The sequence below is a fragment of the Ursus maritimus genome, unplaced genomic scaffold (genome assembly GCF_017311325.1).
Source record: "Ursus maritimus isolate PB19 unplaced genomic scaffold, ASM1731132v1 scaffold_1, whole genome shotgun sequence".
Lineage (NCBI taxonomy): Eukaryota > Metazoa > Chordata > Mammalia > Carnivora > Ursidae > Ursus > Ursus maritimus.
In genome coordinates, this window is record NW_024423343.1 from 105397548 (window position 1) to 105541726 (window position 144179).

The following is a 144179-nucleotide window of genomic DNA, read 5'->3' on the forward strand; positions in this document are numbered from 1 at the left end:
AAAAAAGAGAGAGAGGCAAACCAAGAAACAGAATCTAAACTATAGAGAACAAACTGCTGGTTACCAGAGGAGAGGTGGGTGGGGGGATGAGGGAAATAGGTGATGGGGATTAAGGAGTGCACTTGTCGTGATGAGTTCCAGGTGATGTATGCAACTGTTGATACACTATATTATACACCCGAAATTAATATTACACACCTGAAATTGATATTACACTGTATGTTAACTAACTAGAATTTAAATAAGAACAAAATTTACAGTTTCATTTATAATAGCATCCCAAAAAGCATCAATTATTTTCATTTCTATTTGAAAAACATTTAAAAATTTTTATAAAACTCTTCCTTAATGTTTTAAAGAACTAAGCCCTCAACTAACTGGAAGTCTCAATTACCTCTGGGTTACTGTCTGGAGAGGTCCAGATAACTTTTTATGGCATCTTTTGGCATGGTAACAGCTGCCAATCAATGGTATCATTGATTCATTATAGGCTCTATGTCTTATTTCCCAAACCAAAGATCATTATACATTTACTGAGAATATTTTCTGACTCATGGTTGTATTATATTAAGTTCCAAATTAATCATACTTAGTTCTACATTTTCAAGAAAGAAGATGAGAGAGGAGAAGGAGGAAGAGGGATAAGGGGAAGAAATGATGTAATATTGAGTATTACCTCTTGCTGAAAGTGGAGACTTAGAAACCTGTGTTTACAGAAATCTAAGACACACCCTCAAATAATGTGAATAACAAATCCCAGATTATTCTTGTAATAGCTATAAACTTACTATTTGTTTTTAATTTTTTAAAATACACATAATATTAAATTTACCAACTTAACCATTTTTAAGTGTAGAATTCAGCGGCACTAAGTACATTTATATTGCTGCGCAACTATCACCACCATCCATCCCAAGAACTCTGTACATCTTGCAAAACTGAAACTCTATACCCATTAGACAACCATTCTACTTCTCCTCTAGAGAAGCACCTGGAAGCCACCATTCTACTTTCTGTCAGTGATTCTGACTGCTTTACAAACCTCATTTAAGTAGAATCATTCAGTATGTGTCTTCTTGTGACTGGCTTATTCGCTTTAGTATAATGTTGTCAAGGTTCCTCCCAGTTGTCTCTTTGAGACCCTGCTTTCAATTCCTTTTGGTGGAACTGCTGAATCATAGTAATTCTATTTTTAATTTTTTTAAGAACTGCCACACTGTTTTCCACAGCAGCTGCACCATTTTACATTTGCACCAACAGTGCATCATTGTTCCAATTTCTCCACATTCTCACCATCCCGGGCCTTTTCTGCTGTTTGTTTTCATTTTTATAGTAACCATCCTAACAGGTGTGAGATTATATTTCACTGTGGCTCTGACTTGCATTTCTGTAATCATTGGTGATTCTGAGCATCTTTTCATGTGCTTATTGGCCATTTGTATGTCTTCCTTGATGAAATATTTATTTAAGTCCTTTGTCCTTTTTTTAATTGGTTTGCTTGTTTTTTTTGTTGTTGAGTTGTAGGAGTTCTCTATATATTCTGGATAGTAATCCCTTATTAGAAATGTGATTTACAAGTATTTTCTGCCATTCTGTGGGTTGCCTTTTTTATTCTATTGATAATGTCCTTTGATTAGCAAAAATTTTTAATTTTGTTGAAGTCTAATTCATCTATTTTTTTGTTTTGTTTCCTGTCCTCTGGTGTCATATCCAAGAAATCATTGCTAAATTCAATGTCATGAAGATTTTGCCCTATGTTTTCTCCTGAGAGTTTTATAGTATTAGCCCTTACATTAGGTCTTTGATCTGTTTTTGAGTTAATTTTTGTATGTGGTGTAAGGTAAGGAACAAGCTTCACTCTTCAGCATGTGAAGATCAAGTTTCCCCACCATCATTTGTTGACATCCTTGTCAAAAATCATTTGATCATATGCAAGTGTTTATTCCTGAGCTTTCTATTCTATTCCATTGGTCTATGTGTCTGTTTTCTATGCCAGTACCACACAGTTTTGATTATTGTAACTTTGTAATGGGTTTTGAAATCAAAAAGTGTGAGTACTCCAATTTTGTTCCTCTTTTTCAAGATTGTTTTGGCTATTCATGGTATCTTATGATTCCATTTGAATTTTAAGATGCATTTTTTTATTTCTGCCAAAAACATCATTGACATTTTGATAGAGATTGTGTTGATTCTATATATTGCTTTGGAAACTATGACACCTTAGCAATATTAAGTCTTCCAATCCATGAACATAGGATGTCTTTCCATTTATGTCTTCTTTAATTTCTTTCAGCAATGTTTTGTAATTTACATTGTACAAGTTTTTCACCTCCCTGTTAGTTCTTGAGTGTTTTATTCTTTTCGATGCTATTGTAAATGGCACTGTCTTAATTCCTTTTGGAATTGTTCATTGTTGGTGTATAGGAATGCAACTGATTTTCGCATGTTGATTTTGTATCCACTTACTCTGTTGAATTTGTTTATTAGTTCTAATAGTTTTATGTAAAATCTTCAGAGTTTTCTACTATAAAATCATCTAATCTGGGAACAGAAATCATTTTACATCTTCTTTCCCATGTCCTTTATTTCTTCTTCTTACCTATTTGTTCTGGCTAGCACTTTCAGAAGTATGCTGAATAAAATTGGTGTTAGTGGACATCCTTGCCTTATTCCTAATCTTAGAGGAAATGTTTTCTGTCTTTCACCATGGGGTATGATGTTAGTTAAGGGGTTTTCATATATGGGTTTTATTATGTTGAGACAGTTTCTTTCCATTCCTAGTTTTCTGAATGTTTTTTCATGAAAGAATATTGGATTTTGTCAAATGCTTTTTCTGCATCAAGATGGTCATGTGTTTTTCTTTCCTTCATTCTGTTAATGTGATATGTTATACTGATCAAGTTAATCTGTTGAAACATCCTTGCATTACAGGCATAAATCCCATCTGATCATGATCTTTCAATATGTGGCTAAATTCAATTTGCTAGTATTTTGTTGAGGATTTTTGCGTCAGTGTACATAGGGATATTGTTCTGTAGTTTTCTTTATTCATTTTGTCTTTGTTAGCTTTGTCATCAAAGAAATGCTGGCCTCAAAATAAATTAGGAAGTGTTTTCTCCTTGACGATTTTTTGGGAAAGTTTGAAGAAGATTTGGTATTAGTTCTTCATTAAATGTTTGGTAGAATTCACCAATAAAGCTATCAGATCCAAGCCTTTTCTTTGTTAGGAGGTTTTTGATTACTGATATAATGTCCTTGTGAGTTCTACATCTACTCAGATGTTCTACTTCTACATAATTCCATCTTGGTAGGTTCTGTGTTTCTAGGAATCTGTCCATTTCGCCTGTCCAATATTTTGGCTTACCATTGTTCATAGCACTCTGTTACAATCCTTGGCAGTAATAATCCCATTTTCATTTCTGATTTTAGTAATTTAGTAATTTGAGTCCTCTTTTTTTCTTATTTAATCATATAAGCTTGTTTTCAAAGTATGAATTTGCTTAAATTCCATTCCAACAGTGAGCGAGTGAATGCATCATAATTCCCTTCTAATGTCCCAGTGCCCCCCACCCACCATGTATGGACATTGAAAAAATGAATGAGGTTCAGAAAAGAATAAGATCCTGAAAGCCATTTTTTCTTAGAGACCCATTCAGAATATCCACACCAACCTCTGGGACCCAGACTATTTTCAGACTTATCCTTTTCTTTCTAGCTCTTTGAAAAGTTGCCCACAGTTCTGAGCCAGTTTCCCCTGGGTAAAGGAAAAGCAAGCACCTCTAATTCAGCACAGACTGGACAGCTGACTTGAGAAGAAAGTAACTTGCCTCCACACCCCTGGGCTCACTCCTGCATGGCCAGGATCCTCTTCTACTACCCTGGTGCATCCTCACATGCAGTCTTCCCTTCTCTCCTCCAAGCACAAGTTACTATGTTCCAGGCTGGGGCACTGCTTCAGGGACTAACTAATCCAATGAAGTTATCCATGCTAAGACTCTAATGAGCCATAGCAGCTTAATGGACTCTGTCTTCCATTAAACACTTGAATTTTAATTCAGTCTGAGTGCATTAAGCCAAAGGAGGAAATAATCGAGTTTCATGTGCTGTGGCAGGTCGGTGGAAGGCGAGACTTGGGATGTGGGAAATTACCTTCTTAGTAATGGCCATGATATTGAGCAACACCTAAGAAACCGGAAGCACTAGAGAATATTAAGGATATCAGGGGTCAGCAAGGGTCAGGGCTGGAAAGTGGGAGTAGAGAAGCAAACTTTTGGAGTATCCCAGGACAAATCATAAAATATTTCCAAAACCGCTTCATCTATCTGTTCCCTCTCCCTCCAAGGATTTCAGAAGAGAGTCTCAACACATATTACGCTGGTACATTGTCCCTACCTGGGAATCACTAAAATCAGTTCTGACTTATAGGATGACCAACCTTCCTGGTTTGTCTGGGACCTTCTTAATTTTAGCACTGAAAGTCTCATTTCCCAGGAAACCACTCAGTTCGAGGCAAACGGGGATGATTAGTCACCCTAGATCTGACAGACATATTTGGGATGCCCATCAACCCCCTGCCTTTCCAGAGGTCCACCTGTCTCCCTCATCCCTTCCCATCCTTATGGAAGACACCCCAGCACAGGCTTTCACGCAGCTGATTGGATCAATTATACCAAATATACAGGCTAACATAAGCTGGGCCAGTCAGTCTGTTTCCCAGAAACTCTCATTGGAATTCAGAGAGAGCAACAACAGTGGCAAGAAGTGGAAGAAGATTCATTAATACTATTTGAATACTTTCCATATGCCAGGTTCTATTCTAAATGTTCTGCATGTAGTAACTTACTTACTCCTCACACTGACCCTGTGAGTGAGTGCTACTATTCTCATCATTTTGTTGGAGAAGTGAGATAACATGCCCAAGTGGTGCAGCTAGTATATGAGTTTGAAATCCAGGCAGAGCGGCTCCAGAATTCTCTCACTCAAATATTTATTCTACCCAGCTTGACCCCTCTGCTTGGTTTCCATGAGGAGCATTCCTAGGAGAAGGGTCAAATTTGAGCTCAGCCATGTTTTTCTATGTCTGGAGGAGCAGAGAGGACCAGTATATGTGGGGGAGAGAGACAGAGGGAGAAAGACCATGTGCCCCAGGACTGGGAGGCCCCTAAAACCTGACCATAACCAGACTCAGTTCTCAGGCATTACCCACAATTGGGCACATTCCTACCTCCATGGCTCTATGGAGCATCCCTGAACGCTTACATTTGTGGGGAAGCTGGTTGGACTTGGTTTCTGGTTCTGAAAACCAAATAGTCCCAATCCAACAAGACTAAGAGTTGGTAAGGCATGGTAATTAAGAGCAGGCTAAAAATAAAACTGGCTACACTCAAATCCCAGCTTCACATTGCCTAGTTGAATGTCCTGGGATAAGTTTTATGACTGCTTGGAACTTCAGTTTCCTTCCTTGTAAAGCAGGAGCCCAATTCCATTCTTGCACTGGTCCTTGAAAAGACTAAGTGAGATAAATTCTTCAGAAGAGATATTTGCCTCTTTATGAACCACATGGCAGGGCATCCTTTCTCCCCTCAGGAGTGGTAAATTGTTTCTCTCTATCTTGGACAGGAGGCCAAGCCCTTCCTTGCAGCAGTCTCTGAGTGGGGGATTCACCTGGGGTTGGTCATCACCTCTGCCTGACATCCCTGAGGAGAGCAGATGCCCAAGGGGCAGCATGGGACCAGAGTTCTCTAGTTTGAAGTCCGCAGGACTTTCGGAAAGCTGAATCTTTTGGCTCAAGTGGAAATGGAGGAAGGCTTATTCGTTAGAGACAAAGCTGGCGCAAAGACCACCCTGTGCCCTGCCCCTCCATATACCCCCAGGGAGCATTTCCAGACTGACTACAGGAACTTTCACTAGAAAGTTGCCTCTGGGATGCAGCAGCAGGGTAGAGGAGACACACACACACACACACACACACACACACACACACACACACACACAAACACACACACAGCCTAGAGGCCAAGATGAAGATAGAAGCCTTTAAAGTTAGATCCAACTTGGTTCTCAAAGTGTATCCCTGGACCAGCAGCATCAGCAGCTCCAGGAAATGCATTAGAAATACAAATTCGAAGTCTCCTACTCCAGAACTACTGGATTTGAAACCTGGGGGTGGGGACCCAGTACTCCGTGTTCTAATAAGCCCTCCAGACAATTCTGATACAGGCTCAAGTCTGAAAAGCACTGATCGAAGGACAATGGCTTGTCAGGAAAAGGCAGAAACTCCCAAACCCAAAGTTTAAAACCAGGTAAGATCTCTGACTGTGAGAACAGTCCAAAGCAAATAGATGAGAGGTTGAGCCTGGCTGACCACAGCCTGTGACCACCGATGGCCCATGCAATGTGCAAACCAGCAGGAAGTGGGCAGCACTGCAGCCTACTTATGGAGCCCCCAGAGCCTGGATCCTGGACTTCACAGAAGTTAGTGGCCACAGAGATGAACAGGGGGCACTGCAGGGGCTGCTCAGTGGCTGATCCTGGAGCAGGAGCCTTACCATGTTTCTCCAGTCTTGTGTGCACTGTAGGCACATGACAGCTGTGAGCACATTCCCATGCTCCCCTTCACCAACAGGTAGTTTTTGTTCTTAACAGCCATCTTGTTCTTACTCTACCGTTGCACATCTGGTGTTCTGGAGTTGAATTGCAAGCAAGTCTTTCAGCCATAGATGACTGCACTAGAAGGCATTCCATTTTAAGCTAATTGGATTAGTGTCCAGATACTGAAGTCCTGGCACAGAGTGCCAGAGGTGATATCTCAGCCTTGAGTCCTTTTGGGGAGTTTCCCATGGGTATGTGAGTGACTTTGAAAGCATAGGTGTGGGGGGTGTTGGTAGCTAGGGAAATAGACCCCAGAGGACACTGACAGCTGCCTCCTCTGTATCCATCTTACCCTTCTTGATTGACTCATTCAGATACCTACCATCCAGCCTCCTGTGATTCAAGGGAAGCTGACCTGCTCCCTAGTTCCAGGGGCAGAGTGTAAAGGTAATCCAACCACCCTCTTCAGTAACTGATTTAGGAATAAAGTTGGTCCTAGCCAAACATCCTCCACACCACAAAGCAGAGACAGCATGGCACAACCATGGGAGAAGGGTTGCTAGAGCCTTCTAGGCTTGTTTTCTTAACCTTAAGAAAGAGCCACTGTAATGTCCCTCTCTTCTGATTAATCCCATCACAAAGAAACATATTATTACTCTCCTCACCTTAAAAAAATTCTCTAGATTCCTTTCCCCTACTAGTTATTCCCCATTTCTCTGCTCCCTTGGCAGCACAGCTCTTAGAATCATTCTTACCAGCTATTTCTTCTCCCCTCCCTCTCACACCCACTCATTAGGGTTTCTGTCCCCACTACCCCACTCGCACTTCCTTTGTCAATGTCATGATGTGCTAAATATGACCTCCATCCCCCTCCTCCCTGCCTGCTGGACAGCCCCTAGACACAGGAGGTAAACCCCCTCCTTTGTACCTTCTCTTCACTGGTTTCAGAACATCCTTCTTCCTCCTAAAAAGTTCTCAAGAAGTCTTAATTACCCTGTGGAGTCCCACAACCTGTCATCCCCTACTCTTGCCTTCTTCTTATCACTTTCTGACACCCAAATAATAGACTGACTTACCCCAGTTACTGCCATCTGCTTCCCCCTGCATGAGCTTCGTGGGCAAGGCACCTCCCCCTGTTCTGTTCACTGATTTAATTCTAGCACCTATAACAGTATAGTGCATGCAGTAGATACCCAATAAATATTTGTTGAATGATTGAGTGAATGAATAAGTGGAGATGGTCTCTCTTCCTCTGGACACTGTGAGGCACAGACACAAACGCTGAAATATGCTCCCAGCCTGACGGTGGTTCCCATGCAAAGAAGGCAGAGCCAAGAGAATGGCACAGGATGAACATGGAGCCTGAGGATCTGAGCCTTATGCAGCAGCCAACCCCCCTGTGCTAGGTAAGCTGCTTGGCCAGGCATTTTTACTACTAACAGCTAAAACACCTTTTATGACTGAGGGTTTAGGCAGTTGTTTATGAAGACTTTAAGAAATCACTCCACAGTGGTAGGGACTTAAAGCAGTGATGGACAGCTTGTGGGGTTGGGGGGGGGGAGGGCTGGTGGGGCTCAGATTTGCCCACCACATCAGCTTGCAGACCCCAAGTGTTCGTTATTCTTTCTGCTGACTTCTCCCATTGGCCACACTGCAAGTCCCATGTGAAATTTATTCTAATATCATCTAAACAGTGGACTCATTAGCATTTAACCCAGTTAACAATTAGGCAGGCAGCTGAAAGTGAACCCCATGCTTGCAGTTCAAGAAGTACCAGGAGGATGCACCTCCCTCGTGAGCAAGGGCACAGGCAGGTGGGCACTTGGGGATGTGGGCAAGTGTGTGAGGATGTTATGACTACATTAGAACTTCATGAAAGCCTCATTGAGGTCTCTCACCTCTTCATCCCACATTCCCAGCAGTGCTTTCTTTGGCATGCCTGTCCATCCTCAGCTTCTACAGTGCCTCTGCTCTGGCCTCTTGGGCTTCCTCTGGCCCCCTGGCTCTCTCCCAACTATGCACCTTGCCACGAGGTGGGTCTTCCTACAGTTACGTGGCGACTGGTTTTCTGGAGGCAGCTCACATAGCAGTTAAAGCACAAGTCTGCTCAGAGATCTAACACCCAGTTCTGGCTCCTTCATCTCCTCCTGGGTGACCTGAGATGAACCCAAGCACTTCTCTGAGCCTTGGTTTCTCCCCTGTGAAAGGGGCATGAACCAAGATTTTGTCTGCAATCTGTAAGCCCCTTGTCTGAGCAGGGCAGCCCCCAAGATCTGCTGAACTGCTATGCTGTCACTTCCTGTTCTGCAGGTTTCTGTGGTCTTCTACTGCTCCTGCTTGTGGTCTAAGCCCTTCCACCACCTTTGGGTCACCCCTGACCTGGCCCTCCCTGCCACCCACGTGTCCCTCTACTTAGCCCAGACCGAACCCCTCCCAGAAAGCTTATCCCCCACTCTCTTCCTACCCAAACACCAACCATCTTTCCCATTCCAGGGTTCTCCTCATGCTCTGCTTCCTCCAGGAAGCCCTCTCTGATAACCAGCTCAGCCTGAGCTCTCCTTTCTCTTGGCCCTTGCACGGTTTGGTTCTATCTTCTCATATTTAGAACACTGTGTATGACAGAGTAACCCCTCCACTTACTCTCCTCAGACTATTGACCAGTCTCATGCCTGTAGCTTGCAGATGTTTCCCAATAAGGCAGATCAGTGATGTAATCAAAATATAGACTGCATAACTGTGTGGCTTTGAGTAAGCTACTCAACATCTCTGAGTCTCAGGCTGGTTGCCCAGAGAAACAGGAATTTAAAAAATCTGCTTATGTACGGTGGAATATTACTCCACCATAAAAAAGAATGAGATAGTGTCATTTGCCACAACGTGGTTGGATCTAGAGGGTCTTATGCTAAGGGAAATAAGTGAGACAAAGCCAAATACCATATGATTTCACTTATACATGGAATCTAAAAAACAAACAAACAAAAAAACAAAAAGCAGAAATAGACCCATAAATACAGGGAATAGACTGATGGTTTCCAGAGGGGAGGGAGGTGGGGGATGGGCAAAATGGGTAAGGGGGCGTGGGAAGTACAGGCTTCCAGTTACAGGATGAATAACTCACAGGGAATAAAGCCACATCATAGGGAATATAGTCAATGATAATGTAATAGTGTTCTATGGTGACAAATGGCAGCTACACTTGTGGTGAGCATAGCATAATGCATAGACTTGTCCAATCACTATGTTGTACACCTGAAACTAATGTAACATTGTGTATCAACTATAATTCAATTTAAAAAAAGATGTGTGTATGGGGACACTATGAAGATTAAATGAGGGAATATATATATATAAGGCACCTATCACAGTTTCTGGCACTTAATAGATGGAAACCAATATTGCCATCACCATTGAAAGGGGCTTCTTTCCTCTGTTGCAAAAATCTACATTCCAAGTGTTTTCTCTGGGCTTTACTAACCAATTCTTTAGATAAGTTATAAAGTATTCCAGTGTCTACAAAACTGCCTCTCTTTCTGAGAATTCTAACTATGTAGGGATGTCAAAGAAGGGACCTGAGTGCTCCCACCACCTCCATCCTCCATGACATTCTCCTCTACTGAGCCTGAGTCTTGCCTCAGATCTTTCTTAACACAGTTCTCAGAGCAGTCACCACTAACAAATCAGAATTGGCATACGTTGAATAATAAAGAATTTGGTCTTTGTCCTTGGTTCCTGGGAGGTCACCTTTAAATCCTTGGGATTTCCTGAGTATTGGGAGCATCTTGGCTATTCATGGTGGGCCCTGATAGTTTATGCTGACTAGGCAACTTCTGCCAGCCCTGAGAAAGTTTCAGGTTGGGTGCCAGCCACCCCAGAAAAACAACCATGATCAGAGGGATGGGGCTTTGAGCCACTTGATATCATGACCTTGAGGGTATTGTGCTAAGCAAAATAAGTCAAAGAAAGAAAGACAAAAACTGATGATTTCACTAATTTGTGGAATCTAATGAAACAAATTAACTAACTAAACAATATGAAAACAAACTCATAGATACAGAGAACAGATTGACAGTTACCAGAAGGGAAAAGAATTGGATGTGAGCAAAATGAGGGAAGGGGGTCACCTGTATGGTGATGGATGGTAACTAGATTTTTGGTAGTGATCACTTTGTAGTGTATACAGATGTTGAATTATAATGTTGTACACTTGAAACTTATATAATGTTTTATACCAGTTTTACTTCAATTTTTAAAAAAAAGAAAGAAAAAAGAGTGAGCAGGAGGTGCTGTGTGTCTGTCCACCTTTCCCAAAGTCTATTATGAATTCCTCTGGGGACCACCCCAACAAGCAGGAGACAGGAGCAGCAAATGTTCCAGTTCCCGATCTTCTAGTAGATAATCCTTGGAAGTGACCCCATTACATGCAGTGACAATCTCAAAATCCTACCTGATACTGGATTTGTTTCCTTCCCTCTCTCACTCTGTCCCATCCTCTATGTCCTGCTTCCCTTGGGGACCAGTTTCCAAATAAACTTCCTGTGCCCACATACTTCCTCAGAGTCTGTTTCCAGAAGAACACAGACTACAGCTGAAGGCTGGGCTCTGCAGTGCTGTGCTCTTTATATGCTTGGGGAGGTCCAGAGCTCTCTGCCAGCCACCACTCTGTAAGAGTCTGGAGGGAAAGACAATGGTGGTGTGGCCTTCCCAAGGACAACAAAGGAATTCTGAGGACCTGTGGGTCTCTGAGTAGGTCACAAACACAGTGGGAGCTGCCTCAGTCCCTCCCAGCACAAAACCAGGCTGGACAAGAGAACCCCACGGGAGCTGCCCAAGGAAGGGTACAGGGAGAGTTGACCCCACTTAGACCCAGGGTAGCTGCTCTGTCCTGAGCCCATTGGACACCACTCCTTACTGGACCTAATGACCTGGGGACCTTTGCTAGACCCATCTACAGGGCAGCCTCCAGCCCATGTCAGGGCTATTTTCCTGTGTATGCAGATCATACTCTGTCCAAAAGATGTGGTCCATATATGCAATGGAATATTACTCAGCCATCAGAAAGAACGATTTCACAACATTTGCAGCAACATGGACGGGACTGGAGGAGATAACACTAAGTGAAATAAGTCAAGCAGAGAAAAACAATTATCATACGGTTTCACTCATTTATGGAACATAAGAAAAAGTGGGAAGATCAGTAGGAGAAGGAAGGGAAGAATGAAGGAGGGGTAATCAGAAAGGGGAATGAACCACGAGAGACTATGGACACTGGGAAACAAACTGAGGGCTTCAGAGGGGAGGTGGGTGGGGGATTGGGATAGGTCAGTGATGGGTATTAAGGAGGGTACATATTGCATGGTGCACTGGGTGTTATACGCAAATAATGAATCATGGAACATTACATCAAAAACTAAGGATATACTGTATGGTGACTAACATAACATAATAAAAAATTATTTTTTTTAAAAAAGTGTCTTCCAAGGTGTGAGGGGTGGGCACCCACCCTGCTCAGCATCAGCCAGGGTAATAGCGGGTTTTCCTGAGCCCTCCACCTGAGGGCAAACTGTTTTAATTCAAAGAACCACCACGCATGTACGAGCAGAGGGTTCCAGAGGGAAAGACCCCCAGGAGAAGAGGGCTGTGGAAGGAAGCACACCACCATCAGCTTCATTCTCAGGGCCCTCTCCAGGATTCACTGACAGCCTCAGACCTGAAGAAAATGCCAGCAGAGATTTTAGTGGTTAAGGGAGAGTGTGTGAGAGGACAGCTCTCTAACCTCCCAAAAGAAGGCTATGGAATGGATGACTCCCCAAACCCTGCTCCCCAGCTACCTGTGGGCTCCTGATAGACCAGTGTGTCCGCCCTCTGAATGCAGGACCCTCCAGGGACTTGGCACAGAGCAGGTACTCCCAAAACGATGACAGCCAAATGCCTCGAGACGTTCACTCTCCATTTTCACGAAGTGAAATCCAAGTTTCTTCACACATGGTCTGCATCTCTCATCTTAGCCTTGAGTGAGTGCTGAGCACCACCTTCCCACCCCACCCCACACACACACCTTCAAGGAGGATGCCCACATTTAGCTCCCCTTATCACTGCCCACCCTTAAAGGCCAAGCTTCTCTCACCTCCACCACCCCAGCAGCACTTGTGTCTTGGCCTTGTTCTCCCTCTGCCCTTGCAGCGTGAAATAGATGGTTTATTCTGGGATCCAGCCCTTTTACAGAAACACATCCAATAGTAATGAGATGGAGTCCTCATGGAATTTCAGCTCTAGCTCCTCCCTGTGGCAGGTTTAATGCAAAAAGACCCCACAAAAATCATAATAGACAAAATTGTCAAAATTTTCATTAGAAACAACATCAATATTACTGATTTTTTTTTTGCCTTAGATTCTAATATAATTCAGCACCGAACCTGTTTTTAAAATTTTGGCCTTTTGGAGGCATCTGGGTGGCTCAGTGGGTTAAGCTCAGGTCGTGATCCCAGAGTCCTGGGATCAAGCCCCACATCAGGCTCTCTGCTCAGCAGAGAGTCTGCTTCTCCCTCTCCCTCTGTCCCTCCCCCCAGCTTGTGCTCTCTCTCACTCTGTTCTCTCTATTTCTCTCTCTCAAATAAATAAATAAAATCTTTAAAAAATGTTTTGGCATTTTGTTCGTGATAGAAATTTTACCCTCAGGGCACCTGGGTGGCTCAGTCAGTTAAGCATCTGCCTTAGGTTCAGGTCAGGATCCCAAGGTACTGGAATCCAGTCTCGCATCAAGCTCCTGCTTAGCCAGGAGTCTGTGTCTCCCTCTCCCTCTGCCCCCCACTTGTGCTTGCTCTCTCTCTCGCTTGCTCATTCTCTCTCAAATAAATAAATAAAATCTTAAAAAAAAGAAGAAATTTTAACCCTCGTTTTCTTTTCTTAAATATCATATTCAAATATTATATATCTTGACTGCCAGTTATTTGGGGCCCTTCTAAATTTTGCAGCCATGGTAATGCCCTCATTCCCCTCACCCTAGTGCCAGCACTGCCCCAAAGCAAGCTTTTCCTTCGAACAGAATGTGGCTCAGGATAAGCGTTTCCTGCTGCGTGGTATTGTGCTAATCAACCGGAACCCAAAGTAATTAAGTCAGCCATGGGAGAACAGACAGGGCAAGAGAGAAAGGAAGAAGAAAGACAAAGACACAAAAGCGGAAAGAGAAAGTAGAAAACACAAAAGATTAAAGAGAAGAGAAAGGACCAGGTCCAAGCCATGACTAGGATTTATGCAAATGACCCCCACCAGCTGATGCAGGCTTCCTCCGGGGTTTGAAGGCTTTCCCTTCAAAGAGCTAGTATTTGTAATTGGCCAGACACAGTAGCAAGACTAAAGCGTATAATTTAGTGGCTTCCAAAAACAAATCTACATTTATCTGGAATTCTCTAAGAAGTTGATATAATTTACAGAGGGACCTAAAACACATATCAATTTACAAACACATTTTCATCCTGCCCTTACATGGCAGCCCCTTAGCCCTTTGCTGCTGGGTTACCTATAAGAGTAAAGGCCACAATGTGGCAAAAACCACAAAGATGGCCCTCCACACACAGAGTGCCAGACATCCCCACCTAGATGTCCCTCTGTAATTATGAATAGCACACAAAAGGAGGCAAATTGACAGCTAAAAGGAGCCAGTTTCATTTCTTAAAACCCAGTGTTTCCACTAATGGCAGGCACCATTTCCAAGTAGTAGGTTTGTGATAATCAACAGGACAGACCCTTCCGAAGTCTATGCTCCACAAGGGTGGTACCAAATAACCTCCTTCTTGGCCCATTTTCCTCAGTAGAACTAGAGTCAGAGCAGAGAATGGGACAAGAGAAAGCAGGAGAGGTGGGCAAGGGTCAGACGTGGTGAGCCCTGATGGCCCTATTACTGAATGTGGTTTTTAATCCCAAGAGCAATGGACAGCTTCTGAAGAACTACAAGCAGAGGGGTGATACCAGGAGATCCATGTCCTTGGAAGATTGCAGGGAACTGAAATTCTCACCAGCTAGACCCTACCCACCTGTTTGTACTCACTTTTTCCCACATTTTCCCTTAAGCTCTTCTTTCCATCTTATCTCTTAACTCAGGCAAATGGAAAGCAAAAGTTGCTCTGAGCAATAGTGAATGCCAAGACCTCCCTCCAGCTCAAACCACCTAGACAGTTTGAGCCTAACTCTTGACTCATGCCTGCACAGATGGACTATGGAGTGACCTCTGGAATGACCCACAACTACCTTTACCTCAATATAATACTAAAATCTCTGCCCAAGGAGGAGCGCAAGCCTTATTCACATAACATACTACGTGTATATAGGCCTGTTTCCTTAAGGTGCATGCACAACCTTATGCCCTCCTCCACAGACCATGACAGGAACCCCCTTTTTAAATATTCATCCTGACCCTAAATAAAAGGAACCTATCCACCCTTGCCCAGGGAGTCAGAGCTTTGGAAATTATTCCTCATGATCTCCTTATTTACTGCAAATAAAGTTTCCTTTGTACAACAACTCACCTGGTGTAGTTTCTATGACTCACCAAGAAGTGAGCTCACATTGATTCTGTTACAAAATGGGGCAAAAGTGTATGCAATCTGGTGATAGAGATGAGACTGATCAGACTTGGTTAGGATTGGCTCTGGGAGAGTAGAGGAGGAGGAGAGAGAGGAGTGTCCAAATGACTCCCAGATTCTGGGTGGAAGATGATACTTATTGAAGGAGAAGCAGGTTTGGGGGCACCTCACACCAGGCATTTTGTCTTATGTGGTGGGACAGATCCAAGATGCCTTTGAGAAATCTGTGGTAGCTGCCAGGTGAGCAGCTGGGTATTTCCATGTAAAGCTCAGAGGAGAGGGTTAAGCTAGAGATTAGAAGAAATGGAGAGCCATCTGCATATATACATAGTAATTGCACCACATAGCAGCTCTCAGGCAGTTGGTTCACTTGAGGCCAGGAGGTAGGAGTGAAGCTAGAATCCGTTCATTCCTTTGCCCAAAGTACAGCTGGCCCAAGGTATTGCAGCCAATAAACTGCTTAGAAGTTAAAATATTTACTCAGCAAAACAACCTCTTCAAACCCTCCATTCCCTTCTCTTTGTTGAGACCATTCAGCCTTTCTGGGCTATGCTGACCACCACCTTGGCCACTCCCCAAACCACCCAGAAACCTCCAGCTCTAGTTAATCTCCTTTTGTAAATTCCCTCAGTGGGCTTCATTTCCAAAATGCTCCTGGGAGGTTCAGGAAGCTTTGGAGGCAGCTCAGGCACTGGGGTGGGCAACTTCAGCTGATTTACTCATCACTGTCTCCTGAGGGTTACCCCCAGATAACAGACAGAAATTTAAGGAACCCTGCTCATTGCACAGCCGGTGGGAGCAGAGCTCACACTGGAACCCAGCACCTCAGAAGAGGTGGCATGTGTGAGGCATGGGGGAAATGGCCTGGCACAGTCAGTCAGCAGTGACTAAGAAATGCCCAAATGTAGATCTTCAGCTTTGGCTTTGACTTCAAAAGAAATTCGTTCACTTTCATTTTCAAAGGGAATTTTTTTAGAATTCTTACTTGTAAAGGTTGTGAACACTTCATTCTGGTTACCACAGATACTGGCACAAGACAAAACAAAACAAAACAAAAAACCAAAACAAAACAAAACAAAACAAAAAAAAGTCTGCTAAAAGTGAATCTGCTTAATGCAGAAACTAAAATTCATTGCTAATAATAGGGAGAAAATCTTATATTTCGAATTTATTTGAAAAATAAAACTAAAATTTATAAAAATAATATTATTTCACCATTTCTTAAATAAAACCTGGTTTATAAGTATAATGGTTCCTTACTTCTATGGATTTTTTTTTACTTTATATTATAAAAAATTTCAAGCAAAAGAGGAAAGAGAATGGTAACAAAACACCATATATCCATTACCTAGATTTAATACTTAATTTTATATACATATATTACATATATATATATATATATGGCTAAAGTATTTTAACAGGTATTGTGACATTTCAACATGAAGCTTTTTAAAATGACAGTAACCTACATAGACACAATGCCATCATCACATTCCTATTATTTAATACCCAGACCACATTTAAATTTCCCCCCAATTACTCCCCAAAACTGTCTTATGGTCAGTTTGTTCAACTCTCAAGTCATATATCTAATGGAATACTACACAGCCATAAAAAAGAATGAGATCTTCTCACTTGTGACAACATGGGTGGACCCAGAGAGTATTATGCTAAATGAAATAAGTCAGAATTAGAAAGAAATACCATACAATTTGACTTATATATGGAACCAAAACAAACAAACAAACAAACAAAAACAAAAACAAAATCATAAATACAGAGAACAAAGTGATGGTTGCCAGCCTGGGGGCAGGGGGGACAGTGATGGATGAAATAGGTGAAGGGGATTAAGAGGCACAAACTTTCAGTTATAAATTAAATAAGTCAAAGAGATGAAAAGTACAGCACGGGGAATATAGTCAATAATATTATAATAACATTGTATGGTGACAGAAGGTGAGTACACTTATAGTGGTGAGCATTGTGTAATGCAAAGAATTGTTGAATCACTATGTTGTACCTGAAACTAATACAACATTGTATGTCAATTATACTTCAATAATAAAAAAGAAAAGATCCAATCAAGAAGCACTCATTGTATGCAGCTGCTACAATTTCTAGGTATCTTTTACCCTAAATATTGCACTGTCCAAAACAGTGGACACTGGCCACATGTAGCTATCTAAATTAATTGAAAATAAATAAATAATAAAAATGAAGTGATACTGGGGGAAAGAGGCAAGATGGGGAAAGAGTAGGAGACCTTGTTTCATCTGGTCCCTTGAAATTAGCTCAATAACTATCAAACCATTCTGAATACCCATGAATTCAGCCTCAGAGGTAAGAAAAAAATATCTGGAACTCTACAAGTAGAAAAGCGACTGCTTTTTATAAGGTAGAAGGTGCAGAGATGTAACTCTGAGGGGAGATATCAGAAGATAGCCTCCATAATCCAGCTACCAGAAAATGATATAGCCCCAGAGGGCAAAATCAGAACCCTTAGAAATCTGCTCCAGTGAGAGACATCCCTGTCTGAAAGAGGTTCAGGGGATGAAAAGATCAGAATTCTAGGTTGGTCAGTGTGGTCTCAGGATCCCAGGAGTCACAGAACTAATGGGGTTGCCTGAGCCAGTAGAGCACCCAAGCAGTGGAGTGGGGAAACTGGTTATAATCAGCAAGCCCAGGAGGGGACTGTCAGCTCCGGTCACCATAAACAGCAAGCCCTCCAGATAGGCTGACCACTCTTCACCTGAGCACCCTGAAAAGTACTGGGACATGAGGACCATCTGCCATTCCCCAGAAAGGGTGAAATGGGTGTGTCCATGACCGGGCAACAGTTCTCAGGGTGGTAGCCCCAGAAATGACAGTAGGACGACACTCAGAAGTCCCCCAGGAGTGGCAGAGCAGGTACATGCATGAGCCAGCGACTGCTTTTAGCCCCAGAGCACTACAAAGGACGGTAACACCAGACTCTTGGACTCCCCCCGGGAGTATTGCTGTGGACACGCACCATAGGAGTCTGTGGAGTTTAGAGCAGACAAATGTGAAGACTGTTTGTCCCAAAGGGTTTAGTGCAGAGGGGGGACCTCAATCTTTCAGTTGTGGGGCTGGAGAACAGGACATGGCTATTTTTATTCTGATCTTCTAAAGAGGCACAGAAAGCCTTCAGGGAAAAAAAGCCAGACAGAGGACCACCTTACACTGAGCCCAGCCCCCTGGCAAGGGGTGGTGCAACTCCACCCAGACAAAGACACCTGAGAAGCAGCACAGCAGGCCCCTCCTCCAGAAGACAATCTAGAAGAATAGGTGCAAACTAAGTTACAGATCCCACAAGACCGTAAAACTCCAGCCTAGAGGAAAACAGTATGTAGAACTCAAGGATTTTTCTCATGATTCATTTATCTTTCAGCTAAAATTTTCCATTTCCTTTTTTCTTTTTTCCTATTTCAACTAGTTTCTTATTTTATCAACTCTTTGTTTTTAAGTCACTTTTTAACTTTTATTTTTTACATCTACATTTTATAAATATATGCTTCATTTTTGGCCTTTCTTCACTCTATTCAATTTTATTTTTGTACATATATATAACTTTTGCATTCTTTGCAATTTTGGGACTTAGTGTCTTCTAACACAGAGACCAAAATTCACTCAGAAACAAGTGGATCACCCTGCTTTGTCCACCCTGTGAGATTATATCCCCCCCGCCCAGCTTTTGTTTTGTTTTGGTTTGGTTTGGTTTGGTTTGCTTTTCTCTTTTGGTTTCTGACTGCTTCGGATTTGTCTAGTGTGTATTTTACTTAGGTCCTGGTGGATATTTTTGATTCTGCTCACTCACTCACTCATTCTTCTCTGGGCAAAATGACAAGAAGGAGGAATTCACAACAAAAGAAAGAATCAAAGTTAATGTTTTCTGCCACAGAGCTAATCGATATGGATATAAGTAAGATGTCAGAGGTGGAATTCAGGATAACAATAAAGTTAATAGCTGGGCTTGAAAAAAAGCATAAAAGACTCTAGGGAATTTCTTAGAACAGAAATGATATGTAATCATGCCAAACTTAAAAATGCTGTCACTGAGATGCAGTCTAAATTGGATGCTCTAACAGCTAGGGTGAATGAGCCTAGAGTAAGTGATCTAGAAGACAGACTGATGGAAAGGAAAGAAATCAAGGAAAGGAGAGAAAAACTAATAGCCCATGAAGAAAGAGTTTGAGAAATTAATGATGCCATGAAATGTACCAATGTCAGAGTTATTGGGGTGTTTGAGGGTGAAGGGGGGGCACAAGGTATATTTGAGCAAATTGTAGCTGAGAATTTCCCTAATCTGGGAAAGGAAATAAGCATTCCAAGTCCAAGAGGCAAAGAGGACCCCTCCCAAGATAAATAAAAATAGATGTGAAGCTTGCAAATTTTAGAGAAAAAGAGAATTCTGAGAGCAGCTGGAGACAAAAGGCTCCTTACCTACAGAGGAAGGAACATCAGACTAACATCAGACCTATCCACAGAAACCTGGCAGGCCAGAAAGGGATGGCATGATATATTCAGGGTACTAAATGAGAAGAACATGCAGCCAAGAATACTTTATCCTGCAAGGCTGTCATTCAGAATGGAAGGAGAGATAAAGAGCTTCCAGTACAGATAGAAACTGAAAGAATATGTAAACAACAAGCCAACCCTGCAAGAAATATTATGGGGAATCCTATAAATGAAGAGAGAGCCCAAGAGTAACATAGACCACGAAGAAATAGAGACAATCTACTGAAACAGTAGTACAATACAATGGCACTAAATTGGCACTAAATACAATGGCACTAAATTCATATCTTTCAATAGTTACTCTGAATGAAAATGGACTGAATGTTCCAATCAAAAGACACAGGGTATCAGATTAGATTAAAAAAGCAAGACCCGTCCATATGCTGTCTACAAGAAACTAATTTTAGACCTAAAGACACCTCCAGATTGAAAGTGAGGAGATGGAGAACAATTTACCATGCTAATGGACCTCAAAAGAAAGCTGGGATAGCAATCCTCATATCAGACAAATTAGATTTTAAACCAAAGACTGTAGGAAGAGATGAAGGACACTATATCATACTTAAAGGGTCTATCCAACAAGAGCTAACAATTGTAAATATTTATGCCCTCATTATGGGAACAGCCAGTTATATAAACCAAATAATAACCAAAGTAAAGAAAGACATTGATAATAATTCATTAATAGTAGGGGACTTCAACATCCCACTCACAGCAATGGGCAGATCATCTAAGCAGAATATCAACAAAGAAGCAAGGGACTTTGAATGACACGTTGGACTGGATGGACTTCACAGATATATACAGAACATTCCACCCTAAAACAACAGAATACTCATTCTTCTTGAGTGTACATGGAACTTTCTCTAGAATAAATCACATACTGGGTCACAAATAAGGTCTCAACTGATACCAAAAGATTGGAATTATTCCCTGCATATTTTCAGACTACAATGCTTTGAAACTGGAACTTAATTACAAGAGGAAACTTGGAAGGAAATCAAACACTTGGAGGCTAAAGAGAATCCTACTAAAGAATGAATGCATCAAACAGGAATTAGAGAAGAATTTTAAAAATTCATGGAAACTAATGAGAATGAAAGCACAACTGTTCAAAACCTTTGGGATACAGCAAAGGTGGTCCTAAGAGAGAAGTCAATTGCAATACAAGCCTTTTTCAAAAAATTAGAAAAATCTCAAATACACAAGCTAACCTTACACCTAAAGGCAATGGAGAAAAAACAGCAAATAAAGCCTAAACCAAGCAGGAGAAGAGTGATAATAAAGATTAGAGCAGAAATCAATGAAATAGAAACCAGAAGAACAGTAGAACAGATTAAAAAAAAAAAAACCAGAAGCTGGTTCTTTGAAAGAATAAGATCGATAAACCTCTTACCAGACTTATCCAAAAGAAAAGAGAAAGGACCCAAATTAATAAAATCATGAATGAAAGAGTAGAGACCACGACCAACACCAAGGAAATACAGACAATTTTAAGAACATATTATGAGAAACTATATGCCAACAAATTAGGTAATCTGTAAGAAATGGGATGCATTCCTAGAAACTTATAAACTGCCAAAACTGAAACAGAAAGAAATAGAAAATCTGAACAGACCAATAACCAGCAAGTATATTGAAGCAGTAATCAAAACCTCACAAAAAACAGGAGTCCAGAGCCAGATGGCCTCCTAGGGGAATTCTACCATTTAAAAAAGAAATAATACATATTCTACTTAAGCTGTTTCAAAAAATAGAAATGGAAGGAAAACTTCCAAACTCGTTCTTATGAGGCCAGCATTACCCTGATCCCAAAACCAAACAAAGACCCCATCAAAAAGGAGAATTACAGAGCAATATCCCTGATGAACATGGATGCCAAAATACTCACCAAGATACTAGCCAATAGGATCCAACAGTACATTAAAAGGATTATTCACCATGACCAAGTGGGATTTATTCCTAGGATGCAAGGGTGGTTCAACATTCACAAATCAATCAACATGATAGATCACATTAATAAAAGGAAAGACAAGAACCATATGATCCTCTCACTTGATGCAGAAAAAGCATTTGACAATATATAGCATCCTACTCTTGAAAGTGTAGGAATAGAGGGAATATACTCAATATCACAAAACCCATCTATGAAAAGTCCATAGCAAATATCCTTCTCAATGAGGAAAAACTGAGAGGCTTTCCCCTAAGGTCAGGAACACGACAGGGATGCCTGGTCTCACCACTGTTGTTCAACATAGTACTAAAAGTCCTAGCATCAGCAGTCAGAAAACAAAAAGAAATAAAAGGCATTCAAGTTGGCAAAGAAGAAGTCAAACTCTCTCTTTTCCTAGATGACATGATACTTTATGTGGAAAACCCAAAGACTCCAAAGCAAAATTTCTAGAACTCATACAGGAATTCATCAGTGTGGCAGGATACAAGAACAAAACACAGAAATCAGTTGCATTTCTGTACGCTAACAATGTGACTGAAGAAAGAGAAATTAAGGAATCAATCCCATTTACAACTGCACCAAAAACCATAAGATACCTAGGAATAAACCTAACCAAAGAGGCAAAGGATCTGTACTCTAAAACTACAGAACACTTATGAAAGAAATTGAAGACAACACAAAGAGATGGAAAAACATTCCATGCTCATGGATTAGAAGAACAAATGTTAAAATGTCTATGCTACACAGAGCAATCTACACATTCAATGCAATCCCTATCAAAATAACATCAACATTTTTCACAGAGCTGGAACAAACAATCCTAAAATTTGTATGGAACCAGAAAAGACCCTGAATAGCCAGGGGAATGTTGAAAAAGAAAACTAAAGCTGGGGGGATCACAATGCCTGACTTCAAGCTATATTACAAAGCTGTGATCAAAAAGGCAGCATGGTACTGACACAAAAACAGACACATAGATCAATGGAACAGGGTAGAGAGCCCAGAAATGGACCCTCAAGTCTATGATCAACTAATCTTCAAAAAAGCAGGAAAGACTATCCAATGGAAAAAAGACAGTCTCTTCAATAAATGGTGCTGGGAAAATTGGACAGCCACATGCAAATGAATGAAACTGGACCATTCTCTTACACCATACACAAAGTTAAATTCAAAATGGATGAAAGACCTCCATGTGAGGCAGGAATCCATTAAAATCCTAGAGGAGAACACAGGCAGCAACCTCTTTGACCTCAACCGCGACAATTACTTGCAAGACACGTCTCCAAAGGCAAGGGAAACAAAAGCAAAAATGAACTATTGGTATTTCATCAAGATAAAAAGCTTCTGCACAGCAAAGAAAAGAGTCAACAGAACTAAAAGGCAACCTATGGAATGGGAGAAAACATTTACAAATGACATATCACATAAAGGGCTAGTCTCCAAGATCTATACAGAATTTATCAAACTCAACACCCAAAAAACAAATAATCCAATCAAAAAATGGGCAGAAGACACGAACAAATGGCCAGCAAACACATGAAAAAATACTCCAAATCCCGTGCCACCAGGGAAATACAAATCAAAACCACAATGACATACCACCTTACACCAGTCAGAATGGCTAAAATAAACAAGACAGGAAACAACAAAAGTTGATGAGGATGCGGAGAAAGGAGAACTTTCTTACACTCTTGGTGGGAACGCAAGCTAGTGCAGCAACTCTGGAAAACAGTATGGACGTTCCTCAAGAAGTTAAAAATAGAGCTACCCTATGACCCAGCAATTGCACTACTAGGTATTTACCCCAAAGATACAGATGTAGTAAAAAGAAGGGGCACATGCGCTCCAGTGTTTATAGCAACAATGTCCACAATAGCCAAACTGTGGAAGGAGCCAAGATGCTGTTCAACAGATGAATGGACAGAGAAGATGTGGTTTATATATACAATGGACTATTACTCAGCCATCAGAAAGGATGAATACCTACAATTTACATTGATGTGGATGGAACTGGAGGGTATTATGCTAAGTGAAATAAGTCAATCAGAGAAAGACAATTATCATATGGTTTCACTCATATGTGGAATATAAGAAACAGCACAGAGGATCATAGGGGAAGGGACAGAAAACGGAATGGGAAGTCATCAGAGACGGAGACAACCATGAGAGACTCTTAACTGAGGGTTACTGGAGGGGAGGTAGGTGGGGGGATAGGGTAACTGAGTGATGGGCATTAAGGAGGGCATGTGATGTGATGAGCACTGGGTGTTATACACAACTGATGAATCATTGGACTCTACATCTGAAACTAATGATGTTCTATATGTTGGCTAATTGAATTTAAATTTTAAAAAATGAAGTGATATTAAAAATGCATCTCCTCAGTCTCACTAGCCACACTTCTAGTGCTTAACGATCACACCTATATGATAGAACATTTCCTTCATCACAGAAAATTCTACTTCACAGTGCTTACCTAGAACATTCCCCTTGCTCTGAGCACCCTCACTCTGTCTTCTCTTCATATTTAACATTGACCTGTTGAAGAGATCTGGCCAGTTGTTATGTAGAATGCCCCACCTTCTGGACTCATCTGACTGTTTCTTTGTGGTGTCATTTAATTCATTTCTTTATCCCCCATATTGCTTATAAACTCTAAGTTAGAGCTAAAGTCTTGATTCAATTTAATTATTAGAGCAAGAGAAAGCAGCAAGTGTTGTTTGGGGTGGAGGCATGGTTTTTCCTTTAAATGCATGCTAGCAAAATTGTGGGATAGTCAGGAGTTCTTGCCTTCACACTGAACTTGTCCAGTCCAATCATACACTATCCTGGCTTTATGGTTTTAACATTCAAGTTGTTTATTCTGTTGCACATAGTATTTTGACTGTTTCATAAAATTTTGTACCTTCTATAAGATCCTAATTTGGCTCAGCAGTATGTTTGCACTGTATCCATCCATCAGTGGAAGGCTGGGCAGTAAGAGACCCCACCGCCAGGGGACAGGGTCCCCACAGCAGTGAGAGATGCTTGCATGAGGGCTTAGGGTCACAGGTGACAAGCCCAGCAGTGAGCGTTCTCATGTGATGGCAACTTGAAGTGCCCAGGGCATCCTCAGATTTTTTTAAATACCTCATTTAAGGAACTCTGACAAACAAAAATCAAAAATTTGAAGATACTCATTTCTTTGGTTTCTTAAATTCCACATATGAGTGAAATCATATGGTATTTGTCTTTCTCTGACTTATTTCATTTAGCATTATACTCTCTAGCTCCATCTGTGTTGTTGCAAATGGCAAGATTTCATTCTTTTTTATGGCTGAGTAATATTCCACTGTATATATACCACATCTTTACCCATTCATCAGTCAGTGGACATTTGGGCTTTTTCCATAATTTGGCTCTTTTCCATAATGCTGCTATAAACATCAGGTGCATGTATCCTTTTGCATTAGTATTTTGTATTCTTTGGGTAAATACCTAGTAAGGCAATTGCTGGATCGTAGGGTAGCAAACAAACAAAACAAATGAGTATAGAGAAAAAAGAGGGACAGGCAAACCAAAAAACAGACTCTTAACTGTAGAGAACAAACTGATGGTTACCAGAGGGGAGGTGGGAAGGGCTATGGGTGAAATGGGTGATGGGGATTAAGTACAGCACTTGTTGTGCTGAGCACCAGGTGTTTCTACACCTGAAACTAATATTACACTGTATGTTAACTAATTAGAATTTAAGTGAAAACTTTAAAACTTTTAAAGATAAACCATGGGGGAGGATTTTTTTATTTATTTGAATTCTTCATTTTAAAAATTCATTAAAATGACTTGAAAGGTAGAAATCATAAGAGAAAAGTCACAATAAGGCCTAAACCAGTGCAGGGGACTGACTGAATAAACTATGTTTCAGCCACACAAGGGAGTACTGAGGAGCTATAACTAGAAATGGGCAATATCTCTATATACTGATAGAAGAAATAAGGCAAAAGAAGTAAGCAAGCAGAGCAGTGGTTATAATACGGCACCTTTTACGTAAGAAAAGGGGGGAATTAGATAGATACATAGGTAGATCATTTACTTATAGTATCATAAGACACAATGGAAGGATAAACCAAAACCAATATTTTTAAATGGTTATTGAGGGGGAAAAAAGAGTGAAGAGGATAGCTATAAAGACAAGACTCCTGTGGATGTAATTTGTTAAATGCTTTTTATTTTGGACTGTAAATGTCTTACATAATTTTTTAAAGTTTAGTCACAAAAGAAAAACAAACAATCCCTTAAAATCTGAAAGTGCACCTAACTGAAGGACCGTAACTGCATATAAAGTATGTGGCATAATCACATAAAGAAAACAATTACTTGAAGTGGCTTTAAAACACGGCATTTTGACTATGCATCCCAAGTAGGAGATTTTCTGTGGATAACAAAAAAGGAAAGAAATTATAAACTGCATTCAGCAGTCGTGTGATTAGTATTGATATTTGTATTAAATGACTGTGTTGCCATCACTAGGTACCATAATTTTCAGCATAAAAATGATACAGTATAAAATCAAGGAAGTTAAGTAAAAATCCTGCAATCTTAAACATCAATCAGAAATAGCATTATGAACTCATGTTGTATTTTTCTCTTTAAAAATACATGCATTCTAGCTCTGTTCATTGAAAGGCCTAGAAGCAATGACCACGAAATAACAATGAGTAACACTTATAGCCCGGCTGTGCTCTCTAGATACCCTTTACCAGGGAAATGGGCTAATTCTAGATCTAGGGTGAAAAGTGTACAAAATGAGACTGAGTCATCTTGTACCAGAAAGCCAGAGAGCTATCAAAGACTGATGAGGTCATATTGAAGTGATGCAGGACAGCACCGGCAGCCTGGAGCATCTGCTCAGTAATGGAGGGACTGATGAATCCATGGCTGCAAGCCTCATCTGAGACAAGGGTGAGGACTGCAGGGTGGAGGGGAGACAATGAGGAGTCCAGCACCACTAGGGTAGACCTGGGTGGGCACAGCAGGGAGGGTGGGATGGAAATCCAGCCCTAACGGGCGCAAGCTCTGAACAAGGAACAGAATAAGAATGAGGACACAAGAACCTTAGTATCTCAGGGGACCCCACCAACCCCAGACTGGGCAAGGAATAGCAGCAGGGACTGGAGAAAACATTTGAAAAAGAGAGCTCCCTCCACCCAGGAGGAGCTGGGGTAAGAGGTAGAGGGATCCTGGAACACTAAGAGCAGGTTTGGTTCAAGAACTGCGGGACTCAGGGCACCTGGGTGACTCAGTTGGCTAAAGGTTTGTCTTCAGCTCAGGTTCTGATCCCGGGGTCCTCAGATGGAGCCTTGCCTGTGGCTTCGGGCTCAGTGGGGAGACTGGTTCTCCCTCTCCCCTTTCCCCTCCCACCCTGTGCTCTCTCTCTCCCAAATAAATAAATAAAATCTTAAAAAAAGAAAAAAAAGAACCATAGGACCAAATGTTCTTAAAAGCAGGGGCCACCAGGGCAGCCAGGCCAGTGGAAGCCGCTCCTGCACACATATTGTCTGAGTCCCTGTCTCTGCAGACCCATATTCCCCAGGGTCCTAGGTGTCTGTAGCACCTCTCTCCTACCCCTCCTTCAACCCCAGGGCCTGTTACTCAGCAGCAGAACCCACTGCCTCCATCCCCAGCCTGGGCTCAGGACCCTTCTGCTTGGGATCCATGCCAGAGCCAGTGTCATTCCTTGACCTGGCAGGGTTCCTCCCAACCAAGACCTCTTGGGGGATCCTCCTTGTCCCCCAGGACATCTGGATATTATGGGGAAGCTGGCCTAGTGGATGGAAGGACTCCCCCAGCAGGATGTTTACTGAATTTCTGGGGGGGTCTCCTTGCATTGCCCTGCAGATGCCCCGGGAGCCCCAGTGGACCAGGTACACTCCCCCTGAGAGCTATGCCCACAAGTGCCTGAGGCTGTGGTTGGTGGTCTTCCCCATTCTTTACTCATCCACAGCGTGAAAGCCCCTGCCTTGATCCATCCAACCTGAGGGAGGTGAGCATTGCTTGTTTTTACTACGCAGCTAGAACTGGTGCTGCTAGGAGTGTCCCACCTCATCATCTGGGGTCTTTTGGATCCTGCTTGAGCATTTGTGTTGGCACCCAGGGCTAGCATGCAGCTGCTGCTCCGGGGGTGCAGATATTTAGATGGAGGAGATGCTGCAGAGCTCTCAGGAGAGCTTTACAACCTCACTCTCCTATCGGCCGGGTTTCAGAGGGTGCGTGACCCTCAGCCTCCTCACTAACACCTTTATGGGGCTTTTCACCTTTTGTTGATCTGCTGACTGTGCCTTCCTGGTGGCTTTAGCGTTCACATCCGCGAAGACAGAGAGGCTGACCAGTTCTCATGTGTTGATCCTGCATTAGAAATCCTCATGTAGTGCGTGTTCACAGTTTTCTGCCCATCTTTCTTGATTTTTTTAATTGATTCTTACAGCCTCTTGGCACCTAATGTGTTGTAAAACTTTTTCCATTTATGGGGTTTTCTCATTAGTGGAATTTCTTGACTTTTGTGTTATCTATTTCAGCGCTTTCAAAACTATCTGTGATGACAGATCAGTTGCTTTTTCTTTTTTTCATTTCCAACAGTGGCAGACCAATAGTTAATACAAATTTTAAAATGACAATTAACCATCTAAGATAGATAGAGTGGGCTTCTAAGTCAATAAAATGAGACAAAATAGAATCATCAAAAATATGATGGCAGGAAAAGATTTGTAATGAGAGAAAATAGAAATAAATGTTTAATTACAGATGAAGCAGATATAAATTATACTGTCAGAACGACATTGGTGTTTCTGAAAGCTGACTTCCAATGTGTCTACTTGCCCAGTCACAAACTAGAACCAGAGTTTGCAGATGGCAGCCGTCTGAGGTTTTCCACCTACCACACTGAAAATAACACAGTTCATCTTGTGTTTCCCCTCTAGCATTAATGCTTCTTTCTTGTTTAAGAACACTTTCAGGGACGCCAGGGTGGCTCAGTTGGTTAAGGGTCTGCCTTCGGCTCAGGTCATGAACTTAGGGTTCTGGTATTGACCCCATATAGAACCCCATATTGGGCTCCTTGCTCAGCAGGGAGCCTCCTTCCCCCTCTCACTGCCCCTCTCCCCTGCTTGGGTTCTCTCTCTCTCTCTCTCTCAGACAAATAAATAAATAAAATCTTTTTTTAAAAAGTAATCTTTCACTATCTCAAGGTCATGAAGATATTATATTTTAGTTTCTAAAATTTTTATAGTTTTACCCTCCATATTTAGGTATTTAAGACATCTAGAAGAGATTCCATTTCATTTTTTTTTTCTCATGGATTTCCACTTGTCACTTTATTGAGAAGTTTATAATTCGTATTACCATAAATCAAAGGTCTATTAATGTATGGGTCTGTATCTAAACTATATTTTGGGTCAATAGTCTATATGTCTATTCTTGCACCAATAACATGCTACCTCAATTACTATAGCTTTACAATAGGTCTTGGAATCTAACAGCTGAAGTCCTCCTACGCTGTTCTTTTTAAATAGTGTCTTTGTTTGGCCTTTCTATTTCCATATCCATATAAATTTTTAAGTGAATTTGACCAGTTCTCCCAAGAAGTTTGTCAAAATTTTAATTAAAATTGCATTAAATCTATAAATGTGTTTGGAGAAAATGACACATTTAACATTAGTCAGTCTTCCAATCCATGAACGTAGTTTATCTCTTCATTCATTTAGGTCTTTTTTTTTTTTTTTTTTTTTTTTTTTAGGTTCCACACCCAGTGTGGGGTCCAACATGGGACTTGAACTCACTCACAATCCTGGGGAGATCAAGACCTGAGCTGAGATCAAGAGTCAGACGCTTAAACCAATGGAGCCAAATGTTATAATTTGAAAAGAAAAAAGAGATACAGGAGTCAATTTGAAAAGGCTACACTGACTTAAGTTGGGACCATTTGAGCACCAAAAAGTAAAGCGATTGACATGGAATGAAATACAACAAATATAGAAAGGTTCATGAGTTCATAAAACATTTTTTAAAACTCTTCGGTCAGGGAGCCTGGGTGGCTTAGTCTGTTAAGCATCTGCCTTCGGCGCAGGTCATGATCCCAGAGTCCTGTGATCGAGCCCTGAATCGGGCTCCCTGCTCAGCAGGGAGTATGCTTCTCCCTCTGCCTCTCCACACCTGCCCCCCACTTGTGCACTCTCTCTCACTCACTCTCTCTCTCAAATAAATAAATAAAATCTTTATAAAACATAAAATAAAAAATAATAATAACTCTTCAGTCATTATGGGAAATTGTTAGGACATCAACTCATTTCTCTGAAAATTGATAAATTGATAAAGGGACAAAATCAAGCATTCATTCCACCTTTCCCTTATGAACTATATTTTAGAGGAACCAAAGAATCTATTAGGTGAAATTTGGTAGGAGAACTTTATAACAGAAGGAACAGGTTGACCCCACCTGAACCTATGATCAATCTTATCATCACTAAAAGGATAAGAGACAATGAGCCTCCCACCATACCACCACAGTGGGTTGCAGTAGAAAGCCACAGCACCATCTATAAGGGGTTTTTACCTTAAAAAGGAAACCTGAACTTAATCAAGTCTCTGGATCCAACCACCACTTTATAAGAAATACAGGAGACAGAGGAAGAAGTTTAAGAGGACTTCTATGTAACAATCAGTGAAATTTAGGGTGCATTCTAGAAGTCCAATGAGAGAATGGGGGACAACTGTTCCTTCCTGCAGGAAACCAGCAAGCCCATGTCATTAGCTGACGTTTTCCTCCCCTCTCGCACCCTCCTTGACCCCACCCTCACCAGCACTTCTCTTTCCCAGGAAAAAAGAAGTCAACTCAGAGAAGCCAGGGTATGAGCCAAGTCTGGACGATGCTCTGGAGTATAGCTCCTTCCTGCCTGAAAAAAACTGTGGAGCACCTGATGACTCCTAGTCACTGGACTTGACCAGCAGTTGGCATTTACCTGGCCTCTCCTCTGTGACAGGTGCACTTCTGCATCCTTCTGTCAGGAAACATACTGGAAGGGAAAAAAAGATTTCAGGGTATCCTTTCAATGGAATCCTGGCTAGCAGACCCTCCAGGAACTGTCTGATTCTATGAGGTTGTGTGCCTTTGGTTGTTTTTAGTTGGGCTGTTTGGCAAGCCTGTAGAGAAATTAACTTTCGGAGGACTGATAGTGATGAAGATTTTTTTGTCCATAGCAATGCAAATGGATTGAATCCAGTGGAGAATATAATCGCTATAAATCCGATTATCATTCGAACTGGCTCCCTTGCTCACTAGTAAATAAAATCTTCAATGTGTTTATATTTGTATGAGAGTCATAATTTCACCTCTTTGAAAATTATCCTGTAGTAGTTTCAGAGGTCCCATGAGATACCCAGTGGACTCACTGGACAGAGGTAAACTACATGCTGGAGAGGACATTTCTCGGACTGCTGAGCTCTGACATAGCCCTTCTAGACCCCCAGAGTGAGTCCCAACCAGCAACAGAGCTTTGGCTTTGCTCACCCTCTGCTTCTCTGGGTCTGTTTTAATCTTTACTGAATTTGTGTTTGTGTTTTTAGTTCTGGTTCTTGCATGACTGCTAAGTTATTCTCCATTCTTGGCAATGGTGACTGAAAATTTGGTTTTACAATTTGACAATTTGGTGATCTCTGTAGACAGATGATAGAGATCTTCCCCCTTTTGCATGAGAAACAACAGAAAATACAGTTTGTTAGTTTTTGTTTGTATATTTGGGGCTCAAGTCCATTAAGAATTTAGTGCCCCCTGGGAAGAATATCTCTTTGAGATCTAGGATTGGTCCAATTTTGTGTTTATTTTTGGTCTATGGCTGAAACTGTGGAACCGAAGTCAAAATCTCTATCCATTCCTGTGTCTATGAGCCTACTGTGAGAAAGGCCTTGACCTCTTGGTGTACAAGTGTACAATACATTAGGTTATTACGTCTCTTAAATCAAAGGAGCCCTGTTCTGATTAGTTTATAGAAAAAAAATAAGCACTTATTAAATCTAATATTCCTAACCTGTAATATTTGCAAGTGTTAGGCTTTGAAAAGATATCCATCATAAAGAAACTGCTAACTTAAAAAAATGTTTCCTAAATCCACATACAGTAAATCACATTAGCTTAATAATTTTCATTTTAAAGAAAGAGGTATGTCTTTTCTTCGGTTTGTCATTATTAAGTATAACACAAGTACACATTTCTTTTGGTTTGCTTTATCATGAAGAAAATATTTCATTTGAACTTCCCAAATAGTTTACTGATCAAAGATCAAAAAGCTATCCTTACTCTTACATGGTACAATGAAAACCGTAAATTGACGTTCTTCTAAATTGAATGGTTATTCAGAAAAACTTATCGTGTGCTTTGTAATGTATACGATTGAGAAAATTTCCAATATTTTCAGATAACTTAAAAACCTAAACTAATCTTGAATGGAGCTAACCAATGGATAATCATGGCTACCTAGGTAATTTCTAAGATATGATACTAAAATATAATTACTAAGCATAACTTTGTTTATGTTATTTTGTTCTTATTTGTATATGCCACAGAAACACTATGTAGTTAGGTCATGTTGATAAACCTGTTAACGTTTGCCACTTTAAGAGGAGGTAAAGTGCATGGCCGTGGCTGCGGAAATGTGGGCGTGCGTGCTCACACACACTGCTCTTCTGCATGCAGGCTGGCCACAGATGGTTCTCAGTTTTCCACCCACCTCCCGGATTTTCTCTGTATAATAGAAATTGGTCACTTTGGATAAAAGTTATCTTTAATATGGGTAGTTGATGCTATACACGATGGAATGTAACAAAGAAATACAACTGTGTATGTGCTTTTGTTCTGTGAGGCAGTAAAGAGCAGTTTCCTTCCTGAATGTAAGAGAGAACAGTGAAGGACAAAACTGAAAAAGTACATTTTATTTGTCTTGGTTTATTAAACCTGAGTCTGAAATGAAACCATGAAATATGTTAAAGATTTGGCAAAACTCATTCATTGTTGATGGGTTTGCTGCCTTGGTTCACGGATAAGTGCCTTTGTTTACCATGAAAAAGCGTTCTTCACTTGTGCGTTATCTGCCCCCATAGCGGATAGTTTGTGTCCTACCATAAAAATTGCTGTGCTTTATGTTGACTTTATTACATCCCAAATTATTAAAAAACAAAATACACACAAAACCTCACTTGTGAAAGAGATGCCGGTCTTCAAAATTATATCACCTTCTATGCTCACTTTACAATTTTCCTTTTTCTCTTTTTATTTATTTTTTTAAGTTTTTAATTTAATTCCAGTTAGCGAACATACAGTGTTATATGAGTTTCAGGTGTGCAATATAGATTCAACATTTGCATACACCAGCCAGTGCTCATTACAGCAAGTGCCCTCTTTAATCCCCATCACCTATTTCATCCATCCCCCACCCACCCACCTCCCCTCTGGTAACCATCAATGTGTTTTCTTTCTTTTTCTTAAGATTTTATTTATTTATTTGAGAGAGAGAGAGAGAGTACAAGTTGGGGGAAGGGCAGAGGAAGAGGGAGAAGCAGGCCCCCCCCACTGATCAGGGAGCCCAACACAGGGCTCTTTCCCAGGACCCCAGGATCATGACCTGAGCCAAAGGATGACACTTAACTGACTGAGCCACCCGGGTGCCTCCATCAATGTGTTTTCTATAGTTAAGAGTCTGTATCTTGGTTTTTCTCTCTCTCTCTCTTATTTTTTCTGTCTGGTTGTTTGTTTTGTTTCTTAAATTCCACATATGAGTGAAATCATACAGTATTTGTCTTCCTCTGACTACCTTATTTTGCTTAGTGATATACTCTCTAGCTCCATTCATGTCATTGCAAATGGCAACGATTTCATTCTTTTTTTATGACTAAGTAATATTCTATTGTATGTATGTACTACATCTTCTTTATCTGTTCATCAGTTGATGGACACTTGGGCTGCTTTCATATTGTGACTATTGTAAATAATGCTGCTATAAACATAGGGGTGCATTTATCCCTTTGAATTAATGCTCTTCTATTCTTTGGGTAAATACCCAGTAGTATGCTAGATCATAAGGCAGTTCTATTTTTAACTTTTTGAGGAAACTCCATCCTGTTTTCCAGAGTGGTTGCACCAGTTTGCATTCCCACCAACACTGCACAAGTGTTGCTTTTATTCCACATCCTCGCAACAGTTATCACTTCTTGTGTTTTTTATTTTAGCCATTCCGACAGGTGTGAGGTGATATCTCATTGTAGTTTTGATTTGTATTTCCCTGATGAGAAGATGATGAGCATCATTTCATGTGTCTGTTGGCCATCTCTGTGTCTTCTTTAGATAAATGTCTGTTCATATCTTCTGTGATTTTTAAGTGCATTATTTGTTTTGGGGGTGTTGAGTTTGGTAAGTTGTTTATGTATTTTGGATGCTAACCTTTTGTCAGATATGTCATTTGCAAATACCTTCTCCCATTCCATACATTGTGCTTCAGTTCTGTTGACTGTTTTCTTTGCTGTGCAGAATCTTTTTATCTTGATGAAGTCCCAATAGTTCATTTTTGCTTTTGTTTCCCTTGTCTTTGGAGACGTGTCTTGCAAGAAGTTGCTGTGGTTGAGGTCAAAGAGGTTGCTGCCTGTGTTCTCCTCTAGGATTTTGATGGATTCTTGCCTCACATTTAGATCTTTCATCCATTTTGAATTTATCATTGTGTGTTGTGTAAGAGAATGGACTAGTTTCATTCTTTTGCATGTGGCTGTCCAATTTTCCCAGCACCATTTATTGAAGAGACTATCTTTTTTCCATTGGATATTCTTTCCTGCTTTGGCAAAGATTAGTTGATGATATAATTGTGGGTCCACTGCTGGGTTTTCTATTATGCTCCATTAATCTATGTGTCTGTTTTTGTGCCAATACCATACTGTTTTGATGACTACCGCTTTGTAATCTAACTTGAAGTCTGGAATCACGATGCCTTCAGCTTTGCTTTTCTTTTTCAAGATTGCTTTGGCTATTCAGAGTCTTTGAGGTTCCACAAAAAATTTTAAAATTGTTCTAGTTCTGTGAAAAATGCTGTTGGCATTTTTCTTTTTTTGCCAACAAAGATTGCTTTGGGTGGTATAGACATGGTAATAATACTTTTCTTCCAATCCATGAGCATGAAATGTCTTTTCACTTCTTTGTGTTGTCTTCAATTTCTTTCATCAATGTTTTATAGTTTTCAGAGTACAAGACTTTCACCTCTTTAGTTACATTTATTCCTAAGTATCTTATGTTTTTGGTGTGACTGTAAATGAGATTGTTTTCTTAATTTCTCTTTCTGCTGCTTCATTATTGGTGTATAGAAATGCAACAGATTTCTGAACATTGATTTTGTATCCTGCAACTTTACTGAATTCATATATCAGTTCTAGTAGTTTTTTGGTGGATTCTTCCAGGTTTTCTAAGATAGCATCATGTCCTTTGCAAACAATGAAAGTTTTACTTCTTCCTTGCTGAGTTGGATGCCTTCCATTTCTTCTTGTCATCTGACTGCTGTGGCTAGGACTTCCAGTATGATGTTTAATAAAAGTGGTGAGAGTGGGCATCCTCATCTTGTTCCTGATCTTAGGGGAAAAGCTCTCAGTTTTTCCCCATTGAGGATGATGTTTGCTGTGGGGTTTTCATGTATGGTCTTTGTCATGTTGAGGTATGTTCCCTCCAGACCTACTTTACTGAGGGCTTTTATCTTGAATGGGTGTTGTACTTTGTCAAATGCTTTTTCTGCATCTACTGAGAGGATCATATAGTTCTTATCCTTTCTTTTATTAATGTGATGTATCACAATGATTGATTCACAAATACCGAACCAACCCTGCAACCCTACAATTTCCTTTAGTACTAAATAGGTGAGCAAGGATTTTTTCTGGGGACCCCTGATACTTTCTTAATCAAGCACCCAAATATTCTCTGACAACTCTTTTGATTTCTCCTTAAGACCAGATCCTAAATACAGAAACAGTAAAAACAAAACTTTCAGATATCTTCAGCTAAAATGTTCTTTGAAACCTCCCAGAAAACCCCAGAAACTCACAAAGATTTGTTCCTTCACCTTATAAAACAAGGATGAGTGATGCTAAGTCATTATGTTTGTTTAATGGGTTCCATCTTCCTTCATCAGAGCTGATTGGAAGCGTTGTCACATCAGAAGAGTCCCTCAGCCTTTCCTAGGTTAAGTTAATCTCTGTAATGTCATCAGTATGACTATTACAGACACTGTATGCTTTATGGGAAGGCCCTAAAGGTTTGTCAGTGCCCTCATGGTGAAGTAGAGTATTTTACTCTCTTCTGTCTTTGTGTTACTGGCTGCTGTAAAAAATTAGCCAGAGTTTTGTTGCAGGTTGTTTTAGTTAACTCTGTGTGGAAACTCTGCTATCGGCTACAGGCCAGGCACTGTGTCCAGCACAGAAGGGCAGCCTGAGGTCCTCATGAAGAGACTGTACCAGCGGCTCCAACCACCAACACTTGAGTGAGTCAACTCTAGGGACACACTGCTTAGCTAACCTCGCCTGGACAAACTTCAGACCACAACAACAGATGGATCAGGATTTCTAGGACACAGTTCAGACCAGAAGTTTCTGAAAGCCAACAACGAATGAGAATTAACTCAGATTGAATGAGGTTATTTTACTGTGATTATTTTTTGGAACGTTGTTGATGTTGCTTTAGTTATCTTTCATTTACAGATCTATGAGGGAGTCCTTTCTCTTCCTTCTTAACCTGCAATTTAATAAACTTCACTTTTGTATATTGAAAAGAAACATTTTTTTTCACAGAAATGAAAGTCCCTGGGTGTCTTTTCTCCCATGTACCTCTCTCCACAGAGATGGCTGCTCTATCTGAATTTAATACATATTATTCCCATGCATTTTTGAACACTTTGTTGTATGTAGATATCCATTAGTAATATATGGCATAGTTTTCAAGTTTTTAATCTTCACAGAATTGGAAGCATGTTGTAACTCTCCCTCTGCAGTTTTCCCTTCTGGGAAGAAGGTGGTGAACATTGTTTCTGAGATTTGTGCATATTGATATATGTAGTTCTCACTTGTTTATTTTCCCATAACATGGCTATACTCTATCCATTTCCTGTTGGTGGACATTTAGGTCTTTGCCATTGTCTATACAACTGGGGCTGCACTAAACATTTTGTACAGGTCTGATGACCTATTTACTGAGTAGAAGAACCTCCAGTGGAAAACTGGCACTGGTTTTAGCTGTTAAACAGTTATAGCTGGACATGAAAAGAAACCTTTTCATCTGATTCCCACTGACCCACCAGAATTCGGAAACTCTTACTTAGTTCTTTCAACTTTTTGTGGAAGTGTAGCTATTGTCATAGGTTCAATGAGAAACTGTCCTCCTTTTTACTGAAATATAATTGGATTGTGCATTTGGGATGCCATACCTAGGGATAATTCTCATTTAACCAGGTATGATGAGTCACTTTATGTACAGAATCAATGCCACAAAGCCCTCCCCAGAGAGCATACCGGGTGCCAGCCTCACAGGTGGGAAATAAGGTGGCTTCCTGCAGGCCAGGAACATTCCCCCGTCTCAGGAACTTTGAAAAGAAAGGAAATCATCCAGTCACCTGGTGTTGACAGTTTCATGGGCTCCGTTTCCCAGCAAATAATAGAAACTTTTAAAAATCCCGGCTGAGGGCCCTTATGAAAACTTCCAGACAGACACTAATTCCAGGGCCTTTGCAGTCGCTCGATGCTTCATGGATCCCTAGATTTGAAATCAAATGTAAGTAGACCTATGTAAATAATTATTTGCTGCACCTATGTAAATAATCAGGCCAAGCCTGATCAGACCCATTGGCTGGGGATCAAAAATAATTTGGGGGGATTATTATGACCTTGGGGGGGTGGAGACTGTTTTTAGAAAATGTGGAAGACTTTAAATAGGCAAAAGAATTACTGTGTGGCTCTCTGCTGGAAATCTGGACATGACCTAGTGGACCTTGGGGTTGTCTGATTCTATGGGGTCCATGCCTTTGACTGTTTGGGGCTGGGCTGCTTTGTAGCTCTGTAGAGACTGAGCTAGCTAATGTAGGCTGACAGAGATGCACATAAGTATCGTCCAGGAGAAACTATAAATCTCTGTAAATCCAGTTCTCATGTGTACTGCCTGTTGCAGCTCACTGGCTCCTCATTAATGAGTTAAATAAAATGTGTTGCATTTCTATTTGCATGAGACATATATGGATACGTATGAATGGTTTTACTTTTTTAAAATATTCTGTAATACTTCGGGATGCCTAGGTGGCTCAGTCAGTTAAGCCTCTGACTTCAGCTCAGGTCATGATCTCAGGGTCCTGGGATTGAGCCCTGCTCCACGCACAGCAGAAAGTCTGCTTCTCCTTCTCCCTCTTGTCCGTCTCCTCCCCCTGCTCATGCTCACTTTCTCAAATACATAATTTTTTTAATTAAATAAATAAATTAAATATTCTGTAATACCTCTTAATTCCCACAACCATTCTGTAAATTAAGTGTTGTCACTACAAACTGAGACCCAAGGCTGGGGAACAGAGACCCAAGGCTGGATCGCACCATCAAGGTGCCTCCAGGACCAGAGCCCAGGTCTCAAGCACCCCCACACCTGCTTGCAGGTGCCTGGATACAATCCAGACATCCATCTTATCAGTGCCCTGCACTCTTATTCCCTCTGGAATCACCCTTTCCTCTGCTCCCGAGTTATACAGCTCACCGTCCCTTCCCTACATATTTGAAAATTTCAGTTCCTGCCCCACTATCTCCTAGGGCTTCCTTTGGGTAGAGGGCTGGGAGGGAAGTGGCTTTTCTTCCATGCACAGCTCTATCTGTCCTCTGCTCCCAAAGCATGCTCTGTGCCTGGTGGCTCCTCTCTCGGCCCTGGGTCTGTTCTTACATGCAACTCAGCCTTGCTCTTTGGTTTCCTCAAAGCAATAGTGACACAACTAAAGGTATAGGATTAAAGGTGGGATTTTCAGCCCAGCACAGAATTAGAAACATCTTAAATTGAGTATTAGTCTTTAGTGTCTTACGAACATCACCCTTTGTCCATCCTCAGGCCTGGCTCACTGCCACCTCCTCAGGCCCCTGTCTTCTTCCAGACTCTTCCATCTCTCCCCACCCTTCCCCTGGTGGGGTCCTCACACCCACCTCCCTCACCCCCCTCCCCCCGCCCCACAGGCAGAGGCAAAATTACTTTAGCATGAAGAACAACTCACCTCTTTGGCTTCTCCTATCCAGGCCATGTGAGAGAAGAAGAATCCTGTTTCAGAAGCAAACATGATCTTAGGGTTGTTTTTTCACCCCAACAAATGACCTTTTGACTCTGTTAGAGGAATTTTTTGTTTCCTGCTGGCCCGATCCTTTCCAACTTCAAACTACAGGCAACTTTTCTAATAGAAATTGTTTTCTCCCTATTACACAAAAATCAAATTCCCCGACAGAAGGTGATAATCTGTCAGCATGGAATGCACCCAAACAACGTAGCCACCAGCCTGAAGATGCTTCCCAGAGAGGAAGACTGCAACTGCAGTCTTTTGTTTGAATAAGGTTACATACACACAGCACACTATTTTGAAAGATCTTAAATGTAAATCTTGCCTATGGTCTCTCAGAAAAATTCTTGTGAACAAAATAGAAAAAGATTTGCAGCTCACAGGACAGTGGAGCAGGGGGCAGGTGTCAAACTGGGGAAACCAACATTTCAAAAGAGAATATCTGAGCAAGCATGAGTCTATGGTGGTATGCCTCAGGGCTCTGCAGGAGGTGGCTCTGTAGAGTTCAGTGACCTTATTACAAGTGATCATATCATTGTTCTACTGTCCACCACCAGTCTGCAACCCTGAGTGCTTGGCTTCAGCCAAGTTAGGACACAGGCTGAGATGGAAGTTGGCTGTGACAGACTCAGAGCCCACAGGTTACTGACAAGGCTCAGTCATCAGGTCAAATTAACCAGGTAAAATGCAACCAGGAGAAGTGCTGGTCTGCCTTTGAGTATTTAAAAACCACAGTCCCAAACAGGCAAAAATGAAACAGGTTACTGGGTTGGGGTGATAGGATTGGCATTCCTTTGTTCCAGTTTCTAGCAAACAATGGCAATTAGCTGTGGTGGCCACAGGGCAGGGTCCGAGCAGAGCATGGAACACCATACTCTGAGCACCCCTACCAGGACCCTGACCTGGGTGGAGCCAGGGCTCCTGCTGGAAGAGCAGCTAAGCTCAGCCCACTACATGCAGCATGACAAATGCCAGGACAGACAGATGGACTGATGGGGGTGAGCTCAGAGGAGGTGGCCAACTCCTGGGGCTGGGCACTCTGGTCTAAAGGGGAGTGGGTGTCAGTAGGAAAGGAGAGGGCCAGTCTCTGAGGGCACTTAGCCACAGCATGGCAGAGAAAAGTGGGACAGCAGGAAGAGGCCAGCGGCTCAGCTATGTCATCGAGACAGTAGACAGGGCCAGCTGCTGAAGGGTCTGGATGACGGATTTGGGCTTACGTGGGAAAACACAGGAGCCATGTGGTCAGGAATGAGTCCCTGAAAAATTGCCTTGGCAGCCATGGTACACTGCAGGGATGGACTGGAGGGAGACCACAGAGTGGCAGCGAGACCCACCAGAACACCGTCACATGAGTGCAGGAGGAGGTGGTGGGACCTGAACCAGGAGGAAGGGGAGACAGGCAGGAAGAAACCGATTCAGAACTTTTTAGAAAGCCAATCAGAGGACTCGTGGTGGACATGGGAGCATGGAGCAATCAAGAACAGTTCAAGTAATGAAAAGTCCTGCAAATGTGATGGGTTTGTTTGTCTCACATGCCAAGTCAGGAGATGGCAGGCAGTTTGGAAGGAACACAGCTCTGGGATGATATCCTTCCACCTTTCCATTCTTTTTTTTTTAATGATTTTTTATTATATTATGTTATTCACCATACAGTACATCCCCGGTTTCCGATGTAAAGCTCGATGATTCATTAGTTGCGTATAACACCCAGTGCACCATGCAATACGTGCCCTCCTTACTACCCATCACCGGTCTATCGCATTCCCCCACCCCCCTCCCCTCTGAGGCCTTCAGTTTGTTTCTCAGAGTCCATAGTCTCTCATGTTTCATTCCCCCTTCTGATTACCCCCCCTTTCTTTATCCCTTTCTTCCCCTACTGATCATCCTAGTTCTTATGTTCCATAGATGAGAGAAATCATAGGATAGTTGTCTTTCTCTGCTTGACTTATTTCACTTAGCATTATCTCCTCCAGTGCCGTCCATGTTGTAGCAAATGTTGAGAACTCGTTCTTTCTGATAGCTGAGTAATATTCCATTGTATATATGGACCACAACTTCTTAATCCAGTCATCTGTTGAAGGGCATCTCGGCTCCTTCCACGATTTAGCTATTGTGGACATTACTGCTATGAACATTGGGGTGCATATGGCCCTTCTCTTCACTACGTCTGTATCTTTGGGGTAAACACCCAGTAGTGCAATGGCTGGATCATAGGGTAGCTCAATTTTTAACTTTTTAAGGGACTTCCACACTGTTTTCCAGAGTGGCTGTACCAACTTGCATTCCCACCAACAATGTAGGAGGGATCCCTTTCTCCACATCCTCTCCAACAATTGTTGTTTCTTGCCTTGTCTATTTTTGCCATTCTAACTGGCGTAAGGTGGTATCTCAGTCCACCTTTCCATTCTGCCATTCTCAGTGAGTGGTTCTTTCTTTATGCATGTGGCCTCAGGGTCACAAGATAGTTGCTGTACCTGCAGCCTTCCTTCCTTTTCTGTTGAAAAACCTTTGACTTTTTATTTGGGAGGGGATGCCCTCCTTCATCTCATTGGCCAGGACTGTGTCATAAAGCCACCTGTAGCTGTAAGGAAGGCTGAGTGACTTTCGTGGAGTTCGTCGGTACCCTGAAAAAAATCAGAGTTTGGTTAAGGAGGAGAAACAGAGGCATATAGGCTGGGTACCTAGCAGTGTCTGCCCCTGGGGGAGGTGGGAGGTGGGGGATGTCTAGGGGTTACCGCACATTTGACAAGCCCAGCTCAGAGCCATAAACAGTTTGAGGTGCCCGTTGGCCCCCAGAGAAGATGGGCAATTAGATACACCCACCTGAAGCTTCAGTGAGGACACTCACCTGAAGCCATAGATTTGGAGTGGCCAGCTCATAATGAAGGAGGACCTTCCAGAAGTTCCCAGCCCATTCCACGACTCTGCTCTATAGAAACCACGCACCCTCCAGAACTACCACAGTAAGAATGGCAGTGCTGTACCAGGCTTCCAGAGGAGGGAATCCCATCACCTCAGCTCTGGGTGGTTTCTGTGTATGAAACTTGGCCTGCCTGTGAGCTTGTCATCTCCTTGGGAAGAACTGCGCCTCCTTCCTGCTTGCGTCCAGCGGTTCACACAGAGCAGGGCCCATTGAGGACATGAGATAAACGCTGGGGGTTCACAGGCTGGGGGCCAGGACCTCTGCCACCCTGGGACCCAAACAAAGCATTTCCTTGATCAAGACTCAATGTCCCTTTTTGTCACTGTGTGTTGACCTAGGCTGGCTGGGACAGAGGATCTTCCCCCTTCTCCCACCACAGTCGGGGTCCTCATCTGTAATCAGGGCTGTCAAGAAGCCACTTCCTTGCTTGTGAATAATCATCTCTAATTATGCTGAGAAGGGCCCTTCCTCAGTGATTTGCTCTTCCTCAGCCAGCGCTGGGCCTGGGATGCCACTGTTGGCAGCCTGCCCTGTCTGCCAACAGACCCACAGGGGCTCCTCCCAGGAGCCCCAGCCTGGGAGCCAGCCAGGCGGGCTGTCTTGACTGCCTTCTCCCTCTCTGGCCTCATGGAATGGCTTCTGAAGGAGCTTTTCTTAAAGGAAGGTGTTTCTCACCTCCTCAGCAGTCCTGCCTCGAAACCTCTGACATTGGGGGTCAGGCCGCCCTGACGCCTTCCTCCTGCCTCCTCTACAAACTCTCCCAGGTACCCTCATCACTTCCCTGGCCCATCTCCACCTCAGTGCCCCTCAGCCTTGACCTCTCTCCTGAGCTCCAGGCTCCTCAGCGAGAGCCTGAACCCCCACAGGCCTCCAGGTGCTAGCTCTTTTTCGTCTCCAGAACCTTGAACGCACAACCAAGATAGCCCCTGCTGTGGTCTTTTCTTGCCCGCTTTCCCCCAGACTGTGAGTGCATTGGGGTAGGAACCACACACGAATCTTCTCTGTAATTTCAGGGACTGAGTGGGAGATGGCTGGTGAGTGAATGAATGAACAAGTGAATGAATGCTCAGGAGACTAGATCTGTATAGACTCAGGTGTGTGCTCAACCACACAGGCTAAGGAAGACATCACACTGTCTATACCATCTCCCGTGGTGGGACATGTTCTGGGGTAAGGGGGTCAGATGACTATTCCTCTTGGAACATGGAGAAACAGCCCCACATGGGTTATGTCCGGAACCCTGGTCACACAATGACCCTCTTGAGGTGAGTAAAGTAAGGGTGTCCTAAGTCTCACACACGCTCACACTCACAAACACACGCACACAAACACCTACTTGTAGCCTCCATCCAGTCACATTCCCTGGTCTCATGGGCTCTTCTGGAAGACACCACGCAGTGGCATGCTCACTGGCTTGAGGTCCTAGAACCCACCCCCCATCTCCTTGGAAGCCATGCCCAAATTTGCGTTCATGTGTCCACCCTCCCCCATTTGGCCCAGCCCTACCTCCGGCTCAAGGCCTTGTAACTTTGGGGCCAATCAGAGGCCCCACCCCCAGCTGTAGACTCAGCACTGGAGACTCAGGCCAATGAGACAAAGGAGATTTGCTGAGGGGCTTCTGGGAAGGAAAACTCATGTCCCTCTGCAGAGGTCTCTTCTGCACAGGGCAGTGCACAGACATCAAACCTGAACCCTGTCCAAAGATGAAGCCAACACCCAGGGAACAGGGGGCCCAAGAGCATCATGGAAAGCCTGAGCTGGCCTGAGTGCCCATCTACTTTAGATGCCACGAATGCCCAGCCAAGGCTTGCTGAGCAAATGAACCCAAGGTTTGTTCACAGTGTCCCAGTTCAGACCTGGTGTTTGGGAGGGGGTGACACTAGGGGTGTGAATATTTAAATTCCCAGAGGCAGAACCAAGGGTGAACGGGCCAGTGAGACCAAGAGAAGCAATGCCAGTGTGGTTTCCAAATGCATGAGGATGAGGAACAAGAAGCCAGCCAGAGCTGGCCAGTGTCTGAGTGCTGTGGAAGGTCTTGGGAGCGGGCAGGAGGGAGGCGAGACGGGGAGGAGTTCCCAGAGCTGGGCTGGGGCCTTCTGAAATAGTCTGATCACTGCTTGTGCAGAGTCTGTGGCCTTGGGCAAGGAGAGGGAGGGACCATTAGCACTGACGAGATATGTGCTGCTTGCCTCTGAATTTCAAATTTCTCTCAAATGGACACAAATCTGGTAGTGTCCCAGCTCTCAGACACTCGTCCCAGCTCAGGCTTCAGGCCAGCTGCCTATCCACTTGGGTGGGGATACTGCATTTAGGCTCCCTACCTCTGGAAGCTATCTGTGCAGGGTCAGCTCCCTCCCACAGCCTGCATGGAGCTCCCTGCAGGCCCCACTCTGTGAAATGGAGCAGGGCTTTTCCTGCCGAATATAGCCCCACTGCAAGGGGCAGGACCTCCTTGGGGGTCAGGGGGTGAAGCCCAAAGCCACCATTTCATATATCCATGAACCTCATATTGTGATAAACCTAAAGCAAATGTTTTGTCCTCCATCGTGTGTTTAAACTTTCCATCATGAAATAAAAGTGAAGATTCTCATGGCACACCCCATACCCCAGGGCACACACCCCAGGTTCTCAAGCACAGTGGAGCTGACCAAGCCTGGACTTCAAGCCCAGCTCCACCAGCAAGTAGCTGTCAATGTGGGAGGAATGAATGAATGAATGAATGAATGAATGAATGAATGAAAAGCTAACGCTTCCAAAGGAGAAGTAACTGGAAATGAGCCCCGTGTGCCTGTGCTCATGAAAACCATGGCTGGCAAAGCCAACACTGTCAGCCACAGATAAGGCAGGGCCGTGGTAGTGATGATTCTGCCACCTAAAGCAAAGCTCAGGGATTTTACCCAAAAATAAAGCTAAGTTTCTGACATCATCTCCTTCACCAGCTTTTTACCACTATCCAGAGTTATGTAGAGAGAAGTCCCTTCCACCTGGAAGTCCAGCTGGTCCCTAGGCCCACAAGCACACCGGACCCAGCCATCACTGTGTGTGCCACAGGCTTGCTCACAGCAGGCCGAGCTCACTGAGGAGCTGAAGATCTAGGCTGCATGCAGTGGGGACCTTCCTGCTGGAAAGGGAGGCAGGCAGCGTGAAGAGGAAAAAGCTGGGCCAGCTGAGCTTGTCCTTCCTGGCACCAGGCTTAGGCCTTCCCCATGCACCTGAGGCCAACTGTGCAGGTTCAGAACCCTGTCCCACTACTCACCAGCAAGTCACTGAGCCTCCTTGGGCCTCAGTTTCCTCCTCGGGGAGATGGAGTCCTGGCACCTGACCCCGGAGTTCTCACACATATTAAATAATGCCACTTAGGGCGGCACCTAGCTGGCTCTTCAGGCGCCTTCCCTTCCCGTCTCTCAGCCCCCATCACCTGCACCCCAACCAACCACTAGTTAAAATGCCAGGGGGCAGGGGTTGAAGCTTTCAGCGGGGCCTGGAGGAACTCAAAAGGAGGTGGTGAGCACACCGCAGCTGGTGGGGGAACTGCAAGAATGAAGCCCCTTGATCAGCAGCACTTGCCCTGGCAGAGGGTTGGGCGGGGGGGGGGGGACGACTGTCTCCGTAGAAAAGCCACCGATAATCACGGTTTCATCACACTGCAGACAGAAATGGAGTGAGGACAAATAAATGAACACAGGTTTTCTGAGTGTTTTTGTCAGTTTGTTTCATTTTGTCTGGAACACTAAGATTTATTTTCAAACAGCACACGGATGGTCTGCGGGGCAAGGCCAGGCCAGGCTGATGTCTGGGCCTTGAGGTCTCCGGAGAGACCTGACCCCACCCACAGCAGCTGTCAGGAAAAAGAGGACCCTTGCCCAGGCTGCTCTGCCAAAGCTTCAGGCAAGTGTGGCGGCTCAGCAGCCCCCAGCACCCCCCCTGCGGCCAGGCACACAGCGGGCGCAGGGGTGGGGGGGGCGGGGGCAAGGAACCTAACTAGGGGACACAGCAGCTTCAGGAACACTGGTGATTCCACTGGACTTGCCGAAAACAGGCTCTTTGGAAAACAACCTAATCTTTGGGAGAACACCTCTTGGCTTAGGTTTCTCCTCTCCCTTTGCTTTTCAAAAGTTTAAAAACAAAATCAAAAAAAAAAAAAAAAAACCACACATTTTTCGGGAAAAGGTGTTCTTCACACGCCCAGAGAGCTGCACCGGCCGCTGCCCTCACTGAACCCGCTCGGTGAAGTTCTCGGGAAAGACGCCCCGGCATTTCTCCAGCTCCTTGTGCTGGTTCCAGTCACTCTCCTTCACACCCATGAGCCAGCCTTCATCCTGAGAGTGAAGCAGAGCACCCAGGTCACACAGGGATGGGGACAGAGGGCACTCAAATCCTGAGGGCATGGGTCTCCCTTGAGATTTGCTGGGAGGATGTCCCCTCCTTCCTCTTGACCATTTCCTCCAGCCTATCACAGCCACCTGAAAGAATGCCTCCTCCAGGCAGCATTCCCCGCTACCCCAGACCCAAACCTGCCCAAGCTAGGAGCCATCTGCCCTTCAGCAGGTGATTTAACTCTGGCATTTGGGCAAGTCCTCCTCTCTCTAGAAAGGCAGTCTAACTGCTGCACTGGTCTGAATGTGTCTAAACGCCCTCAATCCCAGGCCAAGGAACTTCCCACCGTCTGGTGCCTACAGAGCACATCAGCTATCCTTCCAGACTTCTACAAACAATACCAGAAATTTCTGTTTCAAGTTTCTCAAGTGACTCAAGGCCACCCCATCAAGACCTCCACCTCAAACCTGGCCTTTGCTTTCATACTGACCCCTCACAGGGCCTACCTACCCAAGCCCTGACAAGGTCCCTAGCCCCAGACTCTGACCCCTGGGCCTGCAGGGACCACACATCCCTGCCCATGGTGGAGGCCATCACTGACCTGCTAAGCCTGGCATCTCCCTAGATCTTTGTTCTGCCATTGCCTGCCTGTCACAGAGCCTATGTATGTCCTCTCTGACCTATGTCCACCCACCTACGTGACTCCCACCATGGGCCAGGGGCCAGGATTCTGCTTCTTAAAATCCCACCTGGTCCAGGGCTGGCCCAAGGAGGACATGAGTGGAGACCCGGGGGTTGAGTGGAACTGGCAGAGTTAGCACTGGGACCAGGAAATCCTTGTTACTTGAACCTCCCAGCCCTTGTGGCCTCAGTCAGTACCTGCTGCCCTCAAGTCCCAGCTCACTCAACACCCACAGTGAGGCTCCTGCTGAAAAGCCAAAGCGCCCTGAACCAAGCAGCCTGTCGGAACTTAGGAAGGCAGTCTCCGCTCTGTGCCAGCCCCCAGACTCCACTGGGAGCTTACTCTGAGATTGACTAATAAGGAGAAGCCACAGCAGAGGAAAGGTCTGGGAGGTATCTGGCCTGGGAAACAGCTGCGGACACAGCTGGGGCTGTTCGGGGGTCCTGCAGGAAGCCACACATTGTCCCTGTGGGCAGGGGGCAAGGCCAGCCTGGAGGAGGCAGCCCAACATGAGGCTGCCGAGCAGGCACCTCACCAGCTCACTGCTGGGCAGGAGGGCTCACGGAGAGGTGGCCGGGGATCCTGTCCTAGGAGGGGAAGGAGACCTTAAGGGGCAGGGAAGGGAGAACGGGAGAAAGACACTTAGATGCGAAAAACTGAGAGAAAGTCAGAGCCAAGGAAAGGAGGAAACAGGAAGAATTTGGAAAGGGGACAGTCCCAGGAAATGGACAAAGGGGACGCGGAGATGGGGAGAGAGACCCAGGGAAATGTGATAGCACGGGAGAAGGGGCCAAAGGGAAGGGAGAGAGATGGGGGAGAGGCGAAGGGAGGGGAAAATGAGTGAGGGGAGAAGAGAAAAGGAAAGAGGAGGAGGAGGGGTAGCAGCGGCGGGCCAGGCCTGTAGGTCTGCAGTGGTGGGTGTCTGCTGCCCCCTGCTGGCCACTCCCACCACCGCCGGCCGGAGCCCTCACCTGCTCCTCGGGGTTCTGGAAGGGGATCACCAGCACCACATCACCAGCCTTAAGCTGCAGCTCATCCGTGTCAGTGGCCACGTAGTCGTGCTGGGCCTGCACCTGCAGCGGTTGGGGGAGAGCTCAACACCCCTTCCTCCGAGCCCTTTGGTCCCACCTGCAACCTAGCACAGTGCACCAGGCCTTGTGGTGGCTTCAGTGTACCCTGGAAACATGGTGACCAGGAGCACGTGAAAGCAGCAGGACCAGGGCTCAAGACGCCACCTCGCCGACTGGGTAGCAGGGGTAGTGGAGGCAGGGGGACTTTGGGCAAACCCACATAGCCTCCCAGCTCATTGTCCTCATCTGTAAAAGGGCACTGTCGGGTCAAATGGCAGCAGAGGCTGTGGGGTCAGCAAGCCAGGGCTTACCTTGAACATGAACCCTGGGGGCAGGTCCAAGCGTCCCGCCCCACTGCCACCCTCCACGGTGCCATTCACAGTTGCTGAGAAGGTCTCTACCACCACCGCAGGGAGAGAGCTCTGGGGGAGGAAGCACAGTCAGTATGGGCGGGGAGCTGGTCCCGGGAGGGCAGGGGCCACAGGGGCAAGGGAAGGGGAGGGTCTCTGTGACTGATGCCAGACTGGTCTGCCTCCGGGTTCCTCGACAGGAACTGTGACCTGGACCAGCACAGAGCAAGGAGCACAGGCAGGACACGGGACTGGGGAGCCACGAGCGGGAGGGCAGGTGGACAGCAGGAAAGAAAAGACAGGGCCTTGGTCCCTGTCGTCTTACGGAGGCCGCTTCACTTGCTGCTGTCTCCCCGGGCTCCTGGGCTCCAGCCGCAGGTTGGGTCCCACCCGCCACCTCCGAGGCCTCCGCCGGCTGCAACATAAATTCCGGCATGGGGTCAGACACAGGACAGATGCTGTAACCAGGACAGGGAAAGGGGCCATGGAGGGTAGCACCCCAAGTGGCTCACTAGTGCCTCTGTGTGGTACAGGGAGCCCCTGGAGGAAAGGCCAGGTCCCTGCCATGGGAAGCAGCTGGAGAAGCAGCTGGAGAAGGTGCTGGCAGCACAGAGATGCCAAGTGACGTGCTGCACAAGCCCCTGGATGCCACCAAGACCCTCCCTCACAGGCCCTGCCCTCTATGCCCAAGACCTGGCCAAGCCTCAGCTTCTTCCCACCTGCCTGGCCTGGTGGCTAAGCCAGTAGACCCCCACGCTCAGGGAGAGCAGCAAGCACCTGTCCCAGCCCAAACAACTCAGGGCAGGCCAAACAGCCCTTGCCTGGCCCTGGACACCTGCTCCCCGAGGAGGGGGCAGGGCAGCACCGTGCTGGGCACCATGGCGGGGGCCTGGCCAAGGCAGAGTGGACACTGCCCAGCCTCAGTCAGGCTGACCTGGGCCAACACTCACACTCAGCCACTTCCGAGCTCTGGGAGCAATCACTCAAGCTTCCTAGCCCCCACTTCCTCATCTGTAAAAGGAGGAAATGTCTAGGTTAGGGTGAAAATTAAATGAGAAAATTCTGGAAAGTGCCTGCCATAAATCAGTAGATGCTCTGACCGGTCCTCCCTCCCTCTGCGAGATGCCTGAGCTGGGAGGCTGGAGTTGGCGAGGAGGAGAAGGACCCGTCTGGCCTGAATTACAGTAAGCAGGAATGGGCCTCTTGGCTCATGGCCCTGGCCTCACCCTCAGGCCCACAGCAGCCTTGTCCATCCTGTGCCCCCTCCTCCGGGCTCTTCCTCGCTGCTACACCCCCAGAGACTGGGGACAGGTGGGGGCTGGCAGGTGGACACTTACTTGGGCAGGCCCCGGCTCGGCCGTCTGGCTGGGCCAGGCCACAGCAAAGGTGCCCTCGGCAGCGCTGGGCTCCCTGGAAGGCAGGCTGCCAGCTGGACTCTCTGTGGGCTAGTGACGGGCCACCAGGGAGAACAGGGCGGGAGGGGTGGGAGACCAGGAAGGAGAGGGTGTTGGGCAAGGGCATGAGACAAGAAAAGAGAGTTGTGAGCAGCCCAGTGTTGGCAGAAGGGAGACTGGGTACCTGCAGCAGGCAGCGTGGCCCAGTGGGGGACAGACATGGAACCCGTAAAGGGAAAACCACTCCCACGTCCTTGCTCCTAGCACTGCCAAGGGGATGAGCAGGTGCAAATGAACCGCACACAGCTCAGCACCCACCAAAATCCTCTCATCACGACGGCTGCCCGCACCAGGCTTTCTTTGGCCTCCTTCAGAGTAAGGGTATCTGGAGCCTTTGAGCTCGCGGGAGAGTGTGCCAGCAGCACTTCCACACCAGCTCTCCTGCTGCCGCGGAAGCTGCACTGTGGTTGTTGATGAAGTCCCATGCCCTCCCTGAGCCTCGTGCCCGAGCCACCCAGTGACAAGGACACCTGCCCAGCAGGCCTGCTCACAGAAGGACACCTGGCCTCGCCCTGCTTCTCCTGCATCTCCCTGTCTCCCTGTCCCAACAGCTCCCTGATGCCACTGCCCTGTAGCACCCCCACAGACAGAAAACTCCTCAAGGACAAAGACCCTCCACCCCACGGCCCCCCTCGCAGGCCTCAGACCAGCACAAGGACAGCACATCCATCCCAGGTGACCACTCACAGACCCTGACTACGGAGCCGAACCACAGAAGACCCTCTTCTCTGGCTTAACTGAGGAGCCCCTTCCCCATAGGGCCTGGCTGAGGGGCAGTTTCTCCACGGACGGAAAGCAGTGGGACAGCTGGAGACAAGCAGTGACGGCCAGCTCCCTGTGCACATGAGCACCGGCCCGTGCGTGCATGTGCACGCACCTGTGAACAGGCTAGGTGCAGGACCAGGCAGGATGGGCCAGGCACACACGGAGGAGCAGCTCCCCCCGGGGGTGGGCACAGAGCAAACACGGCTTACCTCCCAGAGGTCCCACGGAATTGACTAAGCGCAGCAGAGAGGGAGAAGGACAGAGTTAGTACAGAGGTTAGTGATGGGGGTGGGCAAGCAGTCCCCAGTGACCCCCACCCCAGGTCCCTAGAGTCCAGCAGGCACAGGGCAGCATGGAGCCAAGCTCTGAGGTCTCCAGAGGGCCAAGTCCTGGATACCTGCCAAGGGGCTGAGACCCCAAGCCACGGAGTGCCCAGACATGGGGCTGTTGCCAGGAGAGGGGCAAGATGTTGACAGGGGCCATAAGTTACCAAGTGAGTGTTTAGCTGACCCTCCTCCTGACAGTCCTCTTTCTGACCTGTGTCTGCTCTTCCCCTCCTCATGTTCAGGGCTGGAGGAGGTGACAAGAGCTGGGGCCAGGGGAAGGGCAGTGAGTGGGAGGAGAGCCTGTTGACCCCAGGACCCCAAGGGCCTGGCTCAGATGGGCACACATGGCCTGACATGAGCCCAGGACCCAGTGCCTCAGAGACCCATGGGCCCACAGGTGCTGGTGGACTCAGACCAACCTGACCAGAGGGCGTGGGTGCCTTCACAGGGCTGGCCACAGGCGGGAGGGGGTCAAAGTCCAGGTCCAGCAGACTGGCCTGCTCCGAGAAAGGCCCCGGGGCCTCAAACTTGGCAGCAGTAGCAGAGGAGGAAGGCAGTTAGTCACAGGCTCGAGCATCCCACGGCGTGCACACAGGAGGCACACACGCTCACAGACACGTCTGCCTCACACACACAGGAGACTGCCCCTGCACAACCCTGGCATAAGCTCCACGCACAGAGACAACACCCGCCACCCACCTCAGACACCAGCAACAGACCCACTTGGGGCAATGACCCACCAGCCCAACATCAGGCCCAACTCTGCCGTCTGTCCCTGTTCTGCAAGCTGAGACGGTCTACCAGTGCCTGTTTCTCCTCTCTGCTCCCCGCACCCACGGGTTCTCCCAGCCCTCCCCCCGCCCTCCCCCCAAAGAAGCTTCACAGTCCACCACCCAGGCTGGATAAGACCACACACACGCCCTCTAACTGAGAGGGCCCCTAGGACAGGCACTGGCCTCCCCTCGCTGCCCAGACGGACAGGTCACCTGTGGTGACACCCACACACCAGCCAGCCCCACAGAGTGAGGACAGGGCTGAGCCAGCACACACTGCCTAGGAGCCCAATCTTAAGTGTGGGCTCCCCAACACTGGGGGTACCTGTGCTCACACTGCCGGTCCTACCCCCAGCCACCCCCAGAGATTCCCATTCAGTGGCCCGAGTGCAGCCCCAGAATATGCTTGTAACAGGCATGGCCCCCAAAGACTGTGTTCCCTGTGAGAAGCCAGCCCCATGGCAAGCTGGGCCAGACAAGTGAGAGAGAGCTGCCTTGGGGAGGATGGGCTGGGTCAGCACCAGCGCTCAGAGGACACGCTGCCCTCTGAGGAGGTGGGGCCTGCTCAGTGGCACCTCCAGCTCCTACACAGGGTTTCCCTTTGGGGCCAGGGAACACTATGCCTGAGAGAAAAGGGCCCTGGTTTGGCCCTGGGTCCTCCTGCCCTACTTCACGAGATGCTAGGAGGGCCATAGCCCCAGCAGCCCAGGCCAGCCCAGGTTCCCATGTTTACTTGCTCTTGATGGCGCCCAGTGCTGCCAGGAGCACCCTCTCCACCTGTGTCCCCCTGAGGTCTTCCATCAGGAAGGACCCAAGGCTTGGGTCCTGGGGAGACAGTCTTCCCAGAAAGGCCTTTACAGCTGAGCTGCGGCCTATCAGGAGAGACCCAAGATTCCCATATCTGAGAATACAAGATGCCAGCTATCCCACAGCTCGGAGGACAAGGCATCCACTCTGGGCCAAGCCACAGCCCTCAGAGCCCGGGCCATGTGGTCTCACTTCTTGGACATGGGTCCCGATCCCCAAGCCGCTGCCCTAGGCTCACCCCCAGCCACTAACTTTCCTTAGGTTGGTCCCTGTCTAATGAGCCAGGGACAGGGCGGGGGGGTAGGTCACAGCTCTGTCCCCATAACCCTGCCCTGTCTAAGTGAGGAAGTGAGTGCTCAAGACACCATGAGGGCATGGCTTTTAGGTGCCCTGCCACCAGCTGGCAGCAGCATTTCCCTCCCCCAGGCAGCCCCACCACCAGCCCTTTGTCAGAAGTCCATCAAGCCCAGACTGCTGCCTTCTCATGCTCCAAGGGGACAGGGTCACCAGGCCAAAGGGCAGACCACGCCCTCCCGCCCTGCCTCCCAGCAGGCCAGCCACCCCACCATGCAGGATCAGAACTGTCCTTCGGTGCAGGGACGCAGGCTACTCACCTGAGCCCTGCAAAGCAGCCCTGTTAGCACAGCATCACGGACAGCCCACCCCAGCCCTGGGCAACAGCTCCCATGGTGTACGCTTCCCACCCTTGGGGCAGAGACCCGGCTCCCTGGAAGTGGGCAGACGGGGTAGCAAGGAAGGCATGCAGCGAGTGTGAGCACGGAGAGGCCGACACACTAGGTGCAGACAGTCTAGCTGCAGGGCAGGCCCCGCGGGTTCCTCACCTGTTAAATGGGGGCAACAACCCCCTCCCGGAGCGTAGTTGAAAACCCAACAAGGTCGCGTAGATAAGTGGCTGGCACCAATCCCTACTCAGTGTTCACTAGCGCTCTGCGTCACCCTGTCTCCCTCGTGTGCGCCGCCAGCATGGAGACATACTCCAGCTGGCTAGCATTCTAGCAGCATGCCATCCCAAATGTCATGCTGCCCAGTTTCCTCACCACTCAGGTCCTCCTGGACCAGCCTTGGCCATCTTCTACAGACAGGAGCTCCCCTGCCTCCCAGGGCCCTGAGCCAGGGGGTAACCCACCTGCCCACTAGCCACCCTATATTGGAAGTTCCTAGTTCTAACTTACGGTCCTCCTGTTGGGGCTTGAGGCCCACTCGCCCCAGGCCCCTCTTAGCAGAGACCACTGTCCTCAGTTCCCAACTGCCTCTCGCTCCACATTTATACCCTCTGGCCCTGCCCCTCCCCTCCAGGCCTCTGAGATTGGGGAAGGAGCATTCAGGGAGCAGAGCCCAGAGGCCCTGGGCAGAGCAACTCTCTGGCAGTGCTCCAGAGCACGGGGGCCTGCAGCGCAAGTGAGGCCCCTACTGGGAAGCGCCCTGGAAGCAAGGCCTGGAGACGAGGATCAGAGGGGTGAGCACAGTGTGGTCTCTGCAAGCTGTAGCCCACTCCCATGCCACCACAGTGACCTTCCTGCTCAGCCCTCCTTCTGCCCATCTGTGGACAAGCATGACCTACCTTCTTGGGGCACTGACGAGCAGCAGCCCTGCTCTGTGACCCAAGCACTGTCCCACCTCCAAAGCCAGGCAGTAGCTCTGGGGGCTAAAGTCTAGATGCCTTGGCCAGACATTCCAGGGTCTTCCCAATTATGCTCCTACTGCTTCCTCTTACTGCCTCACTGCAGCACTCTGCAGAGACACTGAACTCCCAGAAATTCCTGAGCCCAGGTCTTACCCTTCCTGGTCTATACATATGCTGCTATCTCTGGCTAAAGCAATGCATCAGCTTACAGCCGCCTGGAAAATGTCACCTGCTCTAGGAAGCCTTCCCTGACTGGCCCAAGTCCTCCCCCACTTCCCACTCTCCCCTTCGGCCATTGCATCAGTGGAGGTATGAGACCACTACTGAGCTGACCCGCTCCACTAGAACCACCCACACGTGTCCCTGCATCTGGCCACAGTACATGCTTAGAGATGGATGAGGGAGAATGAATGGAGGGATGGATGAATGAGCAAGGGGGAGGCTCTGGGCCAACCTCTAGGGCCAGATTCTGGCTCTCGAGGCAGAGGCGCAGGGCATGGGATGAAGGAAGAAGGCCATGCACACCCCGAGAGAGCAAGAGAGAGCTGGGCCGCGGTGGCCGCGGCTGACCTGGGAGGGGGTGGTCACGCTGATCTCAGGGACAAACGTGTCATCAAACAGGCTGAGGATCTGCTCCTGCTTGACCTCCTTGGACGGGGTGTGTTTGGGAGGCGGAGGGACTGGTGGCCCTTTCCGGAGCTGTGGGTCGGCGGGTGAGGGGCCGCACAGGGAGGCACAGCGGAGCGTGGGGGGCGGGACAGGGTAGACAGACAGACAGAAACGAAGCCACGGTTAGTCACACCACAGGCCGTGGCCCCATCCAGGCAAAGAAGATGAAGCAAGAGGAAGCACTGCTGCCCAAGGCACAGACACCAGGACCGCAGGACCACAGGACCACCCCCAGAGGGAGACTGAGGCAGAAGGTCCAGAAACGCTGTGCAGAGAGAGAGGATGAGGGGAGGGGATGGGAAGGGGAGGAAGTGAAAAGAGAAAGACAGGGAGAGGACAGAAAAGAGGAGAAAAAAGGGAGAACATGCCGGCTGCCCAGGGGCTGCTGGAGGAGGTCTGGGCTGACCGCCAGCTGGGTGAGACACTGGAGAGAAACCATAGCTGAGAAACAGCCTCCTTCCCAGCCTGGGCTCTCCGTCCTCCCGGGACCCTGCCCGCACCTCACGCCGAAGGAACTCTGGCTCGCCTGCCACCTGTGGAGGCCAGTGCAGCGCCGGAGCCAGTGCCCTGCTGAGGGTCGGGCAGGATGGCCACACATCTGCCCACCTGGGGGCCTCAAGCAGGTCAGGAAACCCCCTAAGCCTGGGTTTCCTCAGATGTTGGGCTGGGGTGGGCCTCACAGAGTGGTTGTGAGGATCTAATGTATGAAAATGTAGAAAGTGCTGGCATGGTGTCGGGCCCAGAACAAGTGCTATTCAAGTGTGGGCTCTTGTCACACTCTTAACATCGTTACCCTAATCAGCCGCAGGACAGGCGGTGGCCCACCACCAAGAGGGCTGCTGCCAGGAATGGATAGCTGGGGAAAGCTAACAGCTCAAACAGAGCCGCAGGCCAGCTCCTGGGGACGTGGCAGAAAGCTAGAGAAACCGGTGGGGGTGGGGACCAGGCTCTTGCTGACCCTGTAAAGGTCCTGCATGGCCCCATGCCAAGAGAGAAGGGGAGGGGGAAGGAAAGCAGCCACCTTCGCAGATCTGGATGCCCTGGGGCTGAGGGCCCCAGAGTCTGTACCAAAAGGAAAGGAAGAGGGAGGAAGTCAACAGCCCCAAGGGCTAGGGAGAAAGGGACGGAGAGGGTTCTGTGGAGGGTAGAGGGAGAGACACAGTCACAGGTGCCCCCAAGAGAAGGCAGGGTTGCTGAGGGGAACCCAGGCCGGTATTGGGGATGGAAGACTGGGAAGGAAGGGGACACGGGTAATGCAGGAGGAAGCAGAGGGCGGGGAGGGGACATGGTGCCTACCTGAGATGGGGACTTGGGGAGGGAGGCCCCGGCTGTGGCCGAGCTAGGCGGCTCAGGCTCGTGGTTGACTCTGATCTCTGGGGTGGCAGCAGGGGAGCCATCTGGCGGAGGCGAAGGGCTCTTGTTCCCTTTTGCAGGGGCGTTGTCACTGTGGAGGTAAGACCAGAGAGGAAGCCCGATGGAGGAACGTCGCCCCTTACAAGAGGGAATGTACGAATCCATAGGTGAACGTGGGATGGGATGTTTGCCCCAGGAATCTCTGTGTGAAAATGTGTGTCCATGTGTGTATGAGTGTGTGTCCATCAACGTGTGAAAAGGAGAGGGTGTGTGTGTCCACACAGATGTGCTGTGAAAATGTGATGGCCATGTGTGCACGAGTGTATGTCCCCGTGCTCGCATGTGAGAAATGCACGTGCACATGTCTCAGAATCGGGGAAATGACGGGGCGTGGGCACAGGGCCTGCCTTGGAGACAGCGTCAGCCCCAGGCAGAACTCCAAGCTGGAGGTCTTGGATCCCCAGGGAAGCCACCCCACAGGCTGCTGCCAGGCTCTACCAGGGAGCCCAGCTCCACCGCACAAGAAAGCCAAACATCCTAGAGGCAAATGAGTCTCATCCCACACGTCACACACCAGCCCCTGTGCCCAGGCTGGGCCCCCCTCCTCAGCCAGCCCCCAGATGCCTCAGCAAGCCTCCCTGCCTGTCCACCCGCTCACACCAGGACGCCAACCCCTGCCCCACCCCCATGGTCCACACTCCCCACCCACACCGCCGTCACCGTCTCCACACCTTTGCTCCCACAGGCCCTTTAGGGGACGACAAAAGAAGTCCACTAGAGGCCACAGGCAGAGTGGCTGCTGGCGAGGGGGGAGGTCTCCCAGCCATATGGTTCCGTGCAGAATAGAGAACGAGGGCAAATGGTGTGCGTAAAGCAGCCACTTGGGTGTGAGGGGGTGGAAGATAAAAATGTGCATTTGTTCTTGCATCAGGAAACTCTAGAATGGCGTGGACGAAGACTAGCCGCTGGCCACAGGCGGCTGTTCCAATTCATATTAAAATAAGTGGAATTAAAAGTTGAGCTGTTCAGTCACACCGGCCACATTTCAAGTGCTCACGAGTGTCAGAAAGGGCAGCTCTGGAAGGCTACAAAGAAGCTAGCGACCACATCCCCCAGGGGGCGGGGGGGGGGTTAGATGATAGGACAGGCGACAGGCCTGTGAGATCGTGGTCCCTCCACATCTCTACTGACTTTGGGTTTCAGGGGAATGTATTTGCCTCTTTAAAGCATATACAGAAATACAGTATACACACACACACAATTTTTAAAAACCACCACTGTGCTACCAGAGCCCTTCCCCCGAGCCTCGCCAGGCCTCCTTTCTGGCTACATTCTCCCTGTTAACCTCCTGGTCTGGGCCACAGCCAGGCGGACACGCTGTGGTCCAGAGAGGAACACACTCAGCTGAGCTCAGGCCATCTGTCCCCCTCCTTCCCCCCCCCCACAGCCCCGAGCCCTCTGCCCCCACAACACACAGGCCACAGAGCAGCCCCGCAGCCCTGCCGGCCCCTCCCACCAGCGGCCCTGTCTGCAGCACCACACACGGGAAGACAGGTTAGGGGTTAGTGGCACCCTGAGAGCAGGGCGCTAGGTGCATGCACAGGGGCCGGCCGGCCGGGGTGCTGGCCTTAGACACCCCCACAAGGCAGCACTCGGCGCTGGTACCTGTTCTTCTTTCTGAGCAGCCGGGAGAGCAGTTTAGTTTTCTTTCTGTGGGAAGGGACGGGACGCGGAGGCCTTCATTTTGGGCATGAGTCATACCTGATTCGAGGCTGGCCTGTTCCCTTCTCTCATCAGCAGCCCCTCTGCTCAGAGGAATGCCACAGGGCAAAGCCTCCCCTAATACTCAAAGGCCATGAAGAGAGCCTGACCCTGCCCTCAGAACCCCATCGTCCAGGCCTGGGGACCCCACTGGCCTTGCTGCCAGGTGCCCTGGGATGGAGCTGAGAAAATGAGCAAAAGGAGCAGACCCGAAACAGGGCCTGATGAGCTGGGGGACACTGCCGGCCACCCACCCTGCCTGTGGTTCAGCACACAGGGGTTCTGGGGACCCACAGTGCCAGGAGGGACCGGGGTGGGGGGCCAGCTAGCCAGTGTGGGGCCTGTGAGAGGAGGCAACCGGGCAGCAAAATGGGCCACCGTGGTGCAACGGAGGTTGGCAAAGTTCCACTGCCCTCCCTGCCGGCTCAGAGCAGCCTTCTCCCACAGGAAGCGTGAATCCAGCAGCTGCACTGCCCAGGCCGGCGGCTGCTCGCCACCCTCCTCACCCATCCTGACCCTCCCACCATTACCCGGAGGCCAGGCAGGGGCAGCGCAGGGGGAGGCCTTTCCTCCCTGCAGGGACCTGGGAAATGGCCTTCTGCCCCCTACACACTCCTTGGCCTCAGGGCCCCCTGTGGGCCCCTTCCTCTCTATCACACAAATTTGGCCTTATGTTCAGGGAGAGGAGAAGCAGCAACATTCGCTGAATACCCTCTTGGTCCTAGGTGATACCCCAGGCACCCCGGGTCACAGATACATTCCACACTGTGCTGGCCCAGGTGCAAGCCAAAAAGGAAGGGAAATCCCAGACTCGCTATTGTTTCCCCTGAGCGGCAGCCAGAGGGCAAGGCACTTCTCCCCTCCCTCGCAAATCGCCTTCCCCTCAGGAAGCAGGAATCTCCTTGCAGCTGGAGGGGCCCTGAGAGGCCAGGCCAGGCCAAAGACAGGAACAAGGATGCTTTTGTGGGTATGCAGAATGCCACGCTCTGGGGATTCAGGCTTTCCCAGGAGCAGGAGCCAGAAAAGATGGCACTAGCTCCCTGCTCTCGGAGGAGGCTCAGCTCCCAGGTGGCTCAGCAGCAGTCCGGAATCATTTAGCTCCTGGGCCCCACCTCCACAGCTGCACAGGGACCCTGCCTGCTCCGACTCCACTGGTGGGGAAGGCAGGCCCAGGCCTGATCAGGCAAGGCGCAGCCTGCCCAGAAGTGCACCTTCCCTGATGGGACACACCAGAGGAACATGGGGTGCCCTACCCTATCCCCCTGAGCACAGAGAAGCCAAGCCACAAAGGCCAAACCCCCAACCCCCGGGGGCAGGGAATGCAAGCCTCGCCCTGGCCTGGCAGGAATGAGAGCCCCAGGATCCTGCCCCAGACCACACCTCTCCCCAGCCACCTAGAGCCAGAGGGCAGCGGGTGTCACACACCTGGGCTGGGCCTTGACTGTGAAGGTGTTGCTCCCGTGCTGCTTCTCCAGGCTGACCAGCACATCGTTCAGGTTCTGGTTGAGCTGCGGGAGGAACGGCAAGGAGGTGGGGAAGGCCTCGGAGGCCACCAAACAGCCCCCTTCTCCCCAGTAACATCCCTGCTTCTCCCCATACCCTAGCCCCTTCCTTGCACCCCTGCCAGGAATAAGCTTTCCTTACCACATGAGTGGGAACTGGGCACTGCACACCAAGCCCAGAAAAACCAAGGGGAAAAACGGAGGAAATGGGCTCCATTGCTAATCGTTACTGTGTCAGAGGACTTCTTTCTACTTGTAGAAACTTCCTAAAATGCCTCACACAGCTTGTACTGTTTTTAAATTTTTTTACTTGTTTTTGAAAACTAACTAGAATTCTAATTGTTAAAGTCATTTTGCCAAGATGTTTTCAGGCCACATTACAACTGCCAGAGATTTCACCAAAAGCACAGGCAAGACAAGAGGTTTATCCCATGTACCTAGGACATTACCACTACTGAGAATATTTCCCTCTTTTGCCATGGCCACCAGGAAGCTCAGAACTGAATTTTCTTCCTACTTTACATAAATGTTTCTTTCCCCCAAACACCTTTCTGTTTGTTTGTGTTTTTTTCTTTAATTTTTCATAAGTTTCTCAAATCTTTAAAGGGAGGAAGGAAAAGAAAGGGAAGACCTAAAAGGCAAGAAACCATAGTCAGGGTGATGACTAAAGAGAGGCCCCAAGCTGCTTTTCCTCCTCCCGCCCTGGGCCTAGAATCCACTACCATCACTTTGTTCCTCTGGGGCCAAGAGGCAGAGTCAGACCAACCAACGGCACAGAGGGAGAGGCTGCCAACACTGGGCTTCTCCAACTCTGCTTTGCAGTTTAACTGCCAGTTAAGTTAAAATGAAAATAACACAACATAGGAACTTAAGCTAATCAGTCCCCTTCTTACACCGGATCCTGGCAGATAAAGCAGACATTTTTCAATGTCTTAAGAAACACGAGAGAAAAATTGAGAAAATTCTGGTATTTTATTGATTATTCGCCTACGAACTAGGAAAGGTGCCACCATTCTCTGACCCAGAGCTCCCTGGGCCAACATGGACAGCTTGAGAGGGGCTGGCTCTGTCCAGGCAGGAGGATTGGACTGGGGGCAGGAAGGGGGCAGGGGCTGGGCCTATGGGTCCTGCTCACAGCCTCCCCAGCACTTCCACTGGGGCTGGACACTCTAGAATGGAGAGCTCCTGGAGGGCAAAACTAGGTAGCTCCTCCCCACAGTCCAGAGGTGGCTCTGTGGTCACTAGTGTGCACCAAACCCCAGCCGGAAAGCGGGAGCTTGGCCGGCCCCTTCCATGCCTCCAAGGCCTGAGGCCCACAGGGGTCTCCAGGCCCTACCTTACTCATCTCCTTGTGGAAGTTCTCCTCCAGGCCCGCAATGCTCTGAAACGTGTTGACATAGAAACCTACACGGCTGCGGGAGGGAAGGAGGGAAGGAAAAGGGCAAAGTGAACACACAGGTCAGTGCAGGCAGCCAGGAGAGCCACACACACACTGATACACCTCCACCCGCCCCAGAGACACAAACCGTGGGAGGGCATGGGGCCCAGCGGACAGACACAGGAGGATACCTCAGGCAGCCTCAGGAGGGAGGCCAGGGAGGGCTCAGCCCCGCGACCTCCCGACCTAGGCTCACCTGTTCCACAAGGACGGCAGCTCTTCCTGCAGATCCACGTTCATCTCCTCAAATACTTTCTGGGCTTTGATGAGCTCCTCCTCTGCCTGAGGGGCGGGACTGGTCATTCCCCTCTGCTGGGCCTCAGTCCCAGCCAGCCCAGGCCAGGTCAAGCCCACCCCCAAGACCTGCTCCTCCTAACCTCCCACCCAGTGCACTGGGACCAAGGCTCTGGGCAAGATGGGGGTGAACCAGATGAGGACACTCGGGGGGACTGCCCCATGCAGCTCCTTGGGCACCTGCAACCAGGCCTGTAGGGTCTGCTCCAGGAAGGGGAAAGCAGAGCAGCCGTAGCCAAAGGGAGAACCCCCCCATCAGGCCCAGGGGGGCCAGGAGGGAGATGAGGGGTGAGCAGGGCACAACAAGAAGGCTCTCGAGACAAGGGGCCGAGGAGCTGGGGCCTAGGAAGGAGGCAAAGGCAGACCTGAGACCCAGCCCAGCAGGGACTCTGCCCACTTATATGTGAACCCCTCTCAGGCTAAGCATCAGCCTGCTCCCCAGCTCCCTTGGCCTTGCCCTTGATGTCCCTGCCTGAAGATCTCTTTCTCAAAGCAGGTCCTACTCAGCCTCGGCCTCCTCCCTGTAGGATGTGGCATCAGAATTTCCTATCCCTACCCCTCTGTCCTCTGTGACCTGTCTCCACCAGCCGGAGGCCAGAGGCAGCAGCTCAGGCACCTCCAGAAAAGACAGGGGAAAGATGGGGGAGAGCAGGGCCAGGGGAGGAGGGAGCTAAGCTGCTGGGCAGGATGCCTGTGCTCACCTCCAAAGCCCTCACCCTACCCTACCCAGGCAGGCCCAGGGCCCTCCGGGCCTGCTCATACCCACCAGCAGGTGGCGCTAAGGCCCCATCCCACAACCAAAGACTGTAGGGAACAAGGCTCCAGGCGGAGGCCAAGGCAAGGGTAGGGGTGAGTCACAGACCCTGGGCAGAGAAGGGGATCTGCTAGCTCATTTGGAGGGCGCTGCTGGAAAGAGTGACTCAGGGGGGTGACTTGGATTCAAGGTCTGAGTCACAACCCAGGAACGTGGCAGGCCCCTCCCCGGAGAACACTTCCCGCCAGCAGCCTTACATTCTCAGGCCTTCTGGCAAAGACAGCCAACTGGCCAGAAGGCCAAACTGCCACAAAGCGCACGATTTCCCCAGCCCACCCAGCTGTCCCATCCAGCTTCAGGCACCAGGTCAGCGCCCGTCAGCCCATATCCCTGCTGTGCCAGGCCTCCCCAGCCTCGGTGATGGGGATGGGGCTGGAGGAGAGAGGGGCCACCCTGCTGCCAACTACAATTACCTTCAGGTTGTCAGAACTCGCTAGAATGAACATAAGCCCTATGCCTAATTTTTTAAATCTAATTTAAAAATTAAAGGTAGAGTAGGGGAAAAAAAGAAAGAAAGAAAAGAAATGTCTGTTTGAGCACGCATGCCTTGGGCAGCTCCTGGAGAGGGTCAGATCCAGCAGGCCTTCCCCGCCTTACCCCACTGGGCATCCCAATACCTGAGTGGAGGCCAACAACGTGAGTCTATACAACCCACAGAATGAATGACTCACAGGTCTAACCACGAGTGCTGGCACTATCACACATCCCTCTGACCTAACTGCCAAGGGCCTGGCTCAAGGTTCCCCAGGAACCTGCCTTGGTCCAGCTCCCATGCCCCCAGAGACCACCTCATCATGGCGATTCAGCCACCACCCCACGATGCTGGTCCTAACTCCTCAAATGAACATCTGTGACAATGATGGCGACAATGGCACAGCAGCTCATTGCCACAGGCCAAGCCCCAGTCACATGCCCAGCAACGCTGCAAAGAACAGGGTGGCCCTATTTTAGTGTTCCTGGAACTCAGGGTCTGTGTCTGTTATTCCCTTTGGGTCACATTCCTCATATTCTGGCTGTTTCAGAAGCACTTGGGGTGGCAGGAAGTCTGGGGAGAGCTGTCCATTGTTGGGCAGGCTTTGCAGCCCCCGTGGCTCAATTAGATGCTGATGGATACATACAGCAGGCCAAAACAGGCCCGCTTACCATGCTGCAGGGCACCAGGGTCCTGCAGGCAGGTCTTAGGGGACCATGGCCAGTGCGGAGAGCAGCTCAGAACGAGCCCACAGGATATGTGGTGCTGGTCCGCTGGAGGGAGCACAGCTTCACCAGGTCACACTCCCCCCCAAAGTCAAGTTAGCCAGCAGGGCAGTCCCAGGACCCCAGTGCCCCAGCTCACAGTCAGACAGCTGCCCATGGGAACTCAGAAGGCTCCCCTGCTTCCAGCCAGGCATGAGGCAGGGTGGGGGCAGAAAGAGGATACATTCAAATAAAAATTGGGTCCAAATGGGAAAGCCAATTTGGCCGAAAGGCCAAACATCTGCAGTCCAACATCCAAAAATGAGATCATGTGCCTTAGCCTCCCTAGTGGCTCCCCTGAGGTAGGGGTGTGTGGCCCTCCCAGCAGGGTCCCCCACCCACACCCATCTCAGGAGCCCAAAAACAGCCATGGGCACTACCCGCAAGCCCCATAGTCTCTCAGGGGGGAAAGAAATTTCTCTCAGGGGCGCCAGAAATTTTCACCTGGTCTCCTGCCAAACCCATTTCAGGGACAATTATGCAGAAACCCTGGCTCTGGGTCAGTGGCCCCATCCCCCTCCATCCAGAAGTCCCGAACTCTACAGAGAGGGCTGGTGCTCTGGCCTGTAGCCCCTCCTCCACCTCCCTCGGACAATCTCCCCCAGACTTTGGAGATCCAGCATCACCCCAGCCTCAGGGTGGGGCTGTCCCCAACTCCAAAGTCAGCCCATAACTTTGGCCTAAAAGAAATCAGGCAGTAAGTCAGGTAAGAAATTGGGCCACAAGCCCGTGCTGAGCCCAGAGCTCTCCACATCACAAGCATTCAACACATGTGGGCTGAAGATGATGAAATCAGGAGATGGCCCAGAAAAAATGGGGCAGCTGCCCAAAGAGAAACCCAACCTTGTGGGTCAGGGCTTCGTCACCTGCCCCCACCTCAGGACCATGAAGGGGCGCTGGAGTCCTGTCCGTTTCACTGGAGAGAAAATCATGAGGCCACCTCTCCCAGGGTATATCTAGTGGTCCCTGGCCACGCTGTGCTCACCCAGAACCCAGCCCATCCCAAGGGCAGAGGGCTGAGAAGAGTGAAGTATTGTCAGGGTATTAGGATTGGTCAGGAGTTTTGTACAAAGAGCCCCCTCCGAGAAGCCCTCCAGAACCACTGTGGTGTATAGTTTGCCCTTCATGAAACTCCCAAAAAGCAGACCTTTTAGGCCCCACGTCTCAGCATCCCAGCCACACTTGAAGAGCCCTGCCAGGGCTCCCCGTCCATGAGCATCATGAGGACCCACAGCAAGGGTCCCTGTGCATTGGGAATTTTGCCTCTCTGGGCAGGTCTGTCTCTTCAAATTCTAGATAGCCTCTCAGCTTTTATGAGGCTTGAAGGACAACACATGTCAGGACAGGAGCCCTCAGAGAGGACAAGTGGCTCAGAGGCTTTCCTGCGTTCCCAGAGGCTAGGATTTCATACAGTCTCAGGACTACCAGAGACTCGGGCACGAAGCAACAGACTGGGGCCCACCCCAGCTTGACCAGAGCCCCAAGCCTCTCTCAGCCCCCCACATTTGACCTCAGGTCTCATCTGAAGCAGGAGCTCTCTCAGCAGAGGCATTTGAAACCGGCCCTGCCCCCCAACCCAGGAAAGGGACTGAGCCCTCCCCCGCCCGGGCACTGCAAGACAGGCGCCCAGCGCGCCAAGGACAGGACAACAGACCAGAAGGCGCCAGCACGTGCAAGGTTAGAAGCCAGTGTCACCTGATTTCGGAGCAGGTTAGTTTGAGCTACGAGATGAGCCTGCAGTTTGCCTTGGCACCACTGGGGGGCAGCTTTCTCAAGCAGCGAGACAGGCTGGGGGTAGGGAGCGGAGGTCAAGGCAAAGGAGAGTGGAGAAACAGGAGGGAGACGGGGAGAGAGAAACAGAGACACAGATATTAAACACCAAGTCCAAACGTTCCAAATGCAGTGACAGACAAGCTGGCCAACCCTCCAGGGGGCCAGCCCCCCAGCAGGGAAAGGCCTCTTGAGACTAAGAGAATTAAAAGGAACCCTGGGCAAGGGGCAGAGAAAGGGGTGAACTCCAACTGCAAAGCAAAATGTGAGAATCGTTAGCAGGGGCAGAGGGGCTCAGCAAGCTTGGTCCGGCCCGGGGTGGGTGGGGAGGGGGGGATCCACCCTCAGCCCCTCACTTGTGGACAGTGTGACCAGCTCAAGTCCTGTGCCCTCAGGCTTGTTCCAGCGGAGACAGGGTCACATCGGATCCCATGACAGAATTCCACTCAGAGCATGCCAGGTCGGGCGGGGCCGCTCCAGTGAAACCCAAGCCAGGCCTGTTCTCATCCTGGAAAGTGGCCTCAGAGCAGGGCGGAGGGCCCAGGGCCCAGGGCAAGCACCAGAGGATGGGCAGGAAGTGGGCAATCACCCAGGCGCCCACAAGGGCCTTCCCCTCACCTGCCGTGCGCCCTGAAGCATCCCCCACCCCACTCACTCTCTGGGACTGGTCACCAGCTGTAAACCCACCCCGCCCCAGGGGAGCAGTAATAACAAACAGTGCAGAGGGGTGCAGTGAGCACAGCACAAAAAGAAGGCCCCTCCAGGTGACTTGGGACCCCCCTTTAGACTCTCCCCTAGCCCCACCCTCCAGCCCTTACCTTGGCAATTTTGGCTTCATCCTTCTTTTTGGCGGTTTGGAGGGACTCGTAATGGTGCCGGGCGCTGTCATAGTCCACCAGCTTCCGCCCTCGCTTGGCAATGCGTGACTGGAGGACAGAAGGAGGTGAGAGGATTGCTGAACAGGCCCTGGCACCCATGCTGGGATGCTGATCCAGGCTGGGCCCAGAGAAACTGGGCTGTGGGCACTGGGAACTGGATGAAGCCGAAGGGCCCAGGGCAGTGGACCCCAGGCTCAAGAAGTGCATCTAATGCATGCTCGAAACACTTGCTCCAACATTTCTGGGGGCAAAGAGCTCACCCCTTCAAGGCAGCCCATGCCCTCGGGGGTCCTTTCTTATACAGAGGTCAAACCATTGCCTTCAATATTCAGCCATTTTTGCCAGTACCCACCAGCCAGCACTGTGTGCGACACGCCTCTGCCCTCCTGGACCCCGGGCTTCTCTACTCACAGACTACCACCATCGGCCCCCCTTGCACACTCCCCATAAGGCATCTTGAGAAGTCCAAGGTATCTGCATTGGGTGGCCATGGGGGCCAGCATGGAGCCCAACCCCCAAGGGATCAGGTCAAGCACAACAGTCACCGCCTGGCCTCAACACCTCTGCTTCCATGTCTGCGGCACCTGGGGCTCACTGGCCGCAGTGGAGGGCACCTATTAGGCACACGTGCTCAGGCCTTACATCCCCTTATCATCCCTTATACAACCCTATAGTCACTCCACAGTGACATGGCCACACACACATACATGCACCATGGGGTCTCCTCCCAAAGTCCGGAGACCCAAAAGCACGGGGCCCCAAAGCTCTCAGCTCAGAAAGCCTAGGTCTGGTGGCTGGGGGGCTTGCCTCAGAGGGAGCAGCCCTGGAGGGATGAACTGCCCAGTGAGGGAGATGCCTGCCTTCAGGGCAGAGTCACCTCAGGGCCTGAGCCAGCTCTAGGCTGACCCCTTCCCCCATCCTTCTATCCCCCCTTCAACTCCCCCGCACAGGCTACCAGGCCAGAGCAGGACAGATCTACAAAGAGCGCCCCTCACCTTGATGTCAGGGAACTGGCCCAGGTACGTGTCCATGGTCAGCAGTGCCTGGTCCACCAGCTTCTGATGGTAATCCAGCCAGAGGAGGTCATTGTTCTGGAGGAAGTGAGCACTCATGAGTACACAGCCCAGTGTTGGCGGGGTGGGGGGGCCTGGGCCACACCCAGTCCCCAGCTCTCTCCTCCCAGAGACCTGGGGTTCGCAGCTCAGAGGCTTCGCGGAACCTCAGGTCCCCTGGCTGTAAAATGGGGGTAGTAACTCCTGCCCTATGGCCTCTCCCAGGGCAACTATAAGGGAACAGATAAGCCCAGGGTCAAGGAGGGAAGGTGACTTGCCCAAGGGCACACAGCATGTGAATGCCCGGAAACCAGAAGGGCTTGTCCCAGAGGGCAAGACAGGGCTGAGACCAGAGGGCCCTCTGGGAATGACCGAGGTCACCTGCCTCACACTTACCTCAGCTATCTTGTTTGCTTCATCCCTGCCAGGCCAGTCGGGCTCGTACATCTCCTGCAGACATTCATTCAGTTTCTTGGAGGCCTCGTGCATGGCTGTGGGGCAGAAGGGCCATGCTGCAGCCAGGGCCACGGGGAGACAAAGACGAAGGCAGGGGAGGGACAGGGAGGGTCACCCTTGCTCCCACCTCGAAGGCCCAGGAGGTATGTGGGTCCCCACTGCCAGTACTTACTCCTCCACCACAAACCCTGGTCCCCACCCCAGCTCTGCCCCCATTAGCTTCATGTGGCAAAGACCCCTTAATGTCCCATGAAGCCCACCTACCCAGACCAGGTCTGCCCCAGGAGCCCCCCTGCCCCTTACCCTTGACTGAGGCCAGGTAGGTCCGGAGATCCTTCTGCAGTCGTGTGCCCTCAGTCTGCAAAGAGAAAGACAAGGCCAGGGTGAGGGCCTGGGGCACACACTGTACCTGACCCTGTCCTTCCTACACTCCGTGTGGACAACCGCAGGCTGCTCCTAATGGCCGCCCCAGAGCAGCTGTCCTCCTCAGGGCAGGACTGGAGAAGACAAGACCCGTGCAACAGCTCCCGGGCACAGCCTGGCCCAGAGCACCCCTCGGAGCACAGGGCAGCTACCGCCTCTTGGGCCACAAACGCGAGCTGAGTATCCAGGGCTTCTCAGCACCGCCCCTGCCTCAGGAACCTGTGTGCCAAGCGATATTCCTCCTGGTTCGTCAGCACCTATCTCTTCTGGGCACTCTTCTCAGCCCTGTAAGGAAGGCAGGAAAGTAGAGACCCTTCCACCCTAAACAAGGCACTGGGGGCACAGACTGAATGACACACGTGACACAGCACACACGTACAATGGGACTGGAGTACACCAGGCGTGCCCTCAGACAACCACGGACCAGGGGACCAATGAGCATAGAATGCAGGAGTGAAACACCCAGCACCTTGCCCCCAAAGCTTAGGCCAGCAGCCTCCCACTGCATCGTGCCAGGGACAGAGGATGGCCCTGGAGGGGCTGGGGTGGGCAGGCTGTGGAAGGTGGAAGGGAATGGCTTAGCCAGGCTGCAGAGAAGCGGGGGCTCGTGCCCACGACTCTCAGGACACTGCCCCAGCCAAGAGGGAGGATATAGGATGTAGAAGGAAAAGACTGGCCAGGGGACTGGGCCAGACAGTGAAGGCTCTGAGCTGGGGAGGCAGCCCCAGGGACTTGCTGAGATAGTAGGACCAGCAGAGAGGATGGACCCGTCCCTCTGGATTGTTAATACCACATACGGCAGGAGCAGGAAAACTGAGCCCCGGGTGAGAGAGGGGGTGAACAGGCTGAGGCAACAGGTGGAGTACAAGAGCACCAACAGTGAGATGCTGGAGTTTCCAGAAGCCATGTGCAAAGGGAGAGAGAGCACACACAGGCTTTGGGGTTATGGAGACCCATCCAACTCTGGCCCTCACTAGACATGTAGCCCTAAGCAAGCGACCAAACCTCTCTGAGCCTCGGTCTCTTCATCTGTCAGGTGGGATGAATGACCCCTGCCTGGCAGACCACATGCTAATGTGTGCTCAGAAGACCAGCATAAGTGGCTAGGCCAGGCCCCTAGCCTTGAAGGCCAGCTGCACGAGATGGGCTTCATGCTGAGGATGGTGATGTGGGGCAGCGGGGGGACATGAGGAGAGAGGGCTTGTGGAGGGCCAAGGATGGCAGTGTCAGAAGCTGGCTTCTGTGGGGGAAGAGCACCTTCCTGGCATCTCCCTGCCTGATGCTGCTCACATCTCAGCAATACCCTTGTTCTGGATCCCCTTGTCTCTGTGGAGGGCTAGACAGACACAGACCCAGAAAGAAGCCACAGTCCCTCTCCTGGCCTGCCTGGTGCCTCTGCAGGAGATGAAAGGTGGTCTCCACTCCAGCTGAGGGCAAGCAGGGACACAACCAGCCTTCTAGGCACACCCCAGGCACCCTCAAACCTCTCCTGTCCCCCCTGGAAACAGGCTCTCCCTCCTCATAGCCAGGGCCTGCTCTCCCGGTGTCCTCAGAGCATCACACACAGGATGCCCAGTGGGGCTGGCTCTTTCCCTACACCCATCACCGTAGCATCATGGTCCCCACCTGACAAATGAGGGCGCTGAGAGGTTCGGTGACTTGCCCGGTGCTGCACAGACTGGTAGAACCAGTAAGAACCCCCACAGCCTGGGCACTCAGGCCCCATAGGCAGCTGCCTATTCAATATGATGAATGCTTCCAGAAGACAGTAGAGGTTTCGTGCAGGGAGGGTTCCAGGGCAGTGCATAAGATGTACAATTAGGGGAAAAAAAAAAACCCTCTCTAATATTCCTTCAATCCCCACAGACCACAGAGTAGCCTATAGAACCCTGGCCACACGGAATTCTGAGGAACTTCAAAGTTTGAGGCCTGCTATCAAAGATTAAAGGAAGAAACAAAGGCCAATCCACAGCATCCAAACCTCTCTGGAATTCCATCAGGGGTCAGATGTGGGCCGTGTGGGACTGGGAATGGGGAAGGGCCCGTCCCACTCTTGACGCTTTGGTGATGGAGATGAGGATTCAAACATGTGCGTGATGCGATGCTGTTGCACTCATCTGATGCCACAGAATCTTCCAGACTCGGTTTCTCTTCCTGCCAAGCCTCCATCATCTCACTCCCCTCCCCCACCATCCTGCGAGCGCCTGTCCACGCTGCACCCCGAGGAAGGGGTCTCCCGAGGGGCGGGTTGCTATGCATGCCTAGGGCCTCAGGCCGTACCAGGGCCCCTTGTGCTTCCCAAACAAGGCCACACTGTGAGCAGCCACACTGGGTACAGATGTGCAAGGGGCCGCCCAGAGCACTGCCTCGCGTGTGCCAACTGCAGCTGGGCCGCTAAGCCACACTCCCAGTCAGTCCGCGGGATCAGGCACAGCCCTCCCCATGCAGCTGCCTCCTGCAGGGCAGTGCCAGGCAGGCCAATGCAGAACCTGTGTGTCTGCTCCCACACCGGCTCCCGTGGCCCCCCAGTAGGGCACCTGAGGAACAACTCTCTGGAGGTTCCTAGGGCTTTAACATACTCCTTGCAGAGCAGCTGAGGGAAGAATAAAGTTCTGGAGCACAGTCCCTTCAGTCTGCTCTCCTGGCTCTGGACTCAGGAGTCTGGAAGGACACCAAAACCCGGTACCAACACCCAGTGTAACTCCACAGGGGTGGCTTGGCCAGCACCCCACATCCCTGCTATACCTCCCCTGACAACAGCCCCCCACCAGTGGTCTGAAGATCCAAGCCCTCATCTTCCCAGTGGGTTTGGGGGGCAGGGACATCCCTCCCATATGGACTCCCTCTGGCCCCAGCTGACTCATGCCCCGCTGCAGTCAGTTCCAGAGGGTCTTCACTCTATAGCCAGGGATGCCCTCTCTGAGCAGAGCAGGCCCTAAGAACAAGAAGGAATCCGACCTGTCCCACCTCAGCAACAGACAAGCCAACAGCAATAATGAGCCCTGGGGTGCAAGCTACAGGTGGTCCCAGGAGGAAGAGCCTGGCCCACTCACCTCCCCACCACTAACCCCCAGCTCAGGTCCAACGCAGGCCTTCCTGGGAGCCATCCTGGGTCCTCTGAGTGGGCCAAGCTCGGTTTCTCAGTGCAGGGACAGAAGGCAGACTGCTGCCAAGACTGTGCCGAGTAGGCCCAGGAAGAGCCATGAAACCTGCCCCCGGTGAGAGCAGGGGACGGCAAACTGACCTATGCCCTTACCTAGGGCACCTACAGGGGTAGAAGATTTGCTTCCTTGAAGGTCATATTCCCTGCCATTCTAGTCCCTGAATAGTACTGAGCCCACTGTGCTTGGTGTTCACAGATAAAGAGCAGGAGAACACTCAGCTTCCAGACTTCCCACGTTCAACCTCCACCCCACCTTTTCCAGGATCGCCCAAGCCCAGGGCCCCAGCCACACCCACACACCCATCAATTCCAGAACGACGTGGCTGCCTTAACCCCCAAGAGGGTTACCCCAAGTCTCAAATGGGAGCTCTTCCCCCTTATTTGGTCCCTGAAAAGCCAGCTACCCCACCCAAGCTGAAGGCAGACAGAGCCCCAGCTCAAGCGACTACTCCACGTCCACCTCCAGGGGCCACCAGCACTGACTACCTTCAGCGCGGGCCCCACTGCCTGGCCCTCTGCCCGGGATCACTGAGTGACTCCTTGTCCAGAGCCAGGGCCCAGGGAGGATGACTCTGAGGGACGAAAGTGGACAGTAATGCTCTGGTCCCAGCACTGGGGCCAGGCCACAGGGAACCCCCAGACGTGTACTTTGTTCGCCTTCCGCCAAACAGCCCTGCTGATGAGGCAGGCCCATCACCCCTGCTCAGCTCAGCAGCTGCCCTAATCTTTCTCCCCAGCCCAGCCAGTCATCCTCAGGACTGGGGCTCCGCCCCAGAGAGGGAACCTGAGAGTGGACAGATCTGGACGCCACACCCTGTGTGTCCTTGGAAGAGTCGCTTAACCCCACGGAGCTTCAAGTCCCTCATCTATAAAACGAAGGGAATGTCAGCTTCCGCCTCAAGAACGCAAGGTCCAAGCCTGTAAACACAAACAGTACGTAGTCTAGAGTAGGGACTCTAGAAACAGTGATTCCCTAGAAGACTTTCAGAGCATCCCACAGCCTGAGGAAGCCAGCCGAGTAGGGGACATACCCAGGGGCTTTCATCAGAAAGAGTCAGAAGCAAAGACTTTAGGCTTCTTGTCCAAGACTCCATTTTGCAAGTGAAAAAACTGAAGCCAAAGGAGCAGGGGCTCACCCAGGACCATAGGGGCAGTAGACAGCTCTGACATGGCACATACCTGGGCCTTGAAACACCTCCCATTCATGGCCAGGGGACAAGTGGCCATGAGGGCGCCCATCCCTGCCCTAAGGAGCCTCTCCACTGAGCTCCACTGGCAGGCGAGGGGGGTGGACTTGGCCCTGGAGACTTTCCCAGCTGCTCTCCGCACCCCTCTTCCATCATGCCTCTGCCCAACCCTGGCCCTCTCCCATCATGCCCCCTACCCCCTGGCCCTCTCCAGAATGCTCCCTGGGCACTCTCTTAGCATGCCCCCCACTCTCACCCAGTTTGCCCCCTACTCTCTCCCAGCATGCCCCCCAGGCCTCTCCTAGCATACCCCCCCCCCAGTGTCACCCAGCATGCTCCTCAGCCCTCTCCCAGCATGCTCCCCAGCTCCCAGCTCCTGGCCAGCACTGCCAAAGTTCTCCAAAGAAAGCCCCCTCCCCCAGGTTCCATTCCAGCTGCAGAAGCATCCGTGGGCACCTTCAATGCTTTCAGGGGCCTCAGACATGAACAGGGAGTACAGAGAGGCCTGGGCCTTCCCAGCCCCAAGTCTGGGCCTATTTGGTCCCTTTCCTAGCACAGCTTAGACCATGACACCACCCCACAAGCCCATTCCCATTCCTTGTGGCCCCTCCTGGCCTCTATCCCCATCTGTTACTGGGGCCATGGCCCAGCTCTCCCCCACTTCCTGCCACCATGCCCTACAGAGAGGGGAGAATTACCAGGGTCATCTCATTCCCCACTTCTGTATCTTCAGATACAGTCACAGAAGTGGCTAATTCTGGGGGCACCTGAGTGGCCCAGTTGGTTAAGCATCTGACTCTTGATCTCAGCTCAGTTGTTGATCTCAGGGTCATAGGGAAAAAAAAAAGTGGCTAATTTTAGACTTAGAAGATTTACGTAAGGGAAAAGTTTTCAGGGACAACCCAGTTAAGGTATTCAGGGTCCTTCAGTCAGGAAATCCTCCCTTGTATTTAACCACTGCCCCCAGGCTGCCAACCTGATGAAGCTCCTTCTGTCACTGGTCTCTGAACTATCTAAAGGAACTTGGTAAGGGTGCCACTGCAGTCTTTGGAACCAAACAAGTATGGATCTAAATCCACCCCCAAAGCAGGATGGCCTTGGGCAAATTACCCAACTTCCTTCATCTATAAAAGGGGAACGACGATACTTGGTACCTTACAGGGCTGTTGGGAGGCATCCACAGGCCATGCTCAGCAGGTGCTCAAATCAGATCCTGTCTGCTCTGCTCTCACAGTAAACTCTGCAAATGCCACTCTCTCATAAGAAGCTTCTTTAGCTCCCACTCGCCTTGACATTTGAGGTTTTCCAGAGTCTGGCCAAAATCTATTGCCCACTCCCACCCAACCCCTACCACCCCCGCCCCACCCCAGAGCTTTCTATGCCTTATCAAAGACCTTAAGTATACCCCCCAGCCCTCTCTCCTATTTCCCTTGGTCCATGCCCAGAGCCAGTGCTCTCTCTTCCAGGAAGTTTTCCATGACCTTGCCAGCCCACCTGGCCCCTTCTCCTAGCTCTCTAACTCCACAAACTCAGCTTTTGACATTTTTGACCTGGCAGCCTCACTTCCACTTTGCACAAGCTCCCTAAGGCCCACACTCACCAGCTGCTTGTTGAAATTCTGGACACACTGTTCAAACTGCTCATCCTTTGTCTCATCCGCCTTTCCCAGTTTCTGCAGGACCTGCCAAGGCAGCGGGAGAAGGGAAGTGTTACCATGAGAAAGAGGGTAGCCAAACCAAGGGTGCCCAATCACCAATACCACAGACGGCTTCCCACCCAGCCAGCGTCCTGGAGGCCCACGGACAGTATCACGCAGCCCAGGGCACTGGGCTGGACCATCAGAAGGTCTCGTGGCTGCTGTGATCCCCAAGAGCAGCCCTGAGTCCATCAAGTCTTGAGACCTCCACATACACTATTGGCCAAGTGGAGGAGCTTAAGTCAGCCTTGCTGGAATGACTGAAACCAGGAGGAGGGGGACACCCTCAAACACAGCTTGAGGGGCCAGGCACCCCTCCTTGCTGATCTCACACTGTACCCCTGGGGGCTCCACCCCAACCCTGGAGGCTAAAAAATGAGCTGAGCACAAGAGGGGCCAGGTAAGGGCAGCGCCACATGACTCCATGTCCTGGGCCCAAGACTTATGAATACCAGAGGGAGAAGCAGAGCAGCCCTGAGCCGGGAGGTAACCACCCCAGGACACGCAGGGCAGCAAGGGGTGGCCAGGGGTCAGTCTCTTCATGTCGCTAGGAGTCTGCTTATAATCTGACTAGATTTTCAGATGTGACCTGCTCCAGCCACCCTGCTCCCTTCTCTACAGCCCAGCGGGCCATTCTGGGCCCACTCCTGGCACTCACACTCACACTAACACACATACATTCACACACACACGCGCGCACACACACACACACACACACACACACAAGGGCTCACAGCCACCCACTCTACTCCCAACTAGACATCTCAGAGGCAGACTCTCCCCGTGATGAGTCACAGCTGTGCTTTCTCAGCTGTGTGGGGAGAGCAGGATGGGAGGGCAGAGGTGGGGAGATGGTGGGACAGAGGCAGAAAGACCCAAGGCCAGAAGAGGGGGAAAGACCTAGAAAAAGAAGGAGTTGGATCAGGAGCCTGAGAGGAAGTATTATGAGAGAAAGAGGGGGGTGGAGGGAAGGAGGGGTAAGGGCAACAGGGGAAGGGAGGGCAGGGAAAGAGAAAGAGGAGAGAGATAGGGTGCAGAAAGGGGAAGCTGAAGCAGAGATGGGGCGGGTTTGCAGGAAGAGAAGGCAGCAGAGACCCCCAGTTACAGCAGCTCCATAGGAAGCAGAAGGACAACACTGAGATGTTCGGCAAATGCAGTGGCCAAAGCCCAACAAGAATGAGAAGGAAAGAGCACCCGTGTGGCTCAGTTGGTTAAACATCTGCCTTCGGCTCAGATCATGATCCCAGGGTCCTGGGATCAAGTCCCACAATGGGCTTCCTGCTCAGCAGGGAATCTGCTTCTCTCTCTCCCTCCACCCTTCCTCCGTACTCGTGCTCACGCTCTCACGCTCTCTCTCTCACTCTCAAATAAATATATAAAATCTTAAAAAAAAAAAAAGAAAAGAAAAGAATGAGGAGGAAATGTGGCAGTGGGTGGGAGTGGCAGGCAGAGGGAAAAACGGCATCCCGGACTGAGGGATGTCCTGTCCCAGAACAGAGCCCAGACTCTTCCCAGGCCTGACTGGCCCTAGCGGGCTCAGGGGCCACGGCCAGGCCTGCCAGCTCTCAGACCTTCTCTCGGCGTGTACATTTAGGCACCTCACCACGTGCCTGCTCTGTGCACAGCCATGGGCACCTCTGCTGTAGGAGCAGACATCAATCTGACAGAGATCCAGCCAGACAGAGGGAAGCACATGGCAATGCGGGAGCCTGAGGCAGAGAGCCCATGCAGACTGGGCAATCAGGGAAGACTTTCTGGGGGAAGTGGCAGCTCAGAGGACAGGGAGAGCATGCAGCGAAGGCGGGGAGACCAGAGAGATGAGGTATGTTACCAGGGAATTTCGAATAGCTCCAGGTGACCGTAAGTCACAGAGGATGGTGAGGGAGGATATGGGCAGCAGGAGGAGCAGGGGTAGGCATGGGAGAGCAGCCCACCAACAACTTTGTGCTGTAACGGTCACAACACAATTTATCGGGCAAGTGCAGCTGCAGGCCAAGAGCTGACGCTGAGGTGAGAGGCAAAAAGCAAAACAAAACCACCATGAGTAAGAAAATCAACACTTTCCGCCAGCCATGGGCTCCCCCTCACCTCCCCCTTGGCAACCATACCCAGCTGGTCCCATGGAAACGGGGTGGAGCTGTGGAGGCGCCTGGCCCACTCTGCACGGAGCTTGAGTGGGTGACTCACCCCCCTATCAGATGCCGGCCCCTTGGCCCCACCACCTCCAAAGACAGAAATGGAACACCAGGTGGGAAAGAACTTCCAGAAGTCAACAGAGGCCACCGGAGTGAGCCAGAGGCTCCCCGGAAGCAGGGTCAAGGCCTGGTCGGCCCTCAAGACAGGAGGACTGGGAAGGTGGCCTGTTCACCCCTTCCTCTCTTCTCCCTGAGGAGATGTACTCAATCGGCAAAAGGCCCCTAATCCCAGTCCCGCCACCAGAGCCCCGACGGCTCCAAGCCCCCAGATATGCACACAGATACACACAACCGGCCCCAGTCCCCCAGGTGGGCTAGCGCTCCACCAGGGAAATCTTCAGGCCAGCCACAGCAAGCCAGGCCAGGCAGTGAGAAGACCATTGAGAAAAGGGACTTTATCTCTGAGCCTCAAGTGCATTGTCTGGAAAATAAAGGAAACATTAGCACCCACCTTAAAGGGTAGCTTCACGAGGGGTCATCTGAACCAAGTTTTGAAGGATGACAGGAGTTTATAAGGCACACACAATAAACTCCTATCCATCCTTCAAAACTTGGTTCAGATGACCCCTCGTGAAGCTGCCCCTGCCCTCTCTCTCCCACACACACCCTGCACCACTGAGGGCCGGGGACCTACTCTCCTCACTGCTACACAATGTGGCCAAGCATCTGCCTCTGGCTCTGCCCCAGCCATATGAACAGTCTGAGGTCAGAGACGGTGTCCAGCCTTTTGCATGTCCCCAGCTCCTGCCGAGGGCTGGGGATAGGGCAGACACAACTTGCTCTTAGTGGCTGCTGACTAATCTAAGCCATGAGCTTTGAGAACAGAGTCAAGACTTTGAACAAAACATCCCATCTCTCGGGCGAAGTATCCTCTTATGCAAAACGGAAAGGCTGTGTACAGAAAGTACTCAGCCTGACACACGGACAGAAAGCTCACCATGATAGGTCACCCTGAGAACTAGGGTTAGAGCTGGCACTCACATTAATCTGAGATCTGATCCAGGGTGACATGGGTCGGCTCCAGTGGGCCTCAGGCCTGAAGAAGCAGTATGCAGAGGAGTGACCAGTACAGGAAAGTGGGCCAGCTCCCAGCCCCACATGACCTCAGGCTACTGCTTAACCTCTCCATACCTCAAAGGGTAACCACGGTGTGGCCAAGGCTTGAGAAAATGCCCAGTGAGTGTGTGCTGGCCTTGGCCTCGTCAATTCTCACTGTACCCACCCCCATTTTACAGATGACAGAAGGAGGGCACACAGCCTGGGTCCCCGACCTCAAGGCACTCTAGAATGGCTACTAGAGGGAAAAACAAGTTGGGCATGCCTGCGTCAGAACAGGGACCAGGACACAATTTGGTCCAGTAAAATCCCACAGCCTCCTGCTACCCACTTCCTTTTTTCCACTCTCTGTAACTGGAACTCCTGCCATGGCCCAGCCACTGGGTAAGAGGCCTTTCTGACCAGCTGCTGGGGAGCCACAGACCATGACCAATCCCCCCCTCCCACCTAAAAGCTATTCAGCCATGCTGCCATCTGTCCCCATCCCCAGGAGAGGCCCCAAGTCTGTGCTCTCCAGCCCCCTCCAGCCTTCACCTAGGACACACACACACACACTCAGCCCTCCACTCGGCAAGAGGGAAGTCGTGGCCACGGCCATGGGCCTCAGCGGCACAGGTATTCCACCCATTCAATACACGGTTAGTGGGGCCTCCTTGTGCCAAGTGCACACACAGACCACTGAGAGCAGCAGGGGGACTCTGGCTGTCCAGAGGGGCTCGCAGGACAACCGAGGTGGTTTCAAAGGATGAGCAGGAGTCAGGTGAGCGGGAGGGCCTGGTGGCAAAGAGGCGGGACTCCCATTGTCTGTCCAAGGGCCCCAGACACTCTGGTGTCACACTTGCACACTGGTCCCTTTGTAATGAACCCAGGGAGCCTTTCTTTTTTTTTTTTTTTTTTTTAAGATTTTATTTATTTATTTGACAGAGATAGAGACAGCCAGCGAGAGAGGGAACACAGGCAGCGGGAGTGGGAGAGGAAGAAGCAGGCTCATAGCAGAGGAGCCTGATGTGGGGCTCGATCCCATAACGCCGGGATCACGCCCTGAGCTGAAGGCAGACGCTTAACCGCTGTGCCACCCAGGCGCCCCCCAGGGAGCCTTTCTGACAACGGGACAGAGGACAGGTGCACAGACCCTGCCACACTTTGGTATCAGCCCGGGATTGGGGAGAGGGGAATGGGAAGTGGTCAGAAGCCCAAGGGCCAGCAGTCCAGAAAGCCTCATCAATGCCCCTTCTTCTCAACATGTCCTCAGCCCAGCCCGAGAGCAGTGGAGCCCACCTGCCTCAGAAGGGACAGTCCAGGGGGGGCAGAGACAAGCAGGTCGCGGCAGAAACAAACCTCCTTCTGACAGCATCCACAGTTCAGCTATCTGAGCCTGGGCCGTGACCCGGGACCAGCAGCCCCTCCCTGAGCAGGTAGGAGGCTCACTAGGGCTCAGGGAGGGCTTTGGAGGAGGGAGGTGCCTCTTCCCCAGCCTCTCTACTGTGACCTTTCTCACAGCCCAGAGCACCCCACTTCCACCGCCAGTTTGGAAAGTCCTGCCAAACCCTCCCCTCTTCTCCTCCCAGCCAGCAAATGGCCCCTGGGACAAGGCACATGTGCCTCTGCACAGCCATGTTTGCATGACCACCAACCCCAGAAGAACAGGAAGGCCCCTGGGGGCCAGTCTTGTTTGAAGTAGGAGCAGCTGATCACTTACTTCTCACCAAGCACTGAACAAAGCACTTTACAGTCACCAAGTGCTCCCTCCTACAGGTGAGTGTCTTCACCTCCATGTGACAGACGGCAGGTGAGTACAGACAAGTCAGGACACATAGCCCAGTCAGGAGTAAGCTCTGAGCTTCTCTGCTGCTCCCAGCCTCCAGAACTGGAGGAAGGGTACCCAGTAGGCCTCACCGGGCACAAGCCACTCCAGCAGATACTGTGTGGATAAGCATGTGTGCGGGCACTCACCCACTGGGCTGACAGTGGGTGGCCCCATTTGGAACCCTGAACTCAGGGCAATTCCCTCCTGGGGGCTCTAACCCCTCCGTCCTCCAGAGAGGGACTGGGTTCTCCTGCATTGCAGAGACGCACACGCACATCTGAACGGCGTGGCACAGGGCAGGAATAAGAACCCAAGGCTGGGGAGAAGAGCCAAGTCCAGGGGCCTAGGAGGGAAGCCCAAGGGAGGCAGGGCCCATGTTCCCAAACAGCCCTGGCCCCCAGGCTCTGGGCCAGAAAGGAAACCTGGGGGCTCCTCCAGCAGCAACAGCACCCCTTGTCACAGCTGCTGCAGAGCAATCTCACACAGCCAGCCAAGATGGGGACCCACTCACACCTCACCCCAAGCGTCCCCAGAACCCCAACCCACACACACATGAGCGGTGGGGAGGGCCCTCATCCAGCTCCCCTCCAAGGACCCACCACCCAGCTGCTGAGACCCCATCAGACCTTCACCTTTCTCATCATCTCTTCCCGGCACCTGCCCGGTCGCTGCCTCTGTCAGGATTGGTGGCGAAGTGAGCTGTACCCGGGGGGCTGGGCGTTGCCACCTCACTGCTTCCTCCCAGGAGAGCTTGCGGTCCTGGGGACCACAGCAACAGGATGCACGCCCTCGCACCTCACACAGAGGCTCCCAGACAGGCAGAACAGGCAGACAGACAGACAGATGGGCGGGCAGGTGTAAGATGCTCAGCACACACAGCTGGGCCCTAATATGAGGGAGACACCCCAAGAGGGGAAAGGCCAGAGCTGTCCCCTCCCCCAGAAAGACATGCCAGTTTGGCATATTCTGCTCACTCTGCCCACAGGCCCCTGGGTTTCTGGCTCACTCCCTGTCACCCTGGGGCTTTCTCTCTATAATCAGCTCTGGCTGCCTCCTTCTCTACCATCTCTGCCACACACAGCGGGGGTGGGCCATGCTAGGGAGCTCTGTGGGCACTGCTGAGCGTGGCCCCTGTTCCTCCTGCTGCAGGGCCCTTTGACCCATGTGATGGGCTCTAACACTAGTGGCCTGAGACTATTCCCATGCTCCTCTGAGACCCTCTGGCAACCCAGGATCTGGGCAGAACCCCAGCAGCACCCACAAGAGAGCACAGGAGAGGAGAGGGGTAGACCCCCTAGCCCACCACTCACTGACACACTGCATATGCCCCTAGAATCGGCCAGTTCTCCAAGGAGCTCTGGTTGTCTCTAGGGGGAGGTGTGTTCATTGCTATTGGGTATCCCTGCTCCTGAGTATCTCATTTAATCCTGAGGCCATGTCCTGAGCTACATATTCTTACCCCCACTTCAGAGATAAGAAAAGTAAGGCTGAGACATTAAGTAATAAGGCCACATGGCAAAAAAGGAGCAAAGCCAGGACTCTGTGGCTTTGCGGTGGCCGTGAACAAGTGTGGCTCAGATCTCATCTACTGTGGCAAATAAGCTAGACCTCTGGGTCCATCACTGTGTCCCAGCTGAGGCCACACCGCCCATGGGCTGCTCTGGCCAGGGAGTGAGTGTGGGGTGGGGACAGAGGCAGGGGGCTCCAACAGGTGCATCTGCCCTGGGGATACCCCACCAGCCTCACTGTACCCTGCTGTGCTGCAGGCTGAGCCCCTTCCCAGGACCCTCCTTCCCCGGTCCCTTCCGTCTGAAGTGGCCGTCCGGCACTCTCACTTAATGAGAAAGAAGAAGGAGACAAAGAGTGCTGAGGTAGCCTGTTGCCTGGCCAAGGCTAGACTCACGGCTCCCCACTCCTGGGTCCTTCCTACTGGGTGCCCCTTCAGGGGTGTGGCTCTTGCCCCCGGGCACAAGGAAGGAGCTGCATCTTCTCATCTAGCATCCAGCCCCAGCAAAGTCTGCCCCTCCTTCTGGATAGCCTGGTGAACTCACTCACAGAGCAGTCAGGCAGCTCTGCCTTCAGAGCAAGCAGCCGTGCTTCCCCCAAAGGTTGGGGGTCTCCCAGTGACCAGCTTGCCAGGGTGAGCAGCCCCAGAGCCTTTGGGTTGTGCCGGGGGGAGGAGGGGAGAATGATGGGCCTGACCTCTCTGGGAAGGAGTTTGGCCCCACTCCAGCCCCGCTGCGGTCGGCAGTAGGGAGAAACCCCTGAGGCTCCTGCCTGGGAGCAGAGCCCAGGGTCCCAGAAAGCAAGTCCAGAACACACGGCAAAGTGGCCCTGGCCACTAAAACTCCTTAGCCCTCCAGCACTGCCAGGCTGGCCACACATCAGGCTTTCCCTTACAACTTCCCAAAGGTTCAAAGACTTTTGAAGAAAGATAAATGTTGAAACACAAGCCTTGGGCAAGAGCCAGGAACAGCATTCCATCCCCGGGAGGCAAGAATGCTCCCCAGCACCGAGGCCCCCCACGAGGCAACCGTTTGCACACTCCCAGGCTCCCATGCACAGGCAGCAGGCGCACCCAATACAATACCCTCGTGTTCACGTGCTGATGCTCTCCCACGTGTCTGTGCACACACACTCACACACACTTCCTGATGGGGTCCTGCCCACAGCCCTTCAGTCGGGAACCACAAGGAGGCCAAAGAGCCAGGCAAGAAGCAGAGCAGAGACCAGGAGACGCTGTGCAAGGAGAAGCCAGAAGGAGGAAGGGGAAATGGAGAGAAAACCAGAGAAAAGGAAACCAACAGTAGCCCAGAGCACACCCAAGCTGGGCTCCAGGCCAAGGAAGGCCCAGCAGTCCAGGCAAGTGGGTCTGAGGGAGGAGAGAGAGCCTCCAGACTCCAGCTCCCTCTCCCCACCCCCAACACATACACACACACACACACAAACACACATACACACGCACACACACACACACACACACACACACGCACACAAGTTTCTGCCCCCAAAAGACAAGCCTGGCCAAGGGGCCCTAGTCCCTTCTCTTGGTCTCACTACACCCTCATCCTGGGACCTCCATTTCCCCAGGCTGGCTGCAAGGTGGTGGCAGAAGAGGCTGGCTCTGAGGATTGGCGCCTGACATCCTGCCTTCCCCCAGGGGAAAAGGGCTGCCAGCTCACCTCCCACTCTGGAGGGGTCCCGTCACCATCAGATCCCAGCCCAGCTAGGCTCCTGGCAGGCTCTAGCTGAGGGCCTTGCAACTGCCCCTGGTCCTGAGCTCCACAAAGAGCACACTGTAAGGTATGACCCCAGGGAGCCGAGTCCAAGGACCCACCTGCAGGGAGGCCCACTACCTCTGACACCCCCTTTCGGGTGGGTTCACATCAGCAGGACATCCTGAGGTGGGGACTGTCATCTCATTTTCCAGATGAAGGAACTGAGGCTCAGAGAGGTCATTCAGAGGATGAGTGGCAGAGCCAGGCCCCCAAACCTGATGGACTCTGTAGTTCTCAAGGGAGGGGCACACAGAGGCCCGCAGTCACAGGAGGCATGTTTAGAGTTTACTACAGAAGATTCATCTTGCTGCTACTCCATCTTGCTGCATTCCAAAGATTTAACTGGTAAAGAAAGCATTTTGAAGGGGCGCCTGGGTGGCTCAGTCGGTTAAGCATCTGACTCCTGACTTCAGCTTAGATCCTGATCTCAGGGTTGTGAGATCAAGCTCTGCACTGCGCATGGAGCCTGCTTAGGATTCTCTTTCCCTTTCCCTCTGTCCCCAACTCTCTCTCTCCCTCTCAAAAAAAAAAAAAAAAGGCACTTTTGTGACATAACCAACACAGATTGTGTAGCAGAATGCAAAGTTTGCGAAGACTTTTTTGCCATGAAATACAAAACTAGAAAAACATTAAAACATTTCCAGGTTCCTGCTGGCCAACTCCTCCCCCTCCCCCAACCCAGGAAGCTCCTCCCCTCACCCCACTTGGTAATCTGTTTCTTTAACAAGTCCTCCTGTTCTGGAAGTCACTGTTCCCTGACACCAGTCCACAAAGACTCATCATCATTCTCTGTGGGCCCTTGGTAGGGACGGCTGACTGGCTGAGGAAACCAACTGGCCTTGCTTGGGAGCCGGTCACTCTAAAATTACCTCCTTCCTCTTTTAGCGATTTTCCCTTTCCTTTACGAAACACTGGTGAGAGTGAAGAGTGATGTTTGGTTTTCTTTCTTACATCCTTAACTGGATATATAAAAACTTGGCCGCCACCAATATCAGCCACACCACAATGCCTTGAAATGTTGCTGGTTTGTCAAAAGCCAGTCAGTCTGTCAGTCCCCTAGTCCTTCAGTCCCAGAGCTGGAAGCCTAACCCTGGGACAGGTGGGGAGCCAGGGTCTGCTCCTCCTCCATACTCATCTCTCCAGGTGGCAGAGAAGGCTCCCTCCCCAGGTGACTGCAGGCTAAAAGCCCTTCCCTTTTTCCCTTCTCCCCCCCCTCCCAGGGGGCCTGAAATTCAAGCCTGCCTGTTCCTCAGACAAGCCCGTGGCCAGCAGCCAGGGTAGGGCCACCTAGAGCCCAGGGGAAGCTAGGGTCGACTGGGGTAGGGAGGCAAGAGCAGCCTGGAACAGAGTACAGGGGAGCAGAGGCAGCTGGGGCCAATGTCAGGATGGGGAAGGGGTTAGGGAGAGCCCAGAAGGGCCCAGCTGAGCGGGGTGGGTGAAGTAGAAGCCACCAAACAGCAGCAGCCACTCATCCAAAGGCATCCAAAAGGCTTGCAAGTGTTCTCTGAATCTGTGAGTAGAGGGAGGTGTTCCACAGATGAGGAGACTGAGGCCCAAAGCCTGTGATCTCAGGGCAAAGTCAGCCAAAAAGAGGTTTAGGCTAAAAGAAGCACTGGAGCCCCAAGGGACCGCTGGAGAGGCCCAGGCTGGGGGCAGGCTCCCTCCCCTCAGGGACCACCCACCAGGCTGAGCCCATCCCTAGTCAATAGCAGAACTAGGCTTCCACGTGAGTAGGAGGTCTTCTGGAAGGGCCAGAACCACCCAGACGGAGGCAGGCCACCCCTTTCCACAATCAGAAACGACCCAACTGTCCAGACCTCCTCAAAGAGCCCTCTACTCCTCCCATCTACACTCCAGGGGGAGAAAGGAACTTTTTACCAAATTTCCAGGAGGACCCAAGCTGCTCCCTCCTCGGGAGCTCCCACTTGATTTTGCCCCTGACATACTGTCCACGGTGAGGAGTCCTACCCCTGGACTCCGGGATGTGGCCCCCTGGGCTGGGAGAGCTGTGGCAGAGGTTCGTCTTGGACACCCTCCCCCAGCCTGCCTGGCTCTGTTCTTCAGGGAACAAAGCAAGATTTCTGAGCCAACACTCCAAAGAGGAGGCAAGACTGGTGGTAATACAAGTCTCTAAACAAAAATACAGCAGTGCACAGAAAGAGTGAGACAAGGGAGGTGCTGTCCTTAGGAAGTAGCTCAGGGAAGTGACAGCTGAGACCTGATGAAGGAGAGAGAGCTTGCCAAATGGAGGACAAGCAAGTGCAAAGGCCCCGAGGCGGGAAGAGCAAGGTCAGTGCAAAGGGAAAGCAAGAGGGTGGGTGAAGGAGGAAGAAGTCCTAAAACACCAGGTGCTGAGTACTTCACATGATTCATCTATCAATCTCCCCAAATCCTCAAGAAGGAATACTAGTATTATCCCCACTTTGCAGATGAAGAAACTGAGGCACTGCTTTAAAATCTCCCCAGGGTCACACAGCCAGCCAGGAGGGTGGCTGGAATCCAAACCCCAAGCCTGGTTCCAGAGGCCATGTGCTCTCACCATTGCACAAACTGCCCTAGCGGCCAGGGCCAGACCACAGGGCCTTAGCTGGAGGCCCCTGGAAGCCTCTAGCTTTGAAGCTCTGCACAGAATAGGAAGCCCTGAGGAACTCTGATCTGACTCACAGTGTTAGAACACCCAGGCTGCTGTGTGGGGACAGACTCAAGAACAGCGTAAAGCAGGGAGCCCATTTAAAAGGTGTCTGCAATGACCCAGGTGAAGCCAAGGTGGTTTGGCAAAGGCAGGAAATGGTGAGAAGTGACTGAATATGGGGTGACAGAGAGAAGCAAAGGAGATTCCAGGGTTTGAGCGACAAGAGGGAAGGAGCAGTCATTACCCAAGATAGGGACAGCTGAGGGTCATGGTAAGTCTGAGGTGCCCAGAGATGTCGGGGAGGGAGATGGGGACACAACAGCCAGGACCCCAGCGCGGCCAGGGCAGACCCCACCATTGGGCTCCTGAACTCCCCATTTCCTGTCCACTTCCCCTCTCAGTCACTCCTGTTCTGGGACGTCCAGCTCAGAGTGTCTATTCCGCTAAGGGAAGGGGAGAGAGGGAAGAGCATCTCCCGCCCAAGACTTCTTCTGGTGTGAGAGGCCCCACAGCAGAAGATTCAGGGAGCAGGCCCAGGCTGCGCAACCCTGGGCACAGAGCACCCCTTTCTGAGCCTTGAGCCTCATCAGTAAAATGGAGCCAAGACCTCTCCCTCAAGGGAGGATTAAGGATGAAGAATGGTTGAGTAGGTAAGAGGGCCCAGCACAAAGTGGTGGCTGATTTCCTATCTATTCCTTTACCCCTATCTTGACCTGGGATTCCTTATACCCAAGCCAGAAAGCTCAGGCAAGCCTCTCCCCACTATTCCCCACCCTGCCCCACCCTCCCATCCCCAGCCCACACATGCCTTCCCTGGTGCCTGCCACCGAGCGCACCTGCTCCCTGTGACTCACTCAGGCTTACGCACAACACTCCTGGTGGACAGCAAACACCAGTCGACCCCACCTCCCCTCAGCAGCCTCCTCTACCCCACAGCTCTGCAGGGACCCTGCAAGCCACCCCCTTACCCTGGCCCCCTTTGGTAGTAAGAGGGTAAAATGGTAGATCCCGTGGAAACCAAATAGCAACTGTGACCAGCAGCAGCCACCATTAGTAGCCCTGATGCGCCTTGACATTCCTGGCGTGGAGACTGGGATACAGCCCACTCAACGAAGAGGTCCAGAGAAGGCTCACAACCACAGCATAGGAGTGACACAGAGCTTCCTGTCATGCTGGATGGGGCCTGCAGAGGGCAGGAATGACCCCACCCTTGGCCCAACACCCCACACCACCTGTTCAGAGATGTCAGCACAATTACCCCCAGAGCCACCACCCACCCCATTTGTCCCCTCCATGCAAGTGTGGGTGCTATTCTCAGCCCCAGGCTCCAGGACTTGGGCCATCCACAGAGGGGTGGAATGTGCCCCTCCAGTGCACCGCCTCCCACAGACCCCTCATCAGCTGCTTCCTTAGCTCAGTGGGGGAGCAGCCTGGGTGGCAACAAAGCATGGACCCAGCCCACAGCTCAGCAGAGTACAAAGCCAGGGCTGGGTGAAGTGAGGGTGAAGCGCCCACCTGCATGGGGACCAAGAAACTTCAGCCCTGGGCACCCAAAGCTCCACAGGGAGACCCTGCTTCCTTAATGATGCCAGCCCATACTGGCCTTTCATATCACCTCTTCCAGGCAGCCTTCCCTGACTCCACCCCAGCGACAGGGACTCACTTGCCACTCCGGATGCCCTTAGCCCTTTGCATACATCTGTTTCTATCAGAGAAGTTCGACCTAAATATGCAAGCAGGTCATTCATTTATTTCACCGATTGGAATCCTCCATGTCCACATCTGTGAAATTGTAGCTATTAAAGAGTACTTAAAGGAGAGAAGATATGTGGTATTTTTTCCAAACGCATTATTGCTACTATTTTGGTTATTGTTGTTATTTTTGTTATTCAAAGGAGCAATGCCCACAATCACCATTAAATAGCTCCCACCCAGTCCGGCCCACTAAAGTGCAGACAACCCACACATGGCCCAGTAGTCAGGGTGAGGGGGGCCTCATCCCGGCCCCTGTCCTCACTCCCAGGCCCTTATCTGCCCAAGAGCTGTACTCGAGACTTCCCTGCCTCAGGCCTGGCCTGCGCACAAGTTCCCAGGACCTGTGAGGGCACCACAGGGACCCCCAACTTCACAGATGGGGAATCAATGGGTAAGGACTGGCTAGTTCAGTGCTCCCCAGCAGACAAGGACTAGTTCCACTGCATTTAACTAGTGGAGGCAGGGGGAGATTTGGGAAGGGACTAGAGGGGAAGGGGTGTTTGACCACCTGGTAATCTGTAATCTGGTCAAGAGTGAAGACTGGGGTGGGGGAAGAAAGTGGGACTACCAACAGACTGGGGACATCACATGGCTGCCCCTGCCCCTGGGAGATGGAATGAATATTCAGGGGCCAGGACAGGGTTTTTCAGGCTTCCTTCTACTAATCCTGCATCCTGTTTTTCTGTGCTTCTGGGGGGAGGTCAGAGAAATGGGGTGGCCAAGGGGCAGGCTGAAGGGGAAGGCCTGGCAGACACCGGAGATCAGTGCACAGGAGCAGAGGCCTGGAGGCGTCACTGGTGCCAGGGGACAGCTCAGGGGGATGCTGTGGGGCCCACCAGAGGCCTGGGCACATCATCACTTTTCAGGACTCAGAGTCCTATCTTTATAATCAAAGGAGGGAAGTGAGGACCAGGTGAGCATGAAAGGCCTGAAAGGCATCTCGGCTTCCCAGGGCTCATGCAGACCATCAGCCCTGGAGCCCCTGTCTCACCAACTAAGGAGGGACCCCAGGGATCTTGCCCACATCCCTCCACTCAACACATCCAGGCTCCCACCAAGGCTCCAGAAGGGCTGAGACAGTGAGGACAGGGAGGGGTGGCAGAGACCCCCCCCCCCAAAAAAAAATCATAGCAAACTCCAAAACACCCTCTAAGCCTGCTGGGGCGGGGTTCATGCCCACCTGCCCCTTCCTCCCCTGGGGCCCTCCTTACCAGGAGAACGCAATTCAACACAAAGGGGAAGTTGAACAGCCAGACAGTTACCAATCTTTTAAAAAAAAAAAATTTTTTTTTTAATCATGGGAATGTGCCAAAGGAGGCACACAGGAAAGATCAGAGTGGGGCAAGGCCTGGGGATGGACACCCGATCCCAGATTCTGAAGGTCGGCACCCAGACATCATCCCGGGCTACAGCTCTGGACACTTCTGGGTCATCTGAAAGCTGGAAGGGATTCTGTTGCCTACAGGGAGAGGAAATCAGAGTGGGAGAGCTGAAAGAGTGGGAAGAAAAGGGGGGGGGTCCATGTTGTCACCCGGTGCCCCACCCCCGCTCCCACGAGGCCCTCTCCAGGCAATGCCTCCTTCCATCCTCCTCGGAGGCCTCAGGCCCACCATCTAGAGTCCAAGCTGGGCCTGGACTCCTGCACCACTGGTGGGCCAAGGTTGGCCTAGACTTGGCCAGGTTGGCCCAACAGGACACACACAGGACCCCACGCCCACCTAAAGCACCTCAGCCACCCCCACCCCAGAGTAGAGCTGTTTCCGTGAGCTGGCACCCCAACTTTCTGTCCTTGGTGTGAAAAGGAGACACCATTCTCCCATTTAATCCTCACAAATAGGAAAACTGAAACTCAGAGGGGATAAGTAACTTGCCCAAGGTCAAGGGCTTGAGAGGAGCAGAGCTAGGATTTGAACCTGGGCCTTCCACCATTGCTTCTGCGCTGGAGCCCCACACTCCCACTCACTTAGCTTTAAGTGTCTACTCTGTGAAGGGGCCAGGGGCACAGACTCACTGTGGGACCAGCCTCCGCCCTCAAAGACTCTGGGTCTAGCAGGGAGGATGTTTACCCCATTCTACAGAGGAGCAAACCAAAGCAGGAAGGGTTAAGCAGCTGGCCCAAGTCCCAGATAAACGAGAAGGAGAGCAGGAACTGGAATCCCGGGCCTCAGGGTATGCTGAGAGCATTTGACGGCCTGGAGGCTTCCCTCTCTACCGCATTGCTCAGGAGTGGCACCCACACTGGCTGCAGAATGTGGTGGCGGCCTCCCCAGCTCTCTTGGAGTGCACAACGGGCAGGGTGACCTGTGAGTGCAGTGGCACAGAGCAAGGATGCAGGCACCGGGTTCTGGCCGGCTGCTGACTCAGCTCTCCCTCAAGGTAGTTTCTGCAGTGCCCTGGGCCAGCAGTGCCAGGTTCAGACATGAGGATGCGGCCCCCACCGGTCCACCAGATCCAGGGCAGGGCCTCCCCCAGTGTCCTCAGGAAGGGCCCGGGGCCCCCTTGGTCATGGCCTCCTCCCACAGTCCACTCAACCAAGAGGGCTAGATGGTCAACTTAGGGAAGGTGGTGACATTCCAGCTCAGCCAAGTCCATTACCAGAACAGACTGCTAGACTGTCCTTGTGGGGTGGGGAGGGGATGCAAATAAATCACCCCGTGGCTTAGTTTATATTTCAGAAAAACAACAGTATTTGGGTCCTGTCCCAGGTTCAGCAAATGCATCCAATTAATTGTGGATTTTGTTTCTCATTTTAGATTAAGACTCAGCTCACACCGCCAGCCATTAGCTCATCCTTAAGTGTCCCCTCCCCCAGGAACCTCCAACTCTTTTTTCATGGGAGCTGGGAGCTATAGTGCCTGCATCTCCTTCTCTACTTTCTGGTTCCCCAAGGAGTGCAGATCAGGCCAGCTCTGCCCAAATCTGATCCTCTAGGGTCCCTTAATTCCTGGGGGCAGTCAGGTGCCCACCCCCCTCGTGCAGTTGGTTGGTGGACGCCAGGCTATGAGGAGACCCCCAGCTCAGTGAAGGGCCAGTTCTATAGCTTCATCTTCTCCTCTGCTGTGCCAGCCTCCCGGGGCAACCAAGGGTCAGCTTCCCCACCACACACACACACACACACACACACACACACACACACACACACAGAGGCATGCACGTTTGCACTGCAGCAGTCTCTCCCTAGGGGAGCCTGGCTGGCCAGGCTGGCTCAGTCCATACAGCAAGGGACTCTTGACCTCAGGGTCATGAGTCCGAGCCCCAGGAGCCCCACATTGGGTGTGGAGATTACTTAAAAAAAAAAAAAAAAAGTCTCTCCCCAGTCCTGGATTCAGATATGGGGGTGGCAGCACCTGGGAAAGGTCAACCTAGAGCCAAGTCTGATGGCTGGAAGGGAGGAAATTCCAGGTTTCCCTGAGCCTCAGTGCTCTCGTCTGCCAAATGGAACCATAATCCAGTCCTGCCTACCTCACAGGTCAGCGAGACAATGAATCAAATGAAAAAAGGTAGTTGTGAGAGTTCTTCATAAATTACACAATACTGCAGATATAAGAAGACTGTGCTCCCCCCCGAACCCTCTAGAGCCAGCTGGACCCAGCAGGGACACAGCTCTGCCACAAGCCGAGTTCACCTTATCTCACTGAGAAGAGGATCTCGTGCTTCTCGAGTTCCCAGATGGGCACGCTGAGGTTTGGAGGCCAAGCCAGGGTTCAAGCCAGGTCTCTCAAGCCTGTGCTCTTCTGCTGCACATGAGGCTCCCCCAATGAATGAATGATGGGCGACCCCTCACCTCTGACCCTTGCTCCATGCCCCTCATCTGGTCCCTGAAAGCACAGCCCACTTGGAACCATGTGTCCTTCCCCGACCTCATTCAATTGGGCTCTGGCTCAGGGGGCTCTGACTTCCCTCCTGGAGGAGATGATACCACCCCCCTCTCAATTTAGCTTTTTCAGCCAGTACAGGAATAAAGAGGGATAAAATGTACACCACAGTTCAATTTTAAGAATCCTGTCATAAGCAAAACGAACAGCTCAAAACACAAAAGCCAGAATGGCCCATACCTGTGGGTTCTCGGGGGCTACCCCAAGATGCTCCCTGGGAAAAAACCCACGTGTCAGTGCCCACCAGGGACCAGGCACTGATCACGTCACTTCCTCCTGCGCCCTCTCCACAAGCCCGTGGGGGCAGGTACTCTTGTTCCCATGTACGGAGGAGGAAATGGGGACACAGTTTGCCCCAGACCACAGAGTAGGCAAGTGGTCACTGGGACCACACTCCATCCTCTCAGTTAGGGTCTGTCTTCCTCCCACACACACCTCTTAACACCGGTTCAATTTATCCTCTGCCCTTGCCCAGCTGCCAGTGTTCTGTGGCCCCAGGTCAGCACCTGCAACCACCCACCACCTATATCTGACCCCGAGATAGTTATCATGTCCTGGCAGAGTGGTTGGCATCCCAGAGCAGAGAAATAGGGGCGCCATGGTGGATGGGGGTAGGGAGCGGGGGCCCCCTTGAGGGGCCTCTCCCGGCCCGGGTCTCCTGTGCCAGGTCTGTCCCTGGTGCCCAATGGCGGGCCCAGGCTAGCCGAAGGCTCAGGCATGTTGGCGACGGTCCTGGGGAGAGGCTGAGCTGACCAAAGGGTCCAAAGAAAGTAGCAGCAGCTGTTGGAAAAAGGGCCAGTCTGACAAAGGCTCTACCGTCACCCGATCCCCCTTCCGGCCCCATGGCCTCTGATGGCTCCTCCAGCCACAGGCCTGAGTGGAAACCCCAACAAGCCTCACCAGCCAGCGCTGCCCTCTGAGACTCCATCTGTACATTACCGACATTACTGTTCCTAGTGTCCACTCCTCTCCCAGCAGTCTGCCCTTACAGCCAGAGGCCCCCACCCGCTGACATGACCCCTCCTCCCCTGAGGACCCTCCTCTCCTGAGGACCCTCCCCTGCTCTGACCCAGGAGCTTGGGGACTCCCCCATGGCCATCTGACCAGTGGCCCGGCCACGAAGGGCAGAGCACACAGGGGTGCCTGGAAGAGGGGTGAACTGATGCACTGACGGCCCCCCTCCAGCTGTTAGGCTCTCCATGCCTAGCAGTGTCATCCCCCCCCAAGTGTCACCTTGGGGCCCCAAAACAAAGAAGCAGGTACACATGTGAGGTGGGAAGTATAGGATGTTGTGCCTTTCTAGCAAGCCTGGGGAACAGACATCACCCAGCCAGCCCTTGTGATCCTGGCCCTGACAGGGTAGACTCCAGGATGGCAGCCCAACCCCAGACCCCCTTGTGCCTTCCTGGATGCTAACCTGGTCAAGCTTGAGGTCATTTCCTCAGGGAAAAGGGGACTCAGAGGACTCAGGACTCACCCCCTCACCCCAGGTCTCCTCCTTTTCCTCAGAAAGCCAGGGGCTCCCTCAGCCCAGGACAGTGAGACACCAGGCTCTTGGCTAAGCCCAGACTGGAAGACAGACAAACAGACAAATGGCTCAGGCAACATGTGAGGAAGAAAGGTGAGTAAGAAATGTCAGTGGGCTGAGGCACATAGGGGTCTGGGGTCCCTTCCAATCCTCCAGGTCCCAGTCCTTTCAGTCTTGGGCCTCACCCTGACCACCCTCACTCACACGCATCCCAGCCACCCTGGACAGGCTGCCAGAAACATGCCTGCCCATCCCACAACCCACCTCCTCTGCCTTTCAAACTCAGCTCAGGTGCCTCCTCCGAGGAGACTTCCTTGATTGCCCAGGCTGGATGAGAAGCTCTTCACGCACCGGCACCCTTGCCTCAATTTCTGCCCAGTGCCATCATGGGCACTGGGAGCTCCTTGAGGGCAGGGGCAGGTTCTCTCTCAGTACCCTCAGCACCTCAGCATCCCGGCCCACAGTGTGCAAGCCACAAACAAGGGAATGACAGCCAGAAGAAATAAGGTCATCACAACCTGAGGGAACTAACTCAATGTAAGTTGAGGCATCTAAAACAAGACGCCAGCAGGGACGTCCCTGTGAAGGTGCCCTGGGAGCTCCAGGACAGGTTGGCCTGCCGAGGCCTAGAAGACCTCGGAGCCCCGCACCAGCCGGTAGGAGTCCCTCCCTGCAGGCCTGTGGTGACTGTCGCTAGCAAACGCCCACTCACTCCCCAGCTGTTGCGGCCCCCGCACTGCAGAGGCGGACATGTCTGCAGCTCACCACCCTTCTGCAGAGGCTGGCCCATGGCCCCAGGCTTGGGCACAGCATGGGAGGCAGGAATGCCCACCCCCAGGGCACCATGGCTCTCTGTGCCCTGACGCGACTGTCTGCAGCCAGGCTCCGACTCCCATTGGTGGCCCACACTGGGGCCCCAATCCCACCCCATCTGCTGGGCAGTGGGGTTGAAGGTGAGGTCCAGGAAGCAGAGAGAAGAAGCCCTGCAGAGAGTACAGTGGAAATGGGTCTGAGGGCGGCAGCTCACTGGCCCTAACAGTGAAGTCATGGGTCCAGCAAACCACACAGCCCCCCAGATCATCGATCCCTGGCATTTCTGTCACCTAAAAGCTGTTTCAGGTTGGAAGAAGACTCTGGAAGACGGCTCAGGCCAAGCCCTCTCTGGCATCTGGCCTAAAGCCAGGCCGGGCTCCCCAGCAGGGCCCCAGCCCACTCCTGAGAACCTCAGTTTCTGGGCCCAAGCACTGCAGCCCCTGGCTCAAGTAAGCTCCACCACAGTCCTGGGCCATTTTACTGTGGGAGATGGTACTCTGCAGTGATGCCTGAGTCCCTCAGAGTGGCCTGTGGCCGGGGGGAAGTGCCCCCTCCATCCGACTCCAAGCACTGAGCTCTAACTGTGGCTTCCTCTGCTCCCTGAAAGCCTGAAATCCTACAGCCCCAGCTGCCCTACCCTACCCACCCTGCACCCTGAAAACCCAGGGGATCTCCCGGGCCTCTGCCGGCCCTGCCTGAAAAATTCATGCATCCCTGTGAGCACATACTGTGCACTGCACTGGGAGAAGCCATGCCACTGCAGGAGGCAGGACCCACCCTCAGGGAGCAGATCTTCTAGGGGGCTGGCCCCATGCTACCGTAGGCCAGACTCAAGCCTGGACCCAGGAAAGCTGCCTTCCCACTGCACACAGCCAGTCCACAGGGGTGGGCAGCAAGCTCCCCTGAGGCAGTGAGTCCCAGACTTTTAGATTCCACTCCAGGAAAAGACTTCTGTGTGCGTGAGTGCGTGCGTGCGAATCTGTATGTGTGGTCAGCTGCATGACTATTTCCTCCCCAAGAACATTAAAAAATAACTAGTATTAACATCATTTCATAAAAGAAACACTGTTGCAACAACATAAACAAAAGTAGACAGACTCTCAGAATAAAGAGGGTTTCTTTATACTGAATGAACTTGCAGCTTTTATATTTAGGAAAACACATACACACATATACACACCACATTGCCTCCTTTGTCCACATTTTCTTGCAGAAACTCTTGCGTTAGACTGTATCAAGAAACCTCAGGCCGTCCTCTCACCCCAGAGCCCACCACACATCCTAAAAGGGTAAAGGTCACACTCAGGTGAGAATCCAGTGGGGGATAAGGGCCCTCAAATCTCCTTTAATGGGGGAGGAAGAAGGTTTTGGGGACCCAAATCTGTCAAATGATCCCCCTAATAGACAAGGCCTTCTTGCTCAGGAGGGGTCAGGAAGGGTCCTCTCTAGAGAATCTCATCTCATTTGCATGGCTCCACCAGAGGGTGGTAAGCCAGACAGTTGACCAGGAGAGCCCATGGGCAAGTCACACCACTGCTCAGCCTCAGTTTCTTCAACTGCTCAGCGGGAATCATCATGACCTCACCTGGTTGCGGTGGGGATGATAAGTTTTACCGAGTACCTGGCACTCAGCAGGTACACAATAAAGCACGGCTGTTATGATTGAGTTAATATTTGACAAAGGCTTCCCGTGGAGCACGATGGGCCTGCCTTTCCCTTTTCAACTGCCCAGCCCTGACCCCTGTCAGCCCTCAGCACGGAGCCTGCTTTGCTGCCCAGTCCACAAGTGGGTGGCCTCTTTGGAAGGTGGCAGCCTCTTTGGGGAGGCCCCAGGAGCCCCAGGGCCAGCCAGTTCCCATGAGAGGGCCCCTTCCACAGCACAAGAGCAGCTCCTCTGGGGAAGGACGAGCCCTGCCCTTCGCTTGTGTCCAGTTAATCTGCACAGCACGCTGTGTGGCACACGGTACCTCTATCAGGTGAGGAAATAGGCTCAGAGAGGTGAACGAGACTTGCCGAAGGCAGTAATGCCCGGGGAGCCATGCAAACTCAGCTTTCTAAAGTCTTACAAGTGCCTGCCCCCAAGTCTGGGCCATCTTCGGTGCTTCCCTCTTCCTCTTTCAGGGCCCAGTCTGCCCCCACCCTGTCCTCCCATCCTACATCCAGAGACCCAGCCCAGCCTCCAAAGCTGCCCAGGCCTGTCCTGTCAGTGCCCTGCTGAGTGGTTTTAGCATTGGCATCCTTTCCTTTGTACCTTTAATCCCAAAAGAAACCTTGCCAAAGAGGCTTTAGAAAAACACAACATACCCAGGTGACATCCCACAGAAAGCCTTCCTCCCCCAGGTGCCCTCTTACCTGCAGACCAGAAGCTTCCACTCAGCCTCTCCCCAGCCAATCCCACGAACTGTGTGAGCACCCACGTTCACATCCACACCTGAGTCCTCAGCAGGGGTACTAGGGATGCTCAGGAAAGGTGGAGCCCATTAATCAGATTCCACTGAGGAAAGTGAAAGGCCCCCTCCTGCTTCACTACCTGCCAGCGCCGGTTGTTTCCCTCTCTACCATCTCCCCCCACTAGAATGTCAGCTCCCTGAGGGCAGGGCTTGGTTTTGTGCAGCCCTGTACTCCCTGTCCCTAGAGGAGTGCCCAGCACCTAGTGGATGCCCGATGTTCATTTCATGAGTAGAAGAATGAATAAGCAAACCCGCATCACTTTACTGATGGCCAAAGTAAAGCAGCCCGGAGAGAGGGGAGAAACTTACCCAGAGCCACTAAGTTTCTGTGTAAGGTGAGTTAAGATTCACTCCAGAACTGTCTGATTCCCTCCCCTGCTGTAGGCTGGCCGTCTACACACACACACACACACACACACACACACACACACATACACACTACCAGCACCACCACCACCCCAGCACTGGGGCATCATAAGCCCTGACCAGCTAAGGGCTCAGCAGGGATTAGCTATCTATAGAGGCCTGAAATGGACACTCGCAGGGAGAGGGTTGGGAAGCAGGCCTAGGCAGGGACAGTGGGCTCCTGGGTATCTTCATGTACTGCCCTGCCCCACAGAGCTGGCACTGAGCACTTGCCATGTGCTGGGCCCTGTCCAAGGCTTTATTCTCCCAAATGAATATGTGCAGAGGAACCATTATTGCCCCATTTTATACACGAAGGTCCTACAAATTGCCCAAGGTCCTAGATAGACAGGGAAACTGAGGACTGCCTCCCTGCCGAGCCCACACATGTTGTCTCTCTGACGTATCCTTGTAGGCTCTTTTCCTGCGGTGAGAAAGAGGCCTACTGCTGAGGGTAGGACCCAGGGATTCTAGAACCTGATCGAAACAGAACCACCAAGGCCTGGCCTTGAGTTAAAGCAGGAGGGAAGGACAGAAGCATCTCTTCACGTTGTCCAAGTCACACAGTCGTAAGGGATAAGCTGGATAAGCTGGATAAGGGATAAGATTGCCTAGTCCAGGGGCAGGGACTGGCTGCCAAAACAAGGGGGCCCCTGACAGGGTCATCTGTGAAGAAGGGAGGAGAAGAGTTCAAACCTTGGCTTCTTTGAGAATCCAAGAGATACACAGATTTCCCTGCAAGACTTGATCAAATCTGTCCCAAATCTACCACCCAGCCACCCCTTACCACTCCCAACACACCGTGCCCCTTTTCTTCAAGTGAACTAGTGGCCTCCTGTGCTCACTCTCACCCCATACCTCGACCCACATGGACCCTCCTGGAACACCTTCTCCATGCCCCATGCAGCCCAGGAAGCACACCCTTCTCCACACACCCCTGGGCAAAACAGCCTTTGCCTCACTCTGAGTCCCACGTGAGCCAGCAGACTCTCCTGAGTGGGGACTCAGCTCCCCCTGGGGCCTAGCCCAGCAAGGACACACTGGAGCTCGGGGAAGTCTGGAGGCCATGTTTCCAACCTCTCCATGCCCACATTCCCTAGCCAAATGTCCTCCGAGTCCCCACAGACACCCTACCAGAGATGATGGCTGGCTCAGAAGACTTCCTTCCAGCAGGCAAGGTGAACCACCTACACCAATAATTCGGGCTCAGGGAGAAGCTGCTCTAAGGGTAGAAAGGTGCAAGAGCCATGTGCCAGCTCAGCGGAAAGAGACACAGAGCAGGGAGATAGAGAGAGGCTAAGGAAAAGGTGCCATTGGGTGGGGTGTGGGCACAGACAAGAGAGAGGGGCAGGAAGAGTCCTCAGATACCCAGGAACAGAGAGAGGGACATCAAGATGAGGACAGAGAAATGCAGAATATGGGGGGAGAGGAGCAACTTCTGGCTGGGGCCTGGGGAAGCGGGAAGGCGAGAGGCGCCCATTGTCTCACAGGCCCTCCCGCAGACCCGGCTGGGCCCCCCTCCCAGGGCTCCTGCTCTTCTGTGCAGCATGGCTCCTCTTAAGGCTGTCGTGAGGACAAGGATTGGTTGTACAGGCCGGGCTCCAGCTGAGGCCCTACAGCTACTTTGTTAGGAGACCTTGACCACCAGACAAGCATGGTGCCACCATGGCCATGTGTCAGGGTCCTATAAATAACTGCCATTGCACCTTCCCTCTGGTGAGCACCTACTCCGACTTGCCAGCCCTGGGCCCTGCCCCCTCCCAGCTGGGCCTCCCCACTCCCAGCAGGCTCAGGGCCTGCCACAGGGGACAGGAAGAGTACACACCCCCACCCCCCGCCAGAGCCTTCTTCCTTGTGCTCGTCATCAGCCCAGCTCTGGCCTCCCTCCATGAGGACTCCTAAGCATTGGGCCTCAGAGGCAGGGGCCAGAGGGCCAGATTCCACCCCCACCCCAGCTGTCTCTTCTCCCCCACCTGCCCCTCCCCCAAGGGGCCCAGCCGGCCAACCTCTAATCCTCTGTCATCTGACCCAGGCTCCACCCTATGTGGGCTCTGCCCAGCCACCCTACTGAGGCCCAAAAATGGACAAAGTCATTCACAGAGGGTCCAACAAGCCAAATGCAATAAGAAGATGACCTCATGACGCCCCCAAGCACGAGCTCCAGGCACACACTCTGCACCGCAGCACTCTGGGGGCAGCCAGGGGCTAGGAGGAGAGCAGTGCAGTGCCATGCTCAGGCCTTGGTGACCCTTCCAATCCACTCTTATGCCTCCTCATGGCCAGAGGCCGCGGGACCTTACAACAACAGTAAGCGCCACAGCAGTCAGAGCCATGCACACCCCGCTCCCCACTGCACCCCGGGCCCGGCCCAGGACCAGGCACGCAGCACATGTCCAAGGCAGAATTTGCTGAACGAGGGAAAGCAGAGGAGCACACAGCCCAAATCAGCCCACCCACAGGCCTGCATCAGGGCTCCCAAGCCAAGTCCCCAAATGCCCTTGTTTGTCCATAAACAGTCACTCTGCACCTGCTGGGGCCAGGTAAATGCCTGGGTACACACACAGATCTGCCCTCCCTTCATGGGGAGCACCCATACCAGTGATGCAGGGGTCAGGGGAAGATGAGATGGGTAATGCCAAGCCAAGACCCATAGAGAGATGCACTAAGCTGGGGGCACAGGAGAGCTGGCTCCACAGGCATCAGAGGGCAAGCTTCCCTGACCACACTGTCACCCTCTGAGTCCTGGTGGATATTTGGACTGAGAGGGGATGTAGGGAAACTGGGAAAGAAGGAAAGGAGAGATGAGGCCCTTCTACCTATGGGGATAGTATCCTGGCCCTGCACCAAAGCTACCACTTGTCCCTGGTCAGGAAATGCCCTCCTATGGCAACACAACTGGGACTGCCCCCATTACTCATTGATTTGGCCCAGGCGAGGCAGGGACAGGGGTGCCTGTGAGACCACTGGCAATGTGAATTAGACGGGGTCCTGAACACCACCAGAAGATGCTGGGGAGGCAGCCGTTGACCCATGCGGCAACAGACTCTGAACCACAAGAGGGCAAAGGGGAGAGGCTGGTGTGGGTTGAAGCATTGGGCTTCCCCAGAAGGGGGTACTGCAGCAGGGCCAACAAGGGAGGGGACTGAAGGAAGGCTGCTCTCTGACTTCCCATGGGGAAGGGTCTCCTAACCAGTGCCAGTGCCGGAGGGGAAGAGAGCAGCAGTACCACTAGACAACGCCAGCCCCCTTCAGCCCAGGCTTGGGAAGGGCCAGCCCTTGGCCAAGGCCAGCATCCATGGCCGACCAGCTGTCAGCCAACTGCCCATGCCATAGAACAGGAGCTGAAGAGGGAGGGGTGGCAACTCATCGGGGTCAGTGATGACATACTGCCACTTACAAGAAGGGGACACAGATCATGCCTACTGCCCCTGAAATTAGTGAGGGATGCTGCGGCAGAGACAAGGCAACGGGGCAAAGGGGACACCGAAAGAGCAAAGGGGAGCCAGAGAAGAGTAGGACATCAGTGGAGTGGGGGCAGGGAACTTGTTTCAGCTAACCTTCTGCTTCCCATTCATCTCCTCAGCCCCTGAGGAGCAGGAAGTCGGCTTAGCCCGGAGCTGCCGGCTCCAGGCACCTAGATGGATTACCCAGTCCTGGGAGGGAGGAGGTTGGGGGGAGGAAGCAAGGGCAGCAGCATCTGCCCCTCTCCACCACCGCCAACGCTTTCAGAAGTCTTCCCAGCCCCCAGCCAGCTATCCGTGGTGCTCTAATCCCTCCTCCCGCCAGGGGCAGGAAGGGGGTGGGGGCGGTGGGAAGGGTGTACAGCTGCTGGGGCAGGCCAGATCTGGAGCTTGGCTAAGGGCCCTAGAACTCCAAGCACACCCACCCATCTCCTTAGCCTGGGACTACAAGGATGAGCAGCCGGACTTTCGGGGAGGCGCTGAGGAAGCGCTAGCCCCTGCCCCCCCCCCAATCACGTGGCTACATCCTTAGGGAGCCCGCAGGTCTCAGCTGCAAAAGTCATTGTTTATAAACAGCCACAGACTGGCTGGAGGAGGCCGGCCTGTCGCCGGGTTCCCACTCTTGGCTGAGCGTCGGGTGGGAGAGACGGCAGACTCCGCTGGGGGGCACTGGGGGACCACCCTGGCTGGAGCACAGATTCTGCAATCCTAGATTTCAGAGTCCGAGTCGGCAGGGGAAGTGGCGTCAGCAGCTGGCGTGATCCAATTCAATGAACCAGAGGTGGCTCGGAATAGAAAGCTGAACGGGTGCGGACCCCTGCCCCCCAATACTGCATTTCCTGAACTGTCAGGGTGCCACGGGAAGCCCTGGCTCCATCCCCTTCGCCTGCTGCCAGTTGCTCTGGGCACTGAAGGGTCGGGTTTCCTGCGGCACCCTCCACGCCCCCGGTGTGGCCCCAGCTCTTTCGGGCCAGCTCCCCACCCAGGTGGTGGGCTCCCAAAGCCGGAGCCACGACCCACTCCCCAGCCGCCGGAAACGCGAAGCCGGGGCTCGGACGAGGGCACCTCCCCGAGGGGCGCGCAGTGCTGTGCTCCCCGGGGGGCGGGCCGGAGCGTCCAGGCCTCGGGCACCTCTCAGGAAAGGAAACCCGATCCCTCCTTCGGCCGGCGGGGACAGAAGGTGGAGAAGCGGGTGGGGAGGAGGGAACGGCGGACGCAGGAAGCGCCCAGAGGCCTGGAGCTAGCGCGCTGGCACCCGAGGGCTGAGGGGCAGCCTCGGGATTCCCGGAGCAGAGCGGCCCTGGGACACAAGGGGCAGGATCCTTCTCCCCCCCCCCCAACTGCCGGCCCCGCCCGCGTGGCCCGCGTGGGGCTGGGGGACTAGAGGCGCCACCTCGCCTCCCAGCCTCCCGGCCCTCGGCCTCCAGGGCGGGATTTACTGGACCTCGCGCCCGGAGAAGAGCGTGGGCCGCCTCTTCTCTGCAGACAGGAGGAGAAGATACAAAGCTGGGGGTGGGGGGAGCGGGGGGAGCGGGGGGGGGATTGAGGGGACAGCTGCGCCCTCTTCTGCCCCCGCTGGGGGTGGGGAGAGAGAAGACGCGGACCCGAGAGGCTCCCAAAACGCTGGGGGCCGCAGCCTATGGAACCCCGAAGGCCCTCGGCAGCGGTCGTTCGGAGGTGACAGCGCCCGATCCCCGGTGAGGACCAACCCCTGGGTGGAGGGGGGGGCCAAGGGGGACAGGTGGCCCGGACCGCGCGGAGGCCGGGGATCGGGCTCGCTCACCTTCTCCTGCGCGCGCGTGAGCTTCTTCTGCACGTTGCTGGCGATCTTCCCTGCCGTCACCCCCTTGCTGCCCATCTCGGCCATCGCGGCTCAGGCCTCGCCCAGTGGCGGGCGCCGATCTCCCAGCCCCCAGCCCCTAGCCGCGCGTCCGGCCCCGGCTCCGGCTCCACGCCGCGCACTAGACAGCCGAGCCGACTGACGGAGGCGGAGCGTGCGCCCGGCGAACGAGCGAGCCGGCGAGCGACGCGGGGACCCAGGGAGGGACGGACCGAGGGAGGGGCAGGGAGGAGGGGCCGGGCTTTGGGCGGTGGTCAGCGCCCCCCGCCCGCCCCCTCTGGACTAGACTCTGCCTTTTAAAGGGCCATTGCGGGCGCGGGAACACTTGGCTAAGAAGGAGGGAGCGGTGCGCGCGGGTGCCGGGAGCTGCGGCCCACTGGGACTCCTGGGACGCTCCTATGATACCGCCCCGGGGCGGAGACTAAGATGCCAGTCCTCCCGGGAGAGGAGGCTGGTTTGAGACGGGTGCGTTCAAACACGGGGTTTAAGTGCTGATAGTGGTGCGTGCCCCTGGAATCGGAGAGCCCCGGCTGCGAGCCTGCGGCAAGAGGCCACTTTCCTGCCTGGGGCTGGGCTCTGACCTCACCCTAGACGTTCCGCCTCCTCCTGGCCTATAGACTCACCGGTTTCCACCTGGGTTCTCTGGGGGCCTCTGGGACAACTTCACATCTCTGTCCCTGGCACCTAGTTCCATGACAACCAGGCGCTCCATCTTCCCATTTGCTGATTATTATTATTATTATTATTATTATTATTATTATTACAACAATTTAACATTACTGAGCTCTTACTGTGTGCCTGGCACTCTGCTAAATCCCTCCATGACAGTCCTAGGAGGTGGGTGCTATTATCATTCCCATTTTACAAAGGAGGCACAGACCTGAAACCAAATCTCTTGATTCTGCATTCCAGGGTCTCAACCACTACACTGTGGGCTGTCTTCTCTTCTGTGCTGAGAAAAAAAAAAAAAAAAAAAAGACTGACAAATCAATGACACTTATTAGAAATTTATAAATATGTATTGAATCTACTGATCCCACTCACACCCCTCCCCCAAATCACGTCAGAGGCTATGAAGGATGCCACAGCCCTTTGCTGTCCTGGAGGCCAGGAACAGCCCTGGAAGATTTCTCAGGGACTGTTGGTGGAGCTGAGTAGAGAAAGGAGTCCTGGAGGCTCTGTTGAGGAGAGTGGACAGAAGCCAGGGCAGGGATCCCTGGGAGGAGCAGGAAAGGTTTTGCAGACCATACACCAAGCCCCCCCCCAATACAAATAGAGAAACCGAGGCCCGGGAATAAAAGGTACTGGCTTCCGTCTGCCTCGGAGGCCCCCTGAACTCTGGCTACTCCTCCTGGTTCTTCCCATTACTGCTCTGTGCCCAGAGGGGATGCTCTTAACCAGTCCTCCCTCCTGGCCTATTATTACTCCAATTTTGCAGAAAGATAGATGGAGGTTTGCTGAAGGTCACAAGAGATAAGCAGATATGCAAACACAGGTCTTCCTGCCCTAAAGCCCTCAGCTGAGACACTGAACTGCTTCCCAGAAAAAACACCAAGCATTGCACGAGGAAAGCATTTTGTCAAAATTACTATTATATTGTAAACTCATGACCGATTCTTGAGTTACAAAAACAAAACCTAAACAGCACAGCCTGAGTTGCTAAAGCAACTTTCTTCTAAAAGCTCACGTGCTTTCACTTCATGGTCTCTTTTCCTAATTTTATGATTGTCGTTTTCCTAACCATTCCCTAAAAGCAATTTCTCCCAACACTCCTCTGAAGAAAGGAGGAAATGAGCAGAAGTCAAACTGTATTCTGGTTGGCCCCCAGGGAGCAGTGGGAGATTCTGCTTTGCGGGACTTTGGTGTTTCAAAATATTACTGGACAAAAAAATTAGAAGCAACTTAGATGGTTATCAGCAGGATAGAGTCAGCTGGCTTGCACAGCGACCGAAGGGGCCATGGGTAGATCATTCTAAACAACCATTGCAGGGGCGCCTGGGTGGTGCAGTCGTTAAGCGTCTGCCTTCGGCTCAGGGCGTGATCCCGGCGTTCTGGGATCGAGTCCCACATCAGGCTCCTCCGCTATGAGCCTGCTTCTTCCTCTCCCACTCCCCCTGCTTGTGTTCCCTCTCCCGCTGGCTGTCTCTATCTCTGTCAAATTAATAAATAAAATCTTTAAAAAAATAAAAAATAAAAATAAGTAAATAAACAACGATTGCAGAGATGTAGCAACATGAAAATAATGCTTACAGTATAATCGTGAGTGAAAGGGAGAAGACCAAAAACTGTGTGTGCACTATCCTTGCAACCACTAAAAATAAATACAAGTGCTCATGATCCAAGACTCAAAAGGACCATGCACAAAAGAAATAGACATGTTTAAGTTTAAAGCATTATGGTTGATTTTTTCCTCTTAATTTCCTAAATATTCCATAATATGCTGTATGGCCTTCATAACTAAACACACACATGAAGCTATATCTTTAAACATGGTAATTCTTAATATGATCTCTAGAGTAGAAAGGTTTTTTTAAACACAAAAGCACTGGAAGATATTTTGAAATAAACAATGCTAGCTTGAGGGTACATAAAAATTTAAATTTTTTAAACTTCAGAAAATACCGTTAACACATAATGTTAAGTTTGGAAGGACATGGTCCAAAAATGTTAGTTACAATCCAAGGGGTAGGAATGTAGGAGATTTTTACTTTCTTCTTTATGATTTCCTATAACGTCTGATTTTTTTTACCATGATAGCCTATTGTTTTCACTATCACACATACACACAAAAATAAAGGTATTTCCATTTTGAAAAGAAATTTGACATAAAAAAAGTAAAGTGTTAGAAACGAGGGAATTATTTTTGAAAATAAAATAGAGCTCTCATAGTTCACAAGAAAAACACTAAGATCCCAATATAACTGGGCAAATGGCACAAATGGACCATTCACAAAATTGGAGATTCATATGATCAATAAGCAGGTTTTAAAAGTTCAGTCTTGGGACACCTGGGTGGTTCAGGGCTTGATAATGGGGTCCTGGGATGGAGCCCCTGCATCAGCCTCCCTGCTTCTCCCTCTCCCTCTACTGCTCCCCCTGCTTGTGCTCAGGCTCCCTCCCTCTCTCTCATAAATAGATAAAATCTTTTAAAAAAATTTGTTTTTTTCAGTCTTGGGGGTGCCTGGCTGGATCAGTGAGAGGAGCATGTGACGCTTGAGCTCAGGGTCATGAGTTCGAGCCCCACACTGGGTATAGAGATTACTTTAAAAAAAAAAAAAACTTTAAAAGTCCAGTCTTACCAGAAAATTTAAAAAGCATTCATTAAATCAATGAAATATATCATTCTTGCCTCTACTTTCATCAAATCAGTGCACAGATTTTAAATTACATTACTTACAACCAGAGAGACAGACACTCACATTCACTGCTTCTGAGAGTATAACAGAAAATGGAATTGCTGAAAAGTGGTCTTGCAATATGTGTTAAGACTCATCGAAATGCCTACTTTCTTCAATCCTAGAATTTCAAGTCTAGGAAATAATTTAAAATTTTAGTAAGGCTTTAATCACACAGATTTCTGTCACCTTAATTATAATAATGCAAAACTGAGAACAGGAGTGTTAGCTATTTATTGCCTTTGTTTGCTGTTATTGTTCCTGTTTGCTCAGTCCCTAGGCTCCAAACATTTCTGAACACCTGCTAAGTACTGGTCCTGAGCTAGGCTCTGCAGAAACAGCAGTGGGTTCTGTGGGGGGCCCCTTTCCCAGGAGCACACCACATCTGGGACAGGATGGGGCCTGAGAAGGGTCAGGGAGGCTCTTTGAGGGAGGGATGTTGAAGACCTGACGTGGGCATTGGCAGAAGAACAGGAAGGGAACCTGGTGCCTAGTGGAGCCTCAAATAGCAAGACAAGAATAAATGAACAGACAAGCAAATATGTAACTTGTTCTGGGCCTGCCTTTCCTTCTGCCCCTTCAGGCCCCAGGTCTCCAGCTCCTGTGTCCCTTCAGCTCTGCACAGAAGACCCTGAGGGCCCAGCTGTCCAGCCCACTCCCAGACCTCTGCACAAAGGCCTATTGCCCTGTGCAATTAACTATAGTATAGCAATGCATGAAATGTTTGCCAAAACAATGCTTACGAAGTCTTTTGTGATGGGGAAAGGCCACTAATGTGTTGTTAACAGAATAATGCAGGATATTAACTTGTATATTATTATAGCGTCAGCTGCTATCCAAATGTGGTTTATATCTCTGGATGGAGCAATTCGGGGTGAGTTTCTTTCCCCTCACTTTTTTATTTTCCAAACTTTGTGCAAATACTATTTTTGTGATCAGAAAGAAATGCTATTAAAAGTACGAATTGAAATGAGGAAGCTCTCCCCTGGGGTGCTGGCTGGGAAGCCACAGTATGGCAGGAGTGCAGAAACCATAAGCACAAAGGCAGCCTGGGCGTGCTGTGCCTGCCGACCTGCATGGCTGAACTGTGAGGTCTGAGGAAATGATTTTCCAAATCACGAAGAACTCATACAAGCAAAGGGCAGTCATCCTTTCTCTTGGAGAGAAAATAACACTGCCTCCCTGTTTTCCTTCTGTCCTTCAAGAATTGAATAAGAAGTTCTCACGGTCATGATCACCACCACCATTCCATCCTATGAAGCAAGATTTTTTATTTATACCCTTGTGACTGTCAGAAGAACCCTGTGTTCAATAGCAGTCAGATTTTTGCCATAATTATATAACAGTGGAGACTCAGAGAAGACCGGTGGGTTTACGCAAAGGTACAGGGCACAGTGTAGGTCCTAGGCTGAGATCAGTCAGCACCTGGCCATCTCCAATGACTGGAATAGCCCAGCTATTCCTCCTGGGACAGCAGGCTTCATCTATTAGAAAGATGGAAAATCCAGGAGAATCTGCAGGCAGAACCAGAAGGGGATTTGTCTTTCCAGAAGCATTATTTCAGGGCACCCTATGTGTGATGTATGTCCAAGAAGGGCCCCCTGACAGATTATCCTCACTCCCTCTCACTTGTAGAAGGCCACCAGGATATTGTAGGAGGAGCAGACAGATCTTGAGTCAGAAGTCAGGTCCTCCATTGACCACTTTTCCATCCTTGGCTATATTATTTAAACAGTTCAAGCCTCATCTGTAATATGGGGGTGAATCTCTTTACATAATTGTGAAAATGATGAACATTACACATAAAGCCCCTGGAATATCAGAAGGGACCATGTAAATGATGGCTGTATACAGAGGATAGTCGATGCAGCCGATGTGGTCTGCTCAGCTAATGGACCTACTTTCTTTATGGACTCGTTCCTCGTTTGGTGTGGTTTGGTGCAGCCATGTCCCTTGTGCCATTATGTGTAGGTACCCCAGGCAAGCCATTCACCCAAGCTGTAACAACTGGCTCAGGGATGAGCACATGACCCAAGCAGAGCCAATCCCTCTGCATGAAGGGATATATGCCTATAAGAAAGGAAAGTTCCTCTTTTCAGGAGAGTTGCTAAGATGGGAGGATGTGAGTCTAGAGTCCCCAGGGGCCAGCTTGCCCACCATGTGGACGATCGTGCCTGGAAGATGAAATCAACAAGAGTTGGAGAGATAGGGACAGAGAGAGAAACAGAGACAAAGGGACAGATGTAACAATATTGTTTGAGAACTTGGCTCCAGTCAGGCTCGAGTCCTGCCCACCCCTCACCAACAGTCTAGCTATGACAACCAATACATCTTTTTCTTGCTGAGGCCAATTGGAAGTCACTTACAATCAAAAGAGTCATGGCCGATGTATGTTCTCATCACAATGCCCTTCTGAGAGGCAACCCTAATGACTCCCTGATGTATCGTCAAGTGAGAGTTTCTCTCCTTGATCCATCTGAATTAAGATAAAACAAATGGGCTTGGGGGAGTGGATTACAACTAATAGTAGACATAAACCAGGAGTGTTCTGGGCAAATCAGGACCTATGAGCACCAAGTGCCAGGATAGGAGTCAAGACTAAAGGTGGAAAAGAAGGCTGAAGACATGCAGTTCACAATCCCTGCTCAAGCCAGTGCTGAGCACTGACATCTATGCACTTGCCCAGGCCTGTGCAGCCAGAATTTAGGATATCCTTGCAGAAATGGGAGGGCAACCGTCCGGAGGACCTTCTGACGGGAGACTTGTCCCAGGCTTTGCCTCCTGGTTTTCAAAACTACCACCCCAGATTTTTAGTTCCAGCCATGATCCAATTTAACCAGGTGCTGCAGGAAGAGTCTGGGGAGTAGGCTGGTCACTGGGCCACCAGCTGGCCCCGGGATATTTCCAAGGCCTCTGGGAAACAAGGTTTCCAGCAGGAACCAGTCACTCCCTTTTGCCACCAGCAAATGAAGTCTCCAAGATCAAAGCAAAATTTTTAAGATAATCAACTGGCTTGTGTTTCTCCTCCGTATCTTTAAACTTTTGCTGTCATGTGTGGTCTACCTTGCATCTGAAATGCAGTAGAGCAAGAAAATGACAGCATCATAAGCTTCAGAGCCACAGGGCCCAGGCTCTGTTCCTGTTAGTCCTGGGACCTTGGGCCAGTCCCCGCCTGTAGCTTCTAAGTGAAGCAATAATACACACCGGACGAGGGTGCTGTTGAGAATTAGAGGCGACATAGGCCCCCTGGCCCTGGGAGTCGTGGCCTCGATAAATGGTAGCTACTGTTCTGACACACTGTCCTAAAGGTCAAGAGCAGCGTCTCTCAGTTAATCTGTCCTGTGGCCCTCTTTGTGGTGAAACACAGCAGGCTGACCTTTGCCAGCTTTACCGACGGGCAAATAGAGACGCAAAAAAGCAAACAGCCCTTTGCCCAGCACTCCTTCAATAAATCACTGCTGACTTCCTTTGGAAATAAGATTCCAGCCTTTGGAAAGGCTCTCTGGAAATTTACCAGCATTCCCTTTGTATCATCTATGAAAAAAATGGTTTCCCAAACAGAGAGCAGGGACGAAATGGCACGTGTGTTTTTCAGGCATTCCTAGAGTTTCATTTAATTATGAACAAACTAACAAGCTATGGAACTCTTAAGATGACTAGATGATCCCTTGAAACTGAGCTTCACGTACAAGTTACCAGGAGCCCTCTAGGAAAGCCATTTCAAGGTGTGTAACAAAAGCCTTGCAGGCATTGGCATCCTGAGAACACAGAGCCCGGGTTTAAGTACGGTAACGTTCCTCACAACAAGTAAAACCATAAAAAGTGGGAAGCTGTCTAAATGTCTAGGCATGGGCTGGTTAAGTAAGTAAATTTTGGCATATCTGTATTTTGAATATTAAACTCCCACTAAAAATGATAAATGGGACTTCTTCAGCATTTAAAAAGTCTGCTCTTCCAAAGAGACCATTATGAGGTCATCCAGTTGAGTGAAAACTACTCATGGTGCATACAAGCAAAGGATTTGTATTGAGAATATATTAACAACGGTCGTAGTTCAGGAACAAGAAGGTGAACAACCTGTTTTAACCAACAACAACAAAAAGGCAGGCAAATGATTTGAAGAGACCCTTCATCAAAGATGGCAAAACGCACATAAGAAGACGCTAAACATCATTAGTCTTTAGGGAAATGCAGATTAAAACCACAGTGAGCTAACACTACACACACACACACAAATGGCTAAAATTTAAGATTGACAACATCAAATGTTGGTGAGGATGTGGGGCACCTAAAACTCCATCCAGAACCACTTCTCCCCTTATGCCAGATTCCTCCTTCTTTCTTGTGATGAATTTTTCTCTTCCCGTCTTTGTCTCCTCCCTATTCTGCTCAAGTTCATGACATATACCTGAAACATAACTGTGGTCCAGCTGAGTGTTTTGCTCTCTGAGCACCCTTGCGGCTGCAAGTAAACTCCTGGGTGGAGTGGGGCTGCCTGATTCATGTCACCCTAGTCCAGACAGCCCCCAGGTGTGCTGGGGCTTTGAGTGTACCCTTCCTGAAGACTTGTATGCACCTGCTGCCATGCTCAGACCTGACCCGTGTGTCTTCGCCTGGCTACCTAGCCACCCCTCCTCACCCTTCACACCCAGCTCACATCTCGTCTTGCGAGCCTTCCTTTACCAATCTAACTCGGGCAGGGCTGAGTGACCCTCCTGCAGTTCTCTGTGCCTGCCTTTCTCACACACCTGGCAGCTCCCAAAAGTCAATCTGTGATTGTGGGGGGAAAACACTTTAGGACACAATTCTTAATTCTGACAGTGAGTGGAGATGCATCCATTGTGTTCCTTCCGGCATGGTAGTGAACAGAGTAGAGGTGGAGGTCATGCTTCTTTGTGAGGAAGAATCATTTCTTTCTCAGGCAATGAGTTGAGAAATGACAGCCTCCTACACAGAACTGTGATTGCCTTTGAGTGGAGGTCATGCTTCATTTGAGAACACGGCCCCCAACTAACACTCTTGGCAGGGCAGGGACTGGGTCTGGTTAGCTCTGACTCCCAATGCTCTGCATGAAGCCCAGATCAGACACTCAGTAAATCCGTGCCAGAATGTTCCCACTGCACCTGGTTGTGGGCATGGTCCACCCAAGGTCAGCAAAGGCGCTCAGTACCAAAGGAGGGAGACTACCTGGAGCTGGTGTCTCCTAAGTGGGCAAGCTGCACTCAATCAAAGTCGCCTGCCTTTCTGTCTTCACACATGTCCCACCCTTGTCACTTCCTCTCTCTCTTTAACTGACTCTTGCTGCATTCAGCATGTTGCATTTGCTTACAGTTTTATAAGGCACTGGCCATGCTTCATTCACTTACTTCCTGCTGATCCGCATTCGAAAGCCAGGTTCTACCAGCCCAGCCTAGTTGCTGGCTCCCAGGAACTGGTGGAAGCAGCGAGGGTGTGGCTGAGCTCTGACTGCTGGGCCTGCTGGTGTCGCTGCGGCAGGCGGACAGCAATGCATTCACAGAGAGCAGGTGGCCAGCATCACTCTTGCCATGAAGTCATGTTTCTCGCATTTTATATTTTACCGAGTGGGACACAGAACATAATAATAGTTTTTGTTCATTCTAAGTAAACATCTGACAATGTCCAATTCAATGGCTTCTGCCTCCAAAACACAATGCTTCCTTAAATAAAAACAGCTGAATCTATGCACATTCATAGGTAGTAGGGACAGAGCCCAATCCGCAGTCCAGGCTGTGCAAGAACTCACTGACTTCCTTTACTCTTCTCTCTCAGAGCCTTATTTCACCAGGTCATTCCTGCCTCCGTTCTCATTTCTGCAGACTTAGGAAGCTCTGGTCCTCCCATTTGTCTTCTGGTCACTTCGACACCATAGTGTGCCTTTCCCTTCTCTCTCCAGACTGGGTCCACTGTGTCACTGACATGGCTTCATCCCAGGTCTGGTCCGGGGCTGGAGGGAAACACCCTACATCCCTCATGACTGAGGTTTTAGGATACCTAACACTGGGGGGCCTATCAGCAGGGGGCAGACGTAGGGATCTTTTTGCTTGTCACTCCACGTTGGGGCCATAGGTAGCCTTGTGGGGCTTCCTTAGCCCTCTGCCCAGACAGGACAGCAGAGTTTCCCCTGCCCTGTGCATGACTGCAGGGGGCGACTCTGGGCAAAGTGTACTCTGCTCTCAGATTCTTCCAGACCTGGCTGGGATTTCTGTCACCCTCCCTGCCCCCGGGGATTGGTTTGGGCAGCAGGGCAGGGTCTCTCTCAGAACCTAGCGCATCTAATTTGTGTTCACTTTCCCTCTGACTCTCCACAATCCCACCTACAAATAGCTTTCTGATCAGAGAGGAGGAAGACTTGCTCTAGGCTAACTCATAAGGCTCTGCCCCCAGGACACTGGTTTATGAATAGGTCCCGGCTTTCAAATATCAGAAGCCAAAAATTTGACCCATCCCTTGAAGTGAGGAAAGCAGAGAACTCAACTGTCTGAACCAGGAAAGGTTGGGGGCAACAGAAATGCCAAGGGGCAAAGCCGTGGTTAACATTCCCAATACTATCCTGTGTATATCACACATAGTTCATGTATATATATAGTTTATGCAAACTGTGTGTGTGTGTGTGTGTGTGTGTGTATAAAGTTTATGTAAACCCCACCATAAACATGAAGCAGGGAGGTGTTTTTCACAGCCTAATTAGACCCCAACACAGCCTGCCTTAAGTACATAAATGAAGGCTGTTGGCAGAGATGTCTGCCCCCAGGCAGTGAAATCCCCAGACCAGTGATCAGTAAAGCACGGCGCTGGCTGGCCCCAGACACTGGGGACACACACAGGAGAGAATAAAACAGGTCCCTGCCTGCAAGGAGTCCTTAGTCTGGAAGGGTACAGGCAATACTCTACGAACTACCCATAGTAGATGACAATCTATAGCATAATAAAGTATTGCCTGTTGCCCAAAATTCTACAAGTGGGGAGAGAAAAAAAAGCGTGAACACAGTAGACATTTTTAATTGATTGACTTTTACAGACACACAAATATAGACACCTTTGGAGGAAAGCAACTGCCTTGTGTGGGACCTACCTATGCCTGAGGTCTTCACCTGCGCCTGGAGAGGGGGAGCTCCCTGCAGTGAACGCCTTCACATACCCGTTCTAAAATTCTGACGCTGGTGCAAGTCATCTACAGAAAGTAAGACATTCCCAAGCCGTGACCAGGCTCGTGGCTCAGCATCTCTGAGAATGCTATGAGGTAGCCCGGGGCTGGACCCACCCTGCCCCAGGGTCCAGGCGGGGACAATTTGGCAGCCAGGAGGAAGCTGTGTTCCAGAGATTCTTGGAGGGGGCCTGGCTTGGGCTCTGAAACCATTATAGCCACATTGTGTCTACACAGCCCTGGGTAACTCTGCCCCTCCAGACTGCCTCCCTCTGAATCCTCTTCCCTGTGCCCATAGCCTGTCCTCCTTCAGGCCTCCCACCGCTCACCTGCCTTGCCCTCCTGACTGGACCCTGGCCTTTCCCCTCCCATCCACCCTCTCCACTGCCTGGGGAGATTTTTCTAAAATATTATTCTGACAATGCCACTCTCCTGCCCTTCACTGCCTCCTGAGATTCTAGAATAAATTCCAGATACTTTATATTAATGCTCAGGCTCTTGGTGGCCCAGCTCCCATCTCCCTCTGCACCTTCCTCTCCTTGCACTCCTAGGCTCAAAGCCAGCCCCAACCCTTACCTGCCAACCCTGCCCTACAGGCCTCACAGGCACAAGCTGTTCCCTGTGTCTGACCTCCATCCTCCCCTTTGCCTCACTGTTTCCAGCTCAATGCTAGACTCGGCTCAAGAATCCCACCATCCAAGAAGCCTCTGGTGGGCCAGGTAGCCCAGCGCCTTTGCTCTGAGATCCCACAGCACTTATTCTGTCTTATCGTCTGTCTCCCCAAGGAGAGGTCAGTGCCTACAGCATCTGATGCAGAATGCACGCAAATGCATGGGAGAAGCTGAGAAAGAGAATGAGAGAGAGAGCAAGGGCTGTTTTATTCCTCGTACCTTTTCGACTAGATGGAGACCTCCTCTGGGATAACCTCGGCCAACCATCAGGGTCCCCTCAGGGCAAGCAGGCAGCATCTGCACACAGGAGGACTCAAACCCAGCCCCTCCACCTCTGTGATTCTCAAACTGGGGTTGTGGGCTCTGGAGGGGAGCAAAGCATACTGAGGTGCACAAGGCAGTCCATATCCTTTATCATAATTTTTTTCTGGAGAAGTCTTTATTTTGCTTCCATTTTTTCTTTACTTTTAACCTTGAAATAATGGCAAATTCATAGGAAGTTGCAAGATAGTAGAGAGAGAGCCCTTGTACCCTTCACCCAGTTTCCCCCAGTGCTAGCATCTCACATAACTATAATACAATATAAAGCCAGACCCTGACATTGGTACAACGTATGTGTGTAACTCTTTGTCACTTTATCACATGTGTAGATTAATGTAAACCACTGCCATGGCCACACTTGTGGGTCTAGTTCTGGGTTCTTTATTTTGTTCCATTGATCTGTGTGTCTATCTCTTCACCAATACCACATAGTCTTAGTAACAGCAGCTATAAAAGAAGTCTTGAAAACACATAAAGTGGTTCCTCCGCCTTCATTCTTCTTTTTCAAAATTGTTTTAGCCATTACTATAGAATATATATAAATAAATTTACACTATAATATATCACATAATATACTATAATACATAGTATAATATTAGCTATTATCATATAATAACATATATAAATAAATTTATAATATCATATGCCATACTATACGCTATATAATATACTATAATATAGCGTATAATATACTAAAGAATTTGGCATCTGTCCCTTGTTTCTAGAAGACAGTAAATCCTTGGAATTTCCAACGTAATAGGACTGTCTGTTATTGAGCCCCTTGGATCTCATCTGAGTTTACACTAAGAGATAAAATGACTCTGGATAAAGGCTGGTCACCAAAAAGACTAATCATGTGATCATTGGCCTGGGGCTTTGGGCCAAATGATATCAGCCCAAACTCTGCCCTCAGGGGAAGCAGGGGGAACCAGAGATTGAGTTCATTCACGAGGCCAGTCATTCAATAGATCATGACACCCAAAAAAAACTGTGGGTACTGAAGCTCAATGGAGCTTCCGGAATGGTGAGCACATGTTTGTGCCAAGAGAGTGAAGTGCCTGATTCCACCGGGAGACAGCACGGAGGCTCTGCATTCCCTCCCAGACACTGTCCTACATGTCTGTTCATTTGCCTGTCCCTAATATGTATAATAAAACTATAATCGTAAGTATAGTTCTATGAGTCGTTCCAGTGCATCAGTGAACCCGAGGAGGCAATGGGAACCCCCCTAATTTGTAGCCAGTTGATCAGAAGTACAAGTGTCCTAGGACCCCACTTGTGGCCAGCATCTGAAGTGGGAGCATCTTGTTGAGGACCCTGACCTTTAATTTGTGGGGTCCAACTCTGCATAGCTAGTGTCAGAATTGTATTGTAGTACATTCACTGGTGTGGAGTAGATGGAAAGAAATGGAATAGCAATTCTAGTTCCTTTGTCTTTCCTCATAAATTTTAGGATAATCTTGTTTATATCTACAACATTTCTTGCTGTGATTTTGATAGGAATTGTACAGTATGTCAGCTTGTACAGTATGACATCTTTTCAATGTTGAGTCTCCCAACCCATGACCACTGCAATGTCTCTCCATTTATTTAGATTTCTTTGACTTCTTTCATCAGGATTGTCTCTGTAGAAAATCATGTCAGTTGTAAATAGGACTCGTTTCATTTCTACCTTTCTCATCTGTATGCCTTTAACTTCCTTTTCTTGATTTTATTTCCCTGGTTAGATCTTCCGGTACTGTGTTGAACAGCAGTAGTGAGAGTGGAGATCCTTGCCTTGTTCCCAGGGTTAGGGGAAAAACATTCAGTCTTTCACTATTAGGTATGATGTTGCTTGTAAGTTTTTTTAAGATGTTCTTTATCAAATTGAGAAAGCTCCCTCTATTCCTAGTTATCTGAATTTTTATCATAACAAGTATTAAATTTTGTGAAATGATTTTTCTGCATCAATTGATATTATATAATTTTTCTTCTTTAGACTGTTAATGTGATAGATTACATTGACTGATTTTTTAATATTGAGCCAGACTTGCATCCCTGGAATAAATCCCACTTGGTCATGGTGTATAATTCTTTTTATATATTGCTAAATTCTATTTGGTAATATTTTTGTTAGGAATTTTTACACCTACATTCATGCCACATATGATAATCTAAGCATCTAACATTAGTATATGCAGAATGAATTATTCAGGGGTGTATTTATTTGCAAGTTAAGACAATAAACACTGGCTGAAACACATGAGAGTATATTTCCTATGTAATAAGAAGTCTAGAGAAAGGCAGTCTAGAGCAAATGCAACTGTTCAAGGATGTTGTCAAGGACATAAGTTCCCTCCATCTTCTTTTCTTTTTTTTTTTTTCCTTCCATCTTCTGACTAAGGTACTCTAGTTAGTTTATGGGACATGTATGCTCACAGCAGCAAGATGGCTACTGCTTTTCCAGTTTTAGTCAGGGAGAAATGAAGGAGCAAAGAGTAAACGACTGAAGCCACATGCCTCCAAGTGTGTCCCTTGTACAGAGGTTATCCCGGAGCCTCACCCCATGAATGACTTACTTCACCCCATTGGCCAGAACTGGGTCACCTGCCGTGCTTCGCAACAAGAGAATTTGGGAATGTGAGCATTAAAGTTGGCACTGTGGGGCGCCTGGGTGGCTCAGTTGGTTAAGCATCTGCCTTCAGCTCAGGTCATGATCCCGAAGTCCCGGGATTGAGTCCCACGTCAGGCTCTCTGCTCAGCAGGAGCCTGCTTCTCCCTCTGCCTGCGGTTCTCCCTGCTTGTACTCTCTCTCTCTCTGTGTCACATAAATAAGTAAGATCTTAAAAAAAGAAAAAAAAAGCTGGCACTGTGCTAGCAGCACCTGGGTGGCTCAGTTGGTTAAGCATCCGACTCTTAATTTCAGCTTAGGTCATGATCTCAGGGTCACAAAATCAAGCCCCACCTCAGGCTCCACGCGCCACATGAGGTCTGCTGGAGATTCTCTCTCTCCCTCTCCCTCTGCCCCTAACCTCACTTATGCCAAATAAATAAAATTTTTTTTAAAAGCTGGCACTGTGCTGTAATCAGTGTGCCGACAGAAGGGAGGCAGAACAGGCAAACACCAGTGTTGGCACCTGGATTATCTGCATGACCATCTGATAACTGAGTGCTGTCAGCCACAGCAGGCTATAATCTCTGGACTCTGTTTCCATTTAGAATCATACTGGCACCAAGTAAATGACTGTGTCTTACAAAAAATAGAAGGAAAAAAACCCCAGCGTATTTCATATGTCAATGTTGGTATCAAGTTAAGAGAAGGCCAAACAATGTCATACTGCCCCATGACAAGTTTGACAATGGTTTGAGGGGAGAAAGTGGTTGGAGAACTGAGTCTTCTCACAGCACTACATTCTATGGGCGTGCTGCACACGAAAACTGAAACAGCAGCAAGAACTGGCATCCAACTGGTCACTCTGGAAAGCATGACTTATTTTTCATAAGGCAAGACCCTTTATTATGTTAAATTTATTCCGTTATTTTGATTTTTTTTTGGTTTTACAGGGTTTTTTTTTCCCCAACTTTCCTTAATGGAAAATTTCAAACATAAAGAAATATAGAAAGAATAACATGACAATCCCAGATTTCAAGCTATAGTACAAAACTACAGTTATCAAAAGAGTATGGTACTTGCCCAAAAATAGACAGATCAATAGAATGAGATTGAGAGCCTAAAAATAAATCCTTGCTTCTGTGGAGGCAAGAATATACAAAGGGGAAAAGACAGTCTCTTCAACAAATGGTACTGGGAAAACTGGTCAGCTATGTGTAAAAGAATGGAATTGGACCATTTTCTTACACCACACACAAAAGTAAACTAAAAATGGATTAAAGACCTAAATGTGAGGTAGGAAACCGTAGAACTAAAAGAAAACATAAGCAATAATCTCTTAGACAACCGCCTTAGCAACTTTTTTCTGGATGTGTCTCCTCAGGCAAGGGAAACAAAAGCAAAAATAAGCTATTAGAACTACATTAAACTAAAAAGCCTTTGCACACTGGGGTGCCTGGGTGGTTCAGTTGGTTAAGTGTCTGCCTTTCTCTCAGGTCATGATCCCAGGGTCCCACATGGGGCTTCTTGCTCAGTGGGGAGTCTGCTTCTCCCTCTGCCTGCTGCTCCCCCTGCTTGTACGCTCTCTCTCTGTCTCTAACAAATAAATAAAATCTTAAAAACAAAACACAAACAAAAAACAAAAAACCCCACAAATAATTCTATTTAAAACGGGAGAGGACCTGAGTAGACATTTTTCCAAAGAAGACATCAGGATAGTTGATGGACACATGAAAAGGTGTGCGACATCATTTACCATCAGAGAAATGCAAATCACAACCACACTGAGATATAAATTCACACTTCTCACAATGGCTAGCATCAAAAAGACAAGAAATAACAAGTGCTGATGAGGATGGGGAGAAAGAACCCAGTGTAGCATTGGTGGAAATGTAAATTGGTGCAGCCACTGTGGAAAACAGTATAAGGTTCCTCAAAAAACTAAAAATAGTTAATTCCACTGCTGGATGCTTACCCAAAGGAAATGAAAACACTAATTTGAAAAGATTAAAAAGATGTACTCCTATGTTTATTGTAGCTGTATTTATAAAAATCAAGATATGGAAGGAACCTAAGTGTCCATGATAGATGAATGGATACAGACTTGGAATACATATGCAATGGAATATTACTCAAGTATAACAAATAATAGACTCTTGTCATTCAAGACAACATGGACGGACCCTGAGAGTATTATGCTAAGTGTAGTAAGTCAGACAGAGAAAGACAGACACCATATGGTTTACTTACAAGTGGAGTCTAAAATATAAATCAAGCACACACACACATAGTATGATAAATACCGAGAACAAACTGGTGGTTGCCAGAGGATGGGAATAGAGGGATGGGCAAAATAGGTAAAGGAGATTAAGAGGTACAAACGTCCAGCTGTAAAATAAAGAAGTCACAGGGATAAAAAATACAGCATAGGGAATTAGTCAATAATATTGTAATAACTTTGTATGGTGCCAGATGGTAACTACTCTTATTGCAGTGAACACTGCATAATGTATACAGTTGCCTAATCACTATGTTGTACACATGAAATTAATATAATGTATCTTAACTATACTTTGATTTTTTTTAGTGTGTTTCATTAGCGTTAATCTTATATTTATCAATAAATACTAGAATTTCTTTTGAAAAAAATAACACAATACTCATATACCCATCACCTCAATGCAACAGTTGTGAACACTTGGCCACATATTATATATGTAGTAAAATATTACATATACAGGGTATACATACAGCATATATATAATATATATATATAACTTACATATATGTATAGTATACATAATTTCTATATTATATATAATGTATATACAATTTATATATTATATATAATTTAAATAAATATATAATATATATATGACCCATTTAAAGTATAGCTGCAGGTATCATGACACTTCACTTGTTGAGGCTTCGGTGTGCTTCTCATAAATTATGCAACCATTATCATACCTAAGAAATTTAATAATAATATGTCTATAGCATCTTATATCCAATCCATATTAAATTTAATTTAATTCTACCAGTTTTACCAATTTAATTTTACACTTACTGGGGTTTTTTTTCTTTTCTTCCTTTCTTTTGAAACAGAAGTCAGTTAATGTTCACATGTTGCATTTTTCCTGGGACATTTTAGTCCATCTCAAACAGTCCTCCCTTTTGGCCGCGGTGGGGGAGTATGATATTACGTGTTTGAAGAAACCAGGTCAGCTGTCCCATAGACTTTCCCATGTTCTGAACTGTGTTTCCTCGAGGTCTGTTTGACTTGCTCCCCTGGACTTACTATCGACTGGAAGTTCGGTCTAACCACTCGTCAGCAAGCTCACTTGAGCCCTGAGGCTGTGTACCTCACACCACATGAGCACAGGAAGTGCCTGATGTCGGCTCATGCCATTGTTAATGGTACTTCATTCACTCACTTGGCCAAGGTGGTGACAGCCTACGCTTTCCACTGTGGAGCTACACTTTTGCTTTGCCATCAGATGAGCTGAGAAATGTCAGTGTGGCACCGTACAAGTATCCTGATAACACACTTTCAACTAAATTGTTTTCACATCTATTGATGAGCCATCCCAAAGTCAGTTATTTCACTGGGGATAGCAAAATAATTGTTCATTCTAGCATTCCTTCTACACTTTCTACTAAAAGGATAGTCTGAATGTTTAATTCTTTCTCTTTATTTTCAGGTTAGGAATTGGTATAATAGCCATCTAGGGTAGCAAGTGAGGTGGGGTTTTCCTCTTCTCCTCTCTTGCTCTTTCTTTTAAAACATTACTATGGACTCACAGGTTTTTACTTATTGAGTGTTTTCAATCACTTCAGTCCTTTTTTTTTTTTTTTGATACTCAAATGTCCCAAATTTGGCCAGTGGGAGGCCCATCTAACTGGCCCCTGGTTCTTTTGCTATGTCCCTATTAGTCTTTTTTTTTAAGATTTTATTTATTTATTTGAGAGAGAGAGAGCACGAGCAGAGGGGAAGAGGCAGAGGGAGAGGGAGAAGCAGACTCCCTGCTGAGCAGGGATCTTAATGTGATGTGGGGCTCCATCCCAGGACCCTGGGATCATGACCTGGGTGAAAGCAGATACTTAACCGACTGAGCCACCCAGGTGCCCCTTTCCCTGTTAGTCTTTAAAGGGGTGCCAGTCAGGGTTCTCCAGGGAAAAGGAACCAATGATTTATAATATTACTATAATTATTTATATATTTATATTTATTTAAATATATGAACATATTTAATGTGTTGATTTATATTATTATGCATTAATTTAATATGTAATTGTATATTTGTATATAAATATATAAATATATTTTAAGTATTATATATTTGTTATATAATTATGATATAATTCACACAATTGGACAAACGAGTTTGAAATCTGTAGGGTAGGCCCACAGGCTGGAAACTCAGGCAGGATTTTTATGTTACAGTCAGGCAGAATGTCTTCTGCCCCAGGAAACCTCCATTTTTGCTCATAAGGCTTTCAACTGGTGGGACGAGCCTCACTCACATTATCAAGGGTGCACGCCTCACTTAAAGTCAGCCGATGGTACATGTTAACCACATCCACAAAACACCTTCACAACAACAGCCAGATTCACGTTGGACCAAACAATTGGACACCACACCCTGCCTAAGCTGACACATAAAATTTACCATTCTGACATAAGTGTTGAAAGTTTACCTTGTATTTTCTCTCTTCATTGCTAGAATCAACCATTTCTCCAAAAGTTCTAATTTCTTTCAGTGGAAAATGGCAGCAAAAACCAAAATCTGGGTGCTAAGTTTGCCCATTGCTCCTGAGATATGATTGCTCATTGGACGTTTTCATGGATGGAGCTAGAAATTTCACATTTTAAAAAATCATACATTCATACTGATATTTCAAATTCAAATTTAATATTGCAAATATTACATATCCCCCTCAACTTCTTTGATTTTATATTTATATCTCTTTTCTCTTAAGTTGAACATCTTCGTTTTAATTAGTACAGTCACAGGAGAGGTAGAAGTTAGAGTGACACCACAGGAATCAAGAAGAGCTCCGGGGTGCTCAGCCCCAGAGCAGAGCTGCTGGAGACCCACAGTGAACCCCTCCTTAGTCTATAAGACTGTGGGTGAGTCACTGCTCCCTGGAAGCAAAACCACTCCTCCTGAGATTCAAATAACAGAAACTAACTGAGGTTAACTCAAGCAACCAGGGAGATGTTTGACATGGACAGAGATGGAAATCAAGATCCTTGCTGTCGCTGTGCTATGAAGTGGATGACCGCCCCTGCCTCCCTGTTGCAGCCCCCCTTCCCCACAACACTCACTGAGCAGATACTTGGAGGAGGAAAGGCTTCTGAGAATCGGGGTTCTCAGTACCCTAGGCTCTGACCCCCCATAAAGACAAGCTCTTTTATTTCCTGCATTTACCCCATGATCTATGCTGACTTCTCTGGAAACCGGGATTTTAAATAAGCTTAAAAAGCAAACAAGAAATAAAACCAAAACCTCTGTTCTGCTTTTTAAAAGTTCCTTTTTCCCCTTTTCATTTTCAGCAGAAGGAACCAAAAAAGACTAGGGGCGGATGCCAAGGGAAGGTGGAAGGAGAGAAGGGGAAGTCTAGGTACTGATTGGGAGGCCCCTCATCCTTGTCCTCATCCTTGAAGCTTGCTGGGGCCAGCCCCACTGAAGTCAGCACCGCCACGCCTGTGAGGCTCCTTGCCTGCCACTGTGCCAGGCCCAGAGCTAATAGTAACTACCAAAACAGTAACAACGGCCACCCATTTGAGCATGTGTTCTAAGTAGGCACTGTGTGCAGAGCTTTTCATGCATTATCCACGCCAGCCCTCACATCAACCCTGTAGGTCTTACCCATTTTACAGATGAGGAAACTGAGGTTCAAAGTGGCTGAATGACTTGCCCCAAATCTCTCAGATAGCCAGTGCTAGAGCAGGCTCTAAATCTAACTCCAAAGCCTGTGTTTTGGATCCCAAGCCAGAGGGGGTCCCAAGGCTGATTCCAGCCCATACATGTTTTGCTTGACTTGCACAATTGGAGCCTGCCCAGTGTTTTTTTAATTTGATTAGTTGTTGACATTTAACAATTGGGAGAGTTTACATAAAAGCTCACATTTCTGGATTCTCTAGAAAAATCAGGATATCAGGTCCCATTGGGCCCACATTTCCTCTTGACAATAATCTGCTAAGTTGACCCCTTTATATCAGAATCTGCTCCCTACTTTTCCCCAGGCCTCACTGCTCCCTATTGCACCTCTAGCCCGAAAGGCAAGTGTCAAAGGCTAGCTATCATCCTCTTCCTGGTCTGCTCCACTCAATCATGGTACCCACATGGTCCTGTACACAACAGAGTTTGGAAGCCTGCACTAAGTTACACTGTTTTATGGATGGATGGATGGATGGATGGATGGATGGATGGATGGATGGACGGACAGATGGGAGGATAAGAAGGGCTCAGACGATCTCAGCTGTCTGTCCAGGAAGTATCTATGGACAATGGCCCAGCATCCTGTCAGCCAACTTACCAACTCCAGGATATCTGTCCTAACAAGTCAGCCTGGCTACTTATCCTCTTTCCCCTGAAGCCCAAGCACTGAGTCCCTAGTACAATGAGATGATTCAGCCCTACTCTCAGAGCATCACTCTATCAAAGCCCTGGACAGGCAGGCCCTGGAGAAGCCCTCACCTATAAGAAGGACAGGCATTCACATGTTCATTCTCACTGTGCAGGCCCACAAATGGTGCCTCAACATGGGTCTGTTGTGAGAATGCAGTGAGGTGAGGTGGGCAAGGCCTGGCCCCTACCCGTGCCCAGTATAATCTGGCCATAATAAGAAGTGGGGAGTCAGGGAATGGTGAGGCTGGTTAGACAGGCCATGGAGCAGATGCCCCATTAGCCCTGATGCTGGCAGGTGTTGAAATAGGAGAAGCAGAGCTTCAATGAACAGAGAGGGCTCAGGGTTGGGGAACAGGGAAAGATGAAGAGAGGATGGAATGTGCAGTGGAGAAATAGATATGTGAGGAATAAGTGAGGAAGGAAAAGCGAAGGCCTGAAAATGGCCACGAGAGAAGCTGAGCGTTTGCTGGCCCTGTCTCCCTCCCAAGATGGAATGGGACAAAGGAAAGAGATCTAGTGACCGTTCCCATCCATTATGAGAAGGGAAGGATGGACATTTACACAAAGGTTTATGATATAGGCATGTCTTGGTTATGGAACAGGAACTGCAGGTGGCGGGAGAGAGAAGGAATGGGGTAGGGAGGATGGGCAGAGAGGTGCCTTGCAGGGTTAGACATTGCTCAGGCAGTATGGATGGGGAATGGGAGGCAGAGGGTTGAGAGGAGAGCTCTCCTGCAAGGGGGTGGGCATAACTAACTCCAAGGATGAGCCTGAAAGCACTTCTTGTCCAACAGCCATGACACTGTTGGCGGTGTCACAGCCTCAAGCCTGCATCTCCCAAATGCCAAGTCACCCATGAGGTCTAATTTAGAGTGGAAGTTTGTCATGAGGCTCATGGCAATTTTCCCTTCAGTCTTTGAAGTCAGTGACACACTAATAATCTCTTCCTGGAGAATCCAACTGAAGCTGCTCCCCATCTAGAAAGACAGGAGGCAGTTTGGGGAGGGACTTGCCCCTCCAATCAACGGCCAAAGCATGATATTCTCTCAGAGCTCCTGCAGACTGAGGTCTGGCGCCCACAGTGTCACTGCCCAGGAGAGCTAGAAGAGACAGAGTGGCCTCGGGGAGCTGGTGGACATTCCGTGCAGAGGTGGCCTCAGTCAGCAGGCTCAGAGGCCACCTGATGTCACCCAGTGTCAAGGACTAGAGGAGGAAATCTAAAACATTTTATATCAAACCCTGACCCAAACAGCCTGAAACCGTAAGGGCATTTATCATCAACTATAACAAGATGCCTGGAAGTACCGCAGACCCCAGGGTGTGCTGATTCAGCAGCCCAACCCTGTCATATGTGACCAGGTTTGCCCCATTTTTCTGCTCTGCGTTTCTTACTATTGGCTTCTTCCTTAGGCTGCTCTTCTCACTGTGACACAAAGGAGAGGTGCCATCTTCTTTGGTAAAACACACGTAATGAAATTTACGCAGCATTAATATACTCACAGTGTTGTGCAACTACCACCCCTGTCTAGTTCTAGAACATTTTCATCACCCAGGATGGAGCGCTCTTAACCAGTGAGCAGTAACTCACCATGCTGTGCATTCATGCTGTAGCACGCATCAGTAGTTCATTCCTTTTTATGACTGAGTAATCTTCCAGAACTGCTAGATTTTCAGAAGCCTCACCCCAAGACCTCTCAAGTCTCATTGGGCAGAATCGAGTCACATGCCCATTTCTGAGCCCATTACTGGCAAGGGCAATAGGGTCAGCCTTAAGTAATGGCTGTCTTCGCTACGCATTGGATCACCTGGGGACCTTCAAAAAACCACAAGCTTGGGGAACTACCCAAGAGACTTGTATTGAATTGGTCTGGGGCACTGGCATGGGCATCAGAATTTTTTTTAATTGGTTGTTGCCATCAGTAATGGTGGAGATGAAGAGGAGATGATGAAAAAATGACTAAGTCAGGAGACAGGTGAAGAGAGCAGATGATGGGGCCCCAGGAGTGAGGAGATGTCAAAGACAGGACAAACCACACACTTCCTAGTTTCCAACTCAAGCAGCTGGACCTGCTCTGGGCCGCTGTGACAGGAGAGCTCCCCACCCCTGCTTATGCCTGAGTTTGGGGGCTGGGTTTCCCTGCTTTGCTGCATACCAGACCCCTCAGGACTGCTCAAGGAGGACTCCTGAGGGTGGGGTGCCCTGGCATCTGCGTTCTGCTGCACCTCCTCACTCAGTGGTTCTGGGGTTACAGAAGGTTGAGACGCACTGGCTTAGGCATTAACCCTTCTGCTGGAACACAGCCTCTATTTCTTGGACTTTGCCCTGCACTCGGAGGCTCCTGATGAGTTCCAGCCAGGGAAGACAGAGGCCTGGAGGAGGGCCCGTTCCCACTGGAGAGCCCGTCCAGTGAGACCCTGGCTGCAGTCCCATTGGAGATTAATTAACCTCCTCTCTCTCCCTGCGTGGCCTCCCCGCCTCTCGCCGCTGGCAGAATCCTCCTCCATGCCACCAGCTTCCATCCTGCCTAAACCAGCAACTCTTCCAGGGTAAGCAAGATTTGAGGGAGGACCACAGTCATCCCCTTGCTGCCTGCACCCTGGGGCCCCACATGTCCTCCCTGTGTCCACCTGGGCGGGCCTCTTCCCAGCTGCTCCGCCCACTCTGGAGAAGAGCCATCCAACCTGGGATGTTACGGGATTAAAGATGGCTATTCTGGAGCTGAACTTTAGAGGGCAGTCTGGAAGAAAACGAACCACCAATGGTGGATTGTTGTTGTTGCAGCATTTTCAACCTGATTGTCGCTGGGACCAAAGGAAGGGCTGCATTCGCCTCATACTATAACCTGACCAGCTTGCTGAGTTCTCTTCTTCACTTTAACCATTGCCAAAATAACACTCCTGGTTAGCCAGGTAGTGTTCTCTGTTCTGCCAACAAGAACAGTTTTGTCTCTTCCTTTCCAGTACTTTTGCATTTGATTTCCTCTTTGGGTCACAGGAACATGTATCACAAGAGGTGCAAAAGTGGAAGAGTAGTGTCTCTCCTTCCTGTCTCCTTATTACCAGGTCCCCTCCCTGGGAAGTAGCCAGTGTGGCCAGTTTCTTGTGGACCCTTCAGAGATAGTTCATGCGTGCAATACACCTACGTGTGTTCTTCCCCTCCTCCCCACAAAAGGAGACTTCCAGGTATTTATAGCCAGGTAACAAAATGCTCCAAACTTAGCGGCATAAAATAACAGCCATTGTATAAAGCCACAGAGTCTGGGTGAGGAGTTTTGCGGGGTTCTGGGGGAATGGTTTTCCTCTGCTCCAACGGTGTCTGGGATCTCAACTGGAAAGCCCCAATGGCTGCGAGCTGGAATTGCTTAGAAGTTTTTTCCCTCACACGTACGGTGACTGTGCGCAGTCGGACTGTTGACCATGCGTCCCATACGTGGTCTCTCTGGGTGACTTGGGCTTCCTCACGACATAGAGGCCCCAGTCTCCAAAAGCCAATGCTAGATTGAGGAAGGCAGAAGTTGCACAACCCTTTATATGATAGAAATCACACAGAATCACTATGGTCAAAATGGTCACAAAGCTCTGTTGTATTTCACAAAGTGGAGCATAGACTTCACCTTTTTATGGGAGGAATGTCAAAGAATCTGTGGCTATGTGTTTAAACCACCAGAGGTATAATACTATCACATTATTATTCATGTCATTTTGTGTTTGTTTTGGTTTTTGTTTTTGTTTGCTTAATATATCTTGGTGAGCTTTATATACACATTTATCAGAAGCTCACATAAGGCTTCCTTATTCTTTTTTATAGCTACACAGTAGTCCATTATAAGAATGTAACGTACTTTGTTCTAACCAATATGGTAGGTGAGAAAGTTCTTCATTCTGGTTTATTTTTTTTATTTTTAGTTGTAAGAAGATACACATGACATAAAATTTACCATCTTAAGCATCTTTAATTGTACAGTTCCGTAAATGTTAAGTACATTCACACTGTTGTACAACAGATCCCCAGAACTCTTTTTGTTTTGCAAAACCAAAACTCCGTACCCATAAAGAACTACTCCCCATTCCCTCCTCCCCCAGCCCCTGGCAACCAATCTTCTACTTTCTGTCTCTGTGAATTTGTCTAGTCTAGGTACTTCATAGAAGTGAAATTGTATGCTATTTGTCTTTTTGTAACTGGCTATTTCACTTAGTATAATGTACTCGGTGTACAGCATCCATGTTGCAGATTGTATCAGAATTTCTGTTCTTTTTAATGCTAAAGAATGTTCTACTGTGTGTATATACCACATTTTGTTTATCCATTCATCCATGGACAACCGAATTGCTGCCAACTTTTGGCTATTGTGAATAATACTACTATAAAGATGGATGTACAAATATCTCTTTGAGACTTGCTTTCAGTTCTTTTGGATATATATCCAAACATGGAAATGCTGGATGAAATGGTAAGTCTACTTTTCAAAGTTTTGGGGAAACCACCCTACCATGGTTTCAGCTGCTGTATCGTCTTACAGTCCCACCAACAGTGCACGAGGGCTCCAATTTCACATCCTCACCAACACTTGCTATTCACTGTTGGCTTTTTTATACAGTAGCCACCTAATAGGTATGAGATGGTATCTCACCGTGGTTTTGATCTGCGTTTCTCTCATGATTTAGTGATGTTGAACATTTTTTGTGTGCTTATTAGCCATTTGTATATCTTCTTTGGAGAAGTGTCTATGCAAGTCCTTTACCCAATTTTTTAAAAGATTTATTTATTTTAGAGAAAGAGAGAGAGAAAGCACAGGAGGGGCAGAAAGACAGGGAAGGAAAGTCTCAAGCAGACTCCACGTTGAGCACAGGGCTTGACTCAAGGCTTGATCTCATTACCCTGAGATCACTATCTGAGCCGAAACCCAGAGTCAGATTCTTAACTGACCGCGCCACCCAGGCACCCCAAACATGACTGATTTTTTTTTAAGATTTATTTATTTATTTGAGGGGGGCAGGGCAGAGCAAGAGAGAGAATCTCAAGCAGACTCCCTGCTGAGTGCAGTCTGACTGCGGTGGGGGGGACTCAATCTCAAGGCCACGAGATCATAACCTGAGCTGAAATCAAAGGTAGGACACAACTGACTGAGGCACCCAGGACCTCCCCCCACCTTGCCCATTTTTTAAATCAGGTTGTTTGTTTTGTTTTTGTCGAGTTGTAGGAGTTAAATATATATATTCTGGGTGTTTTATATGTATATATATATATTCTGGATGTTAACCCTTTATCAGATATATGATTTGCAAATATTTCCCCTGTTCTGTAGGTCACCTTTTCACTCTGTTGATTGTGTCCTTTGATTCACAAAAGTTTTTAAGGTTGATGTAATCCAATTCATCTGTTTTTACTTTTGTTGACTGTGTTCTTGGTGTCATACTAAGATATCATTGCCAAATCCATTGTCAAGAGGCTTTTTCCCCTATGCTTTCTTCTAAATTTTAGCTCTTACATTTAGGTTTTTATTGATTTTGAGTTAATTTTGGTGTGTAGTATAAGATAAGAGTGCAGCATCACTCTTTTGCATGTGGATATCCAGTTTTCTCAACACCTTTATTTAAAAGATTATTTTTCCCCTATTCAATAATCTTGGCACAATATATGCAAGAGTTTATTTCTAGGCTTTCTATTCTATTCTGTTGTTCCGTATGTCTGTCTTTGTGCCAGTACCACACTGTTTTGATTACTGTATTTTTATAGTAAGTTTTGAAATCAAGACATGTGAGTCTTCTAACTTAGTTCTTTTTCAAGATTGTTTTGGCTACTCAGGGTCCCTTGAGATTCCATGTGAATTTTAGTATGGATTTTTCTATTTCTGCAAAAACCATTGTTAGGATGTTGATAGGGACTGCATTAAATCTATAGATCGCTTTGGGTAATAGTGATATCTTAATAATATTAAGCTTTCCCATCCATGACCAAGGGATTTTAATTTATGTGTTTGTTTATCTGTGTCTTCTTTATTCTTTCAGCAATTTTTTGTAGCTTTCAGGGTACAAGTATATTTTTTGATGCTATTGTAAGTGAAATTGTTTTCTTAATTTCCTTTTTAGATTATTCATTAATGTATAGAAATGCAAGTGGGTTTTGTGGGTTGATTTTTGTATCCTGCAACTTTGCTGAATTTATTAGTTCCAACTAGGGCTTTTAATGGAATATTTTAAGGTTTTCTACCTTCAAAACAAAACAAAACAAAACAAAAAAAAACTTTATTTCTCCTGTGTGTCTCTTCTACTCTCAATTTGCTACTACCACACTACCTCACTTCTGACACCAGATATGTGTTTTCCACACACCAAACAATCTTGCAACACCAGCTGTGTGTCTCTCCACAATTTAACTCAATTCTCACACCATCTACCTTAGCATTTCATCTCTTTTATTGCTATTGTAAGTCAAGTCATTTCTTCCGTTGTAACTTTTGATTGTTGTTTATATACATGTAGTTTATTGTGTGTCTGCATATTAATTTTGTACATACCAAATTTATTGAATTCTCTATCATGTATTATAATTTTCCAATAAATTATCTTGAGTTTCCCCAGTAATCAACAATAATGTTTACAAGTAAAAATAATATTACTTTTTTCCCATTTTTAGAGCTCTTATTTCATTCTCCAGTTCAATTATGTTAGCTGATATATCCAGAACAATGTTAAATAATATTACTGATAAGGAGCAGCCTCTCTTCTTCCTAACCATTGCAGAAACATTTCTAGTGCTTCCCCTTCTTAGTGGCAGTATATACATATTTTATCATGTTAAGTAGGAGTCCATCTACTCTTAGTTCATTAAATTATTCTATTAATAACATTGAATTTTATCAAATACCCTTCCAGCATCTACAGGAAATATCTTATAGTCTTCTGAACTTTGGACTTATTAATACACATTAAATTTATTATATTTATTAAACAAACCCCATTTGGTTATGGCTTCCATTTTTTTAAGTATGCTTTCTTTTCTATGTATTCATGTTAGGTAGTTAGGTGAATAAAAGTTCATAATTGTTATATCATTATAAACTTTCTATCCCTTGTAACATTTGTTTTGCCTTATCTTCCATTTTTTTTCTGATGTTAATATCATTAGACATTCTTCCATTTTTGTCAGCATATATTCACCATATCTTCTGCCCCTTCATTTTCAATGTCTCTGTCATTTTGTTTCAGCTATCTGCCTTAGAAACAGTATGAAGCTACATTTGGGAGACTTCTTTTCCTCCTGATTTGCTGGGTTTTTTTCATAAGTCAGTTTAACTTATTGGGTTAATTTAACTGGACTGGGTCTTCTTGATTTAATTTCTGATGTTCAAGTGCTTACCTTTAAATTTTAGCTCCAATATATGATCATTATTGTCTTTCCTTTCTTGGCCCATATACGTATAGTGCCTCTCATGAGCACCCACTACACACCTCGGGGACCTTGCTCCATTCATACTTCCTTCCTCCCCCTCTCTCCCCACCTACAATGATACATTTTAGGGTTTCAATTCCAGATGGCAAAGCTGTTGGTTTTTTTTTTCAGTTAACACTTATTTAGACATCAACAATTTCTACTGATTTCTTTACTCATCACTGTTACTTGAATCCTATACCTTTCTCTTGGATTTATTTTCATTGTGTTGGAGTACATCCTCTTGCAGAAAAAACTGAAGGTAATTTATTTAATTATCCTTGGATGCCTGAAATTGTCTTTATATATTTTACCCTCACACTTGAATGATAGCTAGGCTGGTTCAAATCATTTTTTTCTTGGATCTTTGAAGATATTCCAGCATGCAGTGTTGTAGTTGAATCTGACATTTATCTGCTTTCCTTCATGAGTAATCTGTTTTCCTTTTCTCTATCCTTCATGTTCCAAATTTCACCATGGCATATCTATTCGTCATATTAAGATTTCTGGTCTGCTTATCATGTGGTGGACCCTTTCAGGATGAAGACTTTTGTTTTTCATCAACTTGAGAAACTTCCTTCTGTACTTATTTCAGTCTTCCTCACTTCTCTTCTCTATTTTTCTTTCTGGAACCTCTATTTGATGGATAGTAAAACTTCTGAATCTACTTTTCATATATCCTAACTTGTATTTCATGCTTTCTCTTTTTTTGCAGTATATTTTAAAGAATTTCTCAATTTGATCTTCCAGCTCATTTACATGCTATTGTTCACCTATGCCCAACCTGTTCATAGCCCATTTATTGAGGATGCCTTTGAGAATTTTATTATTTTTTTATTTCTGAGATCTCAGACTTTCTCTAATAATTCTCTGAGAATATTTATGCTCATTCTAAATGTTTAATCTGTCTGCGCTTCTAGTTCTGTTTCTTTGGGAGCCTGTATTTCTGTTTATTGTACTCTGTGCCTATGTCATTATAGTGGTTTGTCTCAGTGTCCAGTGGTTCTTGGTTGTACACTCATCTTGGATTTGAGATTCTTTGTTATCCGTTATAGTGTGATGTCTCCAGTCATTGTATGGGAGAGATGATAGAGGGTAAGAAACAAACTGATAAACAAACTGATGTCTGTTCTTCCTAGGTGTTGCCTTGCCTCTCCAGCTTGAGTGCCCACATTTGCATGATGGAGGCAGATATCTCTGATGCTGCTGTTTGGCTAAAGGCAGAAGATGGGGTGGGAGGAGTAAGTAACTGGTTGACTTGATTGTTCCTACTGCAACATCTCAGCCCATTACCCTGTCAGTTACCACCACCCCCACATTCACTGTCTTCAAGCTTGAAGCACCTTCAAAGCCCCTCCCACCTTTCATGGTGGTCTCTCCCTCACATGTTTCAGACACTGCTTTCATTCTTCCAACTTCACCATCTTTTTTGCTTTCATCAATTCCTCACAATTTCAGTTCCACTGAGGTTGCCCCTTCTTGTTTGTCAGAACATTTATGGATTATATAAATTTCTTTTTTCTGGTGTTTCTTAAGATTTGGGATAGGAAAAAGTGGCCGGAGTTTTTAGTCTACCATTTTGAACTAATTTCTAAACAGAGTGTTTAAATACTCAGAGCAACCCTGAGCTAAGTGTTAATTATTACTCTCATTTTACAGATGAGAAAACAAGCTCAGAAAAAGATATATAATTTCCTCAAGATTTCACAGCTGGCAAAGAGCAGTATAGGGACTGGAACTCAAGTCCATTCTACATTAGGCCCAGAGCTGAACCAACTTCCCAAGCTGATGAATTGAATGTAACAGAGACCAGTCTCGTGATTTTTTCATGGTGTGGACAAAAAGTCCCACAACCTCTAGGTATTCTGCCTCTGGATCGCATTTGAAGACCACTGCTGTATGCCATGTCTCTGTAACTCTCCTACCCACCACACATTATTTATTCATTAATTGACTATTTACTGAGTACAGCATCTGTTACAAACACTTCTAGGACAAAATAGACATGGTCTTTACTCTCGTGGCTTTCCTGTCTACTAAGCAATCACTCATGTTACAGATGAAGATGCCAAAACCCATAAGGAAAAGGACTTGCTCAAAATAAGTCAGAGGCAGAACTGGCATTAGAATACAGAATTTCCTTAATTCCAGACTGATATTCCCTTTTCCACTGTCTTTTTTTTTTATGTTCAATTAGCCAGAATATAGTATATCACTAGTTTTTGATGTAGTGTTCAACGATTCGTTAGTTGCATATAACACCCAGTGCTCATCACCTCTGTCTTTTTATAATAAGTAACACAAGGATACTTAGGAAAACCAGAAAACAGAAGCGAATAATGAAGGAGGAAGTAAAAGTCACCCACAATCCCCCTTTGCAAAGGTCTTCTAAGACTAACATTTTGGCATTTATACTTCTAGACATCTTTCTTTGCATACATGACTTTTTTTTTTTTGCCTAGCAATATTTGTAAGGTCTTAGAACATTTGTTTTATCTTTCAAAAATAGAATCATACTATATATTTCTCTTTGAAAATATACTGTGAAAATATCCCCATGCCAATAAATACCACACTGTCAATCTTACTCACTGTACAATACTCCATTGTATGGATGTTATTACACATTATGTAATCAATACCCTATTGTTGGAAATTAAGTCTGTTTTCCAATTTTTTGTGATTATACATCAACCCTTCAAATAATATTCTCAGATCTCATAATACTAATCTTCAAGACAGACAAACTGTGATCAATAATAGTTTTGCCATCTGTGTGAACTTGGGACAAATTTTAACCTCTTTGATTCTCAGTTTCCTCACCTGCAAAATGAGATAAATGACATATATTGCACATGGTATTTATTATTATTAAATGAGATAAGTTATGTAAAAGATATCACTCTTGGTTCATTGTAGGTGCTAAATTAACAGCTGTTGTATCATGGTGATGATTAGATTTGCCACTTTATCTCCTGAGAGTCCTGCCTAGTGTAAATGGGAACGCAAGGTCCACCTCAAGCATTCCCCCGGAGGAATTAGCTTATTTGAGCCTCATGCCCAAGGGATGTTACAAATTGAGCCAGCTTAAGGCTAAGGAGAGTCCACTGTCACTAGCTTTCCTCTGCCACCATCCCCTGGCTGGTCCCACCTCCAAGGAGCAGCTGGACTGGTGGATTTCCAGGAGTGGGCAGTATGGGCACTGCAGGAAGTGGGCAGTCAGACCCTTCCATTACAGAATGAGTCAGTCACGCCAGGACCAGGATCTTACAAGAGCTAGTTCAAGCCTTAAGCATACTCTCCAGGGAATTCTACACAGAACACATAGGAAGCCCTGTTGGCTGCCCTCGAAGAGCCCATATCCAAGATCAGCCCACTCAATCAGGAGACATCCTTATCCTACAAGAAAAGGTCCTTTTCCTTTTTGTTTTTCATTACCCTCACTTCCTATTCCTCTTTGGTGTGAAAAGCAGAATGGTGGGAGAGAATGTAAAGAGGGAGACGGGGAGGAGAAGAAGAGGAACCAAGGGAACGGTGAGGAGTCTGCCCACCTGGGGGCGAGACAGGGGCGGGAGGCTCCTGAGACAGCCCCGAGCTCAGAATGTACCCACGGGCGCCCTCTCTCATTCCTCCTGTGAACTACATGTTCGAAACATGGTTCTAAGTGATTAGCCACTAATATTAATTGCTAATATTTATGGAGTGCTAATCAAATGCCAGGATGCTGTCAAACTCATTTAATTCTCACTAGAGAATAAATATCATCATTATTCCTGTTTGGCTGATGATTTAACTGAACCAGTGAGAGAGAATCTGAAATTGTGTTGACTTCTAAGTTGTTAGGACATAAATACTTAAGTTGTTTGGACATAACTACTTAATAAATGGAACTATTACATACTTCTTTTGGCCTAGGAAGAGCTGTGAAAAAATTTCTGAGACACTGAAGGCACCAAGAACCAAGAAAGTTTGGGAAGCTCTGCTCTAGCTTAAATTCCTAAAATGCATTTGCTGCCTCAAGGGGTAAGCATGACTGTTTTTTTCAATACATAACTCCAAACTGCCTTCCAGAAGGTTCTCACTTATAATTTAGCCAACAGACTATGAAAGTGAAAGACAGTTTAAGAGTAACATTGATGTACAGACTCTAAATATCTGATTTCTTCCCTCCAGGAGAATGTCTTGGACAAAGAATCCAAAGACTTTCTTGGGCTTACCATTTATGCAAATTATGCATTTTTATTTTTTTAATTGGTCAAATTTAAGGATTTGTTTAAAAAAAAAAACATTAGGAGGACATGCACAAACACGCCAGCAATTATTTATCTCTGGATGATAAATTTCCAATAATTACTATTTTCTTCTTTAGAACTTTCTGTATAATCTTGATTTTTTTACAATGATTATATACAACTATTTTAATTTTTAAAAAAAAACTTAAAAAAACTCTGAATATTTTGGATTAAGTTTGTACCTTAATTCCATTAATAAGAACTAAGGACATGGTACTAAAATATCTACTGCCTGTCATCCTCCTTTTGAGAAATGAAACCCCTGGCCATAAAAATAGCCTTTGCTTGCAATTGGAAGGGAAAGAATTTTAAAAGAAAAAGAAAAGAAAAAGCAGAAGGAAAACTGTCTGTTAGCAAATCTAAATTCAGACAAATGTCTGAGGGGCTGAAAGATGGAGATGGTCCAGTCCCTGCTCCCCCAGGTTCCCAAACCCTCCATGGGGCAAGGAGGGAGCTGGTGACTTTGTGCAAGGTGCTGATTTTAGATGTGGTTGCAGATTAATTTTAGAAGGTCCTGACATTCAAACTGAGTCATCCTGGCCTGATTGGAACTAACCCGGCAAGCCCATTTCAAGCTGACTGTCTTCTCAAGTGTCCCAGACCTCTGGGGCTCTGCCAGCTCCTGGAATTGGGAGGCCTTGTTCACATCAGCAAGTGTCATGTCTCCAAAAAGGAGGACCTGGATCACCAACTGAAAGTAGCAGGACCACCTCAAAACACACAAAGGGAGTCCTGGCAGTTCTATTCCCATGAGCAACTCAAAGACAGCTAGCATGATCACACTTGGAAAACTGACCCAAGCTTTCCAGTATACCAGCAGCCACAAAGCACCTACTGTGTGCAAACATGGTGAAGCAATGACACCCAAACCCAATCATCCCTATTCACAAGGGAGCTTATTAAAAATATAAATGCCCAGAAAAAAAGATGATAGATGATAGATAGATAGATAGATGATAGATAGATAATAGACAGATAGATGACAGATAGATAGATAGACAGATAAATGATAGATAGCTGCCAACGACCAACCCCACATTTACAGATCCTGTACGTCTGAGGAGGGGCCCCAAGGTGTTTGCGAGGTCATCCAGGTCTGGGAAGCACTGCTGTGGGAGACCCAGAACTGAGTGACACACAGCTTCAGCCCTCAAGGCACTCATAGGAACCATAAGGGTGGCCACAGGGTATGGTCTGTGCTAACTGACCAGTCTGGGTCATGTGTCCCACTCCTCACTGGGCTGGGGTCTCATATCAACACATGGGCTGGGAATAGGAGTAGAGTACTTCCCCAGAGGAAACTGGGGTGGTTGTTATGGAAAAGGTGAATGAGCATTGTGTAGGCAAAAAATAGTAAATATCACTCTTGGTCTGCTATACCAGGAGTTTATCAACCCGACCAGCTTCAGCGTCAAAGAATCCAGGCAGCATCATGTAACAGACGTCAGTTGTTTTTCCGCTTCTACCGCTCCCATTCCTCTAAAAATGGCCCCTCTTTCCTTGGAGGACTTTCCCCTCCCCGTATCAGTGTAGTCTGACCCACCTCCCAGCCACAGTAATGAGTTCACAGGTGAGCAGTGGGCCCAGGCTGGGCTAATCAGAGCCCTTCCCAGGGATTTTCTGTACTGGGAGTCAGAAGGAAAGCCCACTCCTCTCAGGTAGCAAATACATGAGGAGGCAATCCTGGAAGTTTCTAGGACCATGCTCTAGAAGAAAGCCAGTATGCCAGAGAAGAGAATGAAGGCAATGTTAAAAGAGATCAGAAGCCACAAAAGAGAGGATGTTATTTAGCACCACATCCCTAGATCCATCAGCCCAGGTACTACTCAAGTTTGTGTTGGGTTTTTGTCACTTACAAGCAAAGAGTTATAACTAATATTCATGTCATATGTTATTTTATCCAAAAAGGGGATAATAACTAGGCTAAGAAATGTTGGGGCCAGAGTCCTCCCACATATAGCCCAGCAGACGTACTTTTCAAGCAGCACTGACCTACTCATAAGCCAAAGTCAGGTTTCATCATTCCAGAAATTCAATTTGAGGGCTGTGGTGAAATCATGATATGCTTCCTGGAGGAGAGGAATTTAAGGCTGGATTTTGAAGAGAGAGACCACAGGGCATTCTCAAAGAAGTACTGCAGGCTGAGGATCTCTTTATTCCAGGAAAGGTTGTAAATACTCATGACTCCATGGGAAGATGTTCAGAGGCACATATACTGTACTCTCACTATTCTTAGCAGCATGCCATGGCTCAGGAAGGGATCAGGATCTCTGTGGCTGCACGTCCTGGGGGAAAGATGAACTGGCCCCTCAGCTGTGCTACCCTGCTTAGCTCATGAGCTTAGCAGAATGAATTTGACTCACATTGCTGCTGGGAATTAAAGCTGAGGGGCTCCAGGAGGCCTCTCTTGAGCATGCTTGAGTTGGAAGTGTGCCCAATTGACATGCCTCTTAAAGCCTGAAGGATGGAGCTGATGCGTCCTGACAACTTAGAAGGAAACATGCCCCCCATGGTCTATACAACACTAACAAGTTAATCTTCATCACAGTAACTTTGCCTGGGATCCTGGACTCACCTCACTTCCAACGTGGGTTATAGGATTCTTCGCCCATTTATAATTGGGTTATTTGTCTTTTTATTACTGAGTTGTAAGAGTTCTTTTTATATTCTAGATACAAGTTTCTTGTTAAATATACGACTTACAAATATTTCTTCTCATTCTGTGGGTTGGCTTTTTTTTTTTTTTAAAGCATTCTCTACACTTAACATGGGTCTCAAACTCACAACCTTGAGATCAAGATTTGCATGCTCTACCAACTGAGCCAGACAGGTGCCCCAGCTTTTACTTTCTCGATGGTGCTCTTTGAAGCACAGAAGTGTTTAATTTTGATGAAGTTTAATTTATTTACTTTTTATTTTGTTTTGTGTGCTTTTGATGTCATATTTAAGAAACCATTACCAAATCCAAAGTTATAAATGTTACCTTATGCTTTCTTCTAAAATTTTCATAGCTTTCACTTTTACATTAGGTCTTTAAACAATTTTGAGTTAACTTTTACATGTGGTATGAGGTTGGGGTCCAATTTCTTTCATTTGTGTGTGGATATCCAGTTGTCTTAGCATATTTGTGGAAAGGACTCGTTTTTGCCCATTGAATTAGTTTGATACCTTTGTCAATAATCAACAACTGTAAATGTGAGAGTTAATTTCCAGGCTCTCATCTATTCCATTGATCTATATGTTTTTCCTTATGCCCATACCACACTGTCTTGATCACTGTAGCTTTGTCATACGTTTTGAAATTATTGGGAGATGTGAGTTGTCTGACATTGTTCCCCTTTAAAGATTATTTTGGCTATTCTAGGTACCTTGGGCTTCGCACATGAGTTTTAGGATCAGCTTGGTAATTACTGTGAAAAATCCAGCTCAAACTCTGATAAGGACTGTGTTGAATCTGTAGATCTATTTGGAGGGTATTGCTTTCTGATCCGTGAATGTGGGTTGTGTTTCCATTTAAGTTTTATGTAATTTCTTTCAATGGTATTTTGTGGTTTTCCATGTGCAAGGCTTACACTCCTTTTGTTAAATTTATTCCAGAGTATTTTATTCCTCTTAATGCTGCTATAAGTAGAATTGTTTTCTTACTTTGTGTTGTATTTTTCTTTCCTAATGTATGGAAATATACCTGGTTTGGTTTTTTTATATTATGCTGGTATCCTGCAACCTTGATGAACTCATATATTAGCTCTAACAATTTTTTGTGGATTCCTTAGAATTCGTTTTTTATAAGGTTATGTTATCTGTGAACTGAGAAACTTTTATTTCTTCCTTTCCAATCTGGATTCCATTTATTTCCTTTTCTTGCCTGACTTCCCTGGCTAGAATCTCCATTACAATATTGAATAGAAATAGTGAAAGCAGACATCCTTGTCTTGTTCCTGATCCTAGGGAAAATACATCCAATCTTTCACTATTGAGGATGATGTTAGCTGTAGATTTGGGTTTGTTCGTTTTTTTGTTTGTTGGGTTTTGTTTCATAGCTGTCTTTACTAAGTTGAGGAAGTTCCCTTCTACTCCTAGTTTGTTAGATGCCTTATAATGAAAAGGGGTTGAATTTTGTTAAATGGTTTTTCTGCTGTCTGATCTATTGACAGCTGATAAATAAACATGTAGTGGTTGTTTTCCATCTATTGATATGTTGTATTACATTAATTATTCTTTGGATCTTAAATGAAGCTTGCATTCTGGGGACAAATCTCACTTGGTCAAAGTATATAAATATTTTTAGGAATTGCTCAATTTGGATTGTTAGTATTTTGTTGAGGAATTTTGCATTTATAATCATAAAAGATAATGTCTGTAGTTTTCTTTTTTCGTGACGTCCTTGTCATGTTTTAATATCAGAATAATACTGACTTTATAGGGGCACCTGGGTGGCTCAGTTGGTTAAGCATCTGACTTTTGATTTCAGCTCAGGTCATGATCTCAGGGTTGTGAGATCAAGCCCTGCATAGGGCTCCGCACTGGGTGTGGAGCTTGCTTCAGATTCTGTCTCTCCCTCTCCCTCTGCACCCTCCCCCACCCTCTTTCCTTCTCTAAAAAATATATGTATTGATTTATAGAATGCTTTGTTCCTTTCTATTCCATCTTTTTGAAGGGTTTGTAAAGAATTGATATTAATTCTTCTTTAAATGTTTGGTGGGATTTACCAATAAAGCAATCTGGGCCTGAGTTTTTCTGTGTGAATAGTTTGGGTTTTTTTATTACGAATTCAGTCTCTTTTCTTGTTTTAAGTCTATTTAGATTTTCTATTTCCTTTTGAGTCAGTTTTGGTTGTTTGTATCTTTCTAAAAATTTATCCATTTCATCTGTTATCTAATTTATTAACATACAATTATTCATAATATTCCTCTATAGTCCTTTTTATGTCTGTCAGTAATAATATCCCCTATTTCATTTATGATTTTAGTTATTTGAATTTTCTCTCTTTTTTCTTGATCAAGGTAGGTAGATTTGTCCATTTTGATGATCTTTCTAACTTTTGATTGTATTGATTTTTCTCTATTATTTTTCTGTTCCCTGCATCATTTATATTCACTCTGTTCTTTATTAATCACCTTCCTTTGCTTGCTTTAGGTTTAGTTTGTTCTTTTTCTAGTGTCTTAAAGTGGAAGATTAGGTTATTTGATTTTAGATCTTTTTTTTTTAACATAGGTGTTTACAGCTGTAAATTCCCCCCTGAGCTGTTTTAGCTGCATCTTATAAGTTTGGTATGTTGTATCTTCATTTATCTCAAAGTATTTTCTAATTTCACTTGTGATTTCTTCTTAGATCCATTGGGTATTTAGAAATATATTGTTAATTTCTACATATTTATGAGTTTCTCAAATTTCTTCCAGTTATTGATTTGCAACTGTATACCATACCATTGTGGTGAGAGGATATACTTGGTATTATTTCAACTTTTAAAAATTTATTTTGGTTTGTTTTATGGCCTAGCATTTGGTCTATTCAGAATGTTGTATGCGCTCTTGAAAAGAATGCATATTCTACTGTTGCTGGGTGGGAAGTTCTATAGATGTCTGTTAGTTCTACTTGGTTTATAATGATACTCAGGTCTTTTATTTGATGATTTTTTGCATCATCCTATCCATTATTGAGTTTTGTATATGAAGTCTCCCAATTATTACTGTTGAATTGTCTATTTCTTCCCTCAATTATGTCTTGCTTCATGTATTTTATGGCTTTGCTGTTAGTTGCATATATGTTTAAAATTGATACATCTTACTGATGAGTTGACCCTTTTATCATTATAAAATGACCCTCCTTGTCTCTAGTAATATTTTTTTTAAGATTTTATTTATTTATTTGACAGACAGAGAGACAGCCAGTGAGAAAGGGAACACAAGCAGGGGGAGTGGGAGAGGAAGAAGCAGGCTCCTAGCAGAGGAGCCCGATGTGGGGCTCGATCCCAGAACACCGGAATCACGCCCTGAGCCGAAGGCAGATGCTTAACCACTGAGCCACCCTGGTGTTCCTCTAGTAATATTTTTTAAAGTATGTTTTGCCCAGTGAATATAGCCACTCCATCTTTCTTATCTTTGATGTTTTCATCACGTATCTTTTTTCTATTCCTTTACTCTTTTTAAAAAGATTTATTTATTTATTTGAGAGATAGAGAGCATGAGTGAGGGGAGGGGCAGAGGGAGAGTGAGAGAGAGAGAATCTCAAGCAGACTCCACACTGAGCACAGAGCCCTACACCGGGCTTGATCTCACAACCCTGAAATCATGACCTGAGCCAAAACCAAGAGTTGGACACTTAACCAACTGGGTCACCCAGGCACCCCATCCATTCTTTTACTTTTAATCAATTTGTAACTTTGGATCTAAAACATGTCTCCTATAGACAGCATATAGTTGAATATTGTGTTTTGTTTTGTTTTGTTTGATCCAGCCCCAAAATCTCTGCCTTTTGATTGGATTGCTTAATTCATTTACATTTAATGTGATCACTAATATGGTTGGAATTATGTCTACCCTTTTATTTTTTGTTTTCTGTATTTCTTATATGTTTTTGTTGCTCTATTCCTCTGCCACTACCTTCTTTTGTATTAAATAGATATTTCCTAATGTATCATTTCTATTTTCATAGTGTTTCTTTTACTATATACTTTCCAAGTTCTTTCTCAGTGGTTACTCGGGGGGTTACGATTAACATGTTGATTTATATCAATCTGGTTCAGATTAATACCAAGTTAGCTTCATAGTATATAAAACATTGCTCCTATAAAGCTCCATTCCCTTCCTTCTGCTTTGTGGCTTTATTTTCATACAAATTTCATCTTTATACATTTTGTGGCCATTGACACAGATTTCTAGTTAGTGCTTTATGCAGTTGTTTTTTAGGTCAGATTAAAAAAAGACATTTATAATCTCTTTTATATGCATCTATTAGTTACTTTACCTGTGATTTTTGTTTCTTCATACAGATTCAAGTTGCTGCCTGGTGTTTCCTTTATTTCAGCTTAAAGGACCCCCATTAATATATCCTGTGAGGCAGATCTCCTAATGATGAATTCTCTTGGTATTTGTTTATATGGAAATATCTTAATTTCTTCATCTTTGAAGAACAAATTTGCTGAATATAGAAACTTGGTTTGACAGGGTTTTTTTTTCTTTCACAACTTCAAATAGATCATGCCACAGTTTCCTGACCCCCATTGTTTCTACTGAGAAATCAGCTTTGAATCTTATTGAGGATCACTTATAGATGATGAGTCACTTCTCTCTTACTGCTTTCAAGATTTTCTTCCTGGTTTGACAGTTTGATTATGATGTTTATAGGTGTGGGTCTCTTTGAATTCAGCATACTTGAAGTTTGTTGACCACTTGGAAATTTGTTGAGCACTCATAAATCTAGATCTATATTATTTATATATATTTGATGTAAAATATGAAATGATTTTTTTTACCAGATTTTGAAGTTTTCTTCCAATATATCTTCAAGTATTTTTTCTGCCCCTTTTCCTCTCTCCTCTCCTGCTGAGATTCCCATTATGCATATGTTGGTATGTTTGATGGTGCCCACAGGACTCTGAGAATCTGTTAATGTTTCCTCATTCTTTTTTTTCCTGTTTCTCAGGCTGGATAATCTCAGTTGAGTTATCTTCAAATTCATTGGCTTTTTTCTTCTGTCTGCTCAAAAATGGTGTTGAGCATTTCTGGTGAAGTTTTCATTTCAGTTATTGCAATTTTCAACTGCAGAATTTATATATATACATGGCCATGTCATATTAAAAGAAAATAAGAGAATGATGATGGCACGACAAATATAGAACACCAAAAAAGAGGTGGAAATTATACATATGTTTTCTTTTAGTATGACATGTTTTCTAATTATTTGAACATATTTAGAATAGTTGAAGTCTTTGACTAGTAAGTCCAACATCTGGACTTCCTCAGGGATAGTTTTTGGTTCCTTTTCTTTTTCCTGTGACTAGGTCATGCTTTCTTATTTCTTTCCATGTCTCACAATTTTTTGTTGGAAACTGAATATTTCAAATAATATGTTATGGCAATTCTGAAAATCAGATTCTCCCTCTCCCCAGGGTTTTTTGTTTTTGCTGTTTGTTGTAGTTGGTTTTTGTTTTGTTTTAGTGCCTTTTTTGAACTAATCCTGCATAGTAGGTATTCTTTGTCATATATGGACACTGAAGTTTCTGTTCAGTTAGTCTGGTGGTCCATTAATGGTTGGAGAGAAATTTCCTTAAAGACCTGGAACCAGTAAGTTCCCAGCCTTTGCTGAGGGGCTCTGTATGTGTTGGACATGCCTTCAATACCTAGCCAGGCAGTTTACAACTCAGCCAGGCAGTTGTACAACTCAACTCTTAAAGCTTTTACTTCCTGCTTGCAGAGACTCAAGATCAGCAAGAGGTGAGAGCTTAGAGCCTTTTCAAGTCTTTCCTGAGTGTGCATACAGCCCTTAATATGCTCACAACCCTACACATGGCCTTCTAGATTTCCAGGAATATTTTAGAGATTTTCAATATCTCATGAACATTATATTCCCCAGATTTTCCTCTTAAACTTCTTAATTAATCTATTATTTGACCCAATAGTAATCAATTGCCTGTAATTGTTTTTTTTTAATATTTATTTATTTATTTGAGAGAGCACAGGCACAAATGGGGAGAAGGGTAGAGGGCAAGGGAGAGAGAGAATCCCAAGCAGACTCCCCACTGATGCAGGGTTCAATCCTACAACCCATGAGATCATGACCTGAGCCAAAATAACAAGTCTGGTGCTTAGCCCACTGAGCCACCCAGATACCTTGCCTGTAACTGTTTTTAAAAATACTCCCCCGGAAAGGATTTTCACACTGTGTGTGCTCAGAGTCAGGTCAAATACAGACAGCCTAATATATGAGGTCTTCCAAGGAACTACCAGCATGTCAAATTATGACAGTTTTCTGGTAATGTGTCTTTGGAAGTGCTCCAGGTCAGTTCTGCTCCACTAGGTGGCTGCCAGGCTGCTGATTTTCACGGCAAATGTGGGTTGTTATTTTTCAAGGCTATCCTGGGGGTGGGATTAGGGCACAATAAAATGCCACAAGCTTACCATTCTTACCAAGATTCAGACATTTGTCTTAAACGCTCCCCAAATTTCTGCAAGCTTGTAGTTAATTTCCAGAATTCTAAAAAAGCTGATTCTGACCAATTTGCCAATTTTCTCACTGCTTTTATAGAGAGAAATGTCAGAGGTCTTTATTTCACCATTTTTACCAACATCCACTTCATACTTTACATTCAACTCCATGATATAGCCAAATGTTTTTTTTTTCCAAGTGTCTTAATATAACATTATCTGATTTTAAATTATTTAACATGGAATGAAATCAACTCTCTGGAAAAACACACTGAGTAGTCTATTCTGGGACTTCACACCCACCAGCATACTGCTAAGAAGTATAGCGCATTATAATGTTCTAATTATGTGTTGTCTGCTGTACCAGACTGTAACCTCCCTGGGTGCAGAACCAAGTAGCTTTCATTTCTGTCAACCATGCTTGGCACAATAACTTGAAATAAGGTGATTATAAATGTGGACACAAGGGGCACCTGCTTGGCACAGTCGGTTAAGTGTCCAACTCTTGATTTTGGCTCAGGTCTTAATCTCAGGGTTGTGAAATCGAACCCCGCATAGGGTTCCATGGTCAGCATGGAGTCTGCTTGGGATTCTTTCTCTCCCTTTTCCTCTGCCCCTCCTCCCACTCACTCATGCACTCTCACTCTCTCTCAAATAAATAAACAAAATCTTATTTAAAAAATAAATGAAAATGAAAATAAATGTGGAGCCAAAATTAATAGCCCATGTTCTTATTTATCTGAAGATCCCAACATTGGGCAATATAGCCCAATAACCCCCGGGGAAATGCCCTGTTAACCCCAATAGACTGAGCTCAGTATTTACTTCAAGCTCTGATATAAACCTTGGTCATTCCCAAACTGTATGTTCTCTGCTATGGGCTCTAAAAGGTTTCCTGGTGGGAATTACCAACTTTAAATCCTCAGTTAGAAGTCTCTGATACCGGGGCGCCTGGGTAGCGCAGTCGTTAAGCGTCTGCCTTTGGCTCAGGGCGTGATCCTGCCGTTCTGGGATCGAGTCCCACATCAGGCTCCTCCGCTGGGAGCCTGCTTCTTCCTCTCCCACTCCCCTGCTGTGTTCCCTCTCTCGCTGGCTGTCTCTCTGTCACATAAATAAATAAAATCTTAAAAAGAAAAATAAAGTCTCTGATACCACCAAAAGGGAGATATTTCTTTCAAAATGAATAAAATCAAGTAGGATATAAGATGTTCTATATTGCTATATATAATTATAATATATAATATTATATATACATATAATATTCAGCAACATATATACATATATATACAGAATTCTTTCACCAGTCATTTCAAAGGCATGACTAAATAATCACACTCTCTTGGCCTCTGTACTGAACATTTGATATTTAGGGATACTCAGCCAGGGGAGCAGTCTTCTTATCTGTCTGGTGGAAGCCAGGCTTTGCCTCCCACTGTGTGGCTGGAGGAGGCCAAGCGCTCTCCCACCTCACTCCCCAGTAGCCAGGAAAGGTTACACGACTCGGGCTCAGCTGACTGAGTGCTTCTGCTGGGGTCACTGAGCCAGCGAGATCATCTATTCCAGCAGAGGCGCTGAGGACCCAGGGAGCAAGGCACCATCTCCAGATGGCTTCTGGGACAAAGCCTGGGCAGTGA

General features: G+C 48.3%; 1 protein-coding gene across 22 annotated transcripts; it reads right to left on the bottom strand.

Annotated features, from left to right (window-relative positions):
- Positions 1 to 45617: 45617 nt before the first annotated feature.
- On the bottom strand, positions 45618 to 101034 carry BIN1 (bridging integrator 1). 22 transcript variants are annotated; one of them, XM_040619141.1, is made up of 17 exons: positions 100842 to 101034; positions 73708 to 73788; positions 67638 to 67692; positions 67275 to 67390; positions 66822 to 66917; positions 65767 to 65874; positions 61031 to 61116; positions 60733 to 60808; positions 59320 to 59402; positions 57799 to 57843; positions 56077 to 56224; positions 54682 to 54810; positions 49679 to 49786; positions 48667 to 48756; positions 48303 to 48413; positions 47893 to 47994; positions 45618 to 46241 (listed from the first exon to the last, which is right to left on the bottom strand). In XM_040619141.1, exons 1-17 carry the CDS (start codon positions 100923 to 100925, stop codon positions 46134 to 46136), a joined length of 1626 nt encoding a protein of 541 aa, XP_040475075.1. In that variant the 5' UTR covers positions 100926 to 101034; the 3' UTR covers positions 45618 to 46133. The 22 variants fall into 22 exon arrangements, with proteins under 22 accessions (XP_040475075.1, XP_040475079.1, XP_008684299.2 ...); XM_040619145.1 differs by having other exon boundaries at positions 67275 to 67369; positions 100842 to 101030; XM_008686077.2 differs by lacking the exon at positions 100842 to 101034 and adding an exon at positions 79494 to 79630.
- Positions 101035 to 144179: the final 43145 nt, after the last annotated feature.

Excerpts from the sequence above, each read along its gene's own strand:
- BIN1 (XM_040619141.1), bottom strand. The coding sequence starts at position 100,925 with ATGGCCGAGATGGGCAGCAAGGGGGTGACGGCAGGGAAGATCGCCAGC. Across the intron at positions 67,391-67,637 it reads CTACCTGGCCTCAGTCAAGG|CATGGCCCTTCTGCCCCACA; the intron begins GTAAGGGGCAGG and ends CCCTGGCTGCAG. Across the intron at positions 46,242-47,892 it reads TCCAGAACCCCGAGGAGCAG|GATGAAGGCTGGCTCATGGG; the intron begins GTGAGGGCTCCG and ends CTTCACTCTCAG.